Source organism: Sparus aurata, chromosome 16 (assembly GCF_900880675.1).
Source record: "Sparus aurata chromosome 16, fSpaAur1.1, whole genome shotgun sequence".
NCBI classification, from domain to species: Eukaryota; Metazoa; Chordata; class Actinopteri; order Spariformes; family Sparidae; genus Sparus; species Sparus aurata.
The window spans coordinates 14,697,117-14,838,021 of record NC_044202.1 but is presented as its reverse complement, the minus strand read 5'-3'; the positions used below and the strand labels follow the sequence as shown (position 1 = coordinate 14,838,021).

The 140,905-nt window shown below is 42.3% G+C and overlaps 10 protein-coding genes across 17 annotated transcripts in view; 6 read left to right on the top strand and 4 right to left on the bottom strand.

The window, feature by feature from the left end:
* The window catches only part of ltk (leukocyte receptor tyrosine kinase), a 58,374-nt gene extending 28,854 nt beyond the window's left edge, over positions 1-29,520 (top strand). Inside the window, exons 7-29 of the mRNA XM_030391499.1 lie at positions 1,597-1,746; positions 2,278-2,378; positions 2,506-2,666; positions 3,099-3,193; positions 5,328-5,399; positions 5,794-5,968; positions 6,730-6,880; positions 7,038-7,166; positions 7,429-7,585; positions 11,329-11,514; positions 13,059-13,157; positions 16,292-16,453; positions 16,615-16,728; positions 20,663-20,849; positions 20,964-21,054; positions 21,755-21,819; positions 23,129-23,258; positions 23,349-23,446; positions 23,715-23,807; positions 24,055-24,156; positions 25,189-25,323; positions 25,625-25,715; positions 25,828-29,520. Coding sequence (XP_030247359.1) covers positions 1,597-1,746; positions 2,278-2,378; positions 2,506-2,666; positions 3,099-3,193; positions 5,328-5,399; positions 5,794-5,968; positions 6,730-6,880; positions 7,038-7,166; positions 7,429-7,585; positions 11,329-11,514; positions 13,059-13,157; positions 16,292-16,453; positions 16,615-16,728; positions 20,663-20,849; positions 20,964-21,054; positions 21,755-21,819; positions 23,129-23,258; positions 23,349-23,446; positions 23,715-23,807; positions 24,055-24,156; positions 25,189-25,323; positions 25,625-25,715; positions 25,828-26,859 — 3,776 coding nt within the window. The 3' untranslated portion in view covers positions 26,860-29,520. The remainder of the gene's footprint in view (positions 1-1,596; positions 1,747-2,277; positions 2,379-2,505; positions 2,667-3,098; positions 3,194-5,327; positions 5,400-5,793; positions 5,969-6,729; positions 6,881-7,037; positions 7,167-7,428; positions 7,586-11,328; positions 11,515-13,058; positions 13,158-16,291; positions 16,454-16,614; positions 16,729-20,662; positions 20,850-20,963; positions 21,055-21,754; positions 21,820-23,128; positions 23,259-23,348; positions 23,447-23,714; positions 23,808-24,054; positions 24,157-25,188; positions 25,324-25,624; positions 25,716-25,827) is intronic.
* itpka (inositol-trisphosphate 3-kinase A) lies at positions 29,340-42,119 on the bottom strand. The gene is made up of 7 exons (XM_030391500.1): positions 41,442-42,119; positions 35,639-35,735; positions 35,167-35,380; positions 33,500-33,704; positions 32,505-32,606; positions 31,977-32,048; positions 29,340-31,387 (listed from the first exon to the last, which is right to left on the bottom strand). The coding sequence occupies exons 1-7, from the start codon at positions 41,850-41,852 to the stop codon at positions 31,115-31,117; spliced, it is 1,374 nt and encodes a 457-aa protein (XP_030247360.1). The 5' UTR covers positions 41,853-42,119; the 3' UTR covers positions 29,340-31,114.
* Positions 42,120-45,516: 3,397 nt separating this feature from the next.
* On the top strand, positions 45,517-52,538 carry ivd (isovaleryl-CoA dehydrogenase). The gene is made up of 12 exons (XM_030392096.1): positions 45,517-45,648; positions 46,513-46,602; positions 46,711-46,762; positions 46,869-47,038; positions 47,155-47,248; positions 48,864-48,994; positions 49,119-49,215; positions 49,353-49,446; positions 49,697-49,778; positions 49,909-50,013; positions 50,691-50,763; positions 51,402-52,538. The coding sequence occupies exons 1-12, from the start codon at positions 45,517-45,519 to the stop codon at positions 51,533-51,535; spliced, it is 1,254 nt and encodes a 417-aa protein (XP_030247956.1). The 3' UTR covers positions 51,536-52,538.
* Positions 52,539-55,975: 3,437 nt separating this feature from the next.
* Positions 55,976-88,710, top strand: bahd1 (bromo adjacent homology domain containing 1). Of its 4 annotated transcripts, none has more exons than XM_030391445.1 (7): positions 55,976-56,571; positions 76,241-77,972; positions 81,665-82,074; positions 82,367-82,526; positions 82,622-82,701; positions 84,529-84,620; positions 84,882-88,710. In XM_030391445.1, exons 2-7 carry the CDS (start codon positions 76,352-76,354, stop codon positions 85,072-85,074), a joined length of 2,556 nt encoding a protein of 851 aa, XP_030247305.1. In that variant the 5' UTR covers positions 55,976-56,571; positions 76,241-76,351; the 3' UTR covers positions 85,075-88,710. The 4 variants fall into 4 exon arrangements, with proteins under 4 accessions (XP_030247305.1, XP_030247303.1, XP_030247306.1 ...); XM_030391443.1 differs by lacking the exon at positions 55,976-56,571 and adding an exon at positions 56,605-56,895; XM_030391446.1 differs by lacking the exon at positions 55,976-56,571 and adding an exon at positions 70,197-70,220.
* A 2,515-nt stretch (positions 88,711-91,225) lies between these two features.
* On the bottom strand, positions 91,226-95,810 carry prlh2r (prolactin releasing hormone 2 receptor). The gene is made up of 3 exons (XM_030391937.1): positions 95,681-95,810; positions 92,954-93,870; positions 91,226-92,385 (listed from the first exon to the last, which is right to left on the bottom strand). The coding sequence occupies exons 2-3, from the start codon at positions 93,866-93,868 to the stop codon at positions 92,059-92,061; spliced, it is 1,242 nt and encodes a 413-aa protein (XP_030247797.1). The 5' UTR covers positions 93,869-93,870; positions 95,681-95,810; the 3' UTR covers positions 91,226-92,058.
* Positions 95,811-97,826: 2,016 nt separating this feature from the next.
* Positions 97,827-100,630, bottom strand: ccdc32 (coiled-coil domain containing 32). Its single transcript, XM_030391940.1, has 4 exons — positions 100,497-100,630; positions 99,962-100,225; positions 98,749-98,902; positions 97,827-98,635 (listed from the first exon to the last, which is right to left on the bottom strand). Exons 2-4 carry the CDS (start codon positions 100,206-100,208, stop codon positions 98,443-98,445), a joined length of 594 nt encoding a protein of 197 aa, XP_030247800.1. The 5' UTR covers positions 100,209-100,225; positions 100,497-100,630; the 3' UTR covers positions 97,827-98,442.
* A 41-nt stretch (positions 100,631-100,671) lies between these two features.
* On the top strand, positions 100,672-104,046 carry pcmtl (l-isoaspartyl protein carboxyl methyltransferase, like). Of its 2 annotated transcripts, none has more exons than XM_030391938.1 (9): positions 100,672-100,805; positions 101,121-101,256; positions 101,816-101,920; positions 102,073-102,104; positions 102,198-102,302; positions 102,532-102,652; positions 102,734-102,819; positions 103,050-103,219; positions 103,414-104,046. In XM_030391938.1, the coding sequence occupies exons 2-9, from the start codon at positions 101,139-101,141 to the stop codon at positions 103,448-103,450; spliced, it is 774 nt and encodes a 257-aa protein (XP_030247798.1). In that variant the 5' UTR covers positions 100,672-100,805; positions 101,121-101,138; the 3' UTR covers positions 103,451-104,046. The 2 variants fall into 2 exon arrangements, with proteins under 2 accessions (XP_030247798.1, XP_030247799.1); XM_030391939.1 differs by having other exon boundaries at positions 100,673-100,805; positions 103,378-104,046.
* Positions 104,047-105,071: 1,025 nt separating this feature from the next.
* On the top strand, positions 105,072-108,242 carry rpusd2 (RNA pseudouridine synthase domain containing 2). 2 transcript variants are annotated; one of them, XM_030443662.1, is made up of 4 exons: positions 105,079-105,209; positions 105,369-105,851; positions 106,764-107,060; positions 107,209-108,242. In XM_030443662.1, the coding sequence occupies exons 1-4, from the start codon at positions 105,204-105,206 to the stop codon at positions 108,007-108,009; spliced, it is 1,587 nt and encodes a 528-aa protein (XP_030299522.1). In that variant the 5' UTR covers positions 105,079-105,203; the 3' UTR covers positions 108,010-108,242. The 2 variants fall into 2 exon arrangements, with proteins under 2 accessions (XP_030299521.1, XP_030299522.1); XM_030443661.1 differs by having other exon boundaries at positions 105,072-105,851.
* A 98-nt stretch (positions 108,243-108,340) lies between these two features.
* disp2 (dispatched RND transporter family member 2) lies at positions 108,341-124,802 on the bottom strand. 2 transcript variants are annotated; one of them, XM_030443659.1, is made up of 10 exons: positions 124,499-124,802; positions 119,329-119,473; positions 118,909-119,186; positions 118,794-118,823; positions 118,539-118,662; positions 117,809-117,924; positions 116,699-116,814; positions 115,717-115,814; positions 115,295-115,453; positions 108,341-114,212 (listed from the first exon to the last, which is right to left on the bottom strand). In XM_030443659.1, the coding sequence occupies exons 1-10, from the start codon at positions 124,591-124,593 to the stop codon at positions 110,883-110,885; spliced, it is 4,491 nt and encodes a 1,496-aa protein (XP_030299519.1). In that variant the 5' UTR covers positions 124,594-124,802; the 3' UTR covers positions 108,341-110,882. The 2 variants fall into 2 exon arrangements, with proteins under 2 accessions (XP_030299519.1, XP_030299520.1); XM_030443660.1 differs by lacking the exons at positions 117,809-117,924; positions 118,539-118,662; positions 118,794-118,823; ... (1 more) ...; positions 119,329-119,473; positions 124,499-124,802 and adding an exon at positions 116,993-117,777.
* Positions 119,720-138,321, top strand: pkdccb (protein kinase domain containing, cytoplasmic b). 2 transcript variants are annotated; one of them, XM_030443665.1, is made up of 8 exons: positions 119,720-119,806; positions 127,670-128,590; positions 129,895-130,026; positions 131,998-132,269; positions 132,616-132,695; positions 132,999-133,106; positions 136,805-136,981; positions 137,330-138,321. In XM_030443665.1, the coding sequence occupies exons 2-8, from the start codon at positions 127,949-127,951 to the stop codon at positions 137,434-137,436; spliced, it is 1,518 nt and encodes a 505-aa protein (XP_030299525.1). In that variant the 5' UTR covers positions 119,720-119,806; positions 127,670-127,948; the 3' UTR covers positions 137,437-138,321. The 2 variants fall into 2 exon arrangements, with proteins under 2 accessions (XP_030299525.1, XP_030299523.1); XM_030443663.1 differs by lacking the exon at positions 119,720-119,806 and adding an exon at positions 124,818-125,076.
* Positions 138,322-140,905: the final 2,584 nt, after the last annotated feature.

Genomic DNA, 140,905 nt, shown 5'->3' with positions numbered 1-140,905 from the left:
GACAAAAAAAAAAAAAAAATCCAAAAGGTTTATAGTTGTATTTCTGATGCACACAGGTTTGTTGTTACATTTGTATACAGACTGTTGAAAGTAAACATTTATCATATAATATTATTACAAAGTATTTTAGCATATTTATTAAAATGTCTGAGTGCTATATCGTAGGCAACTGGACTTGTTTCAGCTTCTTGAGCTGTCTGGGGAGGAACAGAAGCAGACAGCTCAACAACCATTCGCACCGGGCTCACCTAGCCCTAACTATGGAGGACCAAACCTGACATAAGTATAAATAAATAAATAAATGCATAAATGCATAAATAAATACATAAATACATAAATAAATGCTGATATAAATACATAAATGTATACATAAATAAATGCATAAATAAATACATGCATAAATAAATGAATAGATAAATAAATGCTGAAATAAATGTATAAATAAATAAAAGTATAAATAAAAGAATAAATGCTTTTTATTTATTTATACATTTCTGTTCACCTACATTTATTTATTTCTGTATTTCTGTTCACCTACATTTATTTATTTCTGTATTTCTGTATTTCTGTTCACCTACATATATTTATTTCTGTATTTCTGTGTCCATATGTAAATGAGGAGGTAGGAGGTCCTAACCTCAGCAACCTACTTATGTCAGGTTTGGTCCTCCATACATAACAACCCGCATGAAAGCTGGTTGGGTCAATGCAAACGGTGAAAAGACTGCAACTCCCCTCCATTTAGTCAGAACTGAGGAAGCCTCTTGGATGAGAGGAGAGACGTTTGCAAGAAACTGAAACAGGTCCAGCTGCCCGAGAGACAGCACTCAGAACTACCATGACCTGGATTACTGAGAACCTTAATCAACATTTATCAAATGTGTTGACATATCAAACTAGACATTGTGGGTGATGTTATGGTGATGTTGTCACTTTAAATATTGTAACCCTTGGAGGTATTGGCAACCCATTTTGGCGTTGATGGAAGGCACTTTTTCCCCGCAGAGTTGCAACCTTTTCCCCCTGCCTTCAGACCTAACACAACATGCTGGATGCAAGAGATTAAGTTGTCATCGAATGTCTCATGTGACTGTAAGATGCCAAAAAAAACACATTACCTTCACAATCTGGGAGAGGTCAGGACACTCATCAGGAGCATTAAACCCCTAAGACTAACGTTAGCTAACATACTACTGCTTCCCACCCAGATCCCTGCTCTCCTGCTTTTGTTTTGTTCTTACAAATATGAACATCACTACGGCAAGTTGTTGTGCAGCAGTCTTCATTTTGTGTGGACTGTGGCACAATAGATGATGTGGTGCCTCACTCCTTCGGCACGATAATCTTTATAGTATCCTGCAGTGAGTGATGTGCCATTGTTTCAAAATGTTGTAATGTGTCTATGTTTGAGAAATGAGAGGCACACAGACTGAAACGTCAACTCCTCACGTCAAGGACTATGGCACCCGTTTCAGAATGTTATTGATGGTCGTCTAATGCCTCCAAAAAGACGAATCATGTGGAAAACATTAACATTTTCAACAGCTGTGGTCTCTGTTAAAGTGAAATATGACAACAGTCTCTCTCCTCCCCCAGATGCTCTTCCGTTTGGCTCGCACTGCTCGTTTGAACGGGATGCATGTGGTTGGTCCGTGTCTAACCGGCACTCAGCCTGGAGAATGGTCGCTGGAGAAGAGCTGCTGGAGAGAGAGAAGATGCAGGGTGTAACTCTGCAGAGCACACCAGGTTGGCAGTGTGTGTGTGTGTGTGTGTGTGTGTGTGTGTGTGTGTGTGTGTGTGTGTGTGTGTGTGTGTGTGTGTGTGTGTGCAGTACGTGTGTAATGGGCACATCAATACATCTTATCCCTCAGGTGAACCTTGTCCTGTATTGGTGAATCATTCTGTTGTGGAGAGAAGGAAGTAAAAAAACTCAGAGATCCCTTCTTTTCACAAAAACCTCACATTGTTCACAGTCAAAACTCATACAAGCCTTTCAGTTGTTGTGTTCCCTAAACAAAGCTTTTTTATGGGAATACCTCCTTAGATTACTACCACATGAAGTTACACCATATTACCTTCAAAGGTTCATATGGATCGTTTAAATCCAGCTGCATAGCATATTTGTTCCCGGAACGGCTTAGTGTTCTCATCCAACAATTAGTTCAAAAAGTATGGCTGGAAAGAATGCAACGTAACACATTAAATGTATCTCTGGCATGTCTCTGTGTCATGACCTGGATAGCATTCTGCCGTGTCACATTTATTGTGCGCCCCCAGGGCACTTCCTGTTTCTGCAGGTTAGTGAGAGTAATTCCCTTCATGAGGCGTCCATTCAGAGCTCCTATTTCCCTGCACCGGTCTCTACTGCTGCCTGCCAGGTCAGTTATTTAGATAGACAAAGTCATTTAATAAATGTGTTTTTGTTTCCTGCTCCTTGTGTGGCATCAAATTCTCCAGTCAATGATGCCAACTCCTTGCTGAAATTGTGTCTGTTTTTCTGTGCAGATGCGTTTCTCTCTGTACCTGTATGGGGACTTTAACGGTTCTCTGCTGGTGGCTATAGAGGAGAATGGGACCAACTCTGCACCACTGGTTTGGGAGAGAAATGGTCAGTGGACAGACGACTGGGAAGAAGTTGCCCTGCAGCTGACTGGTCTTCAACATGGGTACATAAAAAAAAAAAAAAAGGATAGAAGTAGATGATCATGCAACTGAAGTGCTACAGCACAAGAATCAGGCATGGTCACATGTGTATCAAAGTTTCTCTCATTCAACTTTAGAGACCTCTTTTCACTCTTTTTTCACTAATTTTTAGTTTTCCATATCAGACTCACATTTTCATTTCCTTTATATTTCGTGGCAAAACTCAAGCACTTCTCAGGCAGCAATGCCATTACAATTCTACAGTCACGCTGAAGATTTTGCAATGCGTACATACTGATGATGAGAAAGAGGAAAATGCTGCCGTCATCTAAAGAATTTGAAATCTTTTTGAAGTTTTGACCTATTTTCCAGACAATCTGTTTTTGTGCTCATATTGGAAGACCGTAAGACAACTGCAGTTTTTAAATATGCAACCGGTATGTGCTTTACCCCAGGTTCCATGTTAAGGTAACAGCTACGTGGGAACAAGGCTCCAATGCTGATGTGGCCCTCGATGACATTGCAATTGTAGCAGCCTGCTTCAAGACAGGTAAGCTGTTGCTTACATAGCATGATACAATTCTGGAGACCATAACAGAAATACTGCCGTATGGTTCAATTGTTATGTCAAACCAATACAAATCGAAAAGATTATTTTCAGTTCAATTCAAGGGGGAGTAAACATGTAAGAGCCAGGGCAACATTTGAGTGAAGAATGACTCTGAACGCCACATTGCGCTCAAATGGAATGTTACATTTATGGAAAATGGCATGTAAGTTTGGTGTGTTCTCTCACTCGAGATGCAGACTTAGATTAGCACACTAAGGTGTATCTGACATTGCCTTTTGTTGGTGTTGGTGCTGAAAAACTGCTTCTGGAGCAGCATTGTGGCTCAGTGGGTCCAGTATAGGATTCACACTCAGGAGAGCAGAGTTTGTATCCAGTTGGAACAGATGATTATACTCACTCACTTATCATTTCCACACTAAGTTCACTTATTATTTATTTTGATTCGTTTCAATTTTCTGTTGTGGTTTTTTATAGATTCAGGGAACAAAAATACTTGGCTAGCTTTAGGAAAACATGGTCTGTGTTCAAATATACCCTTATACAACACTGAATAAGAGTTTGAAAGGATAACATCTCCCATGTGTTGCTGAGTTATGACATTATTAAAATGTCATCGGTCGTTTTTTAACAACATTAATTATTCCAAGATCACCACCAACATGGCAACATCAGATCATGCGACCCACTAGTTTCGCTATGGAGCAATATTTTTACGCGACTCATTCACAAGCTTGTGGGCATCGCGATACACCTCCCTTACATTCCTCGCACTCCTGAGTCGGTGGCAGTAACGTGCAAAGAGGCAACGCAGCAATACACCAACAAATGCAGTGAAGAATACAGCCCCGAACTCCCCAAGACATGGATGTAAACTACGCAAGATTTTTATTGTTCAAAGCATTTTTTTTTGCAAATGTTTTATTAGGACAGAATTTTTTTTGACATGACTTTAAGACCTCAAGGGTAAACACACAGTTTTATGCACAGATACACTAAATGGAAACACAATTTTGTTCCCTCTTGAAGGGGATATTAAAGGAGAACTTGTGGCCACAGACCACTGTGCAACAAACGCAACAAAGCCTAATAAGACTATTTGTCTCATAACTGTCTGCTTATGACTTCCCTCATTACTTTTGAGATGATCCATGCACTTCTGAGACTCAGACCCCTGCTGAATGAAATGAAGAGCAGAGCAGTACAGTAAGTCCTGCCCGCGTTTAAGACTGACTGATGACAACTGCTTTTTCTTTCGCTCGATGCGGTCATCGGTCTCTTATTTAGAGCCTTGTGTCGATGATTGGTCATGATTTGAGGGTAACCAGCGTTTAATTCTCTGCTGCAATTGCGGCAATGTGGTATGTGCGCCAACATTCCTCTGCGTCTTTAGACTTTGGATTTTTTTACTCTCGGACACATGTGAAAGGACTTTACAAAGCCCTCTCTGCGCTATTTAAATGATCCCGGGTGGATTTCATTTTCTAGTGTGCTGACAGAGTTGATACACAGATATAAATTTGCACTTTGATACACTGGATTAAAGGGATAAGTCTGTTTTTGTTTTGTGATTTAAAGCGAAGGATGACAGGCAGAGTGATAACAGTGGTGCGTGTGACTGATGCTCATCCGCTCTGGTTGGGTAAGACTGGGACATTCTCTTACCATGATATGACCCTGACATCGTGGTCAATTCAGGACCCCAGACGAACTTAAGTAAACCATAAATTAGTTAAATATTTAATTTATGACCTGTTTGTGCTGGGATCTTGTGCTGGCTTTTATGGTCTCTATATCATAGACTCAACACTGGGGACAGGAAACCACCTGGCAAAGGACAGCACAGTGGATGCCATCCTCTGTAAATGCACTGTCTGAATGCTAAACAGTGGATGACAAGGACTTAGGGAGGAATGGATTCATGATGTTTCCAGGAATTAGTCTGTGGAAATGTCTCCATGTTCATCTATAAAACCCTTCGTTGAATTGTTGTCATTTGCTTTCATATATGTCGCTTTCTGTCTGAAGAGACGCAATGAATGCAGGAGGCTGACTCTGATTCCTTTTCTCTCTTTCATCCCACTTTTCTCCACCCTGGCTCTCTGCCTCTCCTCAGATCTCAACTATCTCCAGCCCATCATCGACTTGGCGGATTTCTTAAGCCCCCTTCCAGAGCCCTCTGCCTCAGGTAGTCTGCAGCTCCGGCTGTCATCTGGGACACCCTGTGAATTTCCAAAGTGTGCCTGGTCTACCATGTCATTTTTAATCTGCCTGCACAATTTAGATAGCAGGTGTTGGATTGTGCATTTGTCTTGACGCTTTAACTACCATATTGGCTGACCAGAAGCTTTTAATCCGTTCTGAATTCACCTACCAGGTGCTTAATGCAATTTCCAGGCAGGCTCCTAGATGTAGCGCCGTATGTGTGTTCCTGCTCTTTAATGTTCAACTGTTTATCTTAGCCTCACATATTTTCTTGCATGTTTTGTTGTTTCTCTCGCATATACAGTACCTACAGTTACCAGCTCACTCAACAGTCCCCAGCAGCTCATGTCTCATTGTCTTTGTCTCTATTTTTCTAGAGGTTTCTTTGATGACGTGGTGGTTTAACTCATGCGGCGCCAGTGGTCCCCATGGCCCGACCCAGGCCCAGTGCGACAGCACCTACAGGAACAAAAACGTCAATGTCACTGTGGGGAAGGAAGGCTCCTTAAAAGGAGTCCAGATGTGGAGGGTGCCTGCTACTAACAGATACCTGTAAGTGATAGAGGGGATAGCTTGTTCAAGTGTAAATCTGGCGATATTCCGTATTTTTCTTATTGTCAACAAATCCCATGAAAAGACCACAATCCAAAATGGTAAATGGACTGTATTTATATGCCTGGTATTAGCGACCACTCAAAGTAACACACACATTTGTGCACTGGTGGCAGAGGCTACCTTGTAACCACCTGCTCATTAGGTAACCAATAATATACACTATAAAGTGATAAAGGGGCCACTGGGAGCAATCCTGGATTTGGTATCTTGCACATTGTAGTTCACAGGCTTTATCAGCCTTTGATAGAAAGAGTTAGACTGTGGTTTGCAATTTGTCCATTGCTTATTTCTGGACAGATTTCATTCACAAAGACTGGAGGTGTGATTGCGTGCTTTGGATCTAAACGATTCTGGCAGCACTGAGTGTAACCGATTATTGTCTTGCCATATCAAGACTGCAAGCAATTTGACCGTCATTGCACAGCCAGTCATGGGACCTTAGAATCACAGTAACAACATGAAACAGAGCACGGTGAATTGCTTCGGTTAAGTCACACACAGCTGTACTTAGCCAATATCAACACATTGTGTTGGTTTGTAAAGGGAAATCCTCACCACAGGTGACTCTGTCTCCTTGTTTGTGTGTTATGGCAGACATCTCTAGCCATTTGCACAAGTGTATTGCAGTATATCTATCTAGTATGATAAAGCAATTTCTTCAATATGTAATCCTCTTGTTGTGCATTGGTCTCCCCCAGGATCTCTGCATACGGTGCTGCAGGAGGGAAAGGAGCCAAAAACCACAACAAACGCAACCACGGGGTCTTTATATCTGCCATATTTCCTCTGGAGAAAGGAGACATACTTTACATCCTGGTGGGTCATCAGGGAGAGGATGCGTGTCCCGGGGTGAGTAGGGGTGAAGGATTCATTGACATGTGTAGTGTCCCACTGGGATATCTTTTGCAAAGAAGAAGGGAGACGAGAATGACCTAGATTTAAAAAAAAAAAAGATTCCTTCCTGCTGGATTCAAATATTCTTCTTTCTTTAAATAATCCTCCGTAGAGAAATCCCAACACCCAGAATATCTGCCTGGGTGAGTCATCAGTGATTGAGGACAATCTCAGGGGAGAGGCCAGTGCAGAGTGGGCTGGGGGTGGAGGCGGAGGAGGCGGAGCCACCTACATCTTTAAGGTGACAGAAAAAAAAAACTCTGTGTTGTTTCAGTGTGTGTCCTTTCTGTTACGACTCTTGCGGATTAAGTGTGCATACTGATAGGCATCGGAAATGTCCGCAAGCGCACTGGAACGATTCAGCAGGGTCTCACACTCTAATCCATGGGTTTAGATATAGATTGGACATACAAACAAGGTTTTTCATTTAAAGTGAAATGCCAATATACACACGTTCACCACTGATCAAATCAGTGAGATTTACAGTGATGCTGTCTTGTCAGATGGAGGCAGGTGAGCTGGTTCCCTTGCTGATTGCGGCTGGAGGAGGAGGAAATGCCTACCTTGAAGACCCAGAGCCGAGTCTGGACCACATACCACTGGAACAGTATGAGAACAGCACCATAGCTCCAAGTACCAACGGTCAAACTGGCGCTGCAGGTACTGTACCAGTGTTGATTGTGTGTAAATGATGTTCACGCACCTTGAGTGGTGACGAGTCATGCAGACATTTTCAGTTCATTGTGCCAAGGCTTTGAGATGACTCCCTCCACCCTGACACGCTGAGAGTGAGGAAAACAACAGAACATGCAATCCTCACAAGGGCTTTTTATTTTAAGTGCTCTGATGGCAACTGTTGACATTGACTGTCAACCTAATTCAGGTTGATAAAAATACAATATTTCTAAAAAAAAAAAAAGACAGTGGAATGACAAAATGGTAATATTATAGTTTCAAACACATGAAATTCTCAAGGAGGTTCAAATTTGAGTTCAACAAGAAAGAAAGAAAGAAAGAAAGAACACTGACTGACTACAGGTTTTCTCCTTGAAACAGATTTTTTGACTTTTATGTGATATAAAAAGCAAGTTAGGCTTAAAAGCTGTGCACGTAGACATGACGGTTGAAGACACAGGAAGAGTTGTTTGTTCTGTGCAGGGCACCAAGGATCATGCATGCTTGATCCTTCACAGCGGGGTGTTTTTGTTCTGAGGATAATGCGATCTATCTGGATTGTATTTTTAGATTCCTGACAGGTCTTGACCTTTGAAGCGAGACATATATGGCAGAGAGGGCTCTCTTTGCTCCTGGAAAATGCCTGTGGGAACATTCTCAATAAATCCCATCTGACTGACAGAGTCTCAGCACAGACCATCTACCAGCTCATCTTATTGAAACGTCTCTGTGGGATTGTTTAGTTAAAGATCTGAGTGCCAGGGGAAATATGTAGCTCTTAGTAGTGAGTGTGTGTTCGTGCATATTCTTGTGGATGTGCATGGCGTTGTTGCAACCGTTCATCCTGTCATCACGTTTTGACACTTATCTGTTTGTTTGCCTGTTGATCGGTTGGTTTGTCAGCAGCAGTACACACAAGACTACTGTTGCTTCAGTATTTTTGGAAAAACTTTAATGGAGGATGAGTCTCTGCACAGAATAGACCCCATGAACTTTTGGTGTGGATTTGGTTAAAAGGACATATCCACATAATTTTTTTCTCATTTTCTTTAACATTGCAAGATGGGTCGTCATTTGTTTATTTATTTACATTTTCATTGATTTCTCAAGGAATAATGCGTGGCTGTGAGATTAAAATTACAGCTCTAAATATTAATATTAACGTGCCATTAATAAAGGTTTTTATGCAGACTAACTATTGTTAGTCCCTCGAACGGCGATGTGACCTCATAGTCAGCACAGTAACACAGTGAAACCCCTTCCCGATCAGGTAAGAGTGGGTCTATTACACACATATTGAGTTAAGTGAAATAGTTTATCGTAATTTATGTTAAGCGATGGCAAAATCATAATGTGGTCAGTGACTGGACTGTAAAATGTACAGAAACCACAAACAGAGACTTTATGGTTTAACATTTATTTACTAAAAGACCTTACAATGACAACAACCACTGAACTATGGCGACAAAACATTACACAAAGACAAAGAGGATCAGGGGATGGACCAAGAGTAAATGGAGCTGCGTTCAACAACACAATTGGACATGAATGGAGGAACCTTAAAACAGACTGTTTTTCAGCAGAATCTTCTTCTAGCCTACGCTTGTTTAACCTGTAAACTGTCAACCACATTGTATACCTGACGTGGCTGCGGGGGGAAGGAGGATGGAGGATATCGTTGTCTCTCCATTTCATGCGCACATTGGAAAGTTGTGCAGCCAAAGTCCAGACAGGCCTACAGTGGCTGTGGATTTTAAATTTGCTTTACTGAGTGCTTTTAAAGTTAGGTGGTGGAAAAATGTTGCCACAGCGTTAGTGCTACTCTTTAATATATAGGGGCGGCTGTGGCTCAGGGGTAGAGCCACCATCTTGTTATCGGAAGGTTGCCAAAGTCAGGGCTATCAAAGTGTCCTTGGGCAAGATACTGAACCCCAAAAACTGCTCCTGATGTGCTGGTCGGCATCTTGCATGGCAGCCACCGCCATCAGTGTATGTATGAATTACTGTCGTTCGGACAAAAGCATCTGCTAAATGCCCTAAATGTGAATGTAATATTGTTATTATTCATTGCTGAAGGGACAATATCACATCACTGCCTTGGAGAAGAAAACAGAAAATTCCAACTTCGTAAATAACATATATATATGATTATAGAAATTATGATGGCTGGAGATTCATACTCTTCCTGAAAATGAGACATGTTTTCATCCTGAGAATTACACGTGTTTATAAGGTTTAACTTCAGGTACAGTCAAAACACACTGGTCATATTTTAACAATGAGAAATATGAATGAACCTTTGGGTTCCCAGCCTGACCTCTTGTATGTGTAATATAATGTATGATTATGATAGAGCGCCGATTACGATATGTGGGGTTGTGTTGTCAATGTTTTCTACTTTTTGTGCGAGGAATGACTGTCTGAGCGTTGTCTAAAAAATATCAGCCACACCATCACTTTCTACTAAAGTGAGAATCTGTCTACAATTGTGTGCGGTTGTCAGAAACTGCAGTGTTGACGTTATGTGTTTCAAGTGGTGAACAAAAGACACAAGCGGGCCGTTTCATGGCTTCTCACAAGCTGCCTGTGAACATGAACAAAGACGCACAACGACGCGATGAAAACTGGAAACGGAACAAGAGTTCTGCCTGTTTCAGCCAAATCTCCAGCTTGAAGTCTTCTTCCTTATCGGACTTTGAACGAGACTGAGCCTTTTCTGGGAAAATGTTGCCTTCGTGAAACTCATCAATAACACATCAGCAGAGCCTAATATTGTTTCTGAACACACAGTCAGACTGCTTTCTCTAACTAAATGGCCCCCCTGCCGTTAATACACCATTCTAAGGAAAATCAACAGCCTCCAGTAACAGCTGAGTAGAGTGCATAGGACCTTCCTCAGGGTGATAAATTTGTCTAAATGTTAACAAAAGGAGTATAGTGCTGTCTTATCTGCTAGACGGCTGAACCTGTTTGAGCCTGCCTCGTTTTCCATGACAACATGAAACAAAAAACATTAGAATTAATTTCATATTTACAAATTACCATCAGAAAATAATTATAGAATGTTGAGTATAACACTTAAACTACAACATGAACTCTCAAAATAAAAACCTCCACCTTGGAGTCAAGCTTATAAATCATTTTTTGTTTCTGAGTAATGAATGTCTCCTTCTCTGATTTCCAAATTGAACTTAGTGATTGTTCTAGGGGCCTGACCCATACTAGAGGCTAAGATTCAGCATATCTTGGCCTCTGCTGCTTTGACTTTGACCATTTTCTTACATGTGTGTCCTGATATTCCCCTAGCTTTATCAAAATGCAACGCAAAATCCCAGGAGGAGTGCCCTCATAACTGACACTGCAGACATAACCATAACAGGTTAAAAAATTACACACTCCCTTTGGAAGAAATCAAGATAACCCTGATGTGCAGCCAGACATGTCTCCAGTCTGCCTAAATATATCTGCTCATGTTATCTCTGTAGCTGCCTTGCTGGGCTCCTGCTTGAGCTCAAATGGTGTTGCGAAAACTTACGGCATTCATGTTTCCGGTAGATAAAACCTCTCCACCCCTGCTCACTTGCAATAGGTGAGATGAAGTTCACTCCAGGTGAACGGCAGCAGGAATCATCTGACCGAGAATTTTCCAACTGTATTGTCTATAACCTTGTAACATTTGTGTCCTTAAAGTGTTTTCTACAAAAATGTGCATGTTTGTTTCCATGAAGGTGGAGGTGGAGGCTGGAAAGATGGTCTTAGTCCTAACCTGAGTGCAGGAAAGTCTCTGGTGGAGGGTGCCGAGGGGGGGTCCTCGTGTCCTCTGGCCCTGTCCAAGCTCAGCTGGTCCACCTTTGGGGGTTTTGGAGGTGGAGGTGGGGCCTGCACGGCTGGAGGCGGCGGAGGAGGTTACAGAGGTAACAGTATTCTGTCAGCTACACTTAAACTACAGTGCGCTTACATTCAACAAAACCTCAAATCACTTTCTTTTCTCGGCATCTGCCTCATTTCTTCTACTCGTGTACTCAAACGAAGTGTTGTGATTTCGGATACAGTATCAATCTTAATTCATATGGCTGTGCTGTTGCACTCAGCAGTTGACTCTTTACAGAAATAGCCCAATTTCCACTGAAAAAAGGTTTAGAAACATATTTGGCATGTGCAGTTTAGAGATGACATTGTTCGTTTCTGTGCCACGGTAATCATACAAAGCAATTACACCTTTCAATTTTTTGACAGTTGCTTTGCTTTTATATATATTCCTTTAGAGGTTATTGTCTTTGCATCTTCTTCCTGATGCCTAACTCTATCCAGGGCCGTTTCAAGGAATTTGGGGCCCCAAGCAAAATGGACATGGAGCCCCCCCCCGCACGCAAAGCCTACAGGAACCACAGCATAGCCATACAGTTTAAGTTCGCCCACACTTTATATAATAAAAAAATTTTGACAGTGCAAATACTGCTGTTGCATATACTGTGCATAACATTTGAACATTTTGAACATTTTAACATGTGCAAAAACACACACACACACACACACACACATACATAAATACATACACACACTCACATTAACATTTTTCAGTTCTCACAAAGTGAGAAAATAAAACACTGCCTTCTACTGCAGGTAGCTAACATAAACATTTTTTGCTAGCCTACCTGCTGCGAAATTACACTAATTGTACAAGACAAGTAGAGCTATTTTATCCAGTGTAATGTATCACTTACCACTATCTTGTTTTTTCTTATCCTCCTCTTCCTTTCTCTTCTTTCTTTTCTGGCTTCCTGATGCATTATTACGCTTCATGTGATGACTGCCGAGGTTTTGTATTTTGCCGGCAGCAGAGGTCACAAACCTGGCTGGCTGGCTGCTGTCAGCGACTGCTGAGAGGGGCCCCCTTGAGGGGGATCCCGATAACAGTGTCATTGCACTTTACTGCATTGACTATCAAAGGGGCGCTCACACAGTTTGTCGCTGCATTTTATTCATAACCATAACCATTGCTTGGTTTGCTTGCCTTCTCGCGATGGGCCTGACTCTATCACAGGTACACATTTGGTTATATTTCACTATAGCAATGTGGAGAAATCTCACCTCAAAATCACCTCCAAAATGAATCTACTCTATATTATTCTGACCTTTGACCTTATGTCAAATCAATTCCTTTATAGGTTAGTTAATCATTGTCTTTCTTCCTGATGCCTTACTCTATCTTGCTTTATATATCCTGAGCTGCGAGGCTAACAGCTGAATCACTCCAATAAAATCACAGCTTTTTGTCATTCAACCTTCTGTCAACAGCCTTGAAATGCAAGGTGTCGTTCAACACGGTGGTTCCCCGTCGGAGAAAACTGTCAAACCTGCTGCAAAGCATGAAGTGTCACAATGGATGAGAATGGTTTCAATAAGCTGTAATTCTGACTGATTTGACTGAGCGCGCACAATGTACATTTTGTGACAGGGGGCGACGCCGCGCTGACGGATGAGATCACTGCCGATGGTCAGAATGGCGTCTCGTTCATTCACCCAGTGGGAGAGATTTTCCTTCTGCCTCTGGCAGGTGAGACCGACACACGTCACGATGAAGACACTGACACTGATTAATCTCATAGTGACACTGCCTATTAGAGGAGGCCGACAGAGAATGGAGGAGGGCAGAGAGCAAAGAAGGCGAAAACAGTTTATTTAGAAGATTAGAAAAAAATAGCTAGTACATGGACCTTGAGCAGAAACCCTGATTTAACCATGAGGTACAGTTGACAGCTCTGGAAAAAAGCTTGAAAGTGGAGTAGATCAAAGTTCTTCTTTATTATTATTATTATTATTATTGTTATTATTATCATTATCATAATTATTATTAATATCATTATTATTTTATTTTACTAGAAGCATTCCCATCTACATTCAGAATCTCTTTTACGAGGAGGGTCTTGGCCAAGACAGCAGCATAAAAAGTTTCACACAAGGGAAACAGGCGATTGACTCAGAACAACAACAACAACAACAATCAGCAAATTACATCAAGATAGTCACCAGTGCTCAGTAACAGGACATGTGTATTCGATGATCAGCTAGCCCTTTCTTTTAATCTAACGTGTATCATCAAGTCTCTGTCTCTGTAGCTCACACCCAGAAGAAGCTGCATAACTTCAAAAGCACTCTCACTCCCTCAAGACACGGCGGGTGTGACATACATAATTTGTTCACATGACCAAAGGTCGCAGCTGCAGCTAGTTTAAGTAGTCAGTCGAGACGACAAATAAGGAGGCGGTTCATGAAATGTGGCCTGATAAAGGAAAATGTACTTATGTTCTTATCTATGATTGCACAAATCAATAATAATAATAAATGATGAAAACCGTGAGACACAGAGTTGAAAGAATAAAAAGCAGGCTCGATCCGCTGATGGGGACGGTCAGAGGCGGATACTTCTTAATCAACCTAGAGCCGAATAGAATAGAACAGAACATGAAAAAAACAGAGCACATGTGTGTACCACATGGATAAAGCAGCTTGGTGGCCAGTAGCACTGTGAAAGTTTGGCTGAAAGTTTCATAGCAACAATTTGATCAACAAATAGGTGAACAGAACATAAAACTGGAATTAGATGACAAGAATCCCAACTGACAACACAGAGTCGACACATTACTTTGATTAGAAGTCATGTTGATTAACGTGAAGTTGATTAAAATGGATGGGATTGGTGTGTTTTCCCGCAATTTAACATGCAGACGGGCTGGAGAATAACAGACTCATTTAATGGACATTACCTCACACACAGCTAATAATCACCCTGTATTCTACTTTTGCAACGGTAACCTAAGGGCATCTTTAGCGTTACATAACCGGGAGTTGCATCGCTGCTTAGAGTCATTCAGGGAGCAGGTTGTGTTCTACTTGACAGATCCCAGGGCAAAGAGACCCTGTCTGTGTGAAGATTAAATCCTGAGCTCCTGGGTGTCTTTCCACTTAGTTCACCAAGAAATTGATCAAATCAATCCCTCAGGACGTACCTGTGTGTGTGTGTGTGTGTGTGTGTGTGTGTGTGTCTGTGTGTCTGTGTGTGTGTGTGTGTGTGTACTTAAACCTGTTTGTGCCAACTTATCTGTCTGAACACTCAGGCCTTCATGCTTACACATGTGTAAAGACATATGTAATGGTGTTTTTTTTGTTGTGTGTGTTTTTTTTGTTTTTTTTCTGAGAGCCATCTGATTCTCATTATGTCGTGGGAGGAACAGGAAGGCAGTCGACTAATTCACAGCCTTGTGTAGCCTGTTGCCTTCGGCGCCACCAGACAGACCTCCTTTTTCATGTGAAAGACGCTGTTGTTGTTGCCGCGTGTGCTGCCAGTGGACAGCCGCCGCAGTGTTCCAACATGAAACACATTCGAGGCGAGATCTGGACAAAGAGATAAAACCTTAAATAGTTATAATTCAATTCTATAAATGAGTTAAATCATCGTCTTGTCTTTAGCACACATGGCACAAGCGAATTTCCCCTTACATTCATAATATGTATTCCAGAAACAACTGAGGACTGTTTAGGCCACGGGGGGGAAAGCTAATAATGGAAGAAAATGTGAAACCACATATGTATGCCAAATGTATGATTTGGACCACACTGTTGAGCCAGTAATGTTTAAATGTATTACAGAGCCATTTTATAAAGAGCACATGCTGCGTTTTGCACAAGTTCAGCACAATTTTTCAGTTATTTGTCACTCGCTCACCCAGGCTCATGTTTCCCCGCTGAAAACCTTTGGAAAGGATTCAATATCAAACATTAATTTCGATAATAGGCAAAATAATGTCCTAAAACGGCAGCGGGCTAAAGTTTTTAGTAAAAACGTGTAGTTACGTAGTCCACAAAACATTTCTCGAGCTTCCCGGCAAATTAGTGTTGTAGCAATCTCATAAAGAAGTGAAGCAGATGGGGATTTGTTTTGGAGGTTAAATAAAAGAAAGAGGACGAAAAAGAAAATGCCATTAAATGTCTCCCCACGTCTCATCAGTCTAATCCAAGTCTCCTGTAAGCCAAAGTCTCTACAGTAGCCGCTCAGCTAAAAGCGTTAGCGGTGCATGAGCTTGGCTGCGTGTCAAGGGTGTAAATAATGTCTCTTCAAATCAACGTGACTTGGATTACATCAAATCAGATTTTTGTGCCCGCACATCTGCAAGCTATCTGCATGGGTTGCTGCAGTATAGACGGAGGCAAAAGCATGGAAATTGGAGATCGATCGCCTCGTTATCCCCACAGTCATGATTGGTGACTGCTGTTTTCGTAAGTGACACAAAAGACACTTCCAAGTCTGGTAATGGTGGCCAGAGCCGGACTGAGACAGAGTCTGCACAAATCTGATGTGAATCATGTCTCAGACCACCTTCAAATGTGGCTTGGATCTGATTTGCACAAATTGCATTTCATGTTGGGTTTTTTTGCTGTGCAGACTTTATAAGATCAATCTCGACACATTCTGGATATGCCAAAAAAACAATTGGCAGTCTGAACATAGCCTATGTGTAAGCTATAAAGCCTCAGTCTTTGGTTGCCTAGAGAATAGAATATTTGTGAGAAACAAAGATTAGACTGCATCCTGCATACTTGATAATCGCTCTCACTAACAAATAGGTTGTGTCAGGTGACTGTATGTCTCTGCATCTGCATCTCAATGTGTGTGCACATCGTTCCTTCCAGCCATGGAGAGTCACGGCGAGTGTGAGATCAAGGTGCAGCTGAACTGCAGCCACTGTCAAACGCAGAGCTGCAAGCGAGACGAAGATACTCATCTCGTCCTCTGTCTCTGCGATGAAGAAGAAGTCCTGGCCAGCGACAATGTCACATGTATTGGCGCCTTAGGTACGGAATAACCCCGAACAAACACAGATTTTTCTCTTGGATAAAAAACAATATGTGTGAGGAATTTGACGATAAATCCCTCAAAATGCTTTCCAGTCTGACCTGATAAAGCTCTAATCCAAACACTCTTTGATGCCTAATTATTGACACTCTTCTCCTAGTGACTCCTCCAGACCCAGCTCCACAGGGCCAGATGTCGACATCTTTGATCCTGGCGGTCGTGGTCTCCACCATCGCAAGTGGCATGGCGCTGATCTGCGCCGGCATCATCCTCAGTAAGAGACTCTTCCAGTTCTGTGTGCAGTCTGTCCCCACCACCTTCCACCGGCTGTGAGCGCAGCTGGATGCACAGATTCCTCCAGATGTTGCTGACAGATACAGGAATATTTTTGTTGTGGTGTTTTGTTTTAAAATGCCCTGCTCTGGCTGCGCGCGGAGTGATTGAAGGACCTGTGGGAAAGATGTGGTTTATGAATAATATGACATTATGAAGCGAGCACATATGGACACTTTCATTGGAAGCACCTGCTGTGTCTTATGTCAGGTGATGCTCTCCTGTCGCTGGCTGTGTGTCAATACAATCCTGACTCTTTTTTTTTGTGCCCAACAGAGTTACACTGCAGATGAGAAGTGAGATGATGCAGTTAAATACCCTGTTGACTATATTTATTCTCAACAGATTGCTCTCATCGAGGCAGGAAACAGTAGGGGGGGTACTGTAAGCATCTCACTGTATGACTTTAATAGAAAACTACATCATTGGCTATGAAAAGGACAAGTGGAAAGGTCTGACATTTAACAAGGACATTACTCTCAGTTTGAGGTGTGCACTGATGAGACCAGATTAGATAGCAGTAAATGTCAAGCATTAAGATTCAGTGGTTGAAGAAAAAAGGAAACAGTCATGATTCAAGAGACATCAAGATTAGAATAGTATGAACAAAGAAATAGAGAAATGGGATGCAAGATTAGCCTTTCAGTCACTTTGGGAAGCGCACAGTGAGTTTAGCTTCACCCACGGGCATTGACTCTCTGCGATAAGAGTGTCAGAGGAGATAGCAGCTGTGATACGGCAAAATGCCATTCACACGGAGCGCTGTGATACAGAGCGTTTGGGAGAGGGTGGGCAAAAGGAAGGCTAGATTGGTTCGATTTTTGTAATCTGAGACGATCGGACAGCCAGACACGTTGTTAAAAGCTTTACTTATGATTCTTGCACAAATAAACTGCTTAAAATAGGAATGATTAGGGAATTAACCGTTTATTTTATTTTTTTTCGTAGATTTAATTTTACTACTCAGTGGCAATTGAGCTCTAGGAAAGAGACAACTGAGAGAGAATGAGACAACCATAATCTCATATTAAATATGAATTATGATCACTTAATGGTACTAATGTTGCATTAGTATTTAACTTTTGTCTTGAAAGCTGCTATGCTATATATACTGTTTTATGTTAGTTTTTTGTTTTTTAGTTTAGTTTATTAGTTTATTATATCGAAGACAATCCCAATTAATTAACTGCATCAACAACTTATATACTAAACCTCATGTCATCAATAGACACTATGCAATTTGTATGTAGAAGTAACCACAACATACGCAGTCATTCTGCAATCACATAGGACAGTGAGGGATTATCCAGCTAATAACACTTTTTTTTTTTTTTTTGCACCTTTGTCAGCTTTTTGACGAGCGTCTCTTGCAGGTAATTGGGAAGGGTATCCTGACATTTTTTTTGACCCACTAATCCCCCCCTCCAAGTGCTGTTTCAGGGGTTTCAGTACGGATTCTCTCTCCCCCGTCCCCTTCGTAACCTCGCTGAAAGTGCTGAATATTAAGTGAACCTCAGCAGTGAGAGGCTCACTCTTCCTTTCCCGAAGACAGAATCTGAAAACCTCATTGTGTGAAGGCCCTCTGGAGAAATCTGCACAGCACCGACTTCCTGTGTATATGAAATATATCGGTTACATTTTCAGCTCTCTGTGCTTGTGCGCTGTCTGAAAAAGAAAACCAGGCATGACAAATGCAGTTTGGGTTTTTGACTGAACTAAAAAAGGTCAGGAAAGGGGTAAATACAAATGAACCTGACGGATTAAAGGGGCAATATTGAGTTTCTTTTACCCCATTGGCAGTAAGACCCAAGTAAGGTAATACCAATTCCAGCCAACCTTAAAACATAATTCTGGTATTTTTAACCTGAGCCTAATTTTTTTTTATAGTTTTACATTTTTACATACAGTATTAAGTCAGATTCAAATTCAACCTTTAAAACATCCAAGTTGCATATTAACAAACAAATGAACCACTGGGGCAGCGGAAGACCAGCAACTCCAGTGTTCTGCAAGGATAAATTACTGTTTTTATCAATAGAGACTGGCTTTGATCAGATATATAACAGCTGTTTATGGTAAAACAACAAGGATCTTACACATCTACTGCAGGTAATACACTGAATAGGGATAAGTACACACCTCTTACAACCCCACATCAAAATACCTGAACTATCCCTTTAAGTGGATGATGTTCTTTGACGGACACATTTGTCCCTAATGATTACACTGCAGTCAGTGCAGCCCACTTTGTGGCTGCCGGCTGAGGCGATCAGCTGGCCCAGGTCCTAAACTATTTGTATCTAGTAGTCATTTAAACAATGAAAAAATAGGGCCCAGGTTTAAATTTACTGGAGTTCCCCTTTTAAGCAAAGCATCCCGACATCTTTGGGGCTTTCGGTGGGACCTTTGATCCAACACCACTGTTGGACAATAATTTTCCCGGACAAAAAGGGAAACGAAGACCCTTAATTCATGCTCCCCAGAGGATGACCCCTGTTTCATTTTGGATCTTGCATGCAAAATATCTCGTGATTTAATGTACGCAATTGCTGAGCACATCCATACTCTTGAGGGGAACAACCCTTTTCTTTCTCCGATGACAAACCTTACAACACAACAATAGAATATTGGGATAATGACTGATGAGAAAATGTTTTTAGCTCTGCCTGGCAGATGCGGACCAACTTTATGGGAGATGAGAGATTTGGAAAAATAGGCAGTGATGTGGATACGTCAGTCATATTTTTAAACGATGGGAAAAATCAAATGCAATAAAGCAGAAAGAGCAATTTAGCGGGAGTTACGTCACCCAGGCCGTAAAATATTAGTCATCGGATGCATGTTCTTTTTAGACAAAAGACAACAAACAAGAACACAGAACAAATGAAAATGTGAAAGAATAATAAAATGATGGAGTTTGTTCAAGCAAAACTTATATATGCATCACAAAGAAGATCATGTGTAATCAGTCGAGAAGGTCTAGCTTATTATAATCAGTCATTAACAACCTGCTGTGGAGTGTTATTGCATCATACTCCTGTAATTATCAAAGTCCAAACTAAGCTGACTTCTATGCACAACATAATGAAACATGAAGTGTGATGTCTCCACTAACTGTATTGTGTGTAATTTTGTGAATTTTCAAGTGAATAAATCACGTACTAAAACAAAAATATGACACTTGTGCACTTGCATACAAATGTTGCTTTGCGCTGCAAGAAAACACACCCGCACAGGTTAACGGTGTCTCTCCACCTGAGCTCTCCCCCATGCAGGGAGGTAGTCTGTTCCCTGGGCGCCCCATCTCCTCCTCCTCCTCCTCCTCATCCTCCTCCTCCTCCTCCTCCTCCTCCTCCTCCTCCCCTCCTCCCCTTCCACCTGCTCCTTCTCCTCAACTCACCCCTCCTCCCAACCCCCCTGAGTCCCTAGCATCTGCACCGGGCGATGGCTCGACGGCACCTCTTACCTGCACGCAACGCCCCCTCCCTGGCAGACTACCAACCTGCATCGGGGACGTGGGCTGCCTCCACGGCGGGTGAGTCCAAACTCACTGGCAATGACAGTCTAGGAGCAGTAACCAAGGAGAGGACATCCCACCATTGTGTGTGGACCGATTTGCCTCCTTAAGACCAAAATGAACAACTTTCTGAGTGTTTTCCCGCTGGCCCTAAGAATGTGCATCAACTTGCATTGACTAGAGAGATGCGACTTGACCCCTCCTTGTGTTACCGCTCCTACTGTTAGCAGAGAGTCAGGAAGTTACTTCTACAACTTACATGCGAGTGTGGGGTCCAGTCAGGCTTCTGATTTAAAAAAAAAAACATCTCAGACTTGGAAGTGAAACGAGCCCGTCTCCGTCTTGTCTTTGCCTTCAGTGTGGTACCGCAGGAAGAACGACCTGCATGCAGTGAGGGGGCGTCTGCAGAGCCCAGAGTACAAGCTGAGCAAGATCCGCTCCTCCACCATCATGACAGACTACAACCCCAACTACTGCTTTGCAGGAAAGGCAGCTTCACTCAATGAACTGAAGGAGGTACCGCGCAAGAACATAACCCTTCTCAGGTACAGCACGCCTGGACAGGATAAATGTTCATTTAAAATTCTGAGAGCTTCCTGTGCTGACACGGTACAGATGTTCTCACTTGTTTTGCTGTATTTTTCATTTTGCTTTTTCAGGGCTCTCGGCCATGGTGCATTTGGCGAAGTCTATGAAGGACAGGTTCTGGGGATGAGCGGTGATAACAATCCCATGCAGGTGGCCATAAAGGTCAGCACCCACTCTGTGAAACATGGGGAAAATTTGCACCTAAACGTTAGCTGATACCTCACAAGGAATTATGTTGATTACGTGCAACCAACTCAACACCTCCACAGGGTTGATTCCACCTTGTGGATTTAAAGGTCACATGTGTGTGTGGGATTTGAAGAGACAAGATTGGTCATGCATCTATTTACAGAAAGGTTATTTGCTTCACTACGTACAAACGACCCTGATTCGAAAGAAGTTGAGACTCTGGGTAAAACGTAAATAACACTATGCAAAAGAACTTTACAAAGTGTTCCTGAGCCCAAGTAGTAATATACAGTCATGCGTTTTACAAGGTGGTGAACCTCGCCCCACCTGTGCCTGTGAGCGACTGAGCCTTTCAAGGATGTCCCTTCATACCCGATCACGAAACACCTTCTTTTGTTTTTCCTGTCCCAGCTTGCTTAAGGTGCTGCTGGCATCAAATTCAGATTAGGTATCGTGACTGCACAAAATGACTGATGACTGTGAAAAACAGGACATTTGTGCAGTCACTGAACTCGCTGGCCTTCGCACGGGGTAAAAGGGGAAAAGCTGAGTGAGCACCACATGCGCTTGCCTGCTTCTCAATGGTCCGCTGATTAGCTCTAATGATGTCTTCGCTCTTGACAATGGCACACGCTCGCCTCACACTTCTTCTCTGGTTCTCTCCACTCCACAGACTCTTCCAGAAATCTGCTCTGAGCAGGACGAAATGGATTTCCTGATGGAGGCGCTGATCATGAGGTGCGGCTCCACACATTCTTTAGTGCAGTTCACACCTTGTTTCACTTAATGCACCCCTTCTCATAGCACACCTGGCATGTGTGCAGATTAGTGTGCTTATGCCTTTAGACAGCAACTGGCTTCGTTTTGTGACTCAGCATATTACCCTGAGTTCGAGTAAATAACAGCTGGAGCCAGATGTGCAAATTCCCTCATTAGATAACACCTACTAAGATTATTCAATGACGATCAAGTCTGTGGGCCTGTGTTTTTAACGGTAATGCAGTCTAGCACCAACTATCTCAGTATGAGATGAGCACAAACACTGAGATAGTCACCCAGGTCACATGGACAGAAGCTTTTAAGGGACAAAACTAGCATAAAACCATTTTTGCTGTTACTAAATCTGGATTGGAGTGCACACAACAACAGATTTGTTTAAAAGCATACAATTTAGAGAATAATGACCGTTTTGAAGCCACAAGAGGAGTTGCGTGTGAGATTTAAGGGATTCTCGGGAGCAGTGGGGCATCCTCTTTTCACATCCTCTTCCAACCTGTGCGATCATTTGAATTCTCCTCACCTGAACGTTCACGTAAGCGAAGACCAGGAGGTGAAGTGTGGTCTTTAAGCTTCCCCTTTGTGTTCCATCAGCTTTTTCATTGGTCCTAGGGTTAGCTGTGTTTTAACTGTGAGAATGATTTGAGCCTGTCAGCCAAGATCCTTTTTTGTTTTGTTTTTTACAGATGACTTGATCTTGCAGACATGTTAAAACTTGCCATCGAAGATTCCTTTTCATTCATTTTAAGGGGATCCAGGACTCATTTGACAATAGATATATAGACATAGACGACAGACAATAGTCTCTTACCGCAATGTAGTAGTTGCAGAGTATTTTTTCATCTTAACTTTTTTTGTCTTTGGTGTATGAAAACAAAAGAAGAGGAAACATTAGGCCTACATTAACTACAATTAATGTTACTATTTCGTATATCTAAGAAAAGGAAAAAATACACCAATCATATCAAATTCACTGTGTTAAAAACATTGACCTTATAACATGAAGACTGAGGTTTCCAGGTGTGCAGCATTCATGGATGAAATGTTAAACGACTCATCCCTCAGCACAGTCCATAATTGTGATGACATTTATGTAGCTGGTATTTAGACATTTCAAAAGCCAGCTTTGTTGTATGATATAACACTGTGTGAACCAGCCCGTGTCCTCTCTCTCTCTTCCATCAGCGTTGTCACACAGCGCGTTTTACATAATCAACACACAAGTACATGTCTGCTAACCCAGTCTCTCTTCACCTTTTTTTCCATGCAGCAAGTTCAGCCACGAGAACATTGTGCGCTGCATCGGTGTCAGTCTGAACATCCTGCCACGTTTCATCCTGCTGGAGCTGATGACCGGAGGGGACATGAAGAGCTTCTTGAGACAGAACAGGCCACGAGCTGTGAGTCTGCACCACACCTTTCTCTGTGTGTGTGTGTGTGTGTGTGTGTGTGTGTGTGTGGTACACTAAATTGAGTTATGCTGTATCCAGGGCCAGGCCTCCTCTCTCACCATGCGGGAGCTGCTGCAGATGGCCAGAGACATCGCATTCGGCTGTCGCTACCTGGAGGAGAACCACTTCATACACAGGTTCAAATCCCAGACCCTGTTTATACTGCGAAGAGCTCAGTCTGAACACAAACTGAATATGGGGATCAACAACTATGAAATAAAAACAGTAACTGTAATCTACGCATTTATTGTTTTTTGTCTGTTTTTTTCTGATTAAAAAAGTCTAGAATAATTTCGGATCAGAAACAATGCAGCAAAGCTATCAACTATACTTCATATTTGAGGGGGTTGGAGAGTTTAGTGCCATCATGAGGCTAGATTTGGTAACAGACATTTGTTTTTCCAGGGACATTGCTGCTAGAAATTGCCTGCTTACCTGCCCTGGACCAGAAAGAGTAGCCAAAATCGGAGACTTCGGCATGGCGCGAGACATATACAGGTCTGTATGTTGACCCTGCATCGTCACACACCAGCATTCCACTTAATAAAGCACACAAGATGAGTCACGATGATGTCCTTTCACCCTGGGCATAACTCGGTTAATGTGGTAAACAGGGGGACACTTGAAAGGCTGCAGGGCCGGAATTTAAATTTCATGGCCCTGTGGTATTTTCCTTCTCCTCTTTTCTTCTAAGCTGACGTTCAATGGAAATTCCTAAATCCGATTGTTTATTTCTTCTCCCCAGAGCCAGCTATTACAGGAAGGGCGGTCGTGCCATGCTGCCAGTCAAATGGATGCCACCAGAGGCCTTCATGGAAGGAATCTTCACTTGCAAGACCGACACATGGTATAAATCCTAATAATATAACATGATATGTTTTCTACCGTAAGGCTCCGAACGGATAATTTCTTAAAGAGGAACTATTTTAGATTTAAAAAGGGGGAATACTCTCTCCTTTTCTGCCTTTGACATCACATACAGTACTACATTGAGTAGTCCCAACAGCATCATTTATAAGCCTCCTTGAAGGCAGTACAACACAAGCTGGAAAGACTTTCACAAACCTGGCCATTTTACCCCTCAGCACTGACCTACAGGGAACTCAACATCTTTAAAAGCCATATATCAAGTACACATCTTTACAAGACTGAACAGCATCTGTATTCAAGACACAGAGCAGAAAAGAGAACGCTGCGAGGAACAGGGTCCAAACCACTTCTCGGATGTCAGGGCACATATTTTTACATGAGCCTAAAATCATCAAAATATCTTTTGTAGAATGGAGGGCAGATTTGTTTACAGATCAAGTCTGAACAAAAGCAAAGTTGCGATCAGAATCTTTAGGCAATGACAAGGCAGTCATAAAACCTGGGGGTGGAGATATGCACAGCATCAGCTCAAATTTGACCACAGAAAAGTATAGCTGGGTCCAGACTCTCAGGAGGCACATTGTTCCTTCTTGCTTAATGTTGTTTGGAAGAGGAGTCGTTTTCCCAGGAGGATGGTGAACCAGACCAAACTGTGAAAGGAGGAGTGCGAGCTTCAGAGGCATTTCCTGTAGTAACCGGACCTCAACCTTTGCAGAAAAAAAACGTATAATTTGTTTTTTACTGGTGCGGCAAACAGAAACATTCTTATGCTTTCACTTACTGCTTTCATATTATGGGGCTCAGCTGCAATAATACTACATGCAACACACATTCATTTAGTCAAAGAGCTGCTTTGAACTCAGCCTATGAATGATTACTTCTCCAGCTGGTTCAATGTTGGAATATATAGTATTGATTCTGGTATCCTCAGTCTAAGGAGCGCAAAGGTTCAATGTGTGATTCACGGGATGGAGGCCGCTCAGTTGTTGATCTGTTTCTCCCCCTGCAGGTCGTTTGGAGTGCTGCTGTGGGAGATCATGTCTCTGGGTTACATGCCGTATCCATGTAAAACCAACCAAGAGGTGCTGGAGTTTGTCACCGCCGGAGGCAGGATGGATCCTCCCAAGAGCTGCCCAGGGCCCGTGTGAGTACTGGCAGGAAGTCCGTCGGAACAGATGAGTTCAAGCAGGGTCAGGCAGGTTTTCTGGGAGTAAATGTTTCACCAAATCTCTGCTATGATTATGCAAGATGGATCCTCAGTTTCAGGAGTGTGCTTTCCTTCCTGCAACACTATTCTTTAGTGAATGACTCGACTCGATTTGACCAAGAAAATACTCCCAAAGAACCGGGTCATGTGTGACATTTGTCAAAAATCTTAAATAGTACTAATTTACAAGACATAAGCTTATAACATATATCTGAGAGGTGTTTCTGTTACTGTGTAGTTATCGGATCATGACCCAGTGTTGGCAGCACTGTCCCGAGCACCGGCCCAACTTCTCCACTATCCTGGAAAGAATCAACTACTGCTCTCAGGTATGAGCTACGTCACACCTGTCTGCAGATGCATATGATTTCCATTAGTGTTGTATCATGAATGTACTCTTCTTTCTTCATTCTTCGTTTCGTGTGCTTCACTACCCTTTAGGACCCAGATGTGATCAACACCCCCCTACCAGTGGAATACACCCCAAACACAGATGATGAAGGTGGCAGAGTCATCCGTCCCCCTGACCACACCTCCAACAGCCTCACTCCGCTCGTGGTGTCCCACCCTATTTCCCAGGATTCCTCCTCACAGCTGGGCCTCTCCTCACAGCTGGGCCTCTCCTCCTTGGGCTTGGGTCCATCCCCTCTCCCTCCACAGCCTACCAAACCTCGTCTGCTCCTCCAAAGAACCCAACCCGTCCACCACGAAGTGACGTCATGCCGTGAGGCTTTGGAGCCATCCTGGGCTGAACCCGTTCCTGCCCCTGGGTTGTCAGCAGGAGGTCACTGGCTCCATCCAGAACCTCCTCATCACCGTCCTTGCTCCAGGAACAACTCCTCCTCAGGGAGCCAGAGGCTGAAGAACAAGACGAAGAACCTGTGGAACCCCACATATGGCTCTTGGGTTTTGGAAAACTTCAGGGGGAAGAAGACTCTCGCTCACACTCAGTCCATGCCGCTCTCCAGCTCCTCCTCCTCCCCCTCCAACACTCAGGCACCTCAGACCTGCAATGAGACTGGGTTCGACAGCGCCAGCCTTTGCACCCCCTCAACACCATCCCCTACCTGTCAGCCTCAAGCTGCATCGAGCACATCCTCCCATAAGACCCCAGCAGGTGGAAGCATAAAAGGTGGGATGGACCTGGCTAAGCTCCAGAGTTTCCCCTGTGGCAACGTCAACTATGCTTACGATGAGCAAAGCTACGAGGCAGAGAGCCTCCCGCTGGTTGTGCCCAAAGCCCCTGAAGCCATCACAAACACCAGCTCTGCCCCCAGTGTCTCCTCAGGGACCAGCCTGGGCCTCGTGCTAGGCCTCCACACCTCCTCATCCTGTATGCCCAAGCTGCTGCTGAAGCGCCACGCCAGCTACGGACACGAGGACATCAGGAGACACACCAAGGCTGAGAAACCCACTCGTGATCGAGACTCAGGCTTTTCTCTGTCCGAAGACCTCAGCGTCACCCCCATCTAAGAAACTGTAACAGAAATTTTAACTGAGATTAAAAGTGAACGTCACCCGGAGCCCCTTCTCTCACAGCCTGAGACTAGAGTCCTGGATCTCTGGAACAAAAAAGCATGACGGCTCCGCCACGTCTGAGAGCCACAACATCAAATTATTCAAGCTCCTGGAATGCTGGAAAACACACTCCCATGCACACAAACACTCCTCTGCACTGTGATACGGGGAGCCAACGCTGAACTTCTGGTACACTGGTAGCTGAACACTGAAGCTGAAACACGGCAGCACGCGGCCCTTTGCTTTCTCCAACTGCCATCCATAACTGCAGTAGTGGGCCTCCTTTTATACCCGTTTTGGTGTTTTCATGAGCGCTTTGAAAGTACGTTGCATCATAGTTAACAATCTGTAGTATTGTAGTACTGTTCACTGACTACAGTATGACCACAACAAGCCGAAAATATTGAGTCATTGGGAAGAGAATCTCCAAGCATTATCATAATTTTTAACTTCAACAGTTTGAAATTCAGGAAAAAGGCTGCAGAGTTACCGAAACTATTACATTTATAATTTACATTACAACTCGGTACACAAGCGTGTTTCTGATTTGCCCTCACCCAAATAATGTGAAAACACATACGCCTAGCATACCGCAATAACATGCATTTTCTGGTAATGTGTTTCATGTTTTCTCAGTAGTCTGGCAAAAACCCTCAACACAAGGTCTCCTTCCTTGTTGTTTCCAAAGCTTTCCTTCCTTCCTTCCTGAGCAGATTTGCTCAGTTGTCATGGAGATGGTTTGGTTGTTGGGATTGGGGTTGCATGGGATTGTCGGTCACGTTATAACAAGCGGTTGTATAAATGAAGAGACCATAAGGGATGGATATGAATCTTCCCCTGGCCGTCGTCTGACTCCTTCGCAATGTCTTTGACCTCTTGGAACATAAGGTTTCCTGGAACCTAAAACCTCTTGTTAAAGACCAGAAGTCACTGCTCCAGGCCAAGAAATAGTCCCACACAAACTCACGCACACCCACATTACGCTTTGGTTCTTGTACACATTACAACAATGAAGATATAATGTGTTTGGTAAGCTTAAGAGGGAATAGCAGGCAGATACAGTATTTTCAATTAAATCAATTAGTTGTCAACTATTTAACCACCAACTGCTTCTATAATTGATTAATAAAGCGAAGAAATCCTCCGATTTCTGTGTGTCATAATGTCATGAAAGACATTTTTATCCATTACTCAACAGTTCATACTATAAGTATAGGAACATTTCACACAAATGTTTGATAGGAAAAATTACGAAGTTGTGATATTTTATCCAAAAGGTCAAAGGTCAACTTCACTGTGACATCATAATAGTCTCCAAAAAATGTTCTGGACTTGATTCAACACCATAGCTCAGGAGGAGCAACTTGACTGCTGCATGGAGGCATACAACCGTGAGGCGGCGACTCTGGCTCACCTTTTTTGGACATTTTATAGACTAAATGAACGATTAATCGTTTTCACTTTCGGGTAAAGCCAGGCTGTTTCCCTCTGTTTCCAGTCTTTGTGCATTGCTAAGTTCATTGGCTTCCTTTTTTCTGTACAGACATGAGAGTGCTATTAATCTTGTCAAATAACTTTGCATGAAATTTTCCAAAATGTTGAACCATTCCATTGAAAAGCTGTGAATTGGTTTGTGGTAGACGCCGCTGCCACCTTGTGACTGGAAGTCCTGGGAGTTATTTGCAAAATTACACTGATCTTGATTTGGCTGTGCATTTAATTATTATTATTATTATTATTATTATTATTATTATTATTATTATTCCTGACTCTCTCTCCTAATGTCCCAATATTTAACTGGACTCATAAATGTGTAAGCATATAGACACTCATGATGACCATGCAGCTGTGAAAATATTTGCTATTTTTGTACTCACTCCCGTACACTGGACTAACCCATAGCATTTGTAGCTGTGTTATCATTTGTTTTTTTGAATTCATTGATGTTGATAATGATGTATTTGTAGTCGATCACTGCCATTAAAGATACCTCTGCACTGCACCTACTGAATGATGTGGTGCTGGTAGTACCTATGTTTACTCAGCAGGGGGAGGTATTCTGCTTTGATATACCAAACATGCTGCTGCAGGTATCTCAGTTCATACAATTACTAAAAATATTGAATTGTGAAAATGTGTATTCGGTATTTATGTTTTTAGGCTATTCTTATTTAATCCAGTTGGTAGCCGTAGCCGCTACATGTGTTCGTTTTGAGCCTAAACATGTCGATAGTTTATTTTTTCACATGTTGAATGAACGTTTGCATTTATATGAGGATGCTTTGGGCTCACCTTGTGTTTTTCATGCTCAGGCCCTGCTGGTATTAGTGATTTTGTTATTGCAGAGGTATCTCACATAGTCCTTGCAAGACTTTTGAAGGAGAGGTTTGTGCCATTCAGAAATATTGATTGCTGTGGAAGAAAGAAAATCATCCTCATCTTGCTCCCAGTGTTTATTGTTAATGGCCTGGTGCATTTTTATTTCATTGTGTTTTTCTGTATTCATAATGTAGCTGAGGGTGTTATGCCTTGACCAAAAATGCATTCTATGCAATATAGTCTTTCACATGTTTCATCTAACCTAACCGTGCCCTAAATAAATCAGCATATATTGATCCTATTGGTGTGAGTCTGATCAGTTACACAGAGTTTTCATTTCAGTGGTACAGTGAGTGAAACGTGAACTCAGACTTGGCTAACATATTAAAATACCACAATAGTGTTTTACTATTGACAATACATGTAACAGTATTTTCCCCTTTTTAATTCCACATGTACACATTTTCATCCATTTCATTTGCAGAGCACCGCTGACCAAAACCAAAGAATGTGCGGTAGCAAACGCTGCAGCATTGATACTCATCGAGGTTTGCAGCAGCACAAGAACGTAAAATAAATTTGAATTTAAAGTTTAAATGAAAGTTTGGTGGTGGAGTGTGTACCACATATTAAAGGGACACATTTCTCCTCTTATATGACGCACTAGTTATCCATCTGGATTGGTTTGGTGTGAGTTGCCAACTATTTTTTATTTTTTGCATATCACCACGCAGACAGAAGCGGCTCGGCCAAGTCGGACGCCATTAATGTTTACATCCTGCACGGTGACGAGTATAAGCCTCTCGTCCATGAAGCGCGCTTCCTTCTGCATGTTGATCCGGATGGTGGGTAGAACATAGTTCCTAAGTGATACTGATCACAACAAGGTCTGAGGATGATCTTGAGTAACCAGGCCATGATTTCTGAAAAGAGACATTGGTGAGTTTTTCAAAAGTATCTTTTTGAGCACCACAAGCCAAGAGCCATCTAGTTCCATCACTTTTGAGAGAAGGCCGACATCTCTGAAGCTGAGGTCTCCAAAACCCTTCAACTCGTGTCAACATGGATAAATAGCACTTCAGGTAAGAGGAAAATTTGTATTTTTGATATTGGGGTGAACTGTCCCTTTAAGGATGGCTCTCTCGATTCCAGCCCCGTCCCTTTGCTGCACATCAATCTCTCCTCTCTCTCCTGCCTTTCCTGTCCCTCCCCAGCCGTCACTATCTAAACAAAGAAGAAATGCCCTCCAAAAAATAATCTTTAAGTTTGATTACAGGAATAAAAGAAGGTAAAAGAAATATAAATTGATATACAATAAAAGACAGGCTTTCAGAACAGTGACAGATAATACACTCTAATCATTATACACATTGCAGTACTACAGTATACCGACAGTGTGTTATGTGTTGTAGTCGTGTGGCTATGAGGCCTGTGACCCAGTCAGTTTCACACTGCACAGAATTTCTCCTTTAACATTACTACAGATGTAACGTCAGAGCTTAAGGTTTGGTGGTATCAAGGAGGACTGGGTTGTGATTCCCCCACTTTCTCCCTTTATAAAAAAAAAAAAATTCTGAGCATTTCCTCCATATGTAACATCTCATCCCTGAAATTGAAATAAAGAATCCTTACACGTTTACTTCTGTTCGCTTTGTAGGAAGTTGAATTAGTGTCAGTTCATTTGCTCACTCACTCAGTAACTAGTGACAACTTTCTCAGCGCGTCTCTGCTCATAGTCCATCAGATCTCTTTTGTCAGTGGCTCCTTTTTTTTTTTTTACACTTAATGTTCATTCTTGCAGCATCAACAGATATGAGACCTCCCTTAAAAGTCTCTCCGTGGTGTCCGTTAAAACACTTTGAGTTCCTCTCACCCATCTACAACTCAAAGGTCACTGACCCTCTGGTTCTGTAGTTTGGCTGTTTTCTTTGGTGACCGAGCAGAAGGTTTCATCGCTCGCCCCTTCACTGCTCACAGACTCCAGTGTGTGGATGAGGTTGTCCAGCCCCCACAGGTAGCCATCCTCCCGGTTGCCCTCCTGCCAGGGGATGCCGTGGTTCAACGTCTGGCCGTCAGGTAAAACTGTGGTCTTACCAAAGTCAATCATCCAGACCTGGGCATTGCCCGTGTGATCATGGATAAAGAGGAGCGAGCTGCCAATGACCTACAAAAACAAACAGTGCTTCATGTTAGCTTTTGCTGCTTCTTTTCATCCATCAATCCATAAATATAAATGAGTGACAAATTAAAATAGTTAGCCTCTGTATTGGTCTGGATAAAAACAGTGAAAAAGACTACTTTCATTTTACTCCAAGTGGTCCATCCAACAAAACACTGACAGCTTAATCATGTGAAAGCATTATTGTAGGTTTCCAAATAGTACCTTTATACTATTAGAACTGTTAAATAACACCCAATTTAGAGTCACTTTAAAGGAACACATTTGTAACAATGGTTTCTTGAGTTCATCTGACAGGCCTGTGGTCTCTTCAAAGTTTGGAAACAGCGCTGAATGGTTTGATTATGAGTATGAAAAGGACATGGAAGACTTCACAGTCACAACATCTCACCTTAATTAAAAACCTATGAGACATTATTGGCGTACGTGTTAGAGAGCAGAGAGAATGTCTTTTGGCAAACTGTTCTATCCCTTGCGAAGCGCTTTCATATGAAGTGCTCGCGGCAACTCTTCACTTTTGCACTTTAAGTTTGCTTTGCTTCCTTTATTTGCTCATCTTTAGATCAGTCATCACCTCGTGTTGCTTGAAGAACGCCGACATCTTCAGGGCCTGCTGGATCTCCGTCAGTCTGCTCAGGTAGGACTTCTGCGTTTCAAGAGCAACCGTGAACAACAAGCGTTACCTGGCGCCCATGATTTCATTTCATATATCGTTTCATCTGGATCTAAATTAGTTTTGCATAACAGGAGAGACGGTGTACATTTGGGAACCTCCCACCATATAAGAAAACTCAAACAACATTGCAGTGTGAATATTTGCTTTCTGCGGTTCAGCTGGAATTACTCTGTGGTTTTAAATGCAATTCAAACACCTCGAGGCTGTTGACATTCATGATTAGACAGGCCCCGATCTCTTTCTGATGTGAGGACTGAGTATACAAATTCATTTACATTTGTCCAAACACTGAACGCGGATGTGATCGTTTACTCAAGCGGCGTGTTTGTAGATAGTCCTACAGGTATTACTTGGAAGATTCCTCTGTGTGTATAAACAGTGAAGTATGTTTTGTGTCTGAGCAGACGCTAACTTATTGCCACGTACTATGATGCTGACGTTCCCTTCAACAAAGTCCGTGAACACCTGGATGACATCCTGCTTCGATCGGGTTTTCTTGAAGTCAGTTCGACACGTACCGTCACATTTCTGGAAGAGAAGGAAGGGGCTGCATAAGAATACTGCACAATAAAAAAATTACCTCAAACAAAGTCGTCTACTTGAGAGCACATTTTATAACCTCAGCCAAGGAGGTCATGTTTTCGGTTGAGTTTGTCTATTTGCCGGCAAAATTACAGAAATGACTACTGGCCCCATTAGTTTTCACATTAGAGTCCACACTGACAGGCACCACTTAGCCTACACATCGCACATATAGGAAATAAAAGTTATTAAAGAGCATTTTGGACAGCGGTTTCACGGGAGAACTGGTGCAACTGTGACAGTGCTTTTCACTCAAACTAAGGTGTGGCGATGGAAATGGAAATGGAAAAACATACACGTGGCGGGTGTAACTCAGGTGGTGGCGCAGGTCGTCCAGTATTCTGAAGGTTCGGTGGTGTGTGTGCAGATCTGCATCATCAAAGAGTGGACTATTGGCCTCGTAGGTGGTCTGATCTTTCTGACTTATCATTAGCTCTCTTTTTAGTCCCAACCAAGTCCCGAGGAAAACATCTAGCTCTTTAGCTTCCTAATGACCCACTGTGTTCAACAGCTAGTCACATAATTTGTCTTTGTCTGCTGTTTTACTGGGTTTATCAGAGCTATTTCACAGAAACACTTGCCGACAAAACAGTAACGTGGCAGCCTGTGCTATCAAAACAAACTGAGAGAAGCTACAACGCTCTATTGAGTTGAAGGGACCTGCAGTGCAACTACCTTTAAGCATCCAAGTATGGATTTGGACATCAATTACAACGGCAAAGGTAAAGGCTTCAAATCATTCAGGACAGCCATAGTAATAATCATTATTAGTTTGTCTTTTGAATTTAGAAATATTATGTAGAATGACATGTAAATAATGTCCATGTCACTCCATCTACCTTGATCCCTTCTATCCTGAAGCCCAGGGTGTTGGTGGAGCTCATGGTCTCTCTCCACTGCATGTAGCGGGGCTTGGTGACGCCTCGTTGGGAATGCTCCTCAGGAGTCGGCCCCTCGCTGTCCACCTCCACCATCTTCTTGTACAGGTCCTCCCTCGGCTTGGGCCGCTCCCGCGCCCGGACAAGCTCCTCCTCCAAGTACGTCCTGAAGCATCAAGAGGAATAAATCTGTCAGAGACCACTGTGTTCTCTGCCCCGTACACAAACAGGGATGGTGGGATAGTCGTCATCACAGCATCTTTATTCAGTTATGGAAAAAATAGATTTTTCTGAGTTTGTATTGTTACATCATTAATATTGTAAATACTTAATTCCTGAGCTCGAATTCCCTTCCCAAAATTACACTGTGCCCCTTTAACAAAAGCACCCTTATTTTTACGAAGCCACTGTGACTTCAGTATACTTTTATTGAATACAAAGATCCACTGGGCTTTGTCATCAATATAAAAACCTTACAGTGATAACTTACAAAATACTTTTTTTTCGCTGGCTGCACTTAAAGCCAGAGATCAGCTTCTTTTCTAAAGTTGTTCGCTCATGCACAAAACGATGAGCAGTGCATTAAAATGCTCTGACTGCACAGCTGACAGCAACACACTGTGTGAGTATTCAATTCTGCTGGTGGACAGCACAGAGGCTCTCTCACACACACACACACACACACACACACACACACACACTCGCCGTATTCATACCAGACAATAACTCGCAAACAGATGTGAATTTCAGTTTCAGTTTGTGAGCTGCACTTCCTCTGTGCTGAAGAGGGAAGCTGAGAGGAGACTCCAGCGCGCAGTGTTCAACTGTGTGAGCGTCTGAGTGTGTTTGTGCAAGTTAGTGGTTTTGCAACTTTGCGGTTGAGAGTGTTTTTGACAAAGGGGAGTCTCCAGGGACACCCTGACTGTGTGAATGTATGTGTGTGTGTGCAGCCTCTAAAACACAGACACTCGCAGAAGCTTAGTAGACAATAAAGAGATTGGTTCGGGAGTGTTTTGTCATGTGTTTAAGGAACATGTGTATGTAAGTTTACTGCACATGTGCCTGACTCTGTGTGTGTGGCTGTTGTCTGAACAGGAAGTAAAGCTCTCAGAGGGGAGAATGTTTCGTACCTGCGCGCCTGTGCTTGCACCAACGTGTGCACACATATAGTCATACGTGCATTCATGCATATATAAACTGTACATGTGTTATGTGTGTGGACTTGAATATGTTTGTGTGTGCGTGTGTGTGTGTGCGTGTGTGTGTGTGTGTGTGTGTGTGTGTGTTTGAGCCTGTGCACATGATACAGTGAGGCACCCCGCCCGCTGTGGCAGGAAGCCAAGCATATAGCCTGCAGTTACAACAGGTGTTCCCTTGTAGAGCAGAAACGCTTCAGGCAGCACGTACGGTACTGTCACCAGTCTGCACATGTCTCATTAATGTTCTTTCAAAGAAATCATGAGCATTAACACAAACAACGATTACATAAATACCATCTGACGTTATCATTTCGTTCTGAGTGTAGCAGAAATAAACACAAAGAAATCTTCCTTTCTGACAGAGTGACATGTATGGTACATAAATATAAATGATACCAAAAATAAAATAAAATAATAAATATCCTGTACCTCACTCCCATCTTGCAGTCCATGACATTGGGAAGGTCAAAGTTGGCCAGCAGGTCGGTCATATGAAGGAAAGACTCTCCATCTTTCTCCACAACGCCATGGTAACCGGGAACAAACGGGAACAGCACGTCATCCCTCAGCTTCTCGAAGCACTGCATCTCGTTTTCAGAGAACTTCTTCAGGATGTTGCCCTCATCTGCTGCTTTGAAGTTACCTGATCGATGAGATAAGGGGGAACACTTTGGATTAGAGGCGTTAAGGAAAACAGAAAGCATTTTAACCCCTTGCTGGTGTGGTGATTGTGCCCATCCTCTTACCCGCCATCTTTCTCTTTCTATTAATCTGTCCAACAAAAATGACGCAACGGTAACAAAAATAAACGGCTCAGATGCTGACATTGGAAAACAGGACATTCGATTTCCTAGTCTTAAATATCACAAACAGTGTGTGATATGATAGGAACAGGTCGTACCCTTATGCCCAGCTAGCTGAACCCAGTTCAGTTTTCTCCTCTGAGCTGCAGTGAAGGGCCAGTGTACGATCGTCCTCAACTTCCACCACGGTTTGCTCTGCGAACAAGAAAACAAACAGAAGTGAATAAACACTCTTTGTTAGCGCTAAGTCAAGTTTTTTGAGTCCTTGCTCACATAAACAATCTGATAACAGGTCAACGTGCCGTAAGGTCACTGAACCTCGGTCCACCCGACACTGTCTGAGCAGAAATCTGATCACATAAGCAGTTCTACTCAGTGCATCTGATGCCAGGTCTTTAGTTTTCCACTGCGTGAAACCTCCAATCTAGGTCAGTTAAATGCCATTTCTGTGGAAACTCGTATCTGCACTCAGCATCACCATTCAGCGTCTGTGGTGATGGGCCTGCAACTTTGATTCAGAGTGATGTTTAAATCTACCATCAAACATCAGGAGCAGCTTCAGACATTTTTTTTTCTGGTTATACTGCTTTTTTTTTTTTATCTTCGTATGATTTAGATTCACACACTGACATAAAAAATGCATAGCTGTGTCGAATTTCAATCACTCAAGGGGAAATCTGATGACCGATGACTAATTTGCATCTAAACTCCCTATCACTGTGTCATATTTTACTGTGTCATATGAACTACCAGACTACTTCTTGTGTTTTGGTGAGGACTGCCAAACGTGATCAAAGATAACTTAAGTAACGTCGTAGGTTTTTTTTTCAAGAAGCTTCAAGAGTCACCCGCAAATTTTGGAAGCCTTGGTCTCTCAAACTTGCCATCATGATTCACCTGCCTACTTTGAGTTTTCAGGAGGAGTTGAATGTGATGCAGGTTTTGAGAGAGCAACGATAGCACAGTGGACAGGGCAATGTTTCATTTAGGTGCACCCAAAACTAGCCTACATTCATTTAATGTCTTAACAGATGAGGTAAATCATTATAATCAAGAATAAAAGGTGCAGACAAATGTTATTCATAGTTTAATTACAGCATACATGGCAAATTACTGTGTCCCATATAGCAGTTGCGGAAGTATTTGTGGATTTGCTCTGCTTTTTGTTGTTTTGTTTGTCAATTGTTTTTCCTGCCGAATGTCAGGTGCACCAGTTTCACCACTGAAAATCTTAATCGCATTTGACAGATTTTCGGGGCGCATGAGTGACCAAAATGGTCTCGCCCTGGAACCCAGGTGGAGCTCTATTTCCCGCTCTCCATCAGTCTCTTGCCTCCTATTCATTTCAGCCGACAGTCTCCTTCATTCAAAAATTGACTTCGTAGCATTTGGTTCGGCCCGATTGTTTTAACAATGGATCACTAACAAATACGCTGTATTTAGAAGTAGCACGCACAGCCAGAGCAAGGAAAAAATGGGTTGACAGTCATTTTAGAATCGCATTGTAGCCCTTCTGAAAGGAATTCATTCAAATCATAATGTGCCTGATGTGACTGTTTGCCACTGTTTGAACAGAATCCCGAACAAAGAAAATGAATAAACAACGGATGACAAGTGAATTATCTTTTATTGGCAGAAATGTTTATTTTTTTTTTCATGGCTGTTTGTTTAAGGACTCTCCTCCCACCACCCTCGCTCCCTCCTTCTTTCTCTTTGTCAGTCTCTCGCCATACACACAAAGCACACAACACACACACACACAGAAACACACACACACACACACACACACACACACACACACACACACACACAAACAGAGAAACAGAGAAACACAGTAACAGCTTGGATGTTTCACAGAGACACAGGAGTGCTTCACACTTCCAAGGAGCTGCCTGTATAATTCCCTCACAGAAAATAAAAAATAAAAACTGACCAGATCTTAATAATTCACACTTGAACACTGAGAGGATTGTGTTTCTATGCAGCCATCCCGAATAAAATTATAAGGGAACACTCTCCTCGGTGTTGGGAACAGAAAAAGTAACACGCGTTCTCGGATCCTATCTCCTCATCTTTGGAGAGGTCATCTTACTCTGTGTGTTCTGATTGAAACAGGAAGTGAAACAGGGATTCTCGTGTTAGTGAAACACTCGGCTCACGCTCCAGCGTCTCACAGCGAGCCTCCCCACTAATAGCAGAACTCAGCAGCAGCCTGCCTCTTAAATGTCAGGTGATACGCTTCACTTGCTGCCGCGCTACTTGTTTACTGATAATACCGCGTCGTGAGGCTCCTTACATTTTCAGCGTGTTACTGGTGGATTGCCCTTTTTTTTATTTTGACTGAAATAAAGTTGTGTAATATCTTATCTAGAGGCTAAGAGGGAACGTGAGCTCTGAAGTTTTCATGTAAACACAGCGACACTGCAGCCTTATGGCCGGTGTTTATGTTTTGCACCTCGTCTGGCATTGAAACTTCGTGTTATTCACACCAGGCTGTCCTGACCAGCCTTGATGACAGAAAGCACAAGAGTTTATACTGATAACACTCGGAATAACATCGCTTGGTCTCTTGAAATAGCAGGAAAAAGAAAAGAAAAAACTAAAATCGTCCACAACAAGTTAAAGCCCTGCATTTAAAATCTGATCTATAAGTGACAAAATCAAAAGTAAAAGAAAAATAGCCACTGATGTATATAAAGTGATATGTCACGTTGGTGGACTTTTTTTTTTTTGCTGCATCAATGCTTACTAGTATTTTACCATTGTAGGTTGCACAGGTCAATATGAACTATATTTGTGTACAATAAGGTACATTAGTCCAGTGGGTCTCTGCCTACCAGCCTGGTCTTGCCCCTGAAGAGTCACAAGATACAATGTGAGTCGGGAGATGATTAATTAGTCTGTTTCACAAATGTGTTATTCTTTTTAAAACTGACCTAACCTTATTGTTTTTTGTGAAATACTGGATCATTCGAACTCTTTGGATCTTTAATGTCTTGAACATATCAGACAGCTGAAACCCAACCACACCTTTCTTTATAAACACTGGTTTAATGCCTCATTGTTAATTGTATCCGATAAACATACCATACGGTTTTTAATGTAGAATCTTAATTTCAGAAACAACTGTGTAACTACACCTGTCCCGTAAACGTAGGGGAATAAAAAGAGTACGATGAAACGTGGCAGAAAATAGAATCAAACACTCGGTAACCTCAAAATTAAGCGCGAACCATTTGCAGACAGAATAATCATGTTGTGATTAGATCTACAGATACTGCGATCGTGATATGAGTCACGACATAAGTAAGAATGCAAAGTCTTATTTTTCATTTCCACTGAAAAAAAATACCAAAATGAAAATGGTGTGGGGTTTTTTTGGGTCTGCACCAAATGATCATGTGTCCTTAGGTCTGGATTAATGTCGTTCTGATACCGGAACCAGAATCTGAATCTATGCAACGGTTCAGAACCAAGTAATTAACTATACGAGATGGGAGTCCCTGTATGAAACTTTACAGATTGTTTACAACACGAGTAGCCAACTTTTAGCTTGTTTTTGCTGGTATCAGATCAGTACGCAGTATCGGCCAATACTCAAAGCTCAGGTAACAGAGTCGATGTTGGGAGAGAAACAAAGGTATGAGTTTGGGCTGCACATATATTGTTCCGGCATTAAATCACAATCACATCAATGTCATGCTACAAAGCTTTCATTTCCATTATTAAACTGGAAGGGAGGTCTGTCCGATTTTTCATTATTTAGTTTGATTTAACGGTTCTTGGATACATGAGAGCTTGTTGCTCGTGTGTGACGTGCTGCTTAAAACTGAAAAATGCAATAAATAAACTCCCCAGAATGAAAAGGGACCTGCTTTTAGGATTGACACCCTTCATGCTCGCTATTTGTGCTGTCAGACACTGCTGTTTCTTCATGACACCAGACCCGCTGTGTGTGTATGACACACTCACACAACACCGCGCTGATCTGCCAACAGTCAGGCTCGTCGATCGCAACGCTGCGAACACAGCCCCCTGAAAAAGCTAACTTCGCCGATTTCCATCGATGTGTTTCCAGGGACTGAGGAGAGTATGAGTGAGAAAGATGTGACTCACTCGGCCAGGTTAACTCATACCTGCCACGTGAAGGAAGCAATGCTGTCATCTCGAAGTGCTAATGGGATGCAAACCAATGAAAGATTTATTAAATCAATTATGTGGCCTGTTTGTTCAGCCTCTGCTGCATTTCCATTAGAAAGCACTTTAACATGCACTGCGAAGAAAGAAGCTCCGCTCCGAAGCCAAGTGCTGATACTCAAGTGTTTTCTGACTTCCTGATGTGGTTCTTCATTAAATGTCAAAGGCTCAAATTGGCGACTGACCACAAAAGAACACGATTACACAATGACATGGTAGCCGTCGCTGTACTTTGTGTGTTTGTGTGTGTGATCATGTGTTTGCGTGGGCTGATGAGTGGGCTGATGTGTGGGCTGGAGGAGCAGAAGCACACAAAGTGGCTATTTTCAGAGGTGACACAAGCACCATATTTCCATTTAACCTACCGTGTTCTTAAAGAGCTAATAAAGAGCTAGATTGGACTTTTATTTTGGAAAGCTGGACAGTGTTACATTCGGCAGACACTTCTTTCCTTCCAGGCTTAACAAGCAATGTGTATTCAGTCTGTTTAAAAGAAAGTGACAGCCACAGGCCTTGTATGGAGAAGGCAGAGAGAAGTGATAGCACCATAAAACACACACACACACACACACACACACACACACACGCACACACACACACACAGTGAGTAACGTGGTGACAGTGGAGACAAAAAGCAGATTCTGTTGTTAGCTGGAGAAAACCAGAAGGTGACTCACTAAGATCTCAGTCGACTTCCCCACGAATCACATGCAGGGAGTCGAATAAAAGCTCCGCAGCTGCACAAATATGTGCCACTCTGCCCAAATCTAGGTGTAAGACTTGAAAATGTGTGCCTCGGAACGACTTTATCAGCCAAGAATGTCAAACAAATTTCCACCCCTCGGCGTTGAAATGAGGGCCGGTCCTTCAACACCCAGTGTGTGCCGAGGGAGGGACGCACAGGAGGAATAAAGGTCAGGGTTGACAAAAACATAGAGTGACTGGTTGATCTGACATTTAACATGCAACAGATGCATGTTCAGGCGTTATTACTGGCATTACATGGATATGAATCACTTGTAAAAGAACAACAGCTCAGACAAAAAGGTTATCTGCAGCTCCTCCGTGTTGGTTCGAGTTCACTGCACCTGGGATCATTAAGGTGATGTGAGAGTCTCTGATAAGCCATCAAACATAAGGAGAGATAATGTGATTTCAGTCTCATTTCCTGGGAATGATCCTGTGCTCCCTTGGCAGCTTCTTTAATCTTTAACTGAAATCTCCCACATCTTTAAAACAACTTCCATGGATGCAGAACGGACACAAGTATGTAGAAGTGACTACTTTCCCACGAGACGTCTCATGTTGCACATCTCACTTGTGAGATTAGCAAAAAAAGAAACTTTGGAACACATGCAAACAGTGTAATCGGTTCCTCCGTGCAGTCAGGGAGATCCCACAGGTCTCCACTGAGGAAGTAGTTTGCTGACTGCTGCTGTGCTCCACTGTTTCTTGTTTTCAAAACATCAGCTCTTTGCTGTGACTGGGTAATTATGGGGGATGCTGATGTGAAAACACTAACAGGAGGTTACAGGTGGACATTCAAAACGGTTGTGTCCCAGGAGTCTCCATGTGGTCAGAAAGCTTTGAATTAATAAAACACATTCTGTAAAACTACAGTGCAATGATTCACTGATAAACCTGCTAGTGACCCTTGAAAACTCACCCACTCTGATAGCCCTCTACGTAACAGCCTTGACTCACCTCTCCAGTGTCCACCAGATGCTCCAGAGTGATGATGCCCTTGCTCTTGCTCTCGTTGTCACTCAGTAAATCATCCTCGGACTCCACAGCAGAGGACCCTGTGGAGGATATAGAAGAGTTGGACAGTTTCCTGCGCAAGGGACCGTCCACCACATCCTCCCAGTCCTCCTGCTGCATCTCCCGGGAGCAGCCGCCCCCCTCCGGGGTGATGGTGACCTGAGGTACCCGGCGCGCATCCATCACAGCGGGCGCTCCGGTTGCGGACGACGGAGCGATTTGGGCGGCTTTCTGAATGAGATCATCGCATATCTGGGAGGACTTCCCGGCGGCTCTCCGCTCTAAACGCGACCCCTCGTTTATTCCAGAAATCCCGGAATCTTTGGAGGTCTTCCTCCTGCACTCTTTGGGCATTGGAGATCGAAATCCGTCGTGAGGGCGCACGACGAAAGGCGCAAAAGCCGATTCGCTTTAACCTTCAAATCTGGTCATTTCACTTTCAGAAGCGCAGTTTCAGTTGAAGCGTTCGGTCGATCCTCTGAGGGACTTCCTTGTTGTTTGTTGTCCGAGTTTTTCACACATTAAACAGCCTCTGTGAGCCTCTGTGCTCCGTGCGCACTGTTGGAAAGGGGAACCCCTCTCTGCTGGCAGTGTGGCTCTCGCTCCGGTTTACACACGCGCGCCGGCGCACTAGACAAGTGTACAGGGTTTATTATCTTCCGCCTTGAGTCTCTCACTTCCTGACTGAACATTTAAACCAGCTGACAAGTTAAGTTTTCAAACTGGGAGCCTGCACATTTCCCTTTGTTTCACGTGAACACGACCCTGAATCAAACATTTAAATCCAAACGAACCGTCGGACACACAAAGACGATTCTGTTTTAGCTGCCGCAGCCAAGCATATCTACCGTCAACCCTCACAAACGTGGCTTAAATACGCACAAAGAAGTGTAATTTCAAATGCAAAAACGAAACGTACGCTAATGCAAACTTGATTTCTCTAATATACTGTGTGCGGACTTTCCAAAATAAAATGAAATATGTGGGCATTTGGCGAGGCCGTGTCGTTATTTAAATCTGGCGACATAAAGAGGAAGTTCAAATTCAAAATTGAACTTCAAAAAATTCAAAAAGTCTTTATTATCATGTCGTCGTTGTCCAGGAGGGGGCGCTCCTGTGCGGCGTCACCGCTGACAGACAGGTCCTGACAAGAAACAGCCACCGTTAAAAGGAAAGATGGTGTGAAACTGGATGATTAACTGGGTGTCAGGAAAAAAACAAATGCACAGTTACAGTCACTGTGGTGACTCAGCTATTACAGCACATATACATTTTAAAGGTGACATTTAATCCTTTAGACATATAATAAAAGTTAACTGAAATATCTGTCAGCTTTATGTTTATATTTGTCTGATTTGGAAACTATGAAAGTTAAATTATGTAATTATTATTAATTCCTTTATTCATTATATTGTTTGTATTATTATGTGTATGATTCTATTTTATATGTTTTAACTTTGGCAGTATTTTTTTGTCGTTGTCTTAGAATCTCTTTTCATCATTTCACTTTTATTTTTATAGCCCACATTTTGTATGACTGTAAGTATTCTGGAGGAAGCTTGGGATCATAAACTTGATTGCCAGTGACTGTTTCTTTGTAATTGTTGTGCATATGGAAAACAAAGAACTTGACTTCACATGCAAAAGCAGTGGTATGGCTTTGGGGTGTTGGAATATGGCACTATCGGCAATTATCATGATTTTTTTTTAATGAAATATCAATAATGTGTTTAAAAAAGTACATATTATGATCTCATGTATACAATACACTGCCTCTTAACTCATTTTCATTAGTTTCTGTGTTCTCTTTGTCATAGTAGGTGGCTTGCATTACCATATCTTACCTTACCTCTAGTTACCAAAAGTCCCTAAGTGTAATTGTCATGGTTACAGGCTCTCTCTAACGCCCCATATTCAGTGGCGGTTCTAGACCAGTTTTAATAGGGGGGCCAGGTTGGGGCCGACTTTTTTGTTAGGAGGCACATACAACCCGGGAAAAAAAGACGAATCTCTCATTCAGACACAGGATAAATGGGACTTCAAACAATGTTTACAATTTCAACAATTTTGATTGGGTAGTAAACTGCTGAGACACTTTATTTCCACCTTTCCCTTAAGTACAAAATCAGTGTAAGAAATTTGTCATTGTATTATTGATGGGTTAGGGTTAGAGTTAGAGTTAACCCAACATTTCAGATCTCCTACTTAAAAAGTATTTTAAAAATCTGTGGATTAACTGAGCAAAATATAGAAATAATATTATTGTGTTTAAATAGTCAAACATCTAAACAAGTAGCCACATGGACAATCCACAAATGAGAATATACATGACAGGCTCACGGAGTCCCCAAAGTGTGTGCAGTAAACCAAGTGTATGATACAACAGTGTAGATGCGCAAACTTCCTCATCTCCTTGCCAACAGCATGGAAAGAGCAGAGAAGCTGACAAATGACTTTTTTTTGTGAGAAACCCGAACAACAACCCGGCTGCAGCTACCTGCTGGTAATCCAGCCCTGCTGACTTTGGCTTTGAGTCAAGAGGACCATTGGGTGTGGTGTATAGGATGGAAAATAAGCAACAGAGGTCAAGTCTTAGATATGAAAACATTTCAATGCAAATATTTGAAGACAGAACAAAAGTTTGATTGTCCTCAGCTGGAGTTTATTTAAAGCCAGTTTGCTGATGTGGAATTTAGGGAACACCTTTGGAAGTTTGTGAAATTGGCTGTCAAATAAAGAAGATATTTGAGCAAAGTTACATTTCTGATTGATTTCTGCCTGCATCAGCAGCAGCAGGTCACCTTGGCCCTTCAGGAAATAAAGGTCGGCTGAGTGGATTTTTCTCAGACGGCTAAATACTGACCTTTTTAACACCCATTGGTTTTTCTTGTATACAAACGCTGTTTAAGTTTACAGTGAGACCCAACAAAAGTATTTCCCTCTTCTAAATATTTGTGAGAAGAGCTGATTTTTTTAAAACTATTTTGAAACCTATATTAATCACATTCATGTTTGCTTGTACCTTGCTAAGTTCCTTGACACATTACTGCCACCAGCTGTCAGTCAGTGAAATTGCCTAATCCCTTGGTAGAGTACGCAGAAAAAATTTGCTCACCGTTGTGGCATGTGCATTATCATGCTCGCACTTGTCAAGTATGAGATACAAACAAAGGGGTGAAGTTGATGTGTAGATAGTAGAAGTCATGCACTTTAATCATTATAATGCACTGAAATTAAAAATTCCTGCAGACGAGGTGCTGTATAGGGCATTTTAAGGTTCACATCAGTATTCAGCTGTGGGGACCCCTCAGCCTCTGGCCCCTAGTGCTCATCCCTCAGCAGGGGCCAACCAACAGAGAGTCAGCCCTGATCTGGCGGCCTACACCAGAGCCCGGGGCCACAATCGAGGCTTCCTACAAGCCACCAGAAGCCTTCTCCTCAGGTGGAAATCCCTGTGGTCCAACAAGATGAGGCAACCCAGTGTTTGCTAGTCCAAAAGAGACAGATTCCCTCTGATCAGGCTGGTATGGAGGCCTATTCCCACAAGTCCAGTTTCAGAAATAAACATTGATAGCTGTATCTCTGATTACGATCATTTTCACTTTTTTATCTTGCAAATTTGACTTCTATCTCATAATTTCTACTTTTGTTTTTATCTCATAGTTCTTTAAAGAAGATTGTATCCATTGATTTCTAATTTTCAACTTGTCTTATTTTATTGTATTAAACTGGTGAAAATGTGATTTTTCATGGGTAGGATTACGTATTATCTCCCCTTTGTTATGCCCATAGATAAATATATGTCTATGGTTATGGTCGTGTCATAACTCAATGGTGGGCCAAAGTCACCCCGGTCCAGCAGGCGGCGTTGATGCGCCGGTAGCAGACAGCAGAAGAAGTAGCGTGTAGCTGATAGCAGCAGCAGAGTGAGAGCTGTTGTGTTGAGGAGCAGCTCTGCTGGGGCCGGACAAACATCCACCGTGACAACCTTTGGTATTTTCCTCTCGTTTTACTGACCATGTTTGCCGTCAGGAGCGCTCTCCGCCTCGGCTCGAGGTTATCCATCCCCGCGGTGGCGAGGAGAGGATGCGCCGGAGCTTCCATCCCGGTGGACGATGTGGTGAACGGACTGACCGAGGATCAGATCCAGGTTAGCAGCACAGCTAACTCACAAGCAACACAAGTTTACTTGTGTTATCTGTCGCAGATAAGCAGGCGGTGCAAGAAACGGAGCCAAACATCACTCTAATAAAGATAAATCACACTGTGGTTAATGAGTTTCACAGAGAAAGAGAAAGGTTATTCAAGGAAGCTGTGACAATGACGTGATGACATAACATCTGCTAACGTAAGACCTTGATAGTAGCCGACCAAGCTAACCAGATGTCAACAGCTACATAATGTTAATCTAAAAAACTGTCTTCGCACTAATTTCATCACTGAAGCAAGTGGCACTTATAATGTATCTAGAGGCAGAGTTATGATTGTGACCTGCTTGTTTTACCACAGCTAGCCCTGATGGCTAACATTGCTGGCTCAGTTATCTTGAGGGGAAAGTGGGTGAAAGGTGAAAAGCTCATTCAAACATGCTTTCTAATTAGGTTTGATCATTTAATATCAGCAACACGACAGGTCAGTGATGTCTGGGTCAAAGTCATCTTCACTGGGCACTGTCTGGGAGGAGGGCAGGGGGTGGGGTTCATGCACGGGATTTGATTGGATGAAGGTGGCTGCCCTCCACTCCTGGGTATTATGAAGTTGAATATACCTGCGATTCAGTCTGCATGATTATGAAAATACCTTTGTAACACACTGTGTGATCCAAACAGCACACTTGTTGCTTTATAGGTAAAAACAACTAATGAGCGTCTCAGTCTGCCATGCAGGCAGATGAAGGAGGGAATATGGGAAGTGAAGTAAGAGCGATTGTTATTCAGCACTTGCCATGAAACAATAGACAGGTGTGAATGAGTTATTTTAGAGGCTCTTGTTTTTTGTTGTGTCTTTTGCACAGCTCAGGCAGACGGTCCGTCGGTTCTGTGCTGAAAAACTTGCACCTTATGCTGATGAGATCGACAAGAAAAATGAATTTGCAGGACTGCGGGTGAGTTGAAACACTGGTACTCAGTCATGTCTTTCTACTAGTTGATTTACCACGTAGAGCGAGAGCAGGATTTCTGTCACGGTAACTTGTTTGTTCCCTCTCCACAAGGAATTTTGGACAGAAATGGGGGAGATGGGACTCCTCGGGATCACCGCTCCAGGTAAGGCGCACTGAAGCTTGTTCCCATTTATTCGTCTAATCAAAGCATTGACAGTTTTATAATCTTGGATCTTGTTTTGTAATGTTGTAAAATTCATCTCCATCAGTCGAATACGGTGGCACGGGATTGGGTTACCTCGATCATGTCATTGTGATGGAGGAAATGTCGCGAGTGTCCGCGGCCATCGCTCTCAGTTACGGCGCCCACTCTAACCTCTGTGTCAACCAGATGGTGCGCCACGCCACCGAGAAACAGAAGGAGAAGTACATGCCAAAGGTCAGGACCAAACAGCTCACTCCTTATGTTCCAAACTGCTTCAAAAAAAATCCGGAGAAGCACCACCTGAGATGGATTCAGTTCTTCACTCTCATCGAGGCCTTTTCTTTTCACAGTTGATGACAGGAGAGCACATCGGAGCCCTCGCTATGAGTGAGCCCAACGCCGGCTCTGATGTCGTGTCCATGAAACTCAAAGCAAAGAAGCAAGGTAGGTCGCCAACGAGTGTGATTTATTTATTCCTGTGCATTATTGCTCTCATGCAATTTACATCTTTTGCTCTTGTTTTTAGTTTTATGAAATAGCCTATGTTTTTCTATTTCTCGGTAACCAAAAGATGAATGAAAGACACGCGCTCAAAATATATGTTCGTTCTAACACTCATATGGTAGAGATTATTGTATAATGGATGACTGTCAGTTTTCATGCCAAGGTGTACACTGAAACTGGCATATCGCTGCAATCGCTGCTTGTCCTATATTTGTATTTCATATGTTAATACTCATGCTTGTACACAGTATAGGCCTGCCATCTTGATTGAATCACCATCAAATATTACATGATATGCTCCGGTTGCTCTGCTGATGACAGGCATTGATTAGTCATTTCATGGGGATTGTCTCGACTCAAGGTTTGACAAAAACACTGTTTGCGTTCAGCCATTTTCTCACTGAATGTTGCACTCACAAAATCGCTCTGACGCAACAAGGTTGAGCTTGGCAGATCCTCCGACAGTTTACACAATTTCACGTCACTTCCCTGGCGAGCTCTGATTAGAGAGCTATTTTGGCTGTTCATTTTCGAGTCTGGACAGAGAACAACCTTCTACCTCTTGCATAGGCCATCATCTCATCGTCTCTCCCACAGCAACTAGATTCAGAATCTTTAAGTCTTGGATATTTCTCTGAAGGGTTTTTGCAGATCAAAAAGATCAGTCAGTTTGGAGCCATATTTCGTCAGCTAAAAAGGTTTGGTGTCTGAATACAGCAAAAACTAGGAGCCCACGTCTCATCTGGGTAGACTTGCGGTAGATGTACAGCAGGTTCAGCCGATTCCGCTCAGAAAAGATCAGCGGTCTGTATTTTCTCCCAAAAATCAGAGTCAGTGATTGCGACATACTGCTGCACTAGGTGGAGAGAGAGTGTGGGCTGAGCATGAGCCAAGGAAACCAGCGAAAGAACAACAAATGCAAAAATGTATCAAATGACAATGTGGAAACAGTGTGACAGTGTAGAACGACTAACTTCTTAGGATGAACTTAGAAAGAATTATCACTTGAATCTGCAGCTTCGCTCGGCTTTATGGAGCGTTATGCTAAGTTATAGTCATTGTTCAGCTGCCTGACCTGAATATTTACTCTTTTGGGTTACTCTCACTGCTCTCAGAGTGTTGTTTTTCAGTTGGCAAGGGAGCTGTTTCCAGCAAAAAAAGCTCTAAAAGCCCTTTGTCCAGCACCAAACAGCAGACAATCACAGTTAGAGACTAGCTGGTGAAGATAGTGGAGAATTTTACAGCTAAAGATTTTTGCATCAGGAAACCAGAAACCAGAGTTTAAAGGAAGTGAGTATTGGATTTAGGTTCTTCAGGTGGCCAAAACACAACTCCAAAAGAATTCCTCTATGAGCTGTCTCAAAATATGATGGTCTAAAGCTTTTTATAAGAAGGTCTGCACAACGTCTGTCTTTGAACCTCCGAAGAACATTTACAAATGTGTGCTCATTCAAGATTTTTTAATGCACCCAGACAAATGTTTTTCCTGCAGGGTAACATCTATTTTGCTTCCTGTTAAGATTTATTTTTTCTTTTGTGTTGTCTGTGTCTTCAGGCGACCACTATATTCTGAACGGCAACAAGTTCTGGATCACAAACGGACCAGACGCCGACGTCCTCATTGTTTATGCAAAGACGAATCCTGAAGCCAATCAAAGAGGCATCACAGCTTTCATTGTCGAAAAGGTAAATCCAGACTCTTGACTACGTATTCTCGTTTTGGTCTGTTCTGGGCATCTGCCTCTCATTATGTTAAAAGGATATACACAAAATAATGCTAAACCACAATAATGGTGTGTGTGTTCTGTAGGGAATGCCAGGTTTCTCTACAGCGCAGAAGCTCGACAAACTCGGCATGCGGGGATCCAACACCTGCGAGCTGATCTTTGAAGACTGTAAAATCCCAGGTTTGTGTTTAAGTGCACACTCCACCATATGTTTATGTGTGTAGAAACAGGAGAATCCACGTTTGTTCTTTTCTTTTTAGTTTTGGCTCATTTCTTCGTTAGCGGGCTTCTGATTTCTTTTCTTTTGCCTGTTGTAGAGGAGAACATCCTTGGACCGTTGAACAAAGGTGTTTATGTGATGATGAGCGGCTTGGATCTGGAGAGGCTTGTGCTGGCGTCAGGACCTATTGGGTAAGTGCATGCCAGAAATAGAATTTAATGTTTAAAAATTGAGGACATTGTAAGTGCATACAGTGAAGTCCTATAGTTGCCTGAATCCAGTCAAAACGACAAGTGACACAGTAACTTTGCACATGTGTCAAGTTATCATTTATCTACATGAGCAAAGCAGTGTTAGCATTTTATTTGGCCTATTGTCGTTTTTATCACTTAAATTGATTCATAAGTGAGGGCTTTTTTTTTTTGTATCATTACTGTTCAGCATCATGCAGGCAGTCCTGGACTATGCAGTCCCTTACCTACACATCAGAGAGGCTTTCGGACAGAAGATTGGACACTTTCAGGTTTGACCTTCAATGTTTACTTAAACACAAAAAGTTGAAAAAAAAAAGCTGTCTTGTGAACCTGTGGAATTTAAAACTATAATTTGACTTTAACGGATACTAACGCCCTGCTTTCTGTCGTCTGTTGAAGCTGATGCAAGGCAAGATGGCCGACATGTACACCAGGCTGAGCTCCTGTCGACAGTATGTGTACAACGTTGCCAGGGCTTGTGACAAAGGACACTTCAGTGCAATGGTAAAGATTTTAATCACTTATCCACTTCTGCAATATCCAGTTAAGAAAATAGGATTATTTAAAATTGCTACAAAGGTTACACATAATTTGTGATTATATGGATATTTATACACCGTATGTCATTCATTTATGTGCAGCATTTGTTTTCCTTTTACAACTTCTGTAAATATAACTTCAGAAACAATATTGCATCATTGATTTATAATAAAAATAGAAGATTTTGAAATGATCTAAATGCATCTCCTTCAATTATGTTAATTACAGTTGATTTAAGACTTAAAATATTTTATTTGCTTGGACTGTTGGTTAAAGGGTTTAATGGCAACATGCGACATATCATTTGGAATATTTCTACCCAAAAAATGTAGTCAAAATGTCAAAATCTGATGATTGTGACCTGAGATGATGATTTGGGGAGAAAATAAAGTCTTACTTATAATCAGTAATATCTTTAACATGTACGGTATGTTAGGTCATACTGTCAGATGGTGGTTATGTTTGTATTTTATTATTGCATCGTAAAAAAAAAAAGTATTCTTTTATTGATTCTATTCATTTGTCTTATTTCATAGCACTCTAAGAGTCAGCATCTTGTATAACGTTTTCTTAAATTGTCACGTCGTGTTTGTCCCCACCACTGCGCACACTGACTGTGATGACTTGTGTTGTCACTGCAGGACTGTGCCGGAGTGATCCTGTATTGTGCGGAGAACGCCACTCAGGTTGCTTTGGATGGCATTCAGTGTTTGGGTAAGTGCCAAGAAAGGCAACTGTTGTGATTTTATCCATATTGCAAATCCTGTGCAGTATTTTCAAGCTGAAAACTAATTTATTAGATTTATTAAAGAGTAATACTTCATCTGGGGTTTACACGTAATTTTGAGATGTATGTTGGGTAGTGGTTTGATGTTAACATTGGTGTCAGGAGCAGGGCTGTGCAGGTGCAGCTAATTGGCTTGTTAAATATCACACTGACCAGAGAACAGAACTGCAGTGTGTTAAAGAGAGAGGAGGCTTTCCTGACCGCATAGTGGGAACATGGAGGGAGTTACCTCTATGATATAAAACTTCCAGTATGATAGTAAAGAAAGGGGGATATATTGTGCTCTGTCATTTTCATCTCATGCTGAGCTTTGATGAAACACATCACATATTATTGTTTTATACACTAAATGCATGAATATAACCATTTATGCAGGAAGTCAGTGTACATAGTTTTGTTTCGTCTTTTTCCCTTTTTGCGATCTTGACTAATTTTAAACATTTATTACATTTTAGTTATTTTGAAGGGGTGTAAAATCACTTGTAGATAAATAAGTCTACATATGCACCATCATCCTGTTCTGTTATTTCACACTCATTTTGATTTATGTGTCGCCTCTCAACAGGTGGGAATGGCTACATCAACGATTACCCCGTAGGGCGATACCTACGCGACGCAAAGCTGTATGAAATCGGCGCCGGCACGAGTGAAATCCGCCGGCTCATCATTGGCCGAGGCTTCAACGCCATGTACAAATAATCAGAAGTGAGAAAATGGCGATTGCTAAAGACTGTTCCGAGTGGTTTGCCGTGGACGAACACAGTTACTCAAAGCCGGAGGCCTTATACTGTATGAACTGTATGAGCTGCTGTTGTCAAATGTTTCAGAATCACCTCTTAATTAACACATATAACACATATGAAATCATTCAGAGTGGACAGCGATCTAACCAGCTGACAGGTAAAATAATGACATGTTGATTTTAGTCAAATCAGTGGCCTTTCTCTTCTTCTTCATTAGTCTACCTAGTTCTGTTGGAGTCACTTGATAAAGTAGCGAACCCTATAAATGGGCAGTATCACAGATTTGTGCTGAAATGAAATTTGATTGTGGAAATGTTTAATGCGGATGTGTACTACTTGATTTTTATTCCAACACCGATTTTCATGTTATTTTAAACACTCCCGAAAGTGCCAAGAGTTGGGCATCAATATTGTTACAGCGGCTGATTAGTTTCTCCTTCAACAAACCAAGTGGGCATTTCAAGGTTTACCAGGAGGATTCTGGATGCTGAGCCGTTATGTAAGAGGTGGCTGATGCATTATTGAGCGGCGAGGGGTCTCAGTGCTCCTGGACACTTTGTCAGGCTGCTGTTGTTTCTGTAAAACCTGAGAACATCCAGTTGTGACCTGAACAGTTGAATATCACTACAGTCGAATACAAAAACTTGCTGTAAATATGTAGAATTTGATAACTTCCCATTTATGACCCCAATGCAAACTGAAAACTGTTTCTGATCAATAAAAGAAATCTGTTGATATCTGAGTATTCTGTTGTAGAGAATTAGCATTTAAAACAGTTTGTTCATGTTTGGGAGGAGATATATTCACTATTGTATCCTGTCTGTACAGTCTGAATGGATTTGTTTGTCTTTTCTCCAAAAGGACTGTCGTTGTCAGAATGTAGATATACAGTGTACAATGTATGAAATATAGTTGTTCTGTTTGCAGTAAATAAAAATAAACATTTTCTTATTTCTGGATTTAACTTTTTTACTTTTTAATCAGTTTTACTAAAACAATTATGCAAAGTGTCCCATTTTGTGTGAGGAGACTGTTTTCAAAGTGCTCGATCACTTCTCGTCACTCGGAAGCACTCAAAAGCACTAAAGTCACTTAACTGTGGATGGGGGGCTGCTACTCAGCATTTTAAAGGCAGTTCAGTTGTAACAAGACCCCCTGATGATGTCAGCACTGGTTGATGATGTCATCAGCAGGTCACCTCGACCATATTCAAACTTATAACTGACATCTGCATTACTAGCTGCGGATGTGGGCTGTGTGGGCACCCACCAGGCTGGGAGTGTCACAAAAACAAGATGCTGTCTGCTGAGTTATAAGAAATGTTAGGACATCAACATCACGATAACTAGAGTATCACTTTTAACCAAAAATATTGTCATCAACTGACTGTTAAAGAAATGTGCTTACACCCATGTGAAAAATGGCTGAACATGATCCAATGATCCTAATTCCCCTTTTTCTCAAAAATAAGATTTGATCACAGTCAACATTTGGACATATCTCACAAAATATTTGGCGTAGATGTTGGTATCCCCATAAAGCTGAGACTCTCCTCTTCACAGAAATACAAAATACAAAAAACTAAAAACACGTTTCGGGTCAAAGTAACTAAGAATGATGGAGCGGGTCACAAATGTTCTTAGGCATCAAAGCTAGAAGTCATTATGATGGCTGTCCATTCTTATATCCCCATGTTATATTATTACCATCACTATGTGAACAGCAGTTTAATGTCGTAGCTGCAGGATTGTATTATATTCTACATTTATGATATATTGTATTATTTAGCACATTGATTTTTGCTGCTGCAACTGCACTTTGTACTGCATATTGCACTCGCAACACACACATGTAGTTTCTGTACCTGTTTGTGTGTCCTCTTGTTGCTCCTTATATAAAGTCCAAATGTTTGCTTCTCTCCTGCCGAATGTTGCATCATTCAACCTTTTTATTTTGCACTGGAGACCCGGAGAAACACGATTTTGTTCCTCTATAGCTGCACTGTACTAAAATGTGTGACAGTAAAGTGTATCTTATCTTTCTTTACAGATCATTTATCATATGTATATAGTTTTTAATAAATAAAGGTATAGGTGAGTGAAAAGTGTAATATTTGCCTCTTATATGTGGGGTGTAAAGTCAGTAATAAAGTCCGGTAAATAGCTCAAGACTAAGTTAAACTAAGCTTTACTTTCGACCAGGAATGTATAATATAAAGTTTAAAAAAGCATTACTTTGAAGTCTCTATGAAGTAAGCAGTACTTTTCCAATAATTACACACTGCTAAATCATTCTCCTTCCTCATATTTATCTTCTAATCCTTCTCTCAGTAATCTGCTGCTGAAACTCCTCCATCCATCACCTGTTAAGATGATGGATGGTCGACTTATTGCCTCCGATCCATCTCCTGTCATTTCGTCTCTGTCAGCGGCCGGGACTCAGGCTGATTGATGTGCACAAGACTGTTTGGTTGGACTTTGATACAGCTCAGTATCGCTCCGCTGTGTGTCGTTCTCGGCTCTCTGTGATAAAAACCACTCAGCGCTGAGCTGCAGGATTAACAGTAACATTCAGGGCCGGTTGTTTTATTTCTAAAGCCTCCGCTGGAGATAAAAGAGTGACATTTTAGATCTGAAGATGCTTCTTCCCTGGCACGCTGCAGAAATGATAAAGGCACTCTGTGTGCTCTGGAGCAAGACATGACTGGGCTTGTGCTGAAATGCATTATTGTTCAGATGTGATTAAAAAATAAAGAAAAGATGCGTGTTTCTGTGATCCCTCTGTACCCGCTGAACATAGAGCTTCTTGTTTCTAGAAAAGCCAAAGGGGAGACTGTTTTTGAAGACTGGTGATGAGGAGGGGATATCTTTTGATTGAGGAGAAATTAAGAAAGCATTTCAAAAAGTTTTTTTGTTTGTTTGATTACAATTACTTCCCTTAATCTCAATGAGCACATATCCTTTAACCCTTACCCCAGGATTAATAAACTGTCATTGTATCATTATCTGGCAGGTACTTATACCTTGGTGTGTGAGTCATGTCACCTAATGTAATGTTGCAAATATCACCAGTAGTAGTTGATTATAATGCATTCTTTAAATGACCTCTTGGCCTCCAGGTTGTGGGTCAACATCTGTGTGATAAAAGCTGCTGTGTAACTTCTGTCAGTGTGCTTTGTCTTCTGAGCTGTGTGGCTCAGTTTTAAGCAGGAAGGACTCCTCCCTTCAGGGGACACATTCAAACTGAATGCCTTATTGTTAGGTGAAGGTTTCCCTCTTTACATAAGCACCAAGTCTGAAGTTCATGTTAGTAAGTCACTGATAAATGTTTGTCGGATGCTATGTAACCTTCTTTTAGTCGCGAAATGCCGCGAGAGGCACCTTTCTGATGTAAAAACTAAGAAGTACACGATGGAGATCTTGCTTTACAACTCGCACAGTTTTTGGTACTTATGCATTAAGATGGCTTATTCATGTCTGATTATGGTACTTATTTCTAATAAGGCACTCACAAATTCATTTACCATAGCTTTAGAGGTTATTATTAAAGGATAAGATCACCCAAAATTGAAAGTTCAGTCATTAATGCGGGTGGAAAGAAAGACAGTTTCTTAGTCTGCAAAGCATTTCTGGAATTTTACAGCAGAACAATGTTGCTGCATTCAACTAAACGACTGAAGTAGATAGGGACAAAAAGAAAAGAAAAAGAAAACACTGCAAAAAAAACCCAAACAAACATAAAATGACTCCACACAGCTCATCCGGTGTAATCTAAGCCTCTGGAAGATCCCAAACTGATTTGAGGAAGGAAAGGACTTTTCCACAACCTGGCAATCCTAAAGTTGTTCCTGACTGTTCATAACTGATCAATACAGAATTGTAAATTCATAGCATTTGAATTATTACAAAGTGGCATCATGATAAATGTTGTAAGAAGTTGTTATTTTTTTCTGTCTACTCTTGACTAAAGGTTAATGTATGCAAACATGTGTTATTTCAGCCCCTATCTGAGATTAGTGTGGGTTTCACTTATGCAACGTGTCTGTCAGATGACTAGTTGTGTTGCAGAAGACTCCAAGAATAATTCATAATTTGCTGCATGTGTGCTCTTTACTTTTGTCATTTTGTATTCATCTTTTCTTTTTATTTCAGTGAATCTGAGGCGCAATACCTCTCACTATTGCACTAACAAGTCCAGAGTGTCATTATCCCAGCAGCGAAAGCAAAAAAAATAAAATTAAAAAATTAAAATAAAGAGACGAGCTACATCCATGCAGTCGGCACCGTGCAGTCACATGTCAGGGCAGGTTTTGGTCACGAGCCAGAGCTGACAAACCGCAGATCCTCCAGAGTTCAGCTCCTGAGCAGCTCCTCCACTCGCTGCTGCTGCCGGGGTTAACGCGAGTGTCACAAGAAGAGGGCTTAAAGACTTTAACTAGGTGAAAGCCATCTGTCAGCCACAGCGGGGCTGCCGCTGCCGCCGCCGCTGCTGCTGCTGGGGACGGTGACATGTGGACGGCGCGTCCGTGGCCCTTTAAGAAACTCCATGTTTTCGCTACATGATGCGTCAACATAAAAAGCGGATGATGCTGTTATGTAAAAACACGCTGAAGTGGAGCCGTACTTCGCAGGAGCCCGCTGAACGCTTGTCTCGCCTGACTTTGTCTTACGAACCGGGATTGTAGTTGAAAGTGTTTTTTTCTTTTATATATATTTTTTTATACGCGGAGCGCACGGGAGCGGCGCAGTTTGGAGTTGAAAAGAGAGAGAGAGAGAGAGGGAGAGAGAGAGAGAGAAAAAAAGGCTTCAGCCGATCAACTCAACATGAGTCGTCCTCCGCTCCGTTTTCCTCCTTCACTTGTGGGAAGCGTACACCTGACGCATCGCTCTCTCGCCCTGTGAAAGTGATCTCCCCTCGATCAGATCGTCGCCCTCGGGGAGGGAACGGGGAAGGGGGGATTTTTTTTTCTTCATCTCCCCAGTCTACGAAGCGGTAAGACACAACAGCCCCTCAACTCTTATCGCCTCTCGGGTGCAAAACTGAAAGTGTCAGGCGGGACGAGGTCGAGCCATGACACGGCTCCGAGGTCGGGATACAAGATAATAATGTATGTGACAGCCACACGCAGATGAACAGAGCCTTCCTGTTCTGTCCTGCTGGGGGGAAACTTTCTGCTGATCGCTTCGCAGGACTCGCTCCTGGTTCTCCTGCAGGTGGCACGGACACAGGGCTGTTTTTGTGGCGGCGCGGTGGGTGAGGAGCCTCGGTCGGCTCGCGATCGCGGAGAAAATGTCACACAAGCTGCTTCTGTTCGAGGCAAGTTTGAGGCTCCTCTCTTGCTGCCGAGTTTGTGTTTTGAGAGGTGTACTGTTACCGCCAGTGTTTGATGGAGGAGGAGAGGTGTTTGATGCGCGGGGCTCAGTTACAAAGCCAAGTTGTAGCCCCGGTACAGCCAGGACAAACAGCCCAGCAGCTGATGTGGACTTGCTGGTCCTGCTGGTCCTTCTTACTGCCTGTTTCTTTTATGATAACATCTGTTATTTGCTAAGCACAAAGAAAAAAACACTGCAAGTTTTTTTCTGTAGGATTATTATAATATGGATATATTTGGTTTTTGGACAGTTTGAGGTGCTTGATCTTGCTTTATTGTGTCCAGTTTATGCTATTTGATACTTCTGATAGAGGGAATTATTGTCCACTATATCTACTTGACAATATTTAAGTTACTTTACAGAAAGTGATGTGAAAACAGTGGAAATGATGATGTAAGTCGGCCTTACCTGTAAGTGATGAATGAACACTGTGCAGTTCAGGGCTGTCCACATGGGGCCAGTGGGCCCAAAAAAGTCAAATTAGTTCGCTCTGATTATCTCCTGATTATTCATTATTTTTCATAATCTGAGTAGCGTGGGAGGTCTGACGCTTGGAACAGAGGAAGTCAGTCAATTTACGGAACTCTGGACGCTGTTACCATTTTGCATCTTCACAATACAACACAATGTGATAGGCTTTTTCTCTACCATTACCATTAAGTTGTAGTTTTGGCCTCTCAAGGGAAAAGTTTGGGCACCACCGGTGTTGTTCATCTCTAAACCTCATTTGGATAGCCAATAGTTGGATAGTTGTTGTTTTTTTTACAATGAAATTACAATTAACTTATGTTTATCATTTTACTGTTTATTAATGATGGTAATTATGAGACTGTGTGCTTTAAGTTGATTTTGCAGATAATTCATGAGACAGTGTGAGGTGTCTGTCAGATTTAAGGAACATGTAAAGGTGATGAAGGGGAAGCACAGAGCGGATATTATTTACAGATGGATCACTTTTTAAAGGACATCCTTATAATGTTTTTGATCGCTCCTGCCAGAGAATACCTAATGGAGAAAGTGATGGATTCCCTATCTGAATGTAGGCTCTTCTGATAGGCCGAGGAGATACATGATGGAAAGGCTTTATGATATATATCTATATATTGCAGTCCTAACAGGGCTGTTGTTTCCCTTTTTGAAGTGTTCATTATAGAAAGCGAGCAAAGGTTTTATGCTGTTGATCAGCTCAATCACCAGGATGAAATGTTGGGAACTTTTGCAAACCACCTGTATGTGTCATAGGCTACGTACCGTATTGGCACTTCTAGGGAATGTCTCATATCACTTTCACGTTACATGTGTACGACATTTAGGAAAAGGTGAAGTTGCAGCTCAGCCGCGGTTTGAATACATTTACGTTGCTGACTTCAGTTCTCTGCGATTGGGTTGGTACCATAGTGTGAATGAAAGATAATAAAAGCCGGACCCTGTTACCGCTCCAGTTAACCAATCACGACTGTAGACATTCTCTAGGCTGACTGTACGTATTGGGTTTGTTTTATGTAATTGTGCATTTCGACTCAGACTCAGTTGCGTATTCTAAGAACCGCATATCAGTCAGTGTGCCCAAGTCCTTTATTTCTCCCTTGACAGTCAAAATCCATTAAGCTTCTGATTCGGGTTAATTCCTGCTGAAAGAACAGTACTCCTGTATTTTTACTTGTAACACAGTATTCTCACACTGTTGTACTGTCAAGGATTTAATATTAATATTTTTTACTTCTTCCACCTCTGCTGGTTGGAACCTGATTATGCGCCCCTTACACTTATTTGCACATGATTTATTTAATTACGTTTATGATTTAATCAAAGAAACAATCATTGGGTTGATCGCTGATGAAAAATAAATGTGAGCTGCAGCCCTGTTTGGATTAAAAAACATCTGATGTGTAAAAAGCCGAAACATCTGCTGCTGGAAAATCCCGTTGAAGGGAACAGGCTTTGACGTGACATCGGGGTGATAACATAATGCATGACATACAAGTCGCCTAGTGAATTCTTCACTATAATGGTGTTTGTAAAGCCTCTCGTGGACTAGAAAAGCCCGACAATAGAGCTTCAGTTCTGGAGGTCGTGGTAGATTTGTGTCTAGTCAGTTCTCCAGAGCCGACTTTGATGGGCCCGTCATAGCGGCACGCTGAATGGAGGTGCAGTGCCCACACACGTGAGCCATAAAGCTGGATATCAATCATGAGCATAATCCCATTATTTCTGAAGAAGTGTCCTGTTGTGGCCATAGAGTGGAGGAGGAGGAGGAGGAGGAGGAGGAGGGGAACATGCCTCCTGTCACCCAAACACTCTGTCCTCCCTGCTGTCCCGAAGGAGACAAACACTTCCTGCTGAGACACAGGCCACATGTGCGCAGCAGAGGTGTCAGCCGTGTTGTTTGTATTGTGAACATATTATTATCGTCCATATCATTGTGTGGTTCATCTTCCAAATTTAAAGGCACGAAAAAAGAACGTGGAAAATGACATCCCACCCAGTATGAATGACCTTATTGTTCAGTCGCATTGGAAAAGTACACTGGCACATCCCTCTTTTTCCAAAACACTTGTCACGCTGTTGTTCCCCACAGAGTGATGTTAAATATTATCTAACAGGAGCTCACTCACTCAGTGGGCCAATCAGCACATCAGCACAAGCTACCTCAGGGTCTTTTATTTGGGTATTTTTTAAATTTTTTTTATTAACGATACGGAAGAGAGACGCACAGTGGCAATAAAACAAACACAGACCTGAGAAAAAACAACCTCAGCATGCACGGGCGAATGAGAAGAGACAGACTGGACAAAAAAGACACAGAGAGAGAAAAAAATAAAAATGTATTAATAGACATGCGTGGACATGAGTAACGGAGCATAGTGTGCGTCACTACAATTCTTCAGCTTCTATATTTGATTATGAATATATGTCTATAATCCCCTTGGTAAAACAACAGATCTTCTCCAATTGTAAATAGTACGTAACATCCTGAATCCAGTGTTCATGTGTTGGACCGATGATTGATTTACGGTGCAGGTGCTGCTACTTATGATGATGATGATATAAGGAAGACAAATCTCAAAATTGGCCGATATACACACATTTTTTGCATTGAGCCCTCAAATATGGGAAAGCAGAGATAAAGCTATGAAACAGAAACAGGATATTTTACAGTTTAACGATTGCACATTGTTGTCTAAAATGACACCAGTGCAGTGAAACAGCAAACCTACCAGGAATTAAAACATTCTAAAATATCTGAAGCATCTTTTTATGCATTATACTCTGGTAAAAATAGAGTTTCCATATTGGCACATATCAGGCAACATATACACACCGATATCGTTGTATCAGTGGTAGGTCGATATTGGCTCGACTCTGGACCAGTGGAGATGTTGTCCAATCTCAAACTATAAAGGATGAATACATTCTTTAAAGATTGGGCATTTAGTAGGAAATGGACATTTAGTAGCTCATAGATTTCTGCTTATCGACTGTTTTTCATCTGTGTTTCACTCAAGAACAGAATCCTACAGGGGCCAAAGAGGGCAGGAGGGTAAACAGCCAGAATGAGAGGCCATATTTGTAAAATTAACTCTTCAACTAAAGGACCTTTTTAGCCTATTGCTGTCAGATGCTGATACCTAAGTCAACCAAAGTAAATGACTTCATTTGAGTGAGATTTGCATGGCCACGTGCAGGGCTGTAAATCACTGTGAAACCTGTGTGTTAGAGTCATAGCTCGAATGTTCGGGTCCCGCTGCATAACATATTTCAATTTATTTTTCACTGTGTGGGTCTTATTATTTTTGTGATTATGACCATCCCATCATTCTTATTGGTTCTAACAACAATGCAGTCTATAAGCTGTTGGCTGAGATTGTGGCTGGATTAACCCGTGAGGGGGCCCGGGGGCAAAACTGAACCGCTGGGTTACTAATTGCCCAGGAATACGCAACATACAAGCACAAAACAGAAAAAATGAAGGGAAAGTAATATACATTGAGGATTATTATTATTATTATTATTTTGAACATCTTACTGTACAGCTTCTTTCCAGATGAGAGAAGAGCAGAGGTTGATACAAATATCGATGTTCTCATTTGAGTAGCTCTCTCTTGGGCGAGATGCATGTTCAGCTGAATCCAAATGTCCACCCTTTGGACTTGAGAGGTTATAAAAGCAGCTGGTAGACAGGCCAACACACAAATACAATACATCTTGAATACCTCTATAGCCTATGCTTCTACGTGTTTCTGTATGGTGTATCGGCTGTTGTTCCTAAAACATTATAATTAATGTTATGCAGGGAGCATCATTTCTATTTACAATAACACCACAAAGCCTGCACCTGGTGCAAGCCACTGTGGCTGAATGGGACCAGTATAAGACTGGGGTTCATATTTCATCAGGAAGTATTATTACGCTGTTCAGTTGTTATTTTTTACACGTTTTCTTTTCGGTCTCTCTTTGGTTAGGTTTAGGGAAGCCTGGCTTTGGTCCTGGAGCAATATTAATTATGATGTTTCAGCGATATAAGATCGTACATTTCTGTATCATGATTTTCTTTAATAATATTTTTGGGCAACGTGATAACAGTTTAATAAAGTGAAATCTGGTTAATTTTTTCTTTTACAACGTTGCGTCTGTAATGAATCGTAGAGAATTTAATCCGTGAAGTTTGCATCCCGAGTGGATTCTCTGGAAGGATTCTCTGCTTAAAGTTTGCTTGAGGCCCCTATGAGGACCGGAGGAATTGTGGGTTTAGACGGCCCTCAGCACTCCCAGACTTCTCTGGATTGTCCCCGCAAAGTTTGCGATGTCTGCAAGAATGGAGACGTATGGACATTTAGATTCTGCTGTTGTTCGTGGAGGTTGTTGTGGTTGTTAAGCAGCAGCTTTGGAAGGAGACCAACAGGTCATGCTCAGGGTTAAATGTTTTTTATCTACAGTTTATGTTCCACTTAAATGTACTTTTTTATATTTTTCTGTTTGCACTTCTGAACCAAACCTACGTGAGGACTCTTAAAGATCATGATCTGAAACACGGCCTGCATTTTTCTATAAAAATTCCAGTTTGTCTAATCCAGTTGAACCCTGTATCTTAAGAAAAAAAAAAAAAAACCTCATGAGAGATGTCCGATATTCCCTGTAGGTAATCAAGCCTCGGCCCAGATCTGGGAATATGACTACATTGCCAAAAATGAGTCTAATATGCAATGGCCAGACAATAAAAAGCTTAGATCAGTCAATCTTAATTGGAAGAGAAAACCTCAGCAAACAGCAAAATGATGACCTAGACTCCTTAAAGTTTTAAAAATGCATCAGTTTCCAGACTGACTTCTGGGTTCAACTTTGACCCACTGTATTTACTCAGTTGTGCGTGCAAACATATTTCCCGCAAATTGGGGTTATTACAGTCATTTTGGGCGTGCTTGTTTTTGTGCTTTTACCTCCGAATAACACGTCTGAGTAAACGAGACTAAACTGTTGACCTCATTACCACCTGTGGTACCTGACGTTGCGGTGGCAGTGCTGGTGTGTTTCCAGATTTCAGCAGTTTCGTTTGCTGCATACGATGTCACCCTAACCGACAGATGGGATGGCGGAACTTTAAAAACAAGACCCAAGTCGAGCCAACTTCCGTTGTCCTTTGTGGTTATAACTAACAGAACCTGTACTTTCTTTTGAGCTGGATCTTACTCGGTTGTTTGAATGTTCCTCTGGTTTGAATCTTGAGTGTCTCATGGTTTAGTGAAGCTGTGCTGTAGCCTGTACTCCTCTAAAAGCCATTAGCCAGCCCTTCTCCCTCTCTCTCTCTCTCTCTCTCTCTCTCTCTCTCTCTCTCTCTCTCTCTCTCTCTCTCTCTCTCTCTCTCTCTCTCTCTCTCTCTCTCTCTCTCTCTCTCTCTCTCTCTCTCTGTCTTCCCTCCCTCTCACTCTCTCTTTCCCTGACTCACCCTGGCACAGTGCCCGAGACACAGCTGTGAAAATTACAGGTCTGTTTCATGGAAACATAGAAGAAGAGGAGGCGGGGTGGGTGGGGAAGGAAGCAGAAAAGAGAGCAAAGACACACAGCCCAGCGTCAGCTGTTGGCCGGCCCACAGCTGCAGTCGATGTGGGGGCTTTCAGAGCCGGGTTCTCGCTCACATCACACACACACTGGGATTGTTTACATGGGCTGCAAGTGTGTGTGTGTGTGTGTGTGTGTGTGAGTGAGGGGAGACATTAAACCCTGTTTGGCTGAGGCCGGACAGAACAGAAGCCCTCACTGTGACTGACAAACGTCAGGCTCCTTCAGTGAAAAGCACATGGCACGGAGCGTCCTTCAGTTTGGCAGATGCTAAAAGCATGACTGAGGCCCTGGCAGGTGGGCAGGCGGGCGGCCGCCCCCTCCTCGCTGCCTCCTCAGCTGGGTTGAAAATCCAGCGACAGGCCTCCTCTATCAGAGAGTCATTGTTCATGATGATGATGACAATCTCTCTCTGTCTCCATTCTCCGTGCTATCTCAATCCATCACTCTCTTGTCTTTTGACCCCCCTCTCCTCCCCTCCGCTCTCTCCCGTCCGTCGCTGTCTCTCACACATTCTTCTAATTTCTCTTCTCCCTTGTTCTCTCGCCTGCTAGCTCAGGAAGTGTGTGTCAAACGTCTGTATCTCTGCGGAGCTGTCGGGCGAAGAAAAACAGGAGGGTGAATGTGAAAAATTGCCCCCCTGATTTCTACTAAGTTTGACTTTCTGCTGCTCAATGAGATGTGAGGTGTGGGACTCCCTCTCCACTTTCCTCACTCCTCTCCGGCGCCTTGCTTCGATCTTTTTTTGAATTCAGTCTTCATCACTATCTCGCTTTCTCTATCTGGCTCTCTGCCCCCCCCCCCCCTTTGCCAGTCAGGCTGTCTGGCATCTTGCCCTGTCTCTTTGAAGAGGAACAGTAGACGCAGATAATTACACTTCCTGTCCTGTATCTGCTCTGTAGTGCTGAACTGTCATCTCTACATCTGTAGGCTACATGCTGGAGCTGAGAAATAACAGCTTACTACCTGTTCTGTAGTGTAGCGAGCGTATGCTTTCTGAAATGTACTTTTCTGTTCTCTTGACATTTTCTGTGCGAAAGCTGTGTTTTGATTGTGTGCGTCCTGTCAGTTTTCATGGGTAGTTACTTAATTCCGACCTACATTATTCTTCTCTCTTGTGATGTCTTATTTCCGACAGAAATATTCATTTTTCAGTCTGTACTTTTTCATAAAAAGCACTTTAACCGAAGCAAACACTATCTCGGCGAACAAGCCGATATCACACAAACAAACTAGTCATGTAAGGCATTGTTGCAGCTGTGCGTGACGCAGATACTTCTCTTTTACACAAGCATTCTTTAGAAAACCTTTTTTAACAAGGTATTCAGTGGTATGACAATGACTGGTTGCCGAATTGGTTGGAGGGGACGAGGCCTCCTGAATCACTTCACTTCATAGCGCGTATACAGCATGAATCATCACGTTGAAGACATATTTCCCTCTAATGTCATTAGCTGCTGTACGTCTTCACTCCTCTGCTCCTCTCCTACTGTACTGTCTGTCGGTGGTTAACAGTTGGCCTATATCCATAAGCACTCTCCGTTCACAACATGTGTGATGCTTCTAAATACACCACGTTCACAGGTGGTTTGGCGATTGGACGTTTATCACACCAACACATTGTTGGATGTGACCACAGTCTCGTTGGATGGGGTGTTAACCTCTTTAAGTCCACAGACCTGCTCAGAAAGGTGTAACCAAAAATTGTTGAAAAAGAGAAAAATTTACAAATTGACCATCCAAGATGTGAACAAAAGTTGATTTGGCAAAACACAGCCAGCGCTTACAGAGCAACATCATCATTCATCATCATGAGCATGCCGTGGCCGAAAACAAAACAACGAGAGCAGCGCGAGTGAACCAAAACAGTAAATTTGCAGCCAGGCAGCTAGATATTTTTGATTATAAAAATATAGATCAGGTGTTGTTGGACAAATCACAGCTAGCACATTAAAAAGCTGTGATTTTGTAAAACCAGTAAATATTACATGTAGTGCTTATTCAAATGGAACTGAATGAGGGAACGTGTGTTAAAGCAACAGTATGTTGTTATTCACATTTTGTGCAATGTCCCGATTTTTTCGCGCCGCCTACTGTTTTGGAGTGCAATACAGCTGTTGTAAATACCGAATCCCAGGTCTCTGTTCAGTGACAGGATCAATCCTCAATGCTAACACATAATGTAACATTCGCATATTAATATAAGAGCTATAAAGTCAATGAACCGACTCAGTAATGTCAGTTACGCAGCTTTATCTAGCTTAGGCTTGCTTATTGTAGCTGACGTTAGCCGTCATTCCAGACTATAAGGGTAGAAAGGGATGCTTTAAGGGGTGTTTTTTAGGACAAACTATACTTCAGATGTTTTTGTAAACTTTTTGTTTACAGGGGACGGATGCTCCGGGGGCTGGTCTGTAGCAGACTTTGAGCTTTTCAGGCGGGCGGAGAAAGAGATCAATAAAGAATTTCAGTGTTATTTCACTCCCCCCGACGTTATCCCTCCTCCTGCAGAATAAAAAATTCATCATCTTCAGTAAATATCTCCTGAGATGAGAGTTTCTGGGGCGAGATCTTGTCGAATGGGGGTACAAGGCCAAATGTAGTCAGTCTGGAGATATCTGAGGTGACAGTGGTCGGGAACTGTCTACAAAGGAGCAGACGGCTCTTTGAGAAGCGCTGTTGAGTATAAAATCATTTTTTTACACGTCTTCTCTCAAGGACAACAAGGTGAATGCTTTCCAGACGAGAGGGACGGTCTGCCTGCTGTCTATGACCGCTGATCAGAGCAGTCTATCCTGGCCTTTTAGAAAAATCAAAGTGGATTCAAACACTTCTCTTTATCCTGGTCCGCTTGATCCCCGTCGCGTGGCCTTGACACATTATTAAGAGCCCTTCTCTGCTTTGCTTGTGAAAGAAAACGTCATATTCAAATATTTATCAGCGATCTTGTAGTGAGTGTTCTTGCAACATGTTTTTTATTTTTATTTTATTGAACGCATTCCTCTGATGTCTCAGCTCTGCTCAGTCTCCCGCAGTGTTAATTCTTGATGCTTTGCTGATCATTTATTTACACCTTTAGTCTCACCTGGGAAAATGCTGGATTTAAATCCTTTTTTTTATTATTTTAAGAAGAAGAAGAGCCCAGAGCACGGACAAATACACAGTTCAGCTCACTTTAGCATAAGTTAGCATGTGGGTATAATCATGAGAAAAGAGAGGGAAATGAATAATACTCTCACACTGATCAAAGTGGTGAAAGCCATACATGTAACGCCAGAGGGGAATTTGCATTTAGATAAGTAAAAAGCGGCTAAAATCAATATTTCCGTGGTAACAATGAATCAAATGGCCGTGTGTAATAAGACAAGAGTCGTTCCCGGTGATGCGCCTGTACGTAATTATCAGACTGTAAAGTTCCCCTCAGCTTCATGGAGCTACAAAGCCGGTAACTTCACTGTTTCCGTTCACTCTCACTGCTCATAAAAGGTATCTTCACACAACGGAAACATGATAATGACTTAAGTCTCAATTTAGGGTGAACCTACCCTTTAATATTTAGTGCACCACCACCAGCAGTGAGCGAGTGAGTGGCTGAGTGACTGACTGAGTGAGTGGCTGAGTGACTGAGTGCTTCCTGCATGTAGGAAGCATTTAGTCGTCCTGGTCGGTTTCCTGCCTCTCTCTGCAGTGTGTTGCAGTGTGTTTATTGCAGTGCAGGTCAGCTCTCAGCAGTCTATACTCCCTCAGCTTCCCCCCGGTGCTCACGCCTCATTAACTCAACACACTCAGCTTGTTTACAGCTGTTAATTAGACACTGCAAAGCTGATATTGATGAGGACAATCAGCATTTATACCAATTAAGCTCGATTCCGACTACATTGCTAACTTGATAACGTTGTGGCTTTTTCCAATCAGGTGGTTGTTAAGAGGTCCGAACCCGCCAGATATTGGAAGTATTTTTTTTCCTCGAGTCCAGCAGCTGAGCGGCCGTCGGTGACAGTGTGTGTGTGTATCGCGCGGCCATAGGCTGATGTTATCTGTTTCCACAAGAAGAGGGGTAATAAACGATGATCAGCGAGCGATCACTCATCATCATTATTAGATTCCACGTATCATTAAGAGCAGAGGATACAGTAATTGAGACTAATTAAGAGGGATACGTGTTTCTATTTTCTGCTGTCATTAATCTGACAGAAAAAAAATCTCAAGATTACTCCCTTGGGGATTTTATTTATGGATGTAGTACTCATTAGAGAGTTGACCTTAGTATTAATAATGTTTATGTGACTGTGCGCGCTGAGTTTACGCTGATCTTTATGTTGTATAATATATTTTGTAGTGTTTATTCAAAGGCTCAAACTAACAGTTATTTTCATTATTACCGCCGTCAAAGAGGAGGGGGTAATAATGTTCTTTGGTTGGTTTGTCAGCAGTATTTCACAAAAACTACTGAACGGATGTCCATGAAGCTTGTGCGGAGGATGGGTCGCGGCCCAGAATAGACCCCATTAACTTTTGGAGCCGATCCAGATATAGGAACGGGTCCAGGAAATGTTTTCTTACTTCCTTCAACGTTGCAAGATTGAGCATCGACATTTGTGTTAATTTCTCTGTGAATAATCCACGAGAGCTGATGAAGAGAATCAGACGTATTCAGGCAGCTGATGTCTATGAGTGAGGACTGCTGGGCTGTGTCCGAGGTATGCGCTCTACAATTAATTACATCAAATGCCCATCAAAACTTCTCAGAGCCCAACTTGTCATCTTCATATGTCAAATTTTCCCCAAACTAACGGACGAAACCCAAAGATGTGAAAGCTGCTGCAAGTGGTTTCGTCGTTTTAGCCATCCTCCTTTTGCAGTCCCCTCCCTGCTCTCTTCTTTTTTCTCTCTGCCTCTTTCTTTTCATCAAGTTTTGTCTGTTTGGTTTCATAAGCCGTCACCAGACCCTGTTGTGCCATTGCTGGTGAAGGAACCAGAACAGGAGGATACGGCTCTCTGCTCGCTGATGAGCAGACAGGACCGCCTCTTTGTGGAGCTCTCTGTCCTGATTGGATACAAGTGGGCAGGGATATCAGAAAATGATTTTGACTTTTGATGCGCGAGCAGTAGAAGGAGTGACATGGGTATCTGACTAGGCTCTGTGTAACAGTGAATACTGTTGGAATATTTAAAACGTATTTTACTCAAAAATATCACTTACTGCAGCTTTAGTTTACTTTAGTTTAATGGGATGAAACATACAATTCCTTGTGTTTGGGTTGCTAGAGCCAGTGTTTTTTTGTGTGTGCCTAAAATGAATGTTAATAATGAATTCATTTTCAATATTGTCGCTGGTAAATTCCTGTCTATTGACTAATCATTTATTCAGAGTGTATTTGTATAGGGACAAGTGGGCAGCATAAACTGTTGCCACACACCACAGCATTTATAGCCTGAGCTAATTTGCCATGCGCGTCCCTTGACGGGCCTTTAAAATACATAAAAACTCGACAACAAACACAAAGGACGGCACAAACAGGAACTCAGCAATAAATTCGCACAAGAAAAGTACAGACGGTGTGGAACACAGAACAATGTACAAACACAAACTGTACTTCAGGAGAATGCTTAATAATGTTTATGTTGCTGTTAACAGGAAATAGAGGGACTTAGTGTTTTTAATAGTTGTAGTGTTTCCATTTGGACTTCAATTAAGTGATCTTATATTCCCGCAGGACTTATAGATTTCCTAAGGGTTGCAGTCAGCTGTCTGTGTATTAGTCTTTTCTGTTTATTGATTACATTCCTTTATTTCTCCTTACTAAGTGAAGATATGATGCTATCTACCAGTGATCTTATAGTAGTACTTTATATATTACTATATTTCTGTAGGATCTGTAGTTTTCTTGTATGTGGTAGTTACAGGCAGGTGTATTACCAGTGTACATTTGTGTTAGGACTTCAGTTTACTAAGTATTTCCGTAATGTGAAACCATCGAGGATATAGTAAAAGTAAGAGAGATGCACGCTTCTTACATTTTCTGCTGACGTTTTGTTGGTTTGTTGGTCTGTGAGCAGATTACACAAACATTTCTGAGCGGATTTGCAGAAAACCTGGATGGCGAGTGAGTTTCGATCCAGAGTAGATCGGCTAAAGGGACAGGAGCTAAGAATGTGCTTTCTTTAACATTGTGAGAGAGGGTGTTTTAAAAAAACCGGAGTATTAAGTCAGACGATATCTTTGAGTGAGTACAGTCTGATGCAGATCCAAATAAAAATCTTGATCGGATGGATTTAAACTTTTAATGATTTTTTTGATATTGGATGGGCTTGATTGGATTAAGGGGGACTGCTGGGCGGAGGTATGCACTCTATTGAGTGCCATTTTTAGTCTATGTACTTGGTGTGAAAGCCAGAGTCAGATATCTGTATTTCGTTGCTGTATGGTACAGTGTTAGTATCATAGTTTACTGATTATTTCTTAATTGCCTTGTTAAGTGCAGAGGACACAGTAAATGACCCTAATTAAGAGGGATGCCTGCTTCTATTTTCTGCTGTCATTAAATCTGACGCAAAGAGTCCCAATACTCCTTCAGGGATTTATGATATGGATGTGATACTCATTAGAGAGAGTGATCTTAATGATGGTTACGTTATCGGAGCTTAGCATGAGATTGCACTCACAGTTTACTGTCTTTGCTTCTTCAATATTGACTTTCAAATCATTCAGTGGTGCGTTCACAGTCATGTTTGGCACCACAGGACCTATTTGTCTGCGTATTACTGCTCTGAACTTTTTGCTTCTTCTCTGTCTACCCGGTTTTTTTTTTATTATTATTTTTTTATTGGTAAGAAATATAAACATATTTATATATTTTCTCAGGTGATCACCTCTTGCTGGTCTTATTTTAAAGAAAGTAAGAATCAGATCGGTGGATAAGTTTTGTTATTTTTCTAGTGGGATGTTGTTGCTCTAAACTAGAGCTGGCGCATTCCTGTGATAAACTGAGATCGCGGTAAAAAAAAAAAAAAAAAAAAAAAAACGACACATGCAATTTTCTCACAGAAGATACATTTTTTTTCTTTCTTTTTAAATATATAAATAAGGTTGTGGACGCGGTTCAGTCCGTGCAGCGTGATCTCGCTGTGGTACACAGGGATGTCCCGGTGCAGCGTTGAATGTGAACGCAGGCAGCGCATGAATATTATCTCCAGCTTGCCACTTCGGAAGTAGGTCACCGCTCACCGATTTGTTCACCATGTCTCCAGCTACTGTGGGCTGCTCGGTCCGCGGATCGCTCCCCAGGTCGACAGCCCGACCGAGCAGAGAAGCTGAGCGCTAAACCGGGACCGGGACCGGGATCGGGGGACGGACTGGATTTTTTCTTTTCTGCTTTTCCGTCGTTTCCGAAGAGTGTGTGGGGGGGAACGCACAAGGTAATGATGAATCGCAGGGGCTGTAATTCCCCGTCACAGTTGGGAGATGATCGGATCGGTGGGTAGTCTCGCCTGTTCCCAACAACTCGGCTGTAACACGAGCTGCTCCTCATCGTGTCGATATTTCACCGGCGGCTCCGAACGATCGCGGATGTTCGCCTGGTTTTACACTCGCTTCCTCTCCGCCGAGGAGCTTTTTTTCCCCACTTCTCGTATCGCAAGCCTGCACTCCTTTGCTACGGCATGCTGTCAGATTAACACCGTCCACCACCACCAACACCACCATCACCACCACCACGGTCAACTAGGAGCTCCAGTAGGCGAGTCTGCTTCCACACAGCCTGATTTGCAATAACGCTGGTTTTTATTTTTATTTTTCGTGGTTATAATAATCCAGATCCATGAAGGGGTGTGTGTGTGTGTGTGTGTGAGGGGGGTGATGTGGGTGTGTTTGTAAGTGCTGGTGCCTGAACCTGCATGGAGGTGAAGGGTGTTGGTGTTGGTGTTGGAGGATGGTTAGTGTTGGTGGTGTAGGACTGATTGGCTCCAGGAAAAAGTGGACTTGGTTTGATATGTGGAGCTGCGCACACGCGCACACACACACACACGTACACACACACACACACACAGCTCAGCAGCAGCTTAGAGCTCTTGCCTCGGGGCTTTTTCTCTCATGATGACAGCTCTACACCATGTCCTTCTTCTTCTTCTGTGTGTGTGTGTGTGTGTGTGTGACAGCCTCCTTCTCCTCCTCCTCCTCCTCCTTCTCCTCCTCCTCCTCCTCCTCATATACAGGGCAAACTACAGTCAGTTAATATGCCATCAGCAGAAGGAGATGGAGGGTGAAATACATAATGTAAAAATACTATTAAGTGGGGTTTTTATGTGTCAATTATGCTCCATCGCCTTTAAATTGCAGAGCGTTTAAGGAAGTGTAGAAACGTGTCTTTTCCATTTGGTTTTACCTGCCCGGGCGTTACAAGATAATTGAAAGAAATTAGAAAGAAAAAACATACATCTCTCTCTCTCTCTTTTTTTTCCGTCTTAAAATATCGCAGGAGGTTAAATCTGAGTCACGAGATGATTAACGGAATAGGAGCAGATCCAAACCACAAATACGTGTTCATTTTTCTGTTCTAATAATTCCCTTTTTCTTTGCGAAATGCTGGACACTATTTAAAGGTGCACTGCAAGAAACTGTCATCAGGAGAGAAAGATCTTTGTTGACTGATTTAAGAAAAGAAAAGAAAAACCTAAATAAACAAACGCTCTTCATTTTCATAAATCAATAAACTGAACTAACAAACTGGCCTTAAAGGACAACACGATTTCATACTGATTCAGTTTGTTTACATGTGGCGGACCCCGCCGCCCTTCTAGCTTCAAACAGTGCTCTGGGGGACATTAAGAATCAGCCTTTAGTTAGCATTCTCACAGCTCACATCCCCACTGAGGTCATAACCTGTGACGAGGGGATCGCAGATCGACAGTGACAGGCCTGAAAGGGTATGAAACATTGATCTAAACGGCCCACGTGTAGTTTAAACAAAGCAATGCTTTCTTGTTATCCTGGTTTGATTTGTCTGTATGTCGGGATCTGTTATAAACGTGTAAAAGGCATGAAAAGGTGAAACTGGACAGTTTTTCAGTTTTTCAAAGAAAAGTTTAAAGAATATACATGAATGAATGTAGACGAAACGGGTTTCTGATTCTGTCTTTTCCCGTTAATCACCTTATGACCCCTCAGATTCATCTTTTAAAGGACACATTCACATATTTATCATATCAAACATTTCTGGAGCTTCACAGCAAAACAGCACTGACACATTCTCCGAAATGACACTCGTGTAGATAAGGATTTGAAATTTCTATTTTGGGTGACCTATTCCTTTAAACCCTCAAAATGACAAAATTAAGCTTCAAAGATGTCCCTCTTAAACACACCTGATTCATAGCTCTCATATAACGAAAGCAGACTTTTTGTTTTAATAATTACCTTCTATCTGTTTGATTTTATTTATCTTATGATATAAGCCAGAAATGGTTCTAAGTTGAGGGAACAAAACAAAAACCCAGTAAGCAAACAAAATGTCCTCACACAACTGTTGTGTGTGTGTGTGTGTGTGTGTGGGTGCATGCAGCTTTTGGCGTTAATGCTATGCATCAGACTGGGTTCCCTCTAAAAAGGCAACCTGTTTAAGTTTTGTCAACAGTGTGAAAATGCAACTGGGCATACAACCGCAGTGTGAGTTTTAAGGTAAACTCTGTTGTTTTGGCGGCTGCGGTCCGTGCGGTGACGGTCCAGCTGAGCAAAAATAATGATGCTCTGCTCGGAGCTCCTGTCCATCCGTCTGTGCATGCCTGTCTTATTCAAATGAAGCGACTTGATTTGATATCCTCAGACAGAAACTCAATGTGAGGCTCCTGCTGTCCTCTTGTTATCTGGAAATTAAATTTCTCTCTCATGGATTGCATTTCACGGCTCACCGAGTCGTTTGGCAATAAGGGCAGGCTGAGCTGTGAGATGGTCTGAAGAAATGTCCAGCCAGATAGTTTGCGTCCACTCCGGAGTGGGAGTGGGTTAGGGTCTGTGGTACGACTCAACCCCGAGAGTGCTCCCAATTATTGTAAGATGCCATAAAATGCTACAACAGATAACCGACTCAAACCGTCCGGAACCACACCTCGCTTTGGTTTCCCAACCCCTTCATCAGGCGTTACACGTTGGCACGTCATCAAAAGGAAAGAGCGGCAGATTTGTTGTACACTTGGTGATGAGAAGCCGTGCAAACAGCTGAGTGCTTGAATAAGCTGTCGATTTAGTTAATCCATAATTATTATGCGGCGCAAAAACGGCTTGAGCAGAATTCACGTTCGTTTTTTGAGTCACATCCTGTCGTCATTCTCTTTTTGACGCACGTTGTTTCACTGCAAGAAAGAGGATTGAGTTTTTTATGGCTGTTACTAGTAGCAGTGCCTGCTGGTGAACGCAAATCAGCTGTTCTGTATGTGTTATGAGCAAAGAGTAAATGCAGCATGCACACAAACACACACACATACACGCACACACACATTATCTCCCCTTGACTGCCCCTCCAGAGTCATTTAAAGCTTAGTTGCAACTCTGAGTGGCTCACTTTAAAAAAAAAAACAGGATAGCGTGCACAAAAAACTGACATTTAGACATGATGTGATGCGCTTTGATTCAGAGGAAGAAAACAGTAGGAGCATTAATGGCCATGTAAGAGCAGCCTGCGTTGCAATCAGCGCTATCGTCAATACCGGAGATATGTCAAGAAGACATTTTTGTCCTGATATGGTCCTGGAATTTTTTTTAACCCAATTATGGCCCTGTCTACATCAGAATATTGGTGCAGGTCAAGGCTGTTTTTACAAGAATTTGGGATTTTATCTGTGAGTTGGTGCATTTTCTTTCAAGATAAAGTCAAACCCTCGTCACTGAGGTCACGTCTCTGCACATCGGAGAAAATTCCAACTTTTTTTTTAATCACATAGTTTGCGTGTGTGCACTGTGTACGTCATTGATTTAGAGCTCAAACAGTCGGTCGATGATTAGTTATCAACAGTATCTGGATCCGCACCAAAAGTAAATGAGGTCTATTTTTGGGGGGCCCATCCTCCATCCAAATTTCGTGGTCACCCGTTCAGTAGTTTTTGTGTAATCCTGCTAATCCTAATCCTGTTTGTAGAAAACTACATATGCAGTACAGCGGCTTGTTATAACATCTCCTAATAGTTCGTGCTTCTGTGAGGTATGGATAGAAACTGAGACTCAGACGTAATCGTTCCTATGAGAGTGTGCGATTGTCAAAACTGAATGTTTTTTCTCTCCGAAGAGTCACTTAATATAAAAAACAGACCCGTGGTGACTTAGTTCTTGGAGGTCAAGTGGCTAAATTGTGTTCCAGGGCTGCTGCAAGAAGCATGATCCATCCCTTTATGCTGCGCGCAGGAGTGTCATTGCATAAAGGTCATCGCCGGTTGAATCATCAGGATTTTTTTTTTTTAGCGAGGCATTTTTGTGTGTGTGTGTGTGTGTGTGTTTAGATGAGCGGGAAGACCTGTACGATCAGCTGAGCGTCTTGAAACTTCTCGTGAATCCTCTACTGTAAAGGTGCTGGAGATCCTTTGCTGTAGCGGCCTGTTGACATGGAAACTGAAGACGTTATTGCATGATGAGTGTTCGCGCCACCAGTTTCAGTGGAATGAGGATCAGTTTATGCGTCAATCGCTCATACTGTTTGCTTTTGTTGGAGTATTATTTTGTAATTTCACACCTCGCTGTGATTTCAAAGAGTTTGCAGAGTTTCTGACCTTGCAGAAATTGAAATATGTCGTCCTTCGTCGGGGAAATGGTCTTTTGCAGTCTTTTCATGTTTAATCTAATGACCCACTCTTTGGTAAGAGAGCAGCCAACGTTTGTATCTAATGTTAGATCGGTGTGGGATTGTGAATTAACACATCCAAATCATTTAGAAATCAAACATCGAACACATCACCTAAACGCCTCATCTTGCTGTGCTTCTGTGTTTTAGCGGTGAGTGGGTGAATGTTTGTAAAGTCAGGCTCCTGGTGGTTGTGTGAGTCATTAATGTGCCTCAACATGGGTTCAATGACCTGAAAATGGTTGTTTTCCGTACAAAGGACAAAAAGGCAATCATTTTTTACAGCAAAATTAATTAATATATCATGATCAAAGTGTTTTAAAGTGTAAGAGGTTGGAGTTTTTTAAGCCTCTGGCTTTAACTTAAAATAACAAAATGTGCTCTTTTATTTCATTTTCTTCTCCATCCTGTCGGAGCAGTGTGGTTAACATGTTAGCGAGAAAGGTTGTCTAAGTAGTCTGGAAATTGACAGAAACCTAAGAAAGTAAAACCGGTTGTTTTTAATTATTCATCAAAAGATCCAGTCTGTTACATGAAGTCACTGTCGGATTCTATAAGAAAGAAGTCTACTGGGCTGTTTTATGGCCGGGCAAAATATCCATATCATCATTATCGTGATACGAGGCTATGTGTCATCTTAGATTTTGGACATTGTTTAATCCTGAAGTGGATTAAGTGTTACAGTGTCTTTTCCTGGTTTGAAACACTGTATTACAGTAAAGTGATGAAATATTCTGAACTCACCAGGCTGATCTGCTTGATCTAATACTTGCCTTTCCCCTCTTAGTCATTAAATCCACATTACAGGTGACTATTTATCAAAAATCTCGCTGTGTTAAAAATCATATTGTCGCTATAATCCATATTGAGTTATTTGGTTGAAAGTTTCTTGATATTTGATTTTGTCATAGAATTTATGAAGTGCTTTTGCGGAGATTTCCACGCCGCCTCCGAACAGGTTGTGGTAATGCTCCACAACTCCCCTCTCCCCCTCAAAGAGAGCCTGTGTTGCAAGGTTCCACTCATGTCTGTGCAAGAGACCAGAGACAAAGGTGTTTTTCAAAGTGTCTGCGTGCTCAGCTCCCTGTACTTTTGTAACCTCTGTGTTTCGAAGTTTCTCTCCTACGTCCCCGCTTTTACTTTCAGGTATCCTCTTGACTTTATTTTACTGTTTCATCGTGTTTGCTTTCAGCTTTGCAGCAGTTGTTGCTGGTGAAAAAACAGAAGTTTCTGATTTTGATGCTTCATAGTTAAACGCTTTAAATAACAAAACAACAGGGGACTTCTATTGTGAAGAATTTGTAGGAAATGAATGTGTTAAAGACTTAATTAGCAGAGCTTTGTGAGCGTCTCTGTGGCATAAGCTTTAAACTTAATTGTATGATCTGTGTCTCCCCATGGACCTAGGTGCTGATCCATGATGATGCTCACTGCAGGGTCTCTCTGAGCTCAAAACCACCATCGTACGACCCTGTGGATGAAGAGAAGAAGGTGGATCTTCCTGCGGATGCTGAGACCATGGTGAAAGCTCAGCGGAGCCAGCCTGTGAAATGCAGGAAGCCCCTAAAGGAGAAGGGAGGCAAGGGCAAAGGAGGTGGTGCGACAAAAGGGAAGGAGAGAAAGAATGAGATGAGAGGAAAGAAGAAGAAGGATAAGAAAGAGTCACACCGACACAGGAAGAAGACGCTGGCAGCGGGTGATTCAGAGGCACTGGACTGCTGCGTCCTGCTCACCCGTCTGGAGGAGAAAGGAGACGTGGGTAAGGAAAAGGACACACCAAAAACGGGGAAACAAAAGAGAATAAAAGTCAAAAAGAAGCTGCAATCCAGCTCCATTCAAAGACGGACCAAATCTGGATTTAAGAAAACTTCCACAGCCAATCAGAAAGCACCGGAACCAAAAATCAACCAATCTGACGCCTTACTCATGTTTCCCACACCTGTCTTTGAGCCCCGCAGACGGAGAATGGCATCTCTGAATGCGGAGGCTGTCAACAGCCTGCTGCTCTACAGAGACGACTCTCTCACGTCAAATCTCTCAAAGAAGCTGCAGCCTGCTAATGAAGATCCAGCTAAAACTGAACATAGAGGTCAGAAAACCAAAAAGGTTCCTTCAGATGGGAAAGCAGACCCAAAAGAAAGACCTAAAAAACAGAGGCGGTCAGCAGTGGAGGCTCAAGAAATCGACTGGTGTGCTTTGTTTGCGCCGACGCCCCGACGCCAGGCCGGCCTCACTGCTGCGACGCTGCTCAAGCTCACCAGTGCTGTGTATGGACCCAAACGGCAAAAGAAGACGGAGCCCAAGCCGGATAGTGGAGGTGAAGCAGCAGCTACGACTCAGGATGAGACAAGCAGGAAGCTGGCGTGTGGAGAAACGACGCTGACCAAAAGACGAACACGTCCCAAACACGAGGACCAACTGAAGCACAGAAAACAGGGTACAGAGGAGCCGGTTCATTCCCAGCCGGGCTCGACCATCCGGGGCTGCTGTAGTTTGTGTAAAAGCGAGGCTCTGGACCCGGAGTGGAAGGGCGACGCGGGAGGAGAGGATTGTCTCAAACATTCGCTCCACCGAGGCTCTTCGCTGGGGTTCCCGTTGAAAACAATCAAAGAGGAGCAGGTGGAGGCCGAGGTGTCCTCCTGCTACTGCTGCTCCCAGGAGAGGTGCGTCGAGTACTGTCACAGACTCGCCCTCTTCCTGGATGACAAGACCTTCAAGGAACCGGAGGATGGCTCACTGTCCGAGGTGTTCCACCACCACCATCACCACCACCATCATCATCACCACCATCTTCAGGCCACCCACCCAGCAGCCATAACCATCAGCCCGCACACGTACACCTGCTTCCCCGGCTACTACGTTCACTTCAGCCACCCGGACAACTCCCCCTCCCCCATATCACCCCTCACGTTATGCCCAAGAAGCGGCAAGAGAGCCAAGCTGCTCCCGAGCACCAGTCCGCAGCCCTCAGGGATTAGCCATCCAGTGTACTGCTGCACCTCAGTGGAGGCGTGCTACGGAGAGCCCTGCAGGATCAAGGGCTACTCTTCCTACACCAGTGTGATTCCAGCCATCGCCAGAGGAGGGTGCTCCTTCAGCCCCACAGACTGCACCGCATGTAACCACGGCATCAAAAGAGGTGAGCAGACACATGATCGACGTTAGTAGGTTCATATCCTGACACGCATCAGCAGTGTGTCAGTGTTGTTCCTGAAGATTTCAACAGGATGAGTTAATGCACAGGTATCTGTCACGGCCGCGCTTATGTAACAACACTGATGTAAGACAAGAGGACAGGAGAGTGTCCATCATGTCTTTGTCTCTGATTTTTGAACAGTCAAAGGATGTGAGGCAGTGATGTCATTTTGAGCTTAAAGGTACGACCGTGGTTATGGTGGCTTGACAAAGAGTTTGTACCACAGTGTCCACTTATTTGCTTTTTTTTCTGAAGCTTTCAGTCACATCAGCTTATTTGCAAGTACGCGTATCAATGGGCAAAAATGAGATAGAATTATAATTCCTTGCATTACAACAGGGCCTTCATAGCTACATAATAATAATAATAACTCGGTGAAATAATAAATAAGTTTCTATGCAGATAACATACAAAAAGGCTGTGACAGAAGAGGATACTTCAACACATCCAGACTATGAATCCGAAAAAACCTCAATGTCCTCAAAGAAAAAAACTTGTTTTTGTAATAAAGTAAGTCAATATACATGCAGTGGTGCGAGATGGTGAAGACCAGACATCATGGAGTGCTGATTAAAAGGTCACTCCAGCAATTTTGTGTCATTCAGTGACATTATCAAAGGGATTTTCACCGACTATAGGGAGCTCCCCGCAGAGCCACAAAAGAAACTAAAGTTGCCGAATTTCACGTGTAGAACCGTCAACCCCTTTAAGTAAGACAGTCAGACTTCCTAATGAAGTATTCAACATTCATGTGCGCACTATAGTTATAATCTTATTTTGCGTGCGGTGCTCCCCTCCAAATCCGGCTGCCAAAGCGGCACAATGTGCTGAGAATAGCTATTATTGTTGGGCTTTTTTAAATCTCCCGTTTTGGAATGTCACTTGAGTGGGAGGTAACAAAAAAAAAATATCAGATAAAGGGCAAGACCTCTTTTGTCTAAGTTTGAATACAAGCTGCTGGACAGTGAATACAAGGCCTGTGCAGCTGAAACCTAATGAGCTGATTGTATGAGCTTCAGTGTCAACAGTTAGTGATTGCGTTCGAGTCAGAGACATGAGGCAGAACAGGAAAACTCTTTGTGGTGTGTGTGTGTGTGTGTGTGTGTCTGTGTGTGTGTGTGTGAGTGTGTGTGGACGTTAGAGTGTGTGTGAGTGTGTGAGTCTGCCTGAATGTGCAAATGTGTGGTTAAAAACACCTGAACGTGACCTCAAAACAACACTAATAGCACATGAACACACACCAGAGTACTGCCGCACCTCAGCTGCTCTCTCTCTCTCGCTCTCTCTCTCTCTCTCTCTCTCTCTCTCTCTCGCTCTCTCTCTCTCTCTCTCTCTCGCTCTCTCTCTCGCTCTCTCCCTCCCTCCCCAAAATCAGGTCAGGCTGTGAGGAGGGTTGAGACTCTTGTCTACAATAGCACCGACAGCCTTCATCTCAGCGGAGTTCTTCACAAATAGTCCCTTTTCATGGCAGGCGTTATGACATGTCACAGGTGTGAAAAGTAGAATTAATGACGGCTGAATTCCATTTAGCTGCTTCTCTTTTTATCCTGCATCTAGGACACTAGAATAGAGCAGATCCATTGTTAATGTCGTTAGCGACGCCTGTGCTCCTCCTGCCCTGACGAGTCAAAACATCTTATGGTGAAAAGACCTGTTGTCCTCCCACACAGGCGTTTCCACTTTTCCGTGCCTGATGAGGCTCTCCTCTCAGCACAGATCAGGCTTGACTGACATCTCCCTCGCTCTCCCGTTCATTCTGTAGCACCTGTTGGGGCGAAACGACTCGCACATGGACTTCAGCGACATCATGTCATTCACAGCGAGTCTCCACCCGACAAACGCCCATGCAGAGGTCTAATTAGCCGTGAAAACCCCCGTGTGGGCGTGCGGCTGAAATAAGATAATGATAGAAATGTTCATATGCAGCAGTTGCAGAGGTATTCACATCATTTACCTAAAGCAACACCATGTAACAGAAGAGAATGAACGTTCATCCTTTCATAAATCAAATCAAATGTAACCAATACAACCAGGGGCACTGCGAAACTTCACATGATATTGTTGCCACTAATATTACAGAGTCAGTTCAGTATCTTTATGGATCTGTTGTACTCTGTTGTGTAATCACCACATTTGGCCACAGCTTACCAAATGTGCGTGCGGCTCTGTCTTTTTCCTAAATCTGGCCACTTAAGCTGTTGAGTCCATCGTCCATACTCTTCTTTTCAGCTGTTCACTGGAAACATTCTGCTCGAGATGCAGGGTAAAAATGATAACAAAATACTTCACTAGTCAGGGCTGACTGCATCTTAGTTGATTCTAATTGAGCATAATGCAAATGCTTGTCCCGAGTAAAATATAAATTGTTTCCAACTATTTTTCTATTGTATAAATGCCTCTAATAGTAAATGTTGAATTATGTTTTTGAGTAATACAGTAGTAAAGGTTACAGCATACAGTTTTGAAATGCTCCATTTACGAGTAAAAGTACAAAAGTATTAGCAGCAAAATGGAATTAAAGCATTAGATGGCAGGGGTGGGTCAGATTGAAATGAAGTCAATTACTGAAAACAAATTACGTGTCAATTTCCTCAATTGGTAGCAGAATCCATTGGATGACCAAAAAAAAAAAAAAATCTAAATACTCTTCAGATTACTTCAGAATAAAAGATTGAAAGTATTGCACCTTATACTAAAAAATGGATGCAGCTGCAAAAATGTAATATCCGCAAATATATATATATGTTTGTTTTTTTTCTCTAAACATATCAAGCATTTTAAAATAAAATGCATTTTGAATATACAGCATTTATATTTGATCAAGTCAAATTACACTTTATTTATTGGACAACATCTTGGATGCTGCTGGTTCACCTGGAGAACAGAATCCAAGGGTGCAAAACAAAAAAATTAACATTTGTCATTCCTTCATGCTACAACAATATAGAACATATATACAGTTGTTATTTATGTAAATGTGTAATCTATTACTACCCATGCCTGTCCACTGGGTTATCAATACAGTGTAAGCAGCGTCTTAACGTTAAGTACAGTTGAATCTGTAACAACGCATCAGATTTTATTTGTTCATCAACGGTTTTGTGCTTAAAATCTTAACTTATTAGATACACACCTATGAGTGTGGTGGATGCATCTAGTAATATAGTCTATATTATATACTATACCTAACCTATATTTGTTAATGGTTCAGATGGCTAAAGAATTGCTGCTGTTTGGATCCAGGGAGCTGTGAGATCACGCTCAAAACAGTGTATCAGGATTTCATCTTAATGTCAACAGCACAGCTATGTCATGGGAGTGTGCACAACCTGCTATTACTTCACACAGTTGGTGCCAGTGTTTATCCCTGTCAGCTTTAAAGGGATGTCTAGTGTGTGTGTGTGTGTGTGTTTTTTTGTCTGTGTGTGGCTGCTCCGTTTAAGGCTATAATTGACCTTAATTGAGGCTCTGTTTGTTTTTTTCTGCAGCTTCAGCAGAACTTATAACAACTGAGTGTCGTTCATGTCTCCATTATGTAACCTTGTTAAAGATGGTTGATCACTGTCGCTGCTCCTTTAAGGACTGTGTATGTTCGCTGCCACTCTACCTCATTATCTGTTCTGTTCCTTCCTCAGACGACTACTCATCAACACTCAATGACCATCACAGTCCCTCCTCCATCCCCATCTGTCCCAGCCCCAGAGTCCTCACTGGCTGCCCCATTCCCACTGTGCCTCCAGCCGGCCAATCAGTGCCCCACATTCAGACTCCGCTGTCCGACCCCAGCCAACCACAGCCTCCGCTGCAGGTGGCGAAGGAGTGTCCGCAGAGTGCCAAGTCGCCCAGCGGGTCGAGGTCTGGCGCGCGCGGCACCGGCAGCATCAGCTCGGCTGTCTGCCCTCTCAACAGGGACAAGAAACAGAAGCTCGGGTCTGCCAGTGTCGTAGAGCGAACGGTTGCCAAGCAGCCGAAGAACAGCCGCCAAAAAACCACCAACGGCTGGCAGCCAGTCGGCCTGCCCTTTCAGAAGGAGGTTTTCTCAGTGGTACGTAGAGAAAGTCGTGCTGGTGCGTTGTGATGCAACCACGAGGGTGCCGCTTGTAATTAAATATGGTGTAATTTATTGAACCCAGGTGTCCAGAGAGAGTTTGGGATGATGTATCACATGCTTGTCACTGTTTTTTGAGTTTCATCCAAACACCCGACTATCCACATTTCTCCTAAGACGCAGAAGTCATTAAAATCACACCCTAGAGCTCTTTACTCCACAGCTTCTCACAGCTTATCAGTTTCATGGCTGCTTGAGGAGTCAGTATTTCTGCTGCCTTTGTTCCCAGGAAGAGGAGGCTCTGGTGCTGAGAAGGTGTTACGAGGGAGTCCAGAGGGACGGGGATCTGATCCGGGTCAGAGACACTGTTCTGCTGAAATCTGGACCTAGGAAGAAGTCTCTGCCTTACGTGGCCAAGATCTCCGCTCTGTGGGAAGAGCCAGAATCAGGTAGGACACATCGCTCTGCACAATTGATATGATAGTAACAGGCTCCAGAGCTGAAGTGAACCACATGTTTATTTTTTTCTCTGTCTCTTCTTCAGGAGAGCTGATGATGAGTTTGTTTTGGTACTACCGTCCAGAACACACACAGGGGGGGCGCAACCCCGATATACATTGTGAGGTGAGAAGCACATCCTTTTGATCTGGTTTCTGAGTGGTCGGCCAAACAGAATCGAATACCATGACATCATTGTAGAAAAATAGCTTGTCTGTGGCTAGCTAGCTTGTTACAATGGACAATCAAAGTCACTTGGTTTTAGCTTTGATGAGTCAGAGGCATTATTTGCCTCAGTCGAGGAGAGGATATTTGGTGAGTTCTGCTGGAAAGTTAAAAAATCTGGTTTGCCACGATAACATCAGTGCTGCCATATTTTGCCATCACTTTAAATTTAGGCTCTTCGCAATCCTGATTTAGTATTCAGGTTGGCGATTCAGGGTGTGTCCTAAGATAAAATAGGATGTTTTCTAACATGCAGTTATCAAACATGTTTCTGTGATATCAAAACTCTTAAATGTCATCCTAAGCTGAGAAAGAAAGGGTATTTTAGACTTGGGATACATAACCATCAGTTATGAAGTGACTTTTAAAACTGGCTGACATTTTAAACGTTAAGGCTGACATTATTATGATATTAATTATTGTCAAAAAATCCCATAGGTAGACCAAAGCCAACCTCTCACTGATCCCCGTTCACAAGTACCAACTGTGTATACAAAGGCTGCTATTGCTTATTCTTCTGTGTCATTAACCTCCATTGTTGTCCAGATACTGTTAGGAACAACAATCCACACGGCTCCTCTGGGTGACATGCCCCTTCATTATCATAGACATGGCCCCTAAGATATTTTGAGCCAATCCCACACACACACACACACACACACACACACACACACACACACACACACACACACACACACACACAGTCCTGCTGTTGTCAGTACTCTACCAGAGTGACAAATGCGTATTAATCCACAGCTGAAAAAAGTCCGCACATGGCCTAATTACACTATCTGCCAATAATCACTCCTATTTAAACTAATCTCTTTTTCCAAATGAAACTATATATTTATGATTTGAAAGATTTACAGTAGGAAAAAAAGTTGGAAGGTACTGAGAAAATGATTAAGCATTGTTGGTTTTGGACTTTTCATGAGATTTATTGACAACAAACAAATCTGTTGGTAAGTGTCCGTGTTATAATCCTCGCAATACAATCCAAAGTGCCTCCATATAAGGAAATTATAGTCACGTTGGATGGTTTTTCAGCCTGATCTTTAACATGATTTCCTCATACCCTGGCTCATTGTTGTGACTTTTTCGCTTTCTTATTTCCTCTCGTCGAAGAAAACACTTTAATTGCGGGATCATTTTGCAACACAGAAATGTTCACGCCTCTTTCCATTTAGCTCGGCCTTCCAATTGTTCCTATTTATACACCATGTGTTTGCCTCAAAAGGAAAACTACAGTTCAAGAGCAGACTTCTAAGATTTTGGCTTAAACCAGCAACAGAGAAATGTGTCTGAAAGAGACGGGAGCGACTGAACAAACACACACGGGCGGGCACACATGTTGAGCAGCGGCTTCTGTTGCGCCTGCTTCCTGTTGTCAGTCATCTCCCAGAGGAACAAGTTGCACTTTATTAAATCTCCAGAAACAATAAACCGCATGAAGACTGTCGTTTCTCAGCTGCGCTAACAAACAACAAAAGCGTCGTGGCACCAGTGTGAAAGCATTAGCACAGCAGCAGTATCTTTCTCCTGTGAATCTGTCTTCACATCTGGAAGTGAAGGTGATCGCGTTCAGTGAAACGTACAGATGTTGTCTTTTAAAGCCCCTGTGTACATGAGAGTGACTGTGAAGGCTTTAGAGGATCAAATGTTTAATTTTGAGCCCTTGGTGAAAGGCAGGGTTTTTTTTTTTTTAACAAATAACTTTCTTCTCTCCAGAACGAGGTCTTTGCATCTCGTCACCAGGATGTGAACAGTGTGGCCTGTATTGAAGACAAATGCTATGTCCTAACATTGGCACAGTATTGCCGGTAAGAGAGAAATGCATTTTTACCTTTCATTGTGGCTTTAGCATATTTATTTGAAGCATTTCTCCTGCACGAAAAAACATATTGCTTTTGAAAGATTACATGGTACCTGCTGAGGAAAGTCGACAGCGCTCCTTTTTGAAGCGTTTTCTCAAGCACCCACTGGATTAACTAAAAAACATGAAAAAAAACATGAAAAGCGAGCAGGTTTCCTCAGTTCTCAGACGCTTTGGTTGTTGATTGAGTTTGATGTTCTTTCTGCAGATTTTGTGCCTTGGTGAAACGCCGTAGGGACGGCGTACGTGACAGTGCCGCCTCCCTCGTGGTGCCACCCGTTGTTGGCAGCGCCATGCCCACCCACCACTGTGTGCCCGATGACGTCGACCCGGAGCTGGTGTTTTTCTGTCGACACGTCTATGACTTCCGCTACGGACGCCTCCTCAAGAACCTGCAGTAGCATCTGGCGGGGCGCAACACGTGACGCTATGGGACGTGAGATAATGTTACTCTGGTTTCATCCTCCACGACTTTAATTAGCTACGCACCTACCTGCTGCCTGTGTGAGAGGAACTGGAAGTTCAGGATGAAGGATGAGAGATGAGCTGTTCTTTGATGATTTTGTTTTCTGAACTCTCTTGTTCATACTTACATCCACACATTTATTTAGTACACGTAATGGTCTGACATATTGTATAAGAGTTATTATGGCAGTGTAAATGGTCTTTATCATACATGGCTCTCTGGTGTCGTAGCGGCTGTGTGAAGAACCTGAACGTACTCTGCTGTAGAAAATGCTACTGTAGCTCTTAGAAAATGTGACATTTGATAGATACGAAGAGAAGTTGATGTTACATGTGAATTACTGTCTGCCTGACAGATATCAGACACACAATGTGTCTCGATGATGCGCCATGGCTAAAGAAAATTTGATGCATATCGTGCCACATCAGTTCCTGAAAAGAGACGAGAAGCAAAGAGGTTTCGGAGTGACTGGAGATTTAATCGTATTTGTCATTTGGCTTCTCAGTAATTTGCAGTTGCTCAGTTTTCTACGAGGCACTGCAGACCGGAGGTCTTCCAGAAGAGCTCTCGTGTTGTTATTTGGGAAATTTGCTTTCACACTTTCTAGCTTGAGGGTCAGATGATTAGATTTATACTACACTCAAGTCTGTCTGTTGAATATGAAGCTACTGCCAGCCAGCAGTTAGTTCAGCTTAGCATACAGATTGGAAACAAAGGGAAAGGGTTTTCAGAAGTTAGCTTTTTTCACTGGCTTTGGACAGGGCTGGGCTAGCATAGCTTAGCTTTATCGTAACATAGTTCAGCTTAGGTAAGCACAAAGACCAGACTTTTGTTCTAAACGAAGCTAACCGGCGGCTGGCTTCAGCTACATATTTAGACAACAGAGGGGTATTGATGTTCTTATCTAAATCTTTGCGAGAAAGCAGATTAGTGTATTCTCCGATTTTTAAACAGTTATTATTATTTAGAGGGACAGTTTACCCCAAAATCCGAAATAGATATTTTCCTCTGACCTGTAGCGCTATTAATCCATTGCAGTTGAGTTTTTGGAATGTATTTATTTGGCGCTCTGAGCACCACAAGTCATCAAGTTCCATTGTATTAGAGAGAAGGCAGACGTCTCTGCAACCGATGTCTCAACAACTCCAAACCGAAACAATCACGATGGATTAATAGCACTACAGGTCAGAGGAAATATATTTAATAGAAAGTCATATAAAGTTTTTGATCTCGGTGTGAACTGTCCCTTTAACATTTCCATTATCATGAAACTGTGGGGGGGTTTTTGATCAGAAGGTTTGATTGAATCCAGTTTAACTTTTTTTTTTTTAACCACTGATTAATTACACGCACAGCAAACAATGAAATGTGGGCGTGGCTGTGTCTCTCGTGACTTCCTGAGAGAATTACAACTTCTATGTCATATCTGTAATGCTGAAATTCCCCTCAGCGGTGACTTTCACAATTCCGCACTGACCTGCACTCTACAAAGATAGCACAGTTCAGTTGATTTGATTTTTCGCGGTGTGATGTCCAGTGAGCCCAGCATTGAGGGGCTTACTGTTATGCCAATGCTTAGGAATATTTTACTTTCTCAAAGCTGTTTCGCCGGAGGTGTGATTTGACATCCGGCGTCAGCTAACTGTATATTTGCATTTATATATCTGGATGAGTGTCTGTTCATGGCAGATGGCATCAGTTAGTCACCTATATTCTTGTTTGTTCACCGATGAGACGGTGAGTAATGTATTCAGTGTAGCATTTAGATTCTGTGATGATGATTCATTCCTATGTTTGAGAGAAGATATGTATTTATTTCTGTACTGAGAAAATATAATTTATTTTCAAAAGATACTTTTAACGAATAGAGTTTTTAGATGAGTGGCTTTCATTCCTGTTTTAGAGAGGAGGTCGAGGCTGTCTCCCCTTCTTAGCTGCACTGTCTAAGATGAAAAGTGTGTGAGTCATTCGCGATAGTATTTCTGTAACCGATTGAGCTTGCTTGCCCAATACGAACCTACTAAATGTTGTGTTGAGATGTTGAAGTCCCCCAGGGGACACATTTGGAGTATTTGGAAGGATCTTAGATACAGTTTTTTGAAGGACACCTGCAAACATGTGACCAGAAATGCTTAACCTGCAGGACCAAACCGCATCTTGGCCTCTCCCAGCTCCCTGTCATTCTCCTGTCACGCCGCAGATGATAAAGCTTTTGCCTCTTCACCTTTTAAATGCTGAGTTTTGCGATGATTTAAACCTAACCTTGCCATTAGCCTGTGCCCTTGATCTTGCTGCCTTAGAGAACATTCCCAGCCTTTCATTTAGAAATGTGCACCGATATCAGACCTTGGGTAATGAAGCTTTTTTAGTGTGCTGATCCAGATTCCTAGACACTGGAGATGCATCGCAGGTCCGTCGACGAGAGTCTGGCGACGCGTGATTCAATTCAAAATGACAACCAACGCTCAAAATTTTGTGAAATATGCTCAATTACTTTCTTGTGGAGAGTTAAACGAAAAGATTGACACCACGCTTGTACCTTCACGCTGCAGCGGATTATCCTAGTTTAGTATAAAGACTGCAGGGGGAAATCTGGCTCTGTCGGAAAAGGCAACAAAATCCACAATCCAGCACCTGTAAAGCTCCCTAATTAGCACATTGTCTATGAAAAAATGAAACTTCTCAGAGCCACCTTACAAGTCGGGGCAGATACATTTTGTGTGTTTATTTTTGCAGAAATATCCTATAATTAACTAATGGATTAATGTTCGACATTCGACTGGAGCAAGGCTGCTCAGATTAATATTATAATTATTAATAATTTTTAGTTAATTCGCTAAAATGGAAAAATAAGAGACTCTGCTTCTTTCAGAAAACCAAAGGATATATAGCCGACTCTCTCCACTGACTGAATTTCTTTTTGAATAATGGTGGATGGTGGATGTACAGCAGTAAAAACCTACACAGCACAATACGACAAAGCAGAATTGGGTAAAACACATTTGGTTTGATTTGTTCCTGCAATCTGAAATCCCCCTCGGTGTTCTGAATCAGAGTTAGAGACCACACACAGCACACATTATGGCCTTAGGAATCACTCAGCAAACTAATTATGTGTAATCAAGATGTGTGATACTTATGTCTTAATTGGTCCTCTGTGCCTGTTCCCATTAAGACCATATATATATATATATTCCAAGTGTTTTTTTTTCCCCCCATCGAGAGAAGGACGAGCAGTTACTGTTGTTTTTTTACCCATCTTCCAAATGCCTTCCATTTTTTGTCAGATGACGCTGGTCTGATCTTGAATCACCACAAGGAAACGTTTGCACCAAAAAGCGAGAGAGCGGAGAAGGCATCAAAACATGAATTTCATTTCATCCCCAGGTGTACAAAAACCTAAACTTTGGTTCCTCTGATGTGAGTTTTATGTTCTTATTCTTTGCATGGTGTTTTTTTTGGAAATATCTTGGAAATATTAATCACAGCACAGATTATTTGTATGGTTTCAAATGGACCTCTGTAATATAAGAAAAATATTTAATTGTAATAAATAATATATGAGTTTGAACATGTGTTTGGGAGAATTTTTTTATGGCTTGTGTTCGGTTTAATTGGCATGTTGTTACTCTTGGCAGGTTGATGAGGTGTAGTAATAGTTGGTGTCCACATGGTGGCTCAGTCGGCCAATAATTTTTTTATACCTGATTGGTTTGATCAAATACAGTCATCACAGCGATCAGGACGCTGAGATTTTAAAGGCTTTCGACAAAATAACATTATTATTGATGTGTCAGACAGTGTGCTCTACCCAAAGGGCTCATGCAGGACTTGAAAGACTGTCAATATTAATTAATTACAGGCTTGCAGGATGAGCTTTATACATATTACAAACTTAATAAGGCTTGACAAGCTCCTAAGGTAATCATGACTGAATCAATTCTTACAACATCTAGTTCTCATCTCTGCATCAGTCAGCCAAATGTATATTGTCTGTTCGTAAGGACAATTAGAAATGTATAGATTCTTGACAATGAACTGTCGCCTGTGTGTGCGATGAAAGGAACTTACCTTTTGTTGCATGAAAGGAATGTGGATTTAAGGAAAATCATATAAATTTGCATTTAGATTAGATTTAAAATGCAAAGAAAATAATATTTTTTTTTATCGACATAAATCAAAACCACTGTGTCATTTTTATTGCCTCACGCGCTTCCCCTTTGTTTCCACGTTTGTAATCCATTCATCTTTTCGCACCTGACATGATTACCACCATTTATCTGTTACGCTGCATAGATCCTGACAGGAAGAAACAAGAGTGTGAGCATCTTGACAGCAGACACGAGGAGACATAAATCATCCACGATAATCAGGCCTCGGATGAATATGTATGAGGCCTGTGGCACTTCTCAATCAGGTTATGAGATTTTTAAATGACACGAGTAGGTAAATCATTCGCATCTGTGACAGCGAAGCGGGTGGAGAATAAGTAGAAAAGTTCAGCTGCTTCAATTGAAGTTATTCAGGAGAAGTGCGCTAGTGTGTCTCGGTGCATGCAGTGCAGTGTGAGTGTGTGGCTGACTTGCAGCTATCTCCTCTGAATGTCCTGGTCCTGTTTTCTTCAGCTACCACCAGTACAAGATGTATATATACTATGTCTTCCCTACCAGTTCAATTCAAATGTGTGCCATGCTGATCTTGAGTAAAAACAAAAGTGTAACAATTAACAGTAAGCTATGAACTATATGGTGATAACTGGAAAGTAGCATTATGTACCCACAACTCTGTGGTTGCTGTATTCTTTGATAGATTCATTAATCAGATTCTTGCTGTTTAATAACACCGCAAATTAGACAACAATTATTATTATTATTAGCTGTGTATATGTTTTTCATGCAGCTGGTTTGGTAAACAAACAGCCGGCAGCTGGTACAGTAGATTGTGATACCGTTTCCCCAGTAAACACGCCAACCTCCTCGGCTCTCACAGCTGCACCGTTGCTCTGCCTGAGACACTCTGGCCGCGAAGAGTGGTTTCCGGAGGATGAGTGACGCGGAGGGGAGCATCAGCAGACTGGGAAAGTGGCCAAAGAGGTCGGTGTGTTTACCAGGGTAACTAAAACTGATAAACAGCCGTATCAGAACCATAAAAGCAACAATTCAGAGAGAAGTGGAGCAGGGTAGTTTGAGTCATTTACAAAGATTTCCACAGTCCAGCAACATGAAACAACTACTGTGAGACCACTCACCATCTGACAGAGCTGCAAGGTCAGTTATATTAAGGTTAAGAACCATGCTCTGCTTTTAATTCTACTTTTAAAAAAAACCCCAAAAAAACATACTTTTTCCATTTAAGTCTCTCAACAAAAGATTTTCTCACGTGTCAGAACCGTCTGAAGAGGTGAAGAAATGGCTTCAAATGGGATTTATCAAATCACACACCTGCAAGGTTTTCCCGAGACTGACTCATTCCAATTTTACAACACTTTGCAGTCTTTTAAACATCACCTGCCCTCTGTACAAATAAGTTCTGAGTTACAGCCAAAGTGGCTTCACCTTTAAGAAGGTTTCAGATTATTGTGGCATTTTTGCGCTGTTTTTTTCCCTGAATAATCAAACATGTGACAACACTTTCTGCTAATGTGGTATAAGATATGAAAAATGATGTTAATTTGTTGTTTTTTCTGATAACAGCATCAAAACACTCACTGAATATTTTGTTTTTTCCATCTTCCCACAGTTCACCCCCAAGGTTAAAACTGTTACTCCACGGGAGGTGTTTTTGAAGCATTGTGACTTTAGAGAGAAAAGAATACACTACAATACAAAGTGAAAGCCTGTAAATTGTTTTTTTTTTTTTCATGTCAGACTGACCCTCAACACTATTGCAGAATTGTCAGTCGAGAGTAGACATCAGAACAACTGCGCAGTCGTGTTGCATAATTCATACTGGTGCACAGTTGAGATTTTCTTGTGACCTTGACAAATACGAGAGTTCAGTCAGTGAAGAATGAAAAAGAAATGTCTTCCCCAAAACGACAAAGTGCACATTTAAAGGACATAAACATTCTCTTTTTCCTCAATTAATTACATGTTTTTTCTCAGTTTTATTCACCATATACTGTTTCACACATCCAGATGATAAGCAAAGATGATGATTTTTTTCTCTGACCATCAAAAAAGGGTTGACATTTAAACACGCCGCACATTTTGCATACGGTGCTGTGTTCGTCAAATGTCACAGCCGCTGCAGAAAGTGTGAAAAGCGTTCAGCAGCTCAAAGCCGAACTGAATGACAGAGGAATACATTATTCATTCATTATCACAGAAGCACTTCATGATGACTATTTTTATCTCTAAACGAACATTTAATGGATGGGTAGGGATAGATGAATTAAATAAACCTGTTTATTAAGTGACATTCCACAGAATAGGTTTAACATTAAACATATAATACACATATACAATTATCCCAATACACGATGACTTAAAGTGGACAGGATGGCAAATACACATACAGGGCATTACATCAAGCACGTTGATGAACAGTATTAGGAGTTCATAAGAATATGATAAAGCTGATAAAATGCAATGAGAGCAAAATAACTGTCCAAATGGTATTTCCAAGCTCACAATAGTATATTTTTCAATACATAAACATCCAAATATTTCTCAAGAATATAAATTATTACACACATAAGTTCTTTTAATCAGAGGCTAATGTTTAAATTGTGTAAATTCAGTAAGAGAGACAGAGCTGGCGTGTATTGTGACTTTGTTGTGCTGTAAATTTGCGCAGTTTGCCTGCTGATATGAGGGCCGGGTTGTTTCTGAAGAGGAGGTTATTATCCAGCTGAGCAAAAGGAAAAAACATTGAAGACATTATTGTGTCTGCTCAACTGAAAAAAAAACCAAACAGTTTAACCGTAGTTGTCTTGAGGACCAATGTTATTTACAACAACACCTGGTAAATCTGTCACAGTGGTGGAGGTGTGGGGTCGTGGCACCCTGTGTGAAATCGTCAGGATGCTTGACCCCTGACCCCCGTCCTTTCCTTTTGCTCTCCTCCGGCACAGAAAGTGTTGACACAGACAGGACAGGAACTTGTCGTGCAGCGAGGCGTAAATAAAAGGGTTGTAGCAGGCAGAGCTCATGGCGAACAGGTGACTTGACACCTGGATGATGTTCACGTACTTCTTCCCCAAGATGGAGAAGTCTGTGTCCAGGTCGCAGATCAGGTTCACCACCTGTAGAGTTAGAGTAGACCATGTTATTCCAAGCAGTCATCAAAGATAAACGTCATCTCATATCTAAATCAAGAATGAAATCCTTTGGGAATTTGTTATTTTAAATAAATTGCTCAACATAAGTTAGCCAGTTAAATTATGGAAGACTTTTGGTTCAATTCAAAGATTTGTGGTAATCAGTCATGTTCAGTCTGTCGCTGGTTTAAGCAGCTACAGTCAGTTCAATACAAAACTAGGCCTAGAGGCACTGTTAATAAGATTTGAAGCTCAGCAAGTAACTATTCCTGAGAGCTATCACATTATGGTTTTGTTAGGTCTTTTAATAAGCTTGTAACAAGGAAGTAACATGACACATTGAGCTGTCAACGCTGCCGTCACCAGACTACTGGAGCCCCACTGCTAATGATTAGGTCAGTGACAATGACGGATCAGTGTAGGGATTTCAGTCTGAGGATGATTTGCTTTCTTGCAGAGGATAAGACGAGAACATTGACTCTGTAATCCTGTACTGTAAATATGAAGCAAATACTCATCAGCTCATCAGTGTCTCCCTCCCATTCATCTGTACCTGTAAGGGTAACCACGAGAAGGCAAAACAGAGGACGGACACCAACAGCAAGTTGAAGGTCTTCCTCCTCCGTCTGCTCCATGCCGCCTTTGCAGATCTCAACTCTGGACATGCCGTCAAGCCCGACATGGTCCTCTTTTTCAGCTGATAGGATATGGCACAGTAGGAAATGGTGACAGCGGCCAGTGGGACAAAGTAGGAGAAGAAGAGAATGAAACAGGAGTAGATGAGGCGGCCTCGCTCCTGGCCGTCCCAGAACTCCTCACACACGGCCATCTGCAGCCCTGCAGCCCGCAGGTCCAGGTGGACAGTGTGTAGTGCTGTAGGCGTGGATAAAGCCATAGAAGACAGCCAGATCAAGGCCACCAGACCCCAGCAGAACCGCCACCCTGCTCTCTCACGGATGGGATAAGCCACAACCACGTAACGGTCCACTGCGATGGCCATGAGGGACAGGACCGCTGCATAGACAGCTGCAGACTGCATGACCGTGACAAAATGACACATGTAAGGACCAAATACCCATCCACGCTGGTCAAAGGCGTAAGATGCTGTCAAAGGGACGCAGAAGATGCACATGACGAGGTCAACAAGCGCTAGGTTGCTGATGAGGAAGTTTGTTGTGTTGTGTCTTTTCTTGTTGTGCCACATGAGAAAGAGCAGGAGGAGGTTGCCCGAGCAGGCCACCAGGACCACGGCTGAGTAGAGAGGGATGAAGACGAGCTTGAGGTCGTACAGGAGGTCAAGCCCTGTGAAGGAGGATGCTGAGAACGGGGAGGTCAAGAGGAGGGGGTGAGAGGAGCTGCAGCAGGATGAAGAGAAGTTGGAAGAAGAGTCAGACATGGAGGGAGAGAAGGAAGAGGCTGGAGTAGGGGAGTTCACCCGCGATTGGTTCAGGGCCTTCTCCCAGTCCATCACTGCAGAAGTCAGAATGAATAAAAAAAAATATTTATGAGATCATTCTACATAACCTGCTGCATATATTGCATATATATTAGAGTATATATTTATCTGATTAACATCCAAACTATTAAGGACTGTTGAAGCAATGCAGCAAGAATTTTAGTTTAACACATTATGAAATGAAATGAAATAGTTAAAAAAGACTGTGAAGAAACAAGACTTTTGACATTATTTAAAAGATAAATGTGTATATTGTTGCAAAGATATCTGCTGAAGTCAGCATTCTGACCAGCTTGCTCCTGCTCATCTTGAGATGCTGCCCCCTATTTGTTTAGAGTATAAATGTGCAACTTTAAACTTTAAATAAATGCATAGGAAGAACTGTGAAATGAAAAGGGGAAAAAAAAGACACATAAATAGATAATTATCTGAAAATTAATTGGAGGATAATAAGAAAATATAGAAATAAAGGCATAAATAAAATAATTAATTTAAAAAAATTATAAATTAACAAATGGAATGGAAAATTGGAAAGTAAAAAGTAGGTGAATTAATACAAAGATAAATAAAAAAATAAAGCAGCAAATTAAAACACAATTATCATTTTGTCACATTTTATAAATTAATTAATGCCAACGTTTGTTTTCATTATTGTTTTTGGTGCATTTAATGGCAATCTGTTGAGCCATTAATTAATCAGTTTATCCATTTTTGATTTGTGCAGTTTCCGTCCCCCATACACCTACTACTCATGACCAATGCCAAATTGATTTTAACATCATGACAGAGAATGAGCGGCGGTGACTCACATTTTGACAAACTAATTAGTGGCCATCTTCAACACTCTCAGTCAGTCAGTCAGTCAGTCAGTCAGTCTCATTAAAAACAGTCCCCCATCCTTGTGCTCTCTCATCTTCACAACACCTTACCCTCCTTTGCTCCTAGTCAGACATATGCGCATCATGTAATCTACATTGAAGTTGGGGACCCACTTATTGCTGAACAATAAGAAACACTACTAAAACACTAACAAGTAGCCTGTCAGCATACAATTGGATGTCATGTGAGAGTGTTAAAACGGATTCATTGAAAAGCAGCCTGTTTCTAATGGTGTGACTCAGAGATTTAGGTCATTAACAGAAACCACAAGAAAGCGATGGAGGGAATGAAGACAGCTTGAGTGGATTTTCTATTCATATTTGCGAAAGAAGACGAGGATGAGTAACATCTGCCTCCCAAATGAATATGTTTTGGGCTGAGTTGCATTGATTTTTGCATTAATGGCTTTCTCATTTTGTCAGTTTCATCCATAAAACCAAACGATCAGAACAAATCCTTTCAGATGAGCCACCTTCGCAGTTCTTCTAAAAGAAGTGGAAAGCTTCAACATTACATTTGTAAATGAAAAACCTCCCCTTGCCTATTGGAGAGCTACAAGTGCGTTTTTAATGACCTACTTAAGCTGAGCAAGACCTCATCACCGCAGGAGTAACATTATCTCAACGTTACTGTATTTCTTGAACTAATTTATCTAAATTTTCCAAGGATCATTGGCTAAATCATGCTGTTCTCATGCTGAAGCAGCTCATTCCCCCACTGACCTGACTATATCTGTGATGAACCGATTTGCACATAATTGACTTTTAGCTGGTTGCTTATTTAAAAGGCATGTTTCAAGCACTTAATACACAAAATGCTTCCCAGTGTCGTTATCAAGCATTCTTTTCTTCTAAAAAAAAAAAGACAAAAACAAATCAAATCTACAATCTACAGTGATTAGAGTGCATGAATTTACAAGAAAGTAGACATTAAATGAAAAAATACCTGTGAGAGATGTCAGCCGGACATTTTTGAAACGACTTCCAGCACCTGTGAGCGTCTTCAGTGTGCAGGGAGTCCCACGGTTGTGCCGCCTCACCTCTTTGCTGCAGCCCACTCTGCTTCAGAATGAAGAGGTGTGCTGTCGGTCTCTCTCTCTCGCAGTGCACTCGTTCATGAGAGTGAGTCACCTCCAGTGAGAAAAATAAATAAAAAAGGTTGTCTGTCATCTCAATCCTAATCACCTTCAATGAAAGTTCATTATAATCTCCTGATATTCCTCTCGGGAACTATGGAGCCTCTCTGGCAATAAATCTGGACTTTATAATGACCTTGCCCTTTTATAAAGTATTTGTCATCTGCCATGGATCATTGTAATTTACCTTCTGGGACTTATAATGTGTCTGTGGATTTAGACATAATTTATTTATCGTGACTCTGACACATTTATAATGTTTTATACTACTTTTTTTTTTTTTTTACTTCCCCTGTAACATCGATAATGTTGTCCTTAATTTACTAACTCCAGAATAATTTTTTATTGTTGGTGTAAAATATTTCAGCAGAGTCAGTTTTTCCCAATAAGGCCGCTGTCCAGGAAACCACACACAGAGCAAAAACAGAACAATGAAGGGACAAACACATGATCTTAAATATTCATCAAACTCATTTCATAAATGTGGAAGGCCTCAGCGGCAGCCAGCCTGGCTCCTCACCTGCCTTTGCTCCAGATACTTTCAACGAGACTTTGGGAAATTTTCCAGCCGTGTTTGTGCCAAAATATGATATTTCCCTAATCCTTACCTTAATCCTTAATCCTTACCAAGTGGCTTTTGTGTCCAAACCTAAGCATACCATAAACACAGTGCTGTCACAACTAGCAAATGACAGTTTAACCTAAGGAAATGTGAAGTTTCAACAAATTGACAGTCTGAAGAAACATACAGTGCCAACGTGTATTCTAACAGGTCATGGAACAGCAAAGTCAGCTGTGTAACAACTGCTACTGTCTGCCAACATGATATGCTTGCCCTATTTTGTTGGTTTTCCTTTAATGCTGCAACCATCTGTTCATCAGTGCTGATGATTTGTCCTCGGTGAATATGGGTCTTACAGCTATCTTTGATGATGTCAAGGAGGCAGGAAGATGGCCACGGTCTGGTGTTCCTCACTTTTTGTCATTTTGTAAGAAGAGAAGATTGTTATTCTGTCTCCAGTGTCTGCTGTCTAGTACCAAAAATGTGAAGTGATGTATTTCTCTGTCCTTTGTTGATGTTTTTACCTCGCCTGCTCGTTGGTGTTACTATGCAAGCTTGCAAGAGAACAATCTCATCTGTGCCACTCACACCATCAGTATGTGATGGTCAAGTGATTTAACTGTCATTCAAAGGTCCACCCTCTTTCCAACATTCATTATTTTAACCTCCTAGAATGCGTATCAGTCCTGGTACTCTTGTTTACAGTTTTTTTTTTTATAAAAGTAATCGCAAATGTTTTATTTATGCTTTATGAATATAAATGAATAGATAGAGAGGAAAGATTACTGCTTTAATATATTTAAATTCAATGTGAAATTAGGGCAGTAAGGGTTAAACTGTTGCTAAGCTCTTTTTCTCAGGGGAAATGCCAGGTGGGTTTCTGTATTAACACCTTCCATGAGTGGAAATTACATTATAATCAAGGATGGGTGCCAATCAAATCTGAAATTCCCCGTCATCTCAATCAGACCTGTTACCACAATGCACGGCTCTGTGAGGCCTAGAGAGTTGGCAAGTCACTAATTTTGCTCACTGAAAGTAATAAATGTAATGAAGATAAACCATACTGGCATTTTATTAGGTTGAGATAAGTGGCCGAATTGTTTCTCCACTTGAAAGAATATTGAGAACAAATACTGTTAATTGTGTGCTTCGATTTGATTTCACACTTTCAGTCCTTGGGGTCCTGAGATAGACGGGAAGGTAATCAAGGAGTTCCCAAAGGTTTTCATGTCCGGAACATTACACATTAGAAAATGAAGCCATGCTGCTTTTTTTCAAATGAACTCTGATTAAGAAGATTTTACCACGGCTCGATTCAGAATAACAAATCAATACAACTGAATACAACTCACAACAATTCACCCGGCGAGCAGCTAAATAAACTGTATCCATCCAATTCTACTTGTTTTTATTGAAACATTGATAAAAGTTCAGATGTAAAATCAACATGGCAAAAATAAAGATGTTCGACAATATGTTACAATATTGATGGAATATAGTCCTACTCAAGACGTTAACAATTTTAAAAAAACAGAAAAAATAATGTCTCTGCTGGAGAAATGCATTGCTAACATCATCGGAGCACTTCACAACATGATACTGCACGTGGTCCTTCATTAGCCTTTCATTGTATTTAAAGTAGAGAGTCATTCTTGTAACGGATATAATGAGGTCATTCAACAGTCTAGATGCAAATTTTACTGCTACAGGACAAACAAGTGTAATTTCATTTTTTTCAATTATATATTGTCATGGTGTGATTTGGCTGAAGGGATGAATAGCAAGGACAAAACACGTGTGACTGAATAAGTACTTAACACTCAGTTGCTGGGGATACAGAGGATGATAAAAGACTCCATTTTCCCAATTCGACTGCTGTTAACAAAAGCTTTGGCCATAACACTGCCGTGACATAACGAAGCTCAAAATGAGCGCTGGGGTAACAAGTCACCTCTACTGAATGTGAGCCTGATTAGTTCTTTTTTCAGCATTACTATTTTAACACACTCATTTCTCCGGGCTGTGGGTATCGTCTTCGTCTGTGTTGTGTCGCTCTCCTTCGGTGTCCTTGTCATCGTTCTGTGTTTGGTTCGGCTCAGCTGCTTCCTTATTCTGAGACGGTCTCAGAAGAAATTCCAGCTCCTCTGCGCTGATGGCCACCTTCTCGGGAATCAACCACCTCTTGAAGTGTTCAAGTGCACTGGGGAAGGGAGGTACACAAAAAGATTTGTCCATTTCAGGAGGTCTGTTTCAAAGCAGACAAATGTGGATATAGCAGCATAATCTTCAATATTTCCTTCCTTCCCATCCTACCTCTCATCCATGTCGCCACCTTGGAAGAGCTCTGATGTCTGGGCATCGTGCAGAAATCTATCCCAGCATTCTTTCTTAGCTTGAGACAAAGAACGCAACATGTCCCTGGACGTCACATCACTGGACTGGCCCTTGAGTTTCTTCAGGCGGTTCTCTGCACCAAAATGTAGATGGATAAATAAAGAAATAAAAGGTATAATTACAGTTTTACTTGACTTTGAAATCTCCCCCGGGTCATGTGTGCTGTGTGGACCATTCGCTGTGAAAGACTGTGGAAATGCAGAACTGATCCAAACAGCCATAATGATGGGTAGAGATCAGCAGCAGCCTGGGGCGGAAAGACCGTACCAACGCGGAAGTACCAAAAACTGCAGTTTCTCAACTGGCCACTTAAGACTTGCTCCAAAAGCGACTCAATTCCCAGAAGAGCCCATGTTAATGCCCAACTTTATAGCAGAAATAAACGTGATTACAGCCTCGTAAAGAAAACAGGTTTGGTCTCTACAGCTTCTTTTTGTGTTGACCTCTTTTCTCAATCCATTTAAGAAGTCCATTAGCCTGGGGCTATATAATGACTTTCATGATTGTGAGTGTGCAAAAAATGTTACGACAAAATGCTCCATTACAGTTTCTAAAGCTCAAGATGATGATATTAAATTGCTGAAATAAAAAGAGTTCACCTTAATTAACATCATAGGGACCATCATCATGATTCGATATATGTAATGAGTGTGGCTAATGTTTAGACCATTATCTAATAACCCAAAACATACAAGGATCTGTTGGTCTTCCAAACTCTGTTAAAGAAATTCAGTCGGAGAAACCGTTCTTATCAGCTTTTCTTTTTTTTTGCTAATCGAACAGTGACTATGTCATTCTGTAGAAACTATTTGATAAGATGATTGCAATGTTTTACTGGCATTTGAGATCATTTATAGATGAGATGTATAACAAATGAATGGACTGCATATAGGTAATTTAAAAAAAAAAAAACTCAGCTACAACCCTGATGAAGGTGAAATGGTTCGAAACTTTAGGGAAATAAAGCGTTGTACACAGGAGAAAAGTTTCATCTTGATGGACTTCTATCCCTATAATCTCCCCTACAATCTGATTGAGAGGGATGTATGATGGATGCTATAATCCGAGCTAAATGTCACATGAGGCCTACAGTCAGGAAGGGGGCAGAGAGAGACAGGAAGGTTGTCTGCACCTAAACTGGCTATGTAGATCTCAGAATCCTCCATTGGTTCCCATTCGGCGCTGGAGGAACCGGTGTTGGTCCCATTAGACTGTCCATTGACCTGCACTCCGACTTGTGCTGCTGGCTGGAATGAGTCTTTAAACTCCGGGTTGTTCTCTGGGGCTGCTTCAGCTTGCACGTCCGGCAGACTGGAGCAGATTTCGGTCCACAGCTCCCCGCTGGACCGGACCTCCTGACCCTCGAAGTCGTCAACCATTCTTGTGTCGTGACCAGCTAAGTGACCAGGAGCAGAGGTTGACATCAGTTTTCAGCACTACTTAATCTTGTTTAAGGCCTGTGTCTTCAGGACACACTAAGATAGACATGTTCGTGACTGACAGAGGGAGACTGCGTAGATTTTCAAGTACAAAGAGCAGTCTCTAGATTCATTTACAGCAACATACTTAGGCTAAATTGGTGTCTAACCCATTGTACTACTATTTGTATGCATTTCAAATCTTCTCCAAACAGTGCGTCATCGCAACACATTCCAAATTGATCTTACCTGTGTGGAAATCTCAAAAAAATGTACTGTTATTTCCTCTAATGTATGAATTTGAAGACTGGAGATTAGCCTCGCTTGCTAACTGTGTCCATGATCCACTAGCTGTAATGAGCGACAGCCCACTTCCTTATTTACGTTTATGTGATTGGACGCTTAGTCCGCCAATCAAACTGTTTCGAGGTACGATTGGATATCTGCGATGTCCTATTGGAGAGGACGAATGTCATTGGTCAGGCGCTGTGTCTCGCGGAGGCGGGACCCAGGAAGTTGGTATCAGCTGGAAAGAAGGGACGGTGGCGAACTATCAAGGTAAAATAAAAAAAGCTCTGCTGACCTCTGTTGAATTATTTTACTTTAATGTTTAAAATTTGAGAACTCACATAAGTATTGACAACTGTTCAGTGATGTTATCTGTTTATAAAGTGACGTTAACTTGTTAGGATAACGTAAATCAACTCGCTGGCTGACAGTCAATTTGCTCTGCTAGATTAATTTTACTCTGTTTGGTATTAAAACTACAAGACAATCCCGAAACTGTCACCTTGATTGCAAAAGAGGGGATGCAACCAGACTGCAGTCATTATGTGTGTGTCGTGTACTGATGTTTGCATCATGTCACTGCAGGGAGACCCAGTGTAGGAGATGCGAGCAGCGTTGAGGCTGGCAGTAGTGGCAGTCCCTATGGGTGTGCTGCTGTCCCGGACCATGGCGTGGATGTCCAGTGGCAAAACACATGCAGAGCTCATCAGCAGGCTGAGAGGTAAAGGGAAGAGTTGGGTTTTGACATTTAAAGGTCCTTGAATAAAAAAAAGACTTCAAGGTGAACAAAGAAAAAATATGTTGAGGTTGAGGCTGAGATTCAATCAATTTTTAAGTGAAATTTAAAGTCTGCGAGTGGAAAAGGAAAAAAAAAATTACATTTCAATATGCAATTGAAAGTGAAAACCAAAAAAAAAGTCTTATTATAATGATTTTTCCTTTTTGTTTTAGTTTGTACTGGTATTTGGGCTTTCAGAGAAAGTTTCAAAAAATGTGTCACTAAATTGTAATGATGTGTGTCTAAAAGAGAGAACGACCACATGTAAGCCTCTGTATATCAAGATGTCACACTAACCGAAATCCTGCATGATTATCAAGATATTAATAGTATATAATTATGTCAAAATGTTGACCCAATGATCTGCTTTCATTCTCATTCTTTTCTTCTTAAAAGCCTGTTTTAATAAATGTTTCCCTTCACATTAAAAAGGCAAGGAGGAAACACAAACTTCAACATCACAAAGTTCATCCTGCGCACATTACACTCCTTTCTCCTCCAGATCATGGGGTGATCCGCAGCGACCAAGTATTTGACGCCATGCTGGCTACAGACAGAGGGATCTACTCTAGGGACTATCCTTACGCAGACTCCCCTCAGTCCATTGGTATTCATTCTAGTCACTCTTTATAGACACATGCACACACTTGCACTTCAGTATGGTAACTGATATTTCAGTGAATAAATGGGAGTTGTAGAGTAAAAGCTGTTCTCTAAATGTTCATTGTGACTCTGTGTTGTGGCATTTTTCTATTGCAGGCTACAGGGCGACCATCAGTGCACCACACATGGTGAGTAACATACACTCAACTGTGCTGATATGTAACAGAAAATCTTAAGATGAACTATAATTCATTTATGTACACTTTTTGCTGATTTGACAGCATGCTCATGCTTTGGAGCTGTTAAGTGACAAACTAACTGAAGGAGCATCAGCACTAGATGTGGGTTCAGGAAGTGGATATCTCACTGCCTGCTTTGCGAGGATGGTAAGTTCTCAATGGTAGACTCAACACATTTCCTAACAAAAAAAAAAGGATATTACTAACTTGATATTTTGCACTGAAGTTGGCATAAAATTAAAGCTGCAACGATGACGGGAAAACTGTTGACAACAATTTGAAACTAGCTGCTCTGGGATGCTCTGGGAAAACATTTACCCATTTTCTTTTACATTTAAAAGAATAAACAATAGCAGAATTAGTTTGTTGTTCGTAGACAGGACCCAGTGGTAGAGTGGTTGGCATCGAACACATCGACGAACTGGTTCAGAGGGCAATAAAAAATGTGCAAGCTGACGACCCAGAGCTGCTCACATCGGGACGCATCAAACTTGTTGGTGAGTCAAGAGCCTCTTTCAAATTTAGATGTTGGAACTGCACAACTGCATAAGACTAAAAAAAAGTGCATGTGTCCACAGTGGGAGACGGAAGACTTGGCTTCCCAGAAGGAGCGCCGTATGATGCCATTCATGTTGGTGCAGCAGCAGCTACTGTTCCTAAGGCTGTAAGGACACTGAGAGTTAGGATTTTTCATGAAATATAATTAAAAGAATAGAAAATATAGATTGTGTACACAATGAGTTAAGGTTGAAACACATTGTAGTCAGCAATATAAATATATAAGTAAAGTGAAGTGTTGTAAGCTGTAAAGGAGCTTTGACCGCAGCGGACCAAATTGCTCCATTCATGCTGACTGAGCTGAATATGCCTCATGAAATTCCTTTTCTGTTTAAGCTCTTGGAGCAGCTGAAGCCCGGTGGGCGGTTGGTTCTCCCAGTGGGCCCTGATGGTGGCAGTCAGGTGCTCGAACAGTACGACCGGCAGAGTGATGGGACCTTCCTCAAGAAAGCGTTGATGGGAGTGATTTACGTCCCGCTGACCGACAAGAGGCATCAGTGGCCTGGGTACGGCACAAAAATATCTATAATTTTTAAACCAAAACCAGTGAAGGAAACAAAAAAAGACCTAACCTCCATTAGGTGTCATCGCCATCCATTAATCACATCCACCTACATCTCTTAGCTTGCTCCTGGTGATATCCATGCTATCCCTCTCTCCCCAGAGGTGAGCTCTGACTGCAGTGTGGTTGCCCCTGCAGGAGGTGGCGTTGGTGCTGCATCTCCGGGGCCCCTTAGCACTCCCCGTGGTTTCACCGAGCCTCAGACTTAGCGGCCACCTGCCCCGCTGGGTCGTCACCTAGCAACGTACAAGGAGGATCTCGCTCTGTTTGCAAAACCAGACTGTCCTCCAAGAGCACTTAAACAGTGACCGGACGAGCGACCACCGCTGGACTGATGACCTTACTCCCAGACTCCTTGGAGTCAGTTTTGATGACTCACAGTGTTGTTTGTGGATAAGTTTAGCAATAACAGCATGAGGAGCTTCTAGTTTGTGTCCTTTGGGATGCTTGCGGGAAGTTCAGATGTTTGTAAATGTATGAATTTGTGTGTAATTTCAAGGGAATGCTTTAGTTGAATGTAGTAACAAGTAAAGACAGTAAAAGCCAAGGGGTATAAATGAAAATTCAGCAAAATAACAAAAAGTAATATATTTTTTGTGGTAAGACCTTCTTCTTACTGGCTTCATTTAGTGTATGTGCAGGATGTGTGTTGTTGACTTTATTACTGTAGAGAAGAGGAGTGCCAAAAATCAACTGAGGCACTTAATTTTCTGAAACTGTACAAATATTGATTTATGTGTACACTTTAATAATAAAATCTTGTGGATACTTTATTGTTTCCATTATTCTACTGAACATGAATGCATCGGGGTCAGGGAGAGCTAGGCTGAGGAAGGAATTTGTAATGTTTTGATTGAGAGTGGGTCACACAAAATGTAATTACATCATTATTTTTATTTACAAGTATGTAAATGAGCACTTTCAAAGTTAAATGTAATAATTTGTAATAGGGACAGATCCCTTCGTGACCAGGCTGATTATCTTGGCCAATATTCAGCATTTTTCTGGTGAACAGCAGTGGCCATAAGATCAATTTATTTTAAAATGCGCTATTTTGGCCTTGTTGCTGCGTTCTTTCACTGTCTGTCGTCACCACTATCGATGGGTTACACATCACAAGTATTAGCCTATCATCACTGAATAATCAGGACTCGCAAAGTAACTAATAACTTAATTTATCGAATAAATGTATTGGAGAGGGAGTATAAAGAAGCAGAATTCGGGTTAGAATTGTTAGAATTGTACTTACAGTAGCTGCACTGCTTGAGTAAATTGCACTTTGTTACTTTCCATATCTAGTTATTCTAAATTCTGACACTTAGATTTTATTTTTTACTTCAAATGTGTGCATATCAACTCCAAATAATCATTATTGGTTTCTTGATTACTGGTTATCTCTATCGGTACTGACCCTGAGCAACCCATATCATTTGATACCTTGTGTGTCACAAAATGATACAATGTCCATGATCAAAAAAGTAGCACAGAGGGGAAAAATCTTTTTTAGCTGACCCTTTCTTACGATAAATTAATAATGATCCATCATAGCCAGCACCTTTAACGACATTACAAGACATATCACTAATAATTTTTTATTGAATCATCATTGATCAGCAGTTTCAATATTTTCACTTGTCACTTTTCACTTAAACGAACACACTTTTAAAACAAATTGGGATTATGACGTCAGCCTCATATATTATTACCCTTTAAATATCATGAAGGCATATCTTGTACCTGTAGCATCACATGTGACTAAATACAATCATACAGCCGGTGGCGATAATGCTTCGGTGAGGAGGCGATTTGCACTTAAGGAAAAATAACAACACAACAGTGAGGTTTGAACTACACATGTGGCTGGTCCGACTACGTGCCTACGTCATCACTGGGCGACTTAAACGACAAGGACCTCTAGCTTGAGAGTAATGCACGTGAGTTTGTTGGTCAGAGGCTCGATAAAATGTCATTTTCCGTCATCCTTTTCTAATGAAGTAATCAGACAGGCCATTAATAAAGTAAAACACCGCATTAGTTCACGTTGCAGCGTTTATCCTCCTCTGAATCCTTTCCTTTCGTCACGGTGTCAACAGAGCAGCTCGGCGATGGAGCAGGCAGCCGTCGTCCCTGAATCACCGGCGGAGGTAAACAGCGCTGCGTCAGAGGAGAAAACCGCGGAGAAAGAGGCAACAGAGACAGGCAAACGCAAAAGCGACGAGCCGCACGAACCCGAGGCAAAAGGGCGAGGGAAGAGACGGAGAGGAGGCGGCGGGAAGAACCTCCGTCGGGGCGAGAGATACATCCCCCCTCCGCAGAAGCGGAACCCGGGGGTCAGCTTCAGCCAGGAGCACTTCGACGAGACCTCCTACTACTTTGAAGGAGGCCTGCGAAAAGTGTGTCCGTACTACTTTGACTTCAAGACCTACTGCAAAGGTCGGTGGATTGGGAAGAGCCTCCTGGAAGTGTTCAAGAGTGAATTCAGAAGCGAGTCCATAGAGTACTACGAGAAGGCCGTCAAGGAGGGTCGCATCCGGCTGAACGAGACACCTGTGGAGGACCTGTCTGTGGTGCTCAGGGTGAGTGTCACCTGTACACATGCATGACTTCAGGTCTTTGTCACACAGTGTTACCATTAGGCCAAACATGTCTAAATGAAAGTATAACTCAGGATCAAATTGAAAAAAGAACTTTTAGACAAAGACAATACTCTTTTTCTTATTTATGTAAACATCCTGCAAACATTTACTCAACACACACCAAAACCAAATCTGATAGAAGTCCTGTTTTCTTTGTCTTTCTTCTAATAGCCTAGGTACTTTCCACGTTATCGAATACAGATATTATTTAGAGCACATTTTGTCAAATCAGATATTGAATTATCAATACCTTTGACAACCCTTGTCTGTAGCTTTTCTTGTATGGTCAGAATAGTTTGTCACATGACAGATGGGACTGCAACCAGATTATTTTCATCGTCTATCAATCTGCCAACTTTTTTCACTATTGTCTTCAGATTGCTTCTTTGTCGAAGATTCTGAAAAACCACAACACTCTACATTTACAATCATTGATGACAAAGAAAGACAGAAATGTGTACATTTTTAGAAGCTGGAACCAGCAAACCTTTGAAATTGAAATGATTAACGGATAATCAAAATAGTTGGCCAATAAGTTTATTTCGATTAACTCATTGATTAATTGACTAATTGTTGCAACTCTAATGGCTGAAAAATAGCCAGATATCTAACAACCATTCGTCTTATTAAAGTACTGCTACATAATATTTGTTCTGAAGGAACAAAACATGTTATTTGAAATAGTCACCTGTTGCTGAAAGGTCTTTGGTTCCAGATGCTGTTGACCTTGACAGAGTACAGCAGGAAGAGTGATGAAGAATTTATATAAATATTTTCTAATTATTGCCAAACTTGCTATATGGCTAAATCACAGGACCTGCAAACATTTTAACCTCCCCTGACTCTCCACAGAATAATGACCTCATGAAGAACACCGTGCACCGCCATGAGCCCCCTGTAGTCTGCACTCCCCTGGAAATTCTGGCGGACGACGGTGAGGTGCTTGTGGTTAACAAGCCCGCCTCTATCCCGGTCCATCCCTGTGGCCGCTTCCGCCACAACACAGTGATTTTTATCCTGGGAAAAGAGCGGGGCATCTCTGAGCTGCACACTGTCCACAGACTGGACAGGCTGACGTCTGGGGTGCTGCTTTTTGCAAGGACACTGGAGACCTCAAAGAAACTGGACCAGTTGGTGCGAGACAGACAGGTATGTTAATTTAAGATTGCACTTGGTTAAGACAGTGGTGACAATAATTATTTTCATATGACTGGTGTTATTCTTAAGATCACTTTTTCCATAAATTCATTGATATAATTCTCAGAAATGTCCCTTTACATCTGTGCTTTTCTAACAGCTGGAAAAGGAGTATGTATGCCGAGTAGAAGGGGAGTTTCCAGAGGGGGAGCTGATCTGCGAGGAGCCAATTCTGGTTGTTTCCTTTAAAATTGGCCTCTGCAGGGTTGACCCGAAAGGAAAGGAGTGCAGAACCGTCTTCCAGAGGCTTAGCTTTAATGGAAAAAACAGTGTCGTCCGCTGTCTGCCCCTGACTGGCCGCACACACCAGATCAGAGTCCACCTCCAGTACCTTGGCTTCCCTATCATTAATGATCCCATCTATGGGTCCTCAGCCTGGGGTCCTCGGAGGGGGAAGGGGGGCCTGGTGGAAAAGAGTAACGAGGAGCTGCTGCAGGCTCTGGTAGAGGAGCATCGCTCTCAGGAAACCCTTCACATGTTGGATATTCCCGATGATGTGATCGGGATTGGAAAAGAGGCAGAGGAAGTGAAGACATCTGGGAAAGTAGATGAATTCGAAGGCAACACAAGCAAAGAAATTAATCGTACACAGACTGATACACAGGTGCCAACACGCAGTGAAATGGTGAATCAGGGCTGCACAAACATAAACCCTAAGAGTACCCCACTTACATCACCAACCAACTCAAACGGAAGTCAAACAGAAGCAACTGACTCAACTCCCAAAACTCCTTTAGGGACCAGAGACCATCTGTGCAGTGAATGTAAGCTGATACGACTGGATCCTACGGATAAGGAACTCGTCATGTATCTCCATGCTTTACGCTACAAAGGACCTGATTTTGAATATTCCACAAGCTTACCTGACTGGGCTAAAGAGGACTGGGTGGAAGCTGATTAGAGCCAACTAGAACTGACCTTATGATTTGTTTTGCAGACTTTTAAAAGCCTGAGCAGAAATCCTTTCAGATGTTTTGAAGGTGACGGTGATATAAAAGGCCTCAAAATTTGTTTTAGCATTTGCTAACTAGCATACTGTTTGAATTTCTTTAGCGCCAAGCTTTATGCCTTAAACAAAAATGGAAAACAGAATTGTTTAAATAAAAATTTTACGTTGGGAACTGTTTTAATGTCGAGCATATTGTTTGAATTTAATTTCATCCCTCCAAGCCTGTGATCCATCTGGTACTCCAACCAAGACATTAAATAAATCAAAAGCCATAACTCTGCAGGAAAATAAATGGTTGATTTTATTTCAGTTTTGTGAAAAATTAACAACATCGACACCTGTACAGAATAGTGGGGGTGACCTTTTTGAGTTCTCCTTTTCATAGAAAGCCTCTGGTTAGTTTATTTCGTCTCTAAGGCAGGGTATTCTGCTGAGTGACGTAAAGTGAAGGCTCTTTGAAGAGTTGTGATTATACAGTCAAGATGTCAAAAGCAAACAGAAATAACGCTGCTCATAGGCACATTTGACACACAAGTCTCTTCTCGTCCAGGTCCGAACCACCATCCGTACATACACTAAACATCTCTTAATTAATGTATTTTAAAGGACACGTCCTTGCACAAAACACACAGTTTGGGTTATTTCAGCAGATGAAACAACCTGTTAAAAGACATTTGGCACATGCTGTTCATGTCATAAATACTGTAATTGTAATGTAACCAAGACACACAGAATCAGCTGATGTGACATCTTAGCTGTGGGACTGAATGAAGATAAAGGCTCTCTGTTCTTTAAATATTCTGTTAGAGTTTCTCCTAAAAGTGCTGCAGCAAGGTCTATGTACAAATAGTGAGCTCTTGAAGCAGTGGCACATGATGGTACACCTGCTTTAGAAATAAATTACTTCTTCTTAAAAGCTAAGGCATACACTGACATCCATAAATCCTGGAATAGTACGCACCATAAGTCATTAACAGTGTTTTAACCTGTATATAGTTTTATATCTGTATTAGAAATCCTTTTTTGCCTTTTAGTACTTTAAGTAAAACATTTTTTGTAGGGATGCACGATATTAAGTATATTGGAGCTAATAACTTATTAGCTGGGAAATTTGCACTATTATTTATTATTCCAATAATGAAATTATAGCTGATAAATACAGCCAATAATTTTAAGTCAAAATTGCTTTCATTGATTTTTAAAAGAGCAGCAGCTCCACACTCCAAAACAGTAGGTGGCAGTATGTATCTTCTAAGTTGGTTTTCAATCTGCCAGTCTTGCATATCCTCAATAGTAGGACCTTATTTCTGAAAAAATATGTTGTCATTCACAGAGCAGGTTTCCACAAAACTATATGATATCTTACTATCTTTACAACAAACGGAGATCAAAAATGTTTTGTCTATTTTGTCTGACCACTGACTACTATACAAATCTTTTCCAAAATAAGGTCCCACACCAGAACGGGCAGGACTTCGCCTCTCTGTGCACTGTTGGTTCCTCTGTAAAAAAAAAAAAAAAAAAAAAAAAAGTGTCAAGGGAGAGGCTAACCCTGGCATTAGAATGGCCACATCCCTGCGAGAAAAAAGGTAACAACTGCTAGCTTGTTAAAGCAAACATGCAGGTTTGTGAGCGACCAGGTAAATGTGGAGCTAAATTGCTATTTCAATGTGTAGGTTGCTAGCTAGAGGGGGGGGACGATGCAGAGTGAAAATGGTCCGTCAGTGGCAGTTTGTTCCAAAACAGTTGACTTCCAGCAATCTATCAATCAACATAGAAAAACAAGCCCAGCATGCTGTTGTCACACTCTTGACATCAAACTGCTGCACCTGGGTAGAGCCATGCAGCGCAGGCCAGAAAGCTGTACATGTCGTCGGTGGTGATTTACAGTTACAGAGAACGGCAAGATTGCAGTTTGCAGTACATGTATCTCAAAGCTTCGGAGAGGAGGAAGGAAGTGTATGAGTTTTAACACAACAAATCTTTCATGTCACCTGAAAAGTTGCCATCGCAATAAAAATGTAAGTTGTTGGTTGTCTTGTCAGGGTCAGCCATGAGAAGCAGGTAATTATCATATATCATATCGTGCATCCCTATTTTTTTTTTTTGGCACAGACACTGGAACAAACAGCATGACTTTAATTTCACAGTGAAACACTAAACGCAAACAAGTCATGACAACAAATGACACATTACTAACTTCAAGTTTCTGGTTTTCCACGTCATGGTCACAAAGGATATACTGTACATATTATCGCCACAAAGTGAGAAACCAACTCTCAGTGCAGCGCTCTCTCTCTGCATATCTCCTATTTATCTTTTAATGTTCAGAATACCATGAATGTATATGGCTCATCAAGGTCAATACCAGCACGAGGTGGAGCCGGTGGCTGTTGTCATTACCCCGTCTGTGCAGGTGTTAAAAAGTTCCAGGCACGAAAATAAATTCTGCAGCACTTGATGATTTTCGTGTTAAGAACACACTGTAGTCTCTCCAAGTGTGATACTGGTGCAAGGTTGTGGCTGAAAAATAAGACTTCCTTCATTGCCAGGCTGAAAAAGTCATGCTTTGATTTGACCTTTTGGCTGAAGAAACACTCGTGCTCTGACCTCACCCATCTGTAACATACACTGTAACAAACTTAGCAGCAACATTAGACAACCATGCTGTCACATGTTACGTGTGCAGTTGGCTTATATTTCCTTTGAGTGTGTTACAAAACTAATAGTGAATGCATCTTTTCGAGTTCAGTGATTCCTTTCCTTTTTTTAATAAATTTAGAGCGATTAATGCACAGTGCTTGCAAAGATTCCTCCGGCTTCCCTCAACATGTGTCCTCCCGTTGTCCATCTCTCTTTATCCAAACGTCTGGCAGGTCTGGTTTACTATTGGGTATGATAACAACTTCCTCACTCTGACTGGTTCGGCCTTTATTGCACGTCTCATAAACAGTTTCTTTCAGTGAGAGGCGAAGCGTGTCTCTCTTCCCGTTTAGATGCCCTGGTTGAAACTGAACCTCTTCTTCTCCTTCGTTTTGCTGCTTGTTGGAAGGCCCTGGGTCGATGTCGCTCAAGCACGTATCGTTCGAGTCCTCCAGGCCCTCACAGGAGCTCTGAGACAGGGAGGAGAGGTGTCCTTTGCTGGAGCGACGGTGGTGAGGGAGGCTCTCCTCTGTGGTTTGTTCGTCTTTGCAGAGAGATGGCTGGTCAATGGTCTCCATTGTGTGGCTGATGATGGTCTCCTCTAAGCTGGAAGATGAGGAGAAGGATGTATTGCTCCAGTGCTTCACGCCACCAGAATGACCTCTGCATGTTTTACATAACAGCTTGTCCTTGACGACATCGTCCTGTGCCAGGCCTGCTGGCCGCAGGGTGTTTTCTTTGTAAGGAGATGAAGTCTGCAGGGCTGGAGGCGCTTGGCAGATCTTACGTTGACGGCTGCACATCTCCTCGTGGTCCCCGTCCATGCTGTTCCTGCCTGCGTCCTTCCCACAGTACTCGATCTCGTCAGAGAGCACAGAGGGCCGGTTGGACAGCTTACTTGTGCAAGTGCTGTTTTCGAAGCTGTCGCTCAATCGATAGGCCAATGGCTGCAGCTCATACTGCTCCGGCCCTCGGCCCCCGCCTTCTCCTGCTCCAGCCTGTTTCTGTCTCTGCGGACGCTGGTGGTTGGGGTAGAGATAGCCACCTGCCTCTTTGTCATAACTCCTCCTCACTCTAGATCTGCCAAAGGCTCCGTTAGCAGCCGAGGCTGCTGAGGAACCCGGCTCTGCTGCCGTGCCTTCCATGTGATCTGAAAAACACGGCAGGGTGATTGTTCCACAGTTTTTCTGGGGTCCAAAAAAGCAGCAAAGGGACTGAAAAAAGAAGGTTGCAAATCCACATGCTACACACTTCACCAAAAACAGGAAAATTCCCAATTTTCTGAACAGCAAAGCCGTGGCAGGCAACATGATGATTCCCATGGAGAAAAAAGCACCAGAAACTATTGCTACAGGACATCCCATCCTTTTAGTGGCGTGTGCTACTTTCCCGATTCTGTCTGAATGAGGAGCCAAGCTGTAGGATATGCAGTAGTTCGCAATAAAGTCAACAGAGAGCCCTGCTGCTGATGAGATAAACAGAGCCTCGATGCCGCTCAGCTGCCATTCAAGAAGAACAAGGAGGCCGACAGTGACAAAAACACTCCCTCCTACAGCTACAGTCCCATATATGCTCAGTGGAATATTCCAAGTGGTTAAGAGAAGCAAAGCAAACGTGAGAGCGACCGAGAAGCCGGCCACTACCAGAGTCTCTGAGCTCAGAGACTGCTGTAGGTCAAAGAGAGACAGATGACTGATGAACCATCCGTTCTCCAGCCCTTGTGGCGCCCCTGATATTTCTCTGTTAAACCACGTCAGGATTTCTCTGTAGAAATGGCTGGTTCTGCTGAAGTTGAAGCTGTAGAGGTATGTGGTTTTGAATGCCAACACGAGGGCAGCGGCCGTGCCATCTGGCTGGAAGTACAGGCCTCCGCTGTGGGCCAGATGGCCCTCGGCATACCTTTCCGCCAGCATCATACTGAGGCAGTTCTCAAAAACACTGGGAGGGTAGGGGAAAGGGATGTCGTTACAGCAAAAGTGTAGGGAGTCATCACTCTCTGAGCACCGTCTGACAGATACCCAGTGTATTAGCTGCTCCACCAGACAGATATTTTCTGCCATTATATCTTTATCCTCAGGTGACGGTGGGGAATAAAAGCTTTGGTTCTGAACACGTCCGCATAAGTCCCTCAGCCAGACCTGAGCGTCTGGCCCGCTCATGTTAAAGTATGGGTCGAGAACTAAAGATCCATTGCTCTTGGGGTTAAAGTGATCCCCGTTATCAGTTGGTTTGACGCCCCAAACAAGCATTAATGTAACAGGCTTATCCTCTCCATTCCTCTGTCTCTCAAACATAAACATGTGACGATACTCTGCGTCGTATCTCTCAAACGGGTGACTGGAGCGGAAAAGCTGGGCGACCCTGCTGTCTAAGGTGGGCAGCTTCATGCCTGGGTCAATGCAGGACATGTAGGTGCCCCCTGCAGCGAGCACTGCGAACCAACACACCCAGATGTACCTAAACTTTACCACACCGCAAGGCAGGATTTTCATAAATAATAAGTTGGAAGTGTCTGAGAGACCCCTTTTTAACTCTCTCAGCTTCTGCCCGAGAGTGAAGAGACACCTCTTGCGCGAGCTTGTATCCCAGAAGCCGCTGGTGTTTTTGGAGCAGCATGGTTTCCATCCCTGCGCCGCTACGGATGCAGAGGATGCTTCTGTGTAGCGCTCACGTAGTATGAAAGAGCACGGCAGCCACACCAACGCCAGGATGGAGCTGATAAACGAGGCGGTGCCTAGATAAACAGAGAAGCATCTGATGGCTGTGATGCTGCTGAGATATCCAGAGAAAAATGCTGCACTGGAGGTCAGCCCTGACGCTAAAATCAAATAGCCCACTTCCTGCAAAGCTCTGTTTACTCTCTTCTCCAGGGAGGCGGAGGGATTTTGGGATAGCTGCAGATTCCAGAAATCGGCGAAGATGAAAACCTGATTGGAGCAGCTTCCCAAGAGAATAAGAGCTACCGAGAGGTTGACCAAAGGGAAGAAAGTAAGGCGGAATGCTACTTTGTAGAAGAAATAGGAGGTCAGGAGGGAGCCTGTGATTGCTATTGCAGATAATGCTACTATGAAGAGAGAGTGGAGATAAAGAGCCATAGTGAAGAGTAGAGACACGACAGCTAGGACAGGGTAGACCGAATCTCTCGCCAGGTAATACTTGAACAGCGTCTGCTTGATGCCAAAGTCCATGCCTGTGATAGACGTATTGTTGTGTGTAAGATCCCTGCCTTCAAGACTGCTCATGTACATCTCCATCATGTGTTCTCCTTTGTCGATGGGTAAGAACAGGAGGCTGTACTTCAGTGTAGGGATCTGGTATTCGACAGTCTGCGGCCCGAGGAAGTCTTTATCAACCAGGAAGTGAAGGATCTGGAACACCACCCGAGATTGTTTACAGCGAGATGGGACGGAGGAACAGCCGCCGTGTTTGGGTCTCTCAACACAAGATTCCGTTAGATGTCCTTCGTGATAGTACGGAGCACATTTCCGGAGGAGGTTCAGAGACTCAGACACCTGGTGTGAAAGGGAGAGAATAGCAAAGGCCTTCAGACAACTAGACCCATTCAGTTCACTCCAGAGTGATGTTAAAATTAAGTTGCATGAGAAGATCGATACCACTCTTATGCTGTGCCAATGTTTACAGGGGCTTATATGCCTGACTAATCATTGGCCCAGACCAGCTTCCAGGCAATCAGTCGAGACTCCAGGAAGTCGCTGTTCCAAGCCAAAAAAATGATCCAGAACAAAACCAGGCATTAAACAGCCAACTGTCATTTTCACACCAACATTTTTGTACAGAGTTAACCCATTAATGCAACGTGTTGATTAGTGAACTTTAGAGGATGAAATTTGTTACCTTTGGACGTGGCTGGCCTAGCTGTTTCCTTATGTTTCCTTTCTCTATGCTAAACTAAGCTAACCAGGCAGTGAAGCTTTATATTTACTGTACAGACAAGAAAGTGGCATCAGTCTTCCCATCAAACTCTTGGCGAGAAAGTGATAACTGTATTCTCCATACATGTCGAAGTATTATGACAGTGTGTATACTCAGAGTGAAAAGACAAGTCCTCGAGACTCCGAAGACTTATCTAGCAATGTTAGCTACAGTAGTGCACAAACGGGCAACCACTGTAGGGGGCAGATCATTTGATCAACAGCGGTGTTGTGACGTGAAGAGGGGGATGGAATGTGACATTTAGTCATTAAATGTTATAAATAACACCTTTAAGCTGTAGCTGCACTCCAAAAAAACTCAATATAACTTCACACATTCAATGTGTATTCAGTTATTTTACAGAAAATTGAAAAGCATGTCTACAAACACCTAAATTAGCTTGTAAATGCAAAATGAAAATGTTAAAATCTTTTTATGAGCAAACGGAGCAAACAAGACTGAGAAATCAAACTATTTCCATGTTCACAAGTTGAACTTTCAAGCTTACATCTTTTAAAGCATTAGATTTTTCTTAAGCACCATTTACTATGGCTGGTTCACCTACTGTACAGTGTAAGACAGACTATAACTTGTGTTACAAAAACCATGTGTGTATAATTACAAGTAATGTGATTGTTGTTGTTTTTTTATTCTGCTGTACCTGGTGTGAGGTGAGGCTGAGGCAGCACGAGGCATTGGTGAGGACAGCCAAGTAATTCCCCAGAGACCAGCTGGGGCAACAGCCGCTTCTGGACGTTCCTTCAGCCTCCCCCCTCACATGCTGCTGGCACAGGTCCTGGAACTGAGCCTGGGAACGAATCTGCAACAGACAAGGGAAATATTTTTTGAACACATGCCCAGTTTTGAAACAATTTGCAGAAAAAATAATTTGTTTTAGATGAGGCAATGTACATAAAGTGTTTTTAATTTCAGCCAGGCGTTTAAATTTGGGTTAAATCTCAAGGCGTTGAAGAGAAATAGGGGTGAAATCGGAGAGAAGGTGATGACTAAAAGGGATGAAGAAATGAAGCGAAAGGCAGAAGAGCAAAGGTGAGAGGGAGGGCTGAGTGGATCAAAACGAACCCTGGATTGCTCCACCTCACACATGGCGTGGATAGCCTTCAGACTCCACAGACTGGCTGAGTTCTCTGATCGAAACACCAACTGAGCCAAACGCTCGCCTGCATAGAGAGGGACAGATGGATTCAACATACAAGAACAAGATGACCAGCAGTGAATCAGAACTTGACAAGAGTTAAAGGGACGGCACACCCCAAAATCAAAAATACATATTTTGCTATTCCCTGTAGTGCTGTTACTCCATCTAGATTGATTAGTGTGAGTTGTACATTTTGGAAATATCCACTGTAGAGATGTCTGCCTTCTCATGAATATAATGGAACTAGATGACACTCAACTACATGAAAAATCACCCTACAGCTAAATGTGTATGTTTCATTTTGGGGTGAATTGTTCCTTTAAGTCTTGGGTCTTATGTTAAGGTAGACTAGGTGAACAACAAACTTATTTATAATGTAACCTGCTGTTGACAAAAATCATAAAATGAAAACCTCAAGGCTTGGGATTACTATGAATCCATTTAGCTTTCTGTATATTCAATAAGACAAAGAGAAGTCTCTGATCTAACAGCGCACGATTTTAAAGTAGAGATTAAAGCGTAAAATCTGGAAAATCTGTCTTCTTTGAAGCCACTTAATAAAAGCTTCTATTCACGTCTTTGTAGTATCTCGCTATTTTTTGTGAATTTGCATTTAACCAAAAAGCAGTCACTGTTTTCATCAGTCTGCTGAGTGTTGGTTAATCCTCTACAGGCTGGAGGGATTTGCCTTCAGCTCTTGGTACTTACATACTCATTGAAGTTGCTCACAGGCATCACATTAACACTGCTTTAGTAATATTAACATTTCATTGTCTGCTCTGCTGAGTATGCAGGAGTCAGCAGTGTTACCTTTCTAATTTTCGCAAATGTGCAACGCAAATCTCCAATAACAATTAGGACTGTTATTTTGATTTTATTGACAGGAACTGATCAGCACTGACCCACCTGGAGAATCACAGAGGAAGGTGTCTGGAGATGAATCTCTAGCCAGCATCCTCTTGGAGCGAGGCCTAGAGGGATTCTGACTGTCGCTGGCGTCTCCGCTGGCAGCAACCCCAAAACTAGCACAGGGAGGTTAATCACACACACATGCACGCTTTTTCAGCCCTTATTAAACACATACGTTTTGTTCCAAATGACACAAAACTGATAATTGTCACATTTAAAACTGAAAAAATGCTTTTATTGGCCACTTGGGGGCACTGTAACACTGTAAGCACTACACTGACATATTGTTACCTTTTAAAAGTTGCTTACGACAAATCCAGCTGTTCATTAGGAGTGATGTTTGTGTCCACCTGATAAGTGCTCGTTCAAATGTCTTTTAGCTCAGTTTTTGGTCGCCACCATCTGCTCAGGAAAATATGTAGCCTTTCAGTTGCTAAATTCTTCACTTTATTCTCCAGGTGGTGACTAACTTTGTCTGCCTGTTGTGTTGGGCAGGTAACAAATGGTTGATTTATCAGAGCTTGTGTTTTTGCTGAAAACAGCTACCTGCTGCAGCTCTAAATAACGCTGGTAAGAGCGGTGAGAGGCAGTAAACTAAAACATTGAGCTAAAACATGCCAAAAAGCTCCATGGAGCTGAGATGAACTACTAGGTCATGTGATAATTCCCTGTTGGGTTCCTACATTACATACACATCTATACTTTAGCTCCAATATAGACAAGGACTTATTTTCTGGCTACATACAGCCTGGTTTAGACCGTATTTTAAAAACATCATTATACATTCAAAAATGCATAAAAACCTTGAAATATATATAGTAAGCACTGCACAGCGTGGCGTTTCTTACCATAACTTTATTTTTTCTCACATAAACCGAGGGTTAGGGGCTTACACAGATTTGATCTTTACCAAAAGCTTTCAGAATTTAAGGGTATGATTTGGAGTGATGTATCGTTTAGGAATGAAGTGAGAAATAGTGCTGACATCAGTAGACGTAGTCATTTGATTACTGTTGATATAATAGATATCGATATGGATTGTGGATATATTTATTTACAGACTGCACATGCTTTAATTATATGTTCTTATCTTAGTAGAGTTCTGACCTTTTGCTGAGCTGCTGTGGTAAAGGAGACAGAGTTTTCCCCGGGCCTGTGTTCTCCTGCAGCTCTGACAGGCTGGACTGGCGAACTCCGATATACGTTCCCCGGGGCTCAAAGCCCTGAATACACACACACACACACACACACACACACACAGATAGACATCAAAGCTAAAGACATAGTGTTGACACTGGTGCCCATCAATGCGCTGCAGCAGCTTACTGAATGAATTAGCATAATAAGCAGCCAGTGTTGTTCTGAACTGCCAGAGGAAAAAAAAACACCCTGAGTGAGCTTGTTTGGTCGATGAGTGTTTGATGTTATCCCCACACTTATGATGCAGATACCCTTGTGTAAGCCCGTCTTATGACTCATCCTTAATGATGCATTGTGGGGATTCACGTGTTGCACGTCTAGAATAATCAGCTTTTATCCTGAAAGCGCGCGTCTGAAAGGTGAAACGATGTATTTAATTAAGAAGACAGCGAGCGTGATCGAAATTCAATGATGTTCATTCAATCAGAGATGAGACTGAAGTTAAAGGGGTACGTCGGAGATCATCTGTCTTTAAGGAAAGAGTAATTAACATTCAGCCTGAGGTGGTGAGGGTGCTGTGTACTGTAGACTTGACAGAGGCGTGACAGCAGAGACACATGCGCCTCAGGATAACATTTGTATGTTTTTGTCAACGTGTTCGTGACTGTGTCTGTCTGTCTGTCTGTCTGAGACTCACCAGCAGTGGGTCAGAGAAGTCTGGCAGTGGACCAATCAAGAGTCCAGCCAGTGAGCATCCAAGCAGCAGCACGGCACAACCCACCAACACAACCAACGGGTAGTCCACTATCACCTGAGAGTAACTGCAAAATAGAAAACCACAGGAGAAGAAATGTAAAAAAAAAAAAAAAAGAAAGAAAAAAAAAGAAAAAGAAGAAAAGCTGGATCAGCAATACCTCCGGGTTTTAAAGTGAAAACTGGTTTCACTACTCACTTTCTAAGGATGCAGTAGAGTCCTCCATCCCTGTAAATATATGAAAACTTCAATAATGCAAATGACTCAACACAACTTTAGGACTATGGCCACAAAACTTTTCCTTTAAACACACCTCACTGTCACCACATGTCGCTGCAGCGGTTTCTGTGGCCCGCTTTCATTCGACCCGTGCAGCCAGTGGCATCTCACCGCGCCGTGATGAGACGTCTGATGAGCAGAGCTACAGCCGCGTCCCGCTTTCACCCCTACACCTGCTTCGCCGCGGGGACCTGTTGTGTTCGAATGGCTGTCGTGGCAGGCGTTTGGTTTGATTGGCCCGTAATGGCTGCAGTGGGGGCATTTTCTAGGGTGTAGTGAATCGTAAACTCCAGATTGAGGACCTCGGGGGACCTGGAGAGGAAACAGAGGAACGTATTTTGAGCGCTTCCTAATCTCTGATCTATTTTCTAACATTTCGAGACAGTGACGCTGTCTTAATGGATCCATAAACATTTATCCTAGAAGACAAACAGCATAGTCCGCTCAGACATACTTGGTGGTAAAGCTGGCAGGAGGACGAGGGTCTGCCGAGGCTGCTGCAGCTGTCACACAGCTCCCCTTCAGACTGGATGACTGTCAACTGGGCCTCAGTGGCACACTCGCTGTCAGGAGGGCACAGAGACAACGCCGGGATCTCACTGAGGGGAAGAAAAAGACAGACAGGAGGAAGATGGGTGAGGGGGTGTGAAAAGATAAATAAAAGAGATGGGAGATGTAAAAAAATATAGTAACAGGAGAGGAGAAATGATTGACAGATAAGCAGGAGAGGAGGGAAGCTCTGGTAAGTCGAGGGTTCAAAAGTTCAGTATGAGACAGTGCAAATATGCAGAGGGGAATGTTTATAAAACTTAGGCATGACAATCTGTCTCCCCACCACAGGCTGACTGACATCTCAGTTTCTCGACTGCATTCTTTGCTCGGCTTCACCTGGTATTCAACGGAGAATTGAGCAGGCCAGCAGAACTAATGAGGTAAGGAATGGATTTCTGGCTACTGGAAGTGAGGAGGCCCAATTAAAAAAGAAAGGAGGCAGGAAGAGAGAGGGAGAGAGGGTGAGGGACTGTTTTCGCATCATGTCACTGACCCCATTATTAGAGAGGTCGGTGACTGTCGAGGAGAGATAACATAACACTGAGCAAGGACTCGTGGGTAATGGTAGAAGTCAGGAGAACCCTGGAGAGACGAGTGAAATGATACGTTTCTCGCGTCTATATTTGTAAAGTATTTCATTCTCATTCCTTCAGTGTGTGTTGCTGCAGGCTCACTTTATGAAAGTTGGTTAATTATAAACAGTATTTATATATATATATATATATATATATATATATATATATATATATATATATATATATAGATATAGAGAGAGAGAGAGAGAGAGAGAGAGAGAGAGAGCCACACTCAGTGGCTCTAGGGATGACAGTGGTGGTTGTTTGGTTGGTTGTTTGGCCCATTACTTTGGTCCAGATTGAAATATAACTGCAGATCAACTTGAAACTTTTGTTCCTACTGACTTTTGGAAATGTGTGGTCTTGACCATTTGGGGTTTGCAGTGAATGTATGGGTAAACATTATTCCTACTCGACGTTCATGTGTTAGCACTCTTTTGGCTCAAAGTACAGCCTCATGGAGCCACCAGCATGGCTGTAGACTCAACTCCTTTTTCTGCTATATTAACATATTCTCAAACAAAAATATGTACTGCAAAATGCACCGGTGTATTATAGGCCCTAAACTCCACTGTAAATGTTGGGCTTCAAAATATCATTCAAACCTAAAGAACTTCAAAGTGGAATTCCAAACATGTCAGGCTGAATTTGGAGGAAATGTGTATAAAATGATGCGCAAGACTTATGAAATAAACAAATATATTAAGATTATGTAGTTTTGATAAAGAGCTGGGACAAAGTGATCCATAATACACTGTATACTGTATACACTATTGTCAAATAATGTAGAGAAAGATGATTTTCTACATAAACCTAAAGGAGGGGTTTGTATATTAGGGGTTGAATCTGACTAAAGTTTTGCTTCGCAGTCCACCAGAATAATTTATTCCAATTTTACTGAGCGTTAGTTTCCAGAATTTGAATGTTAGCACGTCTTAAAGTCTCATTATAGTGTAGATAAATAGACCGAGCTGAGCTGCTCAGTAATGCTCCAGTGGTGTCTCACCAAAGGGGCCACGAGGTCTGTGTAGTCTACCACATGCTTGTTTTTCCACAGTAGTCTGGATGCAACCGCACTTCCTGTCTTGTCACCGTGGCAACGAAGTAAGTCAACAGAGCCTAAATGACCTCACGCAGTTTTATTAGCATCCGTAATAAGGCCAGAGATGATGAGTGGCCTGTTGAATTGGTGGTATACAGTAGCAGAGAGATTATGGAGCAGATTAATGGTTGGAGCTCGCTGTTTTGTCTCTGTATTACAATAAAAAGTGTAATATGATCTAAATAATAAATAGCTCATGGTGTACTCAGCAGCACTTTTCTCGCATAACAAATGTTTGCCGTGTAGTTTAGCCTGGAGTGAGTGGGTAAATACACTCACATAAAAGGTACAGTATTTTTATGGCTGTGGCGCGATAAACTCCATCCAAGCAGAACACCTTATGTTAAATCATTAGTGGGTAGTGTGGAACCTGTGCCTGGCAGCCCCCTCTCTACAGGGTTCAGGATAATTGTTAGTATTTAAGCCCATTACTCCTCTTTGACGGGCACACACACACACACACACACACACACACACACACACACACACACGAGGAGAGCAATTTGTGAAACTCATCAATATTTCAGCAGATGAATACAAAAATACATCCAGGAAGGTGTCACTGTGCCGCTCCCCACACACGGGAGAGAAAAAGGATGCTTACGTTGTCGCTGATGTCAGAATGACAGAATGACATCAGAAATGTGAGAGACATCAAAACAACAAAGCTGAAACAAGAAAAGAAAAGTTGCTCCCTCCCCGTTGCTCTAAACTGTATTCTTAGCCTGTGCCCAGAGGATTGTAATTCAAACAGCACAGAAAAGAAACTGACTGATTTACAGTGTGTCTATGACAAGCAAGAAGTCTAATCTCTCTTTGCTGGAAGGATGTGAAAACCCTCTGGTGGTTAACGGCTTAAGGAGCTCTCTGGATGCCTTGTCCTTGAAATAATGACACACTCAATGAAAAGAGAAAATCAGACAAATTCCATGAGGTTTGGAGTCCCTTTCTTTCATTCTCGGAAAATTGTGATCTTGGGGAAGCTCTGGAAACTTTAATTTGATACTTTCATGGAAGTGCATTTGTTAACATCCAGTCTGATGCTCGGTAGTCCAATACGTATCAATGCCATCGGTATGTGTTTGTTTTGTTTGCGTTCTTTATGTTTTTGCCTTTGTGGGTAGACGGTTTACATTGTTATGAACATTTCATTTGTTGTTTAAAGCTGCACTATGTAGATATCAGGAAGAGAAACATGGTCATTGTTTTTTTTTTCATGCATAAACAAACTAATCAAACAAACTAAACAAACAAACTCTTTGTTTTCATTACTCAATAAATAAACTGACCTCAAAGGACAACACAGTTTCATACTGTTTTACTTTGTTTATATTTGGCGGACCCTGCCACGCTTCTAGCTTCTGGGGACCTTATCCTCCTCTGAGAGCAGCTTTTTTATTCAGTTCTAAAATATTGTAAATATTGTAAAATATTAAAATTCAGAGTTTGTACTTCTTATCCAAAACTACATAGTGCCCCTTTAATGTATTTATGTGATTTGCCCAATCAAAACTCAGTGAATACAAGCTTACATACATAATAACTGTTGCCAGGTCATAATGTATTAAAATTACCTTATATATTACAACAGCTATGACATACTATTGTCTACAGTCAAAATATTTGAAACACCTCACACTATAAAACATTATAATTCAATAGCATCACAAACTGGAGCCTCAAAAATGACAAGTAAGATTTATCGACGCAGCACTAAAACATTTTCATTTGACAAAAAATTAACATTATCACCTTCACAAGGGGAAGATTCAGCTCTGGCCTGTTGTACTGGACTGCTTTATCTTTAGCTAGGTTGACCTAACAACGACTGATTGTATGCCATGGCTGAAGCATTCAGGAAACTTCACTGTAGAAATACTCTATCATAACCAAAAGTCCTGCCTCAAGTAGTGGTGCATAAGTAAAACTAATCAGTGCGGACAAAATGGCCCCTCTAGGTGTTACACAATTCTATTTTATATCCGATAATTATTGAAGATGAGTTATTGTGCATTTTACTGTTGTAGTTGGTCGGAGTGGACATTTTTACTATACTATACACGAGGTGACTCATTTTATCACATCCTTCTTTGGTATGTAATTAAGGTTGGTTTATTAGATTCATTTCCTTCCCTTCTAGCTGTGGTCCAAACTAAGTTTCAGCTCATTAAGTAAATCTTATGGGTGATAATTCAAGCTGTAACAGCAGTGTTTAAGGACAGCTTCAAGGCACTAAAAAGACTCCAGCAGGAAGAATAACAAAAAAATTTCACAAGCTTAAGACTGTCAGCTCTCACTACTCTCCCCTCTGTCTCTTTCCCTTTTCTACAGCATGTCTCTTTCATCAGTTCTCTGGCTGCCAGTCAGTGTCGTGTCCCCAAACATCTCCTAAACCGCCAATCACCCACACATACGCATGAAAAAAAGGACAAAAGCTCAGGCTGAGTGCAGGGAGGCAGACTGTTAACCTTCCTAAAAAAGAAAGCTGGTATCTGTGGGGGCGTTTATTTAGAGGAAAAAGACTTGGGGGTCTGCCCCTCGAGGTGTAGGAAAAGAAACCACGAGAGGATCCTCGTTGGAGAGACAAAAAAAAAAAATGTGGCCTGTCGCTGCTGAGCCAAAGGATGGCAGGCCTCAGCTGTTTCCAGCCCTGACTGTCATGTTTGAAGCCCCTTGGCCGTTTTTATATGCAGCAGCAGAGTGAGTGACGGGGGTGACATCAGTGACCCGGAGAAGCAGGAGGCTGATGACACTGAGCAGATCTCGCAGAAGTCAAATAGAGTGTAACTGTGACAGAGGGAGAGAGAGAGAGAGAGAGAGAGTGTGGGTGTGTCTGTGTGTGTCTGTGTGTGTGTGTGTGTGTGTTTGCGTTGCTGCATCAAGGGGAAACAAATGATTTTCCATATGTGTATATATATATATATATATATATATATATATATATATATATATATATATATATATACATATATATATATGTATGATATAAACCAAAGGGACTGGCTCTGGTTAGCATCTCCCTAACACACTGATGAGCAGTGTGATCTCTTGAATTAAAAAGAGGATATTTGACCTGGACCATGTAAGACAGCAAAAGTAAGTTGACAGACACACGACCATCTATTAGTTTCAGTCAAACATAATCAAGGAATAGCAAAACAATGTTAAAATGGCAATTCTAATAGTGTAATGGGGAAAAAAATAAGAGCAGCAGTAATCATATCCAGTGCATTATCCCATTGTGCACAGCTGGACTGAACAATACTCACATCGGCCACCGGAGGGTAAGGACACATCCGCGTCTGCTGCTGTAAATCTCAGTTATTTTTCCCACAGTAGTCAAGTTACACACTCTGCACCAGAGATAACAACACGCAAAGAAAATAAAAACCCACCTCTGGCAAGCCTGCTGAATGTCCCTTTCATCTGTGGGAGACTCATCCATCACTATCGCATCCGTGCTCTCTCCTATTCTCGAGCAAGCCTCCATTTCCCCCCCCCCGAATCCGCTCCGAGACTCGACCTGAAAGAAGGCAATTATGGAATTTGCTGTTGTTTAACGAATTGGTTTCCAGCAGCCTCCATCTGCCCGGACTTGAGTCCACGAGGATCAGAGGTGCGGGCTTGTTTCTGAGGCTGCTACTACAGAGCAGCACCGGGGCTCTTTGGGTTAATCTGCCCCGAGCTGCGCGCTGATTGGCGGAGCCGCCGTGATGCTGAGGACGCCGCCTGGTCGCTGTCCAACCGGTCGCGGTGCTGGAGCACTAAAGTGACGGATAGTATGCATCAGTGGCCGCTTAATTGGCTCGGGCCGCAGCTACATCTGCTGTTTAATGTCCGTTTTGAAGGTGCGCAGACAACGATGATGTGATCAATTACAGCAGTCACTTTACCGGGACCTCCAGCTGCTCATCACCGCGGTGCTGCACACTCACAGTGACCTACATATCAACTGAGGAGCTGAAATCCAACCGTAAGAGCAACTACCCCCAGTACCCTTTATTTAAATCTATACCAGTGTATAAGGAGGAGACGGAGATCATCGATGTTTCAATCGTTAAGTTGAACAAAAGCACAATGAATACAAAGACAATACAAGAAGAGGTACTTTTTCTTAAGCTTTTATAAAAGCACAGGTGGTAAATGCATGCAAGAATCAAACTGAGAGTTTAAAAGTTTCAATTGTGCTCACGTTGCAGGATTTAATATAAGTTTTAAGTATATCACACTATGGATGAAGGGTTTGTACGTTGTTTTGTTTATGGTTGATTAAATTTTACTAATGTGTTATAGATCAGCTGTTAACGATCAAAAGGAACAACTTTTGGGTTGCCAGGTTGTGGAAAAATGTGTTTGAGTAGCTATATCCTGTGACTATGGAGGACTGAATCTGCCAAAATCATAAATTAAGGAATAAATACATTTTTATTTTGCCTCTGTATTTAGTACCGTTGTACTTGTTCAACTACTTATGTACTTTCCAAATATATTATCCATTTTATTTATTCATTTATTATTATTTTTTTCTTATTTCTGATTTCAGTCCTCTAGATATAAACACTTATTCAGACCAAAAAACACAAAATCTTATTTTATTGACATGTACACTCCATCCCTTGCAACCTTTAAAACCAGGAAAAGACCACACTCATACCGTAATCACGATATACAGAAGTGAAGATGGTTTATAGTCTCATATCACGATAACAATATAATATCAATATATGGCACAGCCCTGGACTGAAATCCCCTGATTGGTGAATTATTAACTCTCCCAGCTGCAGGCTAGACGGCTTATTAGAAAGTGAGACAAAACTACCATCATTTATTAATGATTTGATAACATTATTACTTTGTTCTTTCCTCACAGAAAAATGATTTTTTTTCCCAAACCCAAAAGCTGTTGTAATAAAAGTTTGTAGCTGATCAATAAAGCAATTGTAAATGAAAAATAACACAATTGTTGGGACATAGTTCAGAACAGTTTAGTAATTCATCATCAAAGCATTACTATCTATCTATCTATCTATCTATCTATGAAAGCGCTTGTGGGAAGTTTTCAAGTGTGATATTGATCTTCAGATGCCAAAAAAGAAGCTTTATTCCTAAGAAGATAAGAGATGAGGAGAAAAGAAAAGAAAAGAAGAAAACAAGGCAACAGAAGGAAACAGAATATGACTTTGGGGTACTTATTAAGAGGAGTGAGAGTCAGCCAGAGCCGACCGTCTCACAAAGAATGGAGAAACTGTGACACAGCAGACTTGTGTGACTCTGCTAATGAGGCGGCCGCTGGTCTGGCTCTGGTTATAAATATGAATCATGGCGCTGGGCCCTTGTGTCTGAAGGGCCACCTTGGAAAAAAAAAGAAAAAGAAACGATTTATTGGAAGAAAGGCAAAGATCAGGAAGAGGAGGGTGTGAGAAAGTTTTGTGGGTGAGATAAAAGTCCCGTTTTATGGTTTTAAATGAGAAGCAGAGGCGGCCGAGGGGGGATATCTTTATTTTCATCTCAATAATGGAGCTTCATTTTGCGCTTCAGCGAGTCGTGATGTTCAAAACGGATTCACAGATAGCAGAAAAGCAGTTGATTAAGTGCAATCTGAATGATTCAGAGCTGTTAAATGTGGTTCAAAGGATGCACGTGAGAGCTCAGAAAGCCAGTAAGTGGACCTTTGAGCTCGGACCTCCTTAACGATCTTCATGCTCAAGTGTTTTGTGCTATATGGGCTAAACAAAAGGCCTGCTGTGTTGGTGGTTGGCATGGAGTTTTCTGAACAGCCTGCTCTGCAGCTGACATGGCTAATGCCTCGCTGACTTCAGACACTGATTAACTTACACTGCCTGGCCTGCAACACACATGCGTACATACACACAGACACACAGACACACACACAAGGAAAAAACACCCAAATACACCACACAGGCACGAACTGAATAGCAGGCACACACATAATGAGAGGCTGCGGAGAAGGGGGGCTTGGTTTCTGGCTGGTACGGAGGTGACAGCCATAGTAATTTCCTGTGGCAGATCTCTGTGTGGAGTAGTGATGCGAGGGGAAACACTTCATTACAGCCTCAGCGCTGCCCGAAGAGCTGTGAGACAAACACAGTCGGATAAATAAAGACAGAAACATGGAAGACCGTGTGGAGACGAAGAGGCAGAGTTGTGTGTTTCTGTGTGATGTTAGTGAACAGTGAGAAATCAATCTGTGTAATTGGTTGTTTATGGGCGAGGGGGAAACAGGTGTTCTGCTGCCACCTGTCGGGCAGATTGCGAAGGCGTCAGCAGCCAATCCCTCTCTCCATATTAATGCAAAACATATGAACATAAAAAAAAAATTTATTGCTGCGTCTAACAAACACCATCTTTGTTTTAGATTTGGGGGGAAATCAGCCGGATTACTCATCCAAAACAACTCAGGATTTCTTTGTGATCAAAACAAAGTTTAAAAGTAGTTAGTAGTTAAAAAAGTGTTTACACTTTTTCCTTTTTTTGTGCGTCTGTGTTGGATAAAAGATGTTGTTGTTTTTTTCCTTTGGCTAATGCGATTCTGTATCCGACCACAGATGCAGTGTGTGATTGCGGCTGTGAAATCAGCTGCGGACAGCGCCTTGACGCGCGGATTGAGTGACAACATGAGGTCGAGCTCTCCTGCAAAGTTGTTGAGCCGGTGTAAAGTTACGAGCGCGCAGGACACACCTCTAGAGGGAGTTCCCGGGGAGGTGGAAACAAGGAGCTGATCGCTTCTCTCCTGCAGGAAAGTCAGGAGTCCTTTCACTCGGAGCCAGCCTACGGCCGCCGTACGTCCCTCTCTCCAGCAGCAGTAGCCGTGCCACGAGAGGAAAATGCCCGGCGGGATGGGCAACTCTTTACGCGCGGCTGCCCTCCTGGCTTTCGTGGTGCTTTCTATTCTGGTGTCACTTTTGATAAGCAGCGTGCAGCAGTTCGGAGCGAGGATATCCCACTTTTCCAATGCAACTCTCGCTGGGGATGATGATGGGGGAGACTTTGCGTCTCTCCGCGGGGCGTTGATCCACCAACTGAACCAGAGGCGCAAAGAAATCATTCCGCTGCTTTTACCTGATGATGATGATGATGGTGATGATGATGATGAAAACAGACTGCCCGGAGAGAGTCGACATTACTTCCAACTTGATCAGGATCCAGACTCGACTTTGGATAACAGCCTGTGGAGTGAGATCACGCATGGCTCGAGGAGGGCGCATATGGATGAAATGGGTTGCGATTCGCTGGTGGACATGCAGGCGGTGGAGGTCCTCGGGTCTGGATACACCAAACTGGTTGTCAAAGTGAGGCTGGCCGGGGGTCAGCCCGTGGCGTTAAAGCTGGTCAACGAGCAAGGGATAGACATGGGGAAGTGTGTGGAGGATTTTAAAGACCCGCGAGGCTGCCGAGAGCTCGTCTCTTACAAGCTGAAGAAGGAAATAGTCCTGTTGCAGAGGCTGCAGCATCCGAACGTCATTAAGGTAAATGCCCCGTCTGTCTGCCTTGTGTGCAGAGCTGAAAGGGCTAACTCTCCTTAAAATCAATTAATGTTTGAGTCATGTTTTAGGAAAATCTCGGAAACCAACTTCTTGACTTTGAATATTTTCTTGTTTATTTACTCCTATGTGGTAGTAAACTGATTAACCATGGGTTATGGATAAAACAAGCCATTTAAAGGTGCTCTATGTAGTTTTGGTAATTTACAATATCAAGAGGGTAATCCCACAAAAATATATTTTTTGTAATTTTTTATTCCCACAACTGAATAAACGATGTTCTCAGAGGGGAATACGGCACCCAGAACACATGTTGAAACCAGAAACGAAGCAAAAGAGTCTGAAATTGTGTTTTCCTTTGACGTCGGTTTCTTTCTTTCACTCATGACTGACTTTTCTCTTCTTCTCCTCCCTTAAAATGTCCTCTCAAAACTACATACTGCACCTTTTATGGACGCAATCTTTGGCTTTCTTAATCACTGAGCGCTTTTTTCACCATTTGCTTACATTTTATAGACCAAACAACTGATTGATTAATCGACAGTGAAAGTAATTCTTAGCTGCAGCCCTACTCCTGTGCACATTTGAAGTAAACCTTTATGTAGGCCGCACCAAAACTCTTCAGGTTAACGTCCATATGCCGTAAAGACATTAAAGTTAGGGATTCTCTGACGTTAGCAGCTTCTTTCTGAACACTCGGAACTATAGCTAGTTTATAATGAAGATTTTCCATAATCCATGTACCACTGCTCACATTTTCCTTTGTCTCACGCACAGTGAGCTGGATGAAAGGCCTCATTGGCTCTGCAGGACCTTCCCATGTAATTAAATTAAATTCACTGACCCTCTTCTGACCTTTGCGTCCAGTTTGGCAGGAGCAGACAATGTGCCTCTGTCCTCTCTACTATCCTTGGTTGCATCTGAAACCCCCCGCGCTCGCACACTCAAACCATTACAGCCCAATTTAGTTTTGAAACTGAGCGGACGAGTTTGTTTCTCTTATGCGGCGGTTGTGTGACGGCGGTGTGTGTCCGACAGCTCAATCGATTTATTTCACAAGTGTGCACAGAACATTCCCCCCGTGGGCTAATGTGATTTTACCGTCACAAGTCTGAGCTGTAGAGTGTGTAAGGCTGGCAGAACATCATGTCCTCGCGATTTAACCTCAAGAACTTTTAGACACGTTAGCCTGCTGCTCTCAGCAGAGTTCAAATGCAAACAGTAGCATACTGACCTCTTTTTACTTTCTTAACCACTGTGACTAACCACAGTTATCCTCCACTCCACAGCTCAAGGGTCACTGTGCAGGGGATTCAGGAGGAGGAGAAGGAGGGGAAGGAAGAGTCACAGTCATTCTGGAGCAGGGGAATCCTCTCCAGATGATCCAGCTGCTCCAGAGTCCCTGGGAGGACAGATTCAGGGTAAGCGCGTCAGCTCCCACTAACAGCTGTCGATACGCATGCTCTGTCATTTATTCTTTGCGCACGGCAAAGTCCTCCTCGCACATGTTGCACGGATGTATGTGTGCGCGAGCCCTCCTGCTCATCTTGGCAGGAGAGATGAAGGGGTGAGAGATGAGGGAGGCGGACATTTGAAACTCCTGGAGGTCCGACATCTGTCCCTCGGTGAATTTGATCAGGCCGTGGCTGGAATGGAGATGGGTCCTGGAGTTAATCCACTGCAGGCTAGGAATGTCATGTCATCCCACACACACACACACACACACACACACACTAGGATCCCTGGAGTGTAAATTCATCCTCTGTTGACTCCTGCTGGGAGCATACCTGTGATGGGGGTCGACTCAATCTCTGTGTGTAGTTGCTACATAGTGAGGACTGTGGCAGGTTACCACAAAATGAGGACGTTTTGCAAAATGAGGACATTTTACCATCACAACTTCAAATTGCTGTTGTAAGATTATGACTTTGGTTTGAAGGGTTACGTTAGAATCAAGTTAGGGTGAGGCATTCAGCTGTGATGGCTGTAGAAGGGAATGCAACAATGCAGTGAGGGTCCTCACAAGTACAGAGGTACAAGTACGTCTGTGTGTGTGTCTTCACGCATGAATGTGTTTGAAAAGAAAGAATGGCTGGAAGAGGGACCAAAAAAAAAAAAGTCTGAGCATGCACGCTTTGTTTTAGGATTAGCAAAAGTAACATCCCAGTCTGAGAGTATCATCTCAACTATGGGCCTCATTCTGCTGCATCACCCAAATAGCCGTTCATAATACCCCCCTCGAGCTGCTCGGCCCCTTTCAGCAACGTTGCATCTGCGCAGGCTACAGTAATCCGGGGGTGTTCGGTTTCACCCAGCCCTGTTATTACAGAGCTTCGATCCCACCAAGTGACGTCCAGGAGACTCGGAGCATTACCTAACACTGCAGCTATGTTTGTAATGTGACAGGATCATTTCATGCTCTGACCATCCATGGCTAATGCTTTTATTTTGCCTTCAGTAGCTGACTTATTTTCTCTTTCTGTTTTTATTATAGGATTTAATTTGTACTATAAAACCAGTCTCAGGAAATGGCTTGCAAATGCGGTTGCTGTAACGACTTACGAGCAAATAACTAACCATTTTTAGCTGTTTAATGAATCTTAATTACATTGTCCAGAGTGTCAACTTTTCAGGGAAAAACAAGTCTGTTTTTAGCTTGACCAACAAGAATTTCTTTGGTTATCCAAACATCTGTTTTAAGGTTTTATTTGACAAAACGTTGGAGGGAACACGTAAAGTAGAGTCGTAACTAACATTTCATTAATCAGTCGGTCTTGATTTAGTGCTGAAATTGTAACTTGATAAACAGAGGATTATCAATCAACAGAAAATAAGCAACAATTTGGCAGTCTAATCTATGGCATTTTCTTAGCAGAAATGCAACACAAATCCACCGTTTTCAGGTTTTGCAATTTCCATTTTTTTTTGTCTCCATGACAGTTAAATCTGTACTTTTGGGATTTGGATTGTTGGTTGGACAGAACGGACACATGATGGCCAATTTAATATTTATTGTATGACTGATTAAGCAAAAAGTAAACAGATTAAATAATTAAGAAAATATTGTAGTAAATCAATCCGTAAGTGTGCAATTGAAAACTGCCTGATAACACTGTGACATCTTTAGATTGATATTTTTTCTGGCCAACATTAGAAAGCCCAAACATATTACATTTGAAATGGTACAAATGAGCAAACTCCTCACATTGGAGACATTTTGAGTCATTTAATTGATCACTGTAACTGTCCTTAATTTACATTTCTGTTGACTTATAGACTTATTAATTCTACTCTAGTATAAGAACAATATGTTTCTCCTTAACTACTTTTCTGAGCACTTAAACAGTCATTTATCTAACTGATCCGGTTTTGGCATGTCTGATCTCATCCAGGTGTGTCTGGATCTGGTCAGGCTCCTCCACTTCCTGTCCCAGTCTCCTCTGGGCTCCGTGGCTCTGCTGGACTTCCAGCCCCGGCAGTTTGTCACCGTCTCCGGCAGCCTAAAGCTCACAGACCTGGATGACGCCAGCGCTGAGGAGACCTCCTGTCAGACAGATGCGGACTGCACCCTCCAGTTTCCACACAGAAACTTCACTCTGCCGTGCTCGGCCCGGGGAGTGTGTGAGGGCCTGAGTGAGAAGAGGAACATTTACAACGCCTATAGGTAAGAAAAGCGACAGTTTTACGACATGATAGACGTGTGATGAATGGAGGGAGCAGCAGCGACATGGATGATTGCTTAAATACGGGTCCAAGTGACACCTAAAATGCTGTTGATTGTAAAGAAATACAGCTGGAAATTTGATGGAGGATATGTGATGAATAAATTGGTAGTATCGGTGGGAAAAAAAGGAGTCCTGCCTGTTTTAAAACAGCCTTCAGATTTCTGACAGCTTTATGGACTGTTTGTTTTAACACCCTTGTGAGACAAATCGTCTTCTAGGGGAACTATGTGATTGGGCTTGTCTTCTTTCTGTCTGACTGAATATGTTGTCTGTGCCTGGCCCCAGGTATTTTTTCACCTACCTGCTGCCTCACCAGGCCCCGCCCGGGCTCACACACCTGGTAGACCACATCATGAACTCAACAGGTGAGGACGAGAGACGTCTTGACATGATGGGACGTTAACCATTGAAGATCAGAGAGCAAATCTTTCCATCATTGTAGTCGTGTGATGACATGCCTCACTCTTAAGGGCTTCTTTTTAATGAGCTCGACAAGATGCCTCATGACATGTAACACCGTAATGAAAACAATTTGTTCTGCGCTGGGATCACGCGACAGGGGAACACAGAGAGGGGAAGCAAACAAATCATCCATATTGGATGAATATGATTTTATGTCTGTTGTCAGTTAGCTCTTTTACAAGATTGAATGCATCATGTGTGTCCAGGGGAGCTGAGAGCTGACATCAATCAGACGCTGGAGGCCTTTGAACACATCCTCCTCCTCTACAAGTCTGGCCTGCACCTGGACAACTTGCCTCCATCAATAATCAGAGGTAAGAGCTCAGGAATGAAGGCAGCTTTTATAAGATACAGTGGGCCCTCTTGTAGACCCTTTTCTTCTTTTTTCTTCTGGAGAATTAGCTTTTTTGTTCCCCTCAGACAGTCTACACCCCTGTTTTCATCTTGTATCTTTAAAAAAAATGAAGGGGGGTCGTGGTGTTTCTCCACGCCCGGGCTGCTTTGACAGGTTTATTAGGCAGCTGGAATGAGAGGACAAGACCAACAAAGTGGGATTAATCCTGCGTGTCTCTGGCTCTGAAAGCGCAGTCGGCGTTCATTTAAAAAAACAGTGCTGGGATTACATAAGGTTATTCTTTACACAAGAAATGTTCTGTTTGCTTTCGGGATAGTCGTAAAGAGATTTTTTTGCAAACTTTTTGTCCAGCTTTTGAAATATTTATACGAAAAAAACCCAAAACAAAATAAATTTGCCTTTTGAGTGTAGTCATAGTCAGTTATTTCTCTGCAAACTTTCCAACCCACTTTTGTGTTCTCTCAGTATAAGCACTGAAAGTCCTTCACTTTTTCTTCTCCTCAACTCGCTTCCCTTCACCCCCACCCCTCCCTCCTGAGCCGTTCCTCTCAGCTCTATGAAATATTAATAACAGAATGACTGGCTGCGTTCCTGTGGTGAGATTTTCCGTCCCCCAGATGCTGGACTGTTTATATAGCAGCGCTTTGTGAATTTAATCACAGATTCAGGGTAAGAGGCCTGGGCGCTGAGGCTGACACCAGGAGGGAATGTTTTAGCTTAACAAGGAGGTGCCATGAGTCAACCCTGCTGCTGCTAAGTGTGATAAGACCTTAAAAAATGTGTGTGTGTGTGTGTGTGTGTGTGTGTGTGTGTGTGTGTGTGTGTGTGTGTGTGTGTGTATCATTTTGTCATATTGGAGGGGGTATGTTGAAACAGAAATTGTTGTTTGGTTTAGGAAAAACCTGGTAACGTTTTTAGTTTTGTAAAGTTAAACTTAATTTAGCCTCGTTCAGTTTGGGAAATGTATTTGAGGTGATTTATTGGATGAGTTGGATGAGAAACTCAATACCACTCTCACTCTCGGTCTCTCTCTCTCTCTTGGTAAATATACAGCTATAGCTAGTGGCCAGTTGCCCTAACTTATCATCATTAGCACTGGAAACTTGAGGAAACGGTAAATATGTAGCTAGAAGGCAGTCAGCACAACCGAGAATACCAACTGGTACGAGGGGAGAACGGCTAGCCTGCCGTCAAGACATAACAGCATTGTAGAAGGACGTTCCTGGCCCCTGTCAAGAGATACTGCCACATGTAACCACCTGTAAAATGGTGACTACAAGTCATAAGGTGTTAGTTGGAGCTTCTCTTAAGTTAGAGAGGACAGCACCTCCCTCATCCTCTGCAAAAAAGGTGGGGTTTTATTTGATTTTCCAGTATTTGGATTTGTTTTACCATAAGATAGTGAAAGGTTAGCTTTTTCAGTCTGCTCCCAGTCTTTATGCTAAGCTAAGCTAATCCACCGCTACCGGTGTTTGCTTCACAGTAACACACAGACATGAGAACAAAGACTAAACGCTGTGTATTATGGTTACAATCTCTGTTTCATTCGAGATCCAAACAGTGTCTCCCGTGTGACGCCTTTGCCTTTTCACTGACTTTATTCGTCAATCTTTTCTTTGATCGTTCGGCCATAGTGACAGTTTATCCTCAACGCGTGCAGGGACCGAAAAAAACAGTGCACTGCTTCCAGAGCGAGTCTGCTGCGTTCGCGTCGCCTACCGTCTCAACAACCAACTGCCGCTGGGTGATGAAAAACAGGTCTCTAATTGTGCCCTGCTGGTGCTTTTTCCAAGGAATGTCGCCACAAACGCACCAGTTTGTTATACTGCGAATGCAAGTGCTTTGATCAATGGGCCTTCGCCTCAATCATCATTGTGTTTGCCTCATTTGCTGATAGATAAGGACTTAACAGAAATTTAAATGAAAAACTTCAAGATTATTGCTTTAAAAAATAAAAATAACATATGGGCTCATTAACTCGTCTCCCCTCAAAAGAGAAAAAAAAAACAGAGCTGCGGCCAAAGACATAACTGCGCTTGATAAAAGAAGCCAAATGGCAAGACAGCTCAAAGACAACCACAGTGTGTGTTAACGTGTGTGTGTGTGTGTGCGCGCGCGCACGTGTGTGTATAAGAAAGACATCATCACATCCCAAGTCTTAATTTGAAATTGCTGACAGATGGAGATTCATTGGTTATGTGGATGTAACTTTTCCACTGTTGACATCATCTTTGATTTGTTGGTGGAGGCCAGAGTCTCATAAAGACGTAGTTTCTTAAAAACAGCTTTTTTCTTGCAAGTCAAGATGTGTGCTGAAAGGCAAACTGTAAATTCATTTAGGACCTTGAGGGGCTGCCATAAACGTCTGATATCCTTTATGTTAATATGAAGGGAAAGCTGGTGTCCTGCCATTCATCTTAAACACAAAGAGCTTATATTCATACGTCTCTATCTCCTCAGCAGCTGAGGCCTCGCTCCCCAGCAGGCCTCAATTTTCCTCTCCCTTGAGAAGGATCCTCGAAACACTCCTTCTCCTTGTTCCCTTGTCTCGGGCCCAGAATTCAGATCCTCGTGTCTTTTTCCTCTATAACAATACCCCCACACACACACCGGCTCCTGCCATTTAGGAAGGTTAACAGTTTGTAACCGTGTGCCTCCTCCATACAGACTCACAGACGAGGCTTTTGTCCTCTTCTGGTGTGTGTGTGTGTGTGTGTGTGTGTGTGTGTGTGTGTGTCGGCACATGTGTGCAGGCTTCTTTCTCATGGCTCCCGCTAATGTGTAGCAGATGATTTAAGGCCAGATCCACAAGGCGTCTGACTGAAAGAGTTATGGTGATGAATGTAACGCAAATGTTGGGCAGGAGAGAGGTGAAGAGAGGTGATTGAGTGATTGTTCAGGTGCGGAGAAACAGTTTGTCAAAGAAAAGAAATGAAAATGTTATCAAATGTAGATTATTTTTATCGATCCGTGGTAATGACGTTGGCATTGACATATGTAACAAAGGAAAATGTGCATTTGTCATTGCTTAAAACACGTAGTTTATTGATTTACTGTCAGAGAAATGATCAGCAACTATTCTGTTTTGCTCTTTTTCGAGCAAAATTGCTTTTGTGGTTCCAGCTCATCAGTTTTAGGCCTTGCTTGCATTTTGTGGGAATAATTATTAAGGACATTTCAGGGCTGTCGGATGTTTAAAAGTATATATATTTTTTTCCTTCAACATATGTACAATTTAACAGAACTCAAATCGTTTCACTGACTTCTTATTTTTGTAAAAAAGTTTTGCACTATATGAATCCTTCTGCTGCTACTACAGCAAGCAAATGGCCTCCAGAAATTATAGTCAACATGAAGCAGCTGAATTTGTGTTGAAGTATCTTTTACCATTTAGCTGTCAGTCACAACCATATTAGGAATCCCTTTGAGTCGGCTCAAGCTCTGCAGCTGCATGATAAAGATGCCGCAGCCTCACCTTCAACCTGTTTTCCTGCTCGCTCTTCTTCATGTTCTTATCTGTATTCTCATCGTTCGACGCTGCACAGTATCCGTTTCGCCCCCGGGGATCATTAAACTTTCATCTTATCCTCAGAGAGCGCTCCAGAATCTTTCAGTGGCCTCATGTTTTGAAGTGGCATCTCCTCTTTCTGTGGTTAGATTACACCGTGATGCGAGGCATGGGGACCTCTGGGAACGTGGAGTACCGCTGCTGGCCGTCGTACAGCCAGCAGGGCTGCGTGCTGTCGGTGCACAGCGCCAGGGAGGCAGCGCTCATCTGTAACTCCCACTCCCAGTGCAGCAGCTTCACTCTGACGGGACAGAAGACATGGACGGGTCAGTGAAGAAGAACATTTTTTTTTTTTTTTTATTGCATTTCAGCTCACTTTGTTCTGAATGAATCTCATTACACAAGTTAAATCAGCACCATCATGCACACATGATGAAAATGCTTTGTAATTAGCACATATAATTACCCAGTAAATCATGTCCATCACATGACTGAGACTAGTGAGTAAACAGCCGCTACTCCTCTGATCTTTTCCTGAAACTTTTGAATGTCGAGCTGTATACAGTAATTAAAGATATGAAGTCGAAACATGTATTGATGTTGCAGATGTGTTTAACATGGCTTTTTTTTCCTCTCCTTTTTTCTTTTTCTTTTTTTTTCCCTGTGCTTTGCAGGTCGCCTCCTGGCCTCCTTCAGGAGCAGCTTCGCTCATCTGGTGCCTGACGGGACATCAGAGGTGTACGTGAAGAAAACCACTGCCCCTGAGACGTCCACGGTGTGAGGCAGGGAACAAGCAGAAGTGTTTTCGGCCGAGCAGGATGAGAGATAACAAGCAGTCAGTGATGTGCGCTTAAGATGAGAAAACGTCCTCCTCGCGAACATGTTGAATGCGCGACCCGGCTCGGCAGGCGTTGCAGGAAGGAGCGCAGAGGCCGGGCCGAGGAGGAGGAGACGTTTGAAGTGAGGCAAGTGAATGTGATGTATTTATAGGGCTTCTGCTCAGTGACTGTTTGATGTGCCTGCCAGTTCACTGCCTTTGCCAACTACTATTTAAAGGGATTTCCCTTCAGGTACAATTTAGGAGGGGAGAGCCTTGTGCCCTCGACATGTTTTTTTTTTTTTCTACCTTGTCTTTATTTGCCATGTGTGTTGGCTTCTCTTGTGAGGTCGGGTCCCCGTTGTAGGGATTTTTAAGCCAAAGAGGTAATAAGAACAGCCGCCGCAGCTCAGCGTTTGAAGCCTGAGGACGAGAAAGAAAACAAGCTCTTATACAAATACACTTTGATGTTAATGCGCTGAGGTTGCGGCTGTTTTTTCATGGTTCTCCGGCTTAGCTGCGCTGTGGTATGAGACGGCAACAACCATGTAAGTTTCTTACACGTCAACAATGAGCAAAGATGATTAGAACCATTCCAGAGCGGTCTGTTTTTTTTGGTTTTTTTACATGCTTTTGTAAACTTTAGTTTATAGTACTTAGTTCATAAATATTTATATGATCCAATGAAATGTAATTGTTCTTACATGATTGTGCGTTATAGCTTACGTGCACCTTGTGGGTGAAACTTATATTTTCAATGAAAAATTATTTCACGTCAGTGTTTTTTTATACTTTACTTCTTGTAATTGTACAGTTTTGTAATTATATAAAGGTATTGTTTCTACTTTCTGCTGTTGTGGTCATTTGCATTTTTATTGTATTAAAGGGGCACTACGTAGTTTTGGACAAAACATCTACAATACTGTTAGGTAATGATAGAAACTCAGATGAATATAATTTTTTTTCCATAAGTGATTAAACAAGCTGTTCTCAGAGGAAAATAAGGTCCCCACTCTGTTTGAAACTAGAAAGGTGGCAGGGTCCGCCAACTCAAAACACAGCAAAACAATATGAAATTGTGTAAGATCAGTTTGTTTATTCCTTAATGAAGACAGTTTATTTATTTACTGTGTTTAGGCATAAAAAAATCAGTCAATGATTATCTTTCTCTTCTGATTAAAATGTCTTCCCCTAAAGCACATAATGCCCTTTAACCTATACGAAATATAAGTAACAGCCTGTTTATTTCTCATTAGCACCTTCATTTGTGTCTCTGTGTGTGTGGGTGTGTGTGTGTGTGTGTGTCAGTGGGGGAGGTGAAACCTGCATGTGTATACTGGCCTGGTTTTGTGTGTGTTTAAATCCTTTATCTGCTCGCGTGCCCCCACATCTACAATCTGTAGCCTGTCTGAATGGATGAGACAGCAAACCCACGGAGCTCCGCAGAGTTTGCACAATACCAGAGGAATGCATTCAAATGCCCCGTCATGCTGAGCTCATTATGAGTCTTAATTAATACATGTAAATTAGCTTACTTACCGGCCCTTTCTTATGGTGAGAGCGGGGGCATGACTGTAAGACAAAGGCGGTCATCAGGACAATCAGAGCTCAATCTGTGGTTTGCACACGAATGGGCTTGCCATCTGTGCCTCCCAGGAGGACCAAGGTGAGGTTGAGATAAGAGCAGCACTGCTGGGTGGCAGGCTGAAGGATTTGTAAAGTCAGGACTTGTCGCAGTCAATGAGTCTGTGGTTGGAGAGAAAGAGCAGGCCAAATACCAGTGATGTCCTGATATGAGCCAGAGACCTCAGCTGCACATCATCCCCCACTGCTCACATAATTCCTGTTGCTGTGAAAGAAAAGGGGGGAATAAAAAACATCTTAAACTTAAATCTTTATGCCCAATCTTTTGGGTTATAAGAATGTTTAAATATCTGTCTAAAACATTTTAAATTTCTAATATAACATGTTTTCTTTGTCTTATAAAAGAAACAGAAAATAATCATTAATAAAAGAAACTCATTTTCATTGCAGAAAAAAGTATGAGGGTCGGGAACGAACGTACAACAAGCTTCACATATGTTTGAATGTGATGACTCCTATGCCATTCAGCCTCACTACTACCACTGACTTGAAAGGGCATGCCCGGTCTACAAATTACACTTTTATGGCTGAGACACCGGGGAGGCCTCAGGGTCCTCCTAGCCTGATGTTGGCCCCTTGTTGTCTGGACAAAGCTGGCTGATTAGAGTCTGATTATAGAGATAAGGAGTCTGAGCCAGATTAGATAAGACCAAACCGACTCACTGGACCAACACAGCAGGACTGACTCGAAGGGCCGGTTGAATGGAAATAACCTGCCACAGGAGTGTGTGTGTTTTAACTGTGCTGCAGTAAACAGACTTCTGATCTGACGGAAAGATCTGCAGAACTTTTTTTTTTTATCAATCTACCACAAACAGACAATAAGCTTAATTCAGCACAGAGAATGGGAACAGCTAGATGGTTTAATTAAATTTAAAGCATAGATTTGGGAAAAACAGTTAGCTTAGAGTAAATCACGAAGCATGTTTTAGAATAAAGGTTGGCTAAACTGAGCTAACAGATGCTGGTTATAGCTTCATAGTCAACCTTACACACGGGTGTGGTATCAACTCTCATTGAGGATGCAAATAAGCGTATTTCCCAAAATTTCTAATCATCTCTTTCACTTGTTTTTCTTTCTCCTGCAAGCTGCGACTCAACGGTCACAACTCAAGAATTTAGAGAGGTGTCCATAGTAGCTAGCTGATGGATGAATTTCCAGGAAAGTGGCTGACTCTGAAAACTGGTCACACACGACTTAACTTTTAAAAACTTTTATTTAAAGATCTTCACACTGATAACACAGAGCAAGCCGCACCCCTCAAATATCTCTCAGTGATGAGCCATGATTTATTGAAACTTCCAGCTGCGGTCCATCTTCCTCCTCGTCAGCGCAGAGAAGAAAACGCCTGGCCTCCGACTGGTTTGTCTTGGCACTCCTTATGACAGATCTAATGGATGTTCTGGCTTCATGTGTAGCTTGCACATGTTGTTTTATGCTCAAATGTTATGAAACGCATCACAAACGCAGACTGGATTGATTCGTTAGGTCATTCAGATGAATGTAGTGTACACTTGCAGCACAATAGTGCAGCGTTTTCATGTACAGGTCTCCTGGAGAGCCCGGGGCCGGTGAATCAGCACAAGCGGCCGTTCCAGACGAGGTCCGCACAGCACCGTTCTTGTATTCTCAGTTGAGTCTGAGAGTATTCCCTTTCTTCCCCCCTCACTTTGTTTATTTAGCTGGAAATATGTGTGGAGGTTTGAAGGTTGAGCTGCCCGAAGCTTTTTATGTTTGTTTTGTTCTGAAAGTCATTTTTTTGTTGTTGTTTAGGGATACATATGTGCG

Bases quoted from the DNA above. Each gene is read 5' to 3' on its own strand.
- itpka (XM_030391500.1), bottom strand. From the start codon at position 41,852: ATGCCCAAAGAGTGCAGGAGGAAGACCTCCAAAGATTCCGGGATTTCT. The intron at 33,705-35,166 runs GTACAGGATATT...TTGATGCTTCAG, and splicing joins GACTGCAAGATGGGAGTGAG to GACGTACTTGGAGGAGGAGC. The intron at 32,049-32,504 runs GTACGTGGCAAT...CTTGAAACGCAG, and splicing joins AAGGGAACGTCAGCATCATA to AAGTCCTACCTGAGCAGACT.
- ivd (XM_030392096.1), top strand. From the start codon at position 45,517: ATGTTTGCCGTCAGGAGCGCTCTCCGCCTCGGCTCGAGGTTATCCATC. The intron at 47,039-47,154 runs GTCAGGACCAAA...TTCTTTTCACAG, and splicing joins AGGAGAAGTACATGCCAAAG to TTGATGACAGGAGAGCACAT. The intron at 49,216-49,352 runs GTTTGTGTTTAA...TGCCTGTTGTAG, and splicing joins TGAAGACTGTAAAATCCCAG to AGGAGAACATCCTTGGACCG.
- bahd1 (XM_030391443.1), top strand. From the start codon at position 56,869: ATGTCACACAAGCTGCTTCTGTTCGAG. The intron at 82,075-82,366 runs GTACGTAGAGAA...CTTTGTTCCCAG, and splicing joins AGAAGGAGGTTTTCTCAGTG to GAAGAGGAGGCTCTGGTGCT. The intron at 84,621-84,881 runs GTAAGAGAGAAA...TTCTTTCTGCAG, and splicing joins ACATTGGCACAGTATTGCCG to ATTTTGTGCCTTGGTGAAAC.
- prlh2r (XM_030391937.1), bottom strand. From the start codon at position 93,868: ATGGACTGGGAGAAGGCCCTGAACCAATCGCGGGTGAACTCCCCTACT. The intron at 92,386-92,953 runs GTACAGATGAAT...CTAACTCTACAG, and splicing joins TCTCGTGGTTACCCTTACAG to GTGGTGAACCTGATCTGCGA.
- ccdc32 (XM_030391940.1), bottom strand. From the start codon at position 100,208: ATGGTTGACGACTTCGAGGGTCAGGAGGTCCGGTCCAGCGGGGAGCTG. The intron at 98,903-99,961 runs GTGCAGACAACC...ATTTTGGTGCAG, and splicing joins GATCTACATAGCCAGTTTAG to AGAACCGCCTGAAGAAACTC. The intron at 98,636-98,748 runs GTAGGATGGGAA...TCCCTTCCCCAG, and splicing joins GGTGGCGACATGGATGAGAG to TGCACTTGAACACTTCAAGA.
- pcmtl (XM_030391938.1), top strand. From the start codon at position 101,139: ATGCGAGCAGCGTTGAGGCTGGCAGTAGTGGCAGTCCCTATGGGTGTG. The intron at 102,105-102,197 runs GTGAGTAACATA...CTGATTTGACAG, and splicing joins CCATCAGTGCACCACACATG to CATGCTCATGCTTTGGAGCT. The intron at 102,303-102,531 runs GTAAGTTCTCAA...TGTTGTTCGTAG, and splicing joins CTGCCTGCTTTGCGAGGATG to ACAGGACCCAGTGGTAGAGT.
- rpusd2 (XM_030443661.1), top strand. From the start codon at position 105,204: ATGCACGTGAGTTTGTTGGTCAGAGGCTCGATAAAATGTCATTTTCCG. The intron at 105,852-106,763 runs GTGAGTGTCACC...GACTCTCCACAG, and splicing joins ACCTGTCTGTGGTGCTCAGG to AATAATGACCTCATGAAGAA. The intron at 107,061-107,208 runs GTATGTTAATTT...CTTTTCTAACAG, and splicing joins AGTTGGTGCGAGACAGACAG to CTGGAAAAGGAGTATGTATG.
- disp2 (XM_030443659.1), bottom strand. From the start codon at position 124,593: ATGGAGGCTTGCTCGAGAATAGGAGAGAGCACGGATGCGATAGTGATG. The intron at 119,187-119,328 runs GTATGTCTGAGC...TTTCCTCTCCAG, and splicing joins CCTGCCAGCTTTACCACCAA to GTCCCCCGAGGTCCTCAATC. The intron at 117,925-118,538 runs GTGAGTCTCAGA...GTGTGTATTCAG, and splicing joins ACTTCTCTGACCCACTGCTG to GGCTTTGAGCCCCGGGGAAC.
- pkdccb (XM_030443665.1), top strand. From the start codon at position 127,949: ATGCCCGGCGGGATGGGCAACTCTTTACGCGCGGCTGCCCTCCTGGCT. The intron at 130,027-131,997 runs GTAAGCGCGTCA...GATCTCATCCAG, and splicing joins CCTGGGAGGACAGATTCAGG to GTGTGTCTGGATCTGGTCAG. The intron at 132,270-132,615 runs GTAAGAAAAGCG...GCCTGGCCCCAG, and splicing joins AACATTTACAACGCCTATAG to GTATTTTTTCACCTACCTGC.